The 144179-nt window shown below is 45.8% G+C and overlaps 1 pseudogene; it reads left to right on the top strand.

The window, feature by feature from the left end:
- The first annotated feature begins 8976 nt into the window (after nucleotides 1-8976).
- Nucleotides 8977-85507, top strand: LOC141092256 (sorting nexin-15-like; annotated as a pseudogene).
- The last annotated feature ends 58672 nt before the right edge of the window (nucleotides 85508-144179 follow it).

Below are 144179 nucleotides of genomic sequence, written 5' to 3' on the forward strand. Positions count from 1 at the left end.
GATATAGACTGTACGGGCTCCTGTCAGGTATATATTATTGTAGATATAGACTGTATGGGCTCCTGTCAGGTATATATTACTGTAGATATAGACTGTACGGGCTCCTGTCAGGTATATATTATTGTAGATAAAGACTGTATGGGCTCCTGTCAGGTATATATTACTGTAGATATAGACTATACGGGCTCCTGTCAGGTATATATTATTGTGGATATAGACTGTACGGGCTTCTGTCAGGTATATATTATTGGATTATCCTGGATCTGCCCCCATCCACCTTTCCTACAGCCCCTATCCCTATTCCCATTTGTACACTTGCTTTGGCAAAACTAATGTGTATTTAGTTCTGCCAATAAAGCTTCTTTGAATTTGAATTTATTGTAGATATAGACAGTACGGGCTCCTGTCAGGTATATATTATTGTAGATATAGACTGTATGGGCTCCTGTCAGGTATATATTATTGTAGATATAGACTTATGGCTCCTGTCAGGTATATATTATTGTAGATATAGACTGTACGGGCTCCTGTCAGGTATATATTACTGTAGATATAGACTGTATGGGATCCTATCAGGTATATATTATTGTAGATACAGACTGTATGGGCTCCTGTCAGGTATATATTATTGTAGATACAGACTGTACGGGCTCCTGTCAGGTATATATTATTGTAGATACAGACTGTATGGGCTCCTGTCAGGTATATATTATTGTAGATATAGACTGTACGGGCTCCTGTCAGGTATATATTACTGTAGATATAGACTGTATGGGCTCCTGTCAGGTATATATTATTGTAGATATAGACTGTATGGGCTCCTGTCAGGTATATATTATTGTAGATATAGACTGTATGGGCTCCTGTCAGGTATATATTATTGTAGATACAGACTGTACGGGCTCCTATCAGGTATATATTAATGTAGATATAGACTGTATGGGCTCCTGTCAGGTATATATTATTGTAGATATAGACTGTATGGGCTCCTGTCAGGTATATATTATTGTAGATATAGACTGTATTGGCTCCTGTCAGGTATATATTACTGTAGATATAGACTGTACGGGCTCCTGTCAGGTATATATTATTGGATTATCCTGGATCTGCCCCATCCACCTTTCCTACAGCCCCAACCCAACATTCCTACGGTCCCTATCCCTATTCCCGTTTGTACACTTGCTTTGGCAAAACTAATGTGTATTTAGTCCTGCCAATAAAGCTTCTTTGAATTTGAATTTGAATTTATTGTAAATATAGACTGTACGGGCTCCTGTCAGGTATATATTATTGTAGATATAGACTGTATGGGCTCCTGTCAGGTATATATTATTGTAGATACAGACTGTATGGGCTCCTGTCAGGTATATATTATTGTAGATTCAGAATGTATGGGCCGCTGTCAGGTATATATTATTGTAGATACATTATAGACTGTACGGGCTCCTGTCAGGTATATATTACTGTAGATATAGACTATACGGGCTCCTGTCAGGTATATATTACTGTAGATATAGACTATACGGGCTCCTGTCAGGTATATATTACTGTAGATATAGACTATACGGGCTCCTGTCAGGTATATATTACTGTAGATATAGACTGTATGGGCTCCTGTCAGGTATATATTATTGTAGATATAGACTGTATGGTCTCCTGTCAGGTATAGTCTCCCCACAAACGCACCTGTCAGACCACAGTCAACTTCTTCTGTACCTGAAATCTACAGAGAAACCATCCACTCAAAAGTCACAGCAGAGCGGCCTCTTCACCCGGCTTCCATCCTATAAATGGCACAAAACGTCGGCATTAAAGTATAAAGAGGCTCCCAGCAGACCTGAAATACAGCGGATGCTCCACCACTTCTACAACTACGAGTACCAGCCTAACCCAAAGGGAGTGAGTCAAGCTGCAAAAGACCTCAACAATATATTCTATGCAATGGCCAGACTGTCCGACCTTAAAAAAGTCAACTACAAGAGACCAAAAGAAAAACAGATCAATGGATGGTTTGACAGAGAATGTAAAGCCGTATGGAAGACCCTGAGAACAGCCTCAAACAAGAAACACAGAGACCCCAACCACCCAGGTCTGAGGGAAGCCTATGAAACCATACAAAGACAGTACAAAACCATCCTCAGGAGGAAGAAGCAGAGTTACATCTCCACCAAACTTAACCAACTCCAAGACGCCCTCCAAGACAACTCCTTCTGGGAACTATGGAACCACATGGGCACAAAAGAAAAGAAAAACAACATCCATATCCAAAATGGCAACATCTGGCTCCAGTACTTCAGAGACCTCTATAAAGACATTCCAAAGGAAGAACTAAGCCAAGAACAGGAAAACATAATGGCAAAACTAAAAGCAATGGAGCAAAAAGTAAAAAATTTCCAAAACCCCGTGGATGCACCTATTACATTACAGGAAGTAGCAGAGAGAATCTCTTCCATAAGATGTAGAAAAGCCGGTGGCCTGGACGGAATCCTACCAGAAATGCTGAAGTACAGCCCACCAGAAATACAGGCCGCAATGGTTAAACTCTTCAATATTGTGCTAAGTGCCGGCTACTTCCCTCATACCTGGAATCAAGGCCTCATCACACCCATCCACAAGAATGGGGACAGGGATGACCCAGCCAACTATAGAGGCATATGTGTCAGCAGCAACCTGGGAAAACTGTTCAACAGCATCCTGAACAAGAGGATCCTCAGTTTCCTCACCGAGCACAACGTCCTCAGCAAGAGTCAAGCTGGGTCATGCCAAACCACCGCACTACTGACCACATCTACACCCTGCACAGCCTCATTCAGAGCCACGTCCACAATACAAAGAACGGGAAGCTATACGCCTGTTTCGTGGACTTTAAAAAGGCCTTTGATTCGGTGTGGCACCCAGGCTTATTCCTGAAACTACTGGAGAGCGGAATAGGATAAAAGACCTATGATGTTAACAAAAGCTCCTACACCGAGAACCTCTGCAGTGTGAGTGTGAACGGCAGAAGAACGGCTTATTTCCAGCAGAGCCGGGGAGTCAGACAAGGCTGCAGCCTAAGCCCAACGCTCTTCAACATTTACATCAACGAGCTGGCTACCGCTCTGGAATCTTCCACAGCACCAGGTCTCACCCTCCACGACGCGCAGGTGAAATTCCTGCTGTATGCAGATGACTTGCTGCTTCTGTCACCAACCGAGAAAGGCCTCCAAGACAACCTGAAAATCTTAGAGAAATTCAGCTCCACCTGGGCTCTACCGGTCAACCTAAAGAAAACCAACATCAAGGTGTTCCAGAAGAGAAAGAGAAAATCAGACCAGCACCCTTCATTTATCCTCAACAACTGCGCCCTTACAGGAACGGACAAATATACCTACCTGGGCCTAGAGATTCACCGATCAAGGAGCTTCAAACAAGCCATAGAGACCCTGAAAGACAAGGCATGCAAAACCTTTTTTGCCATCCGAAGGAAACTCTACCATCTAAAGCCACCAGTGAGGGTCTGGTTAAAAATCTTCGACTCTATCATCACCCCAATCCTCCTGTATGGCAGCGAAGTCTGGGGTCCTCACACCTACCCAGACTGGTCAAGGTGGGATTCAAGCCCAACAGAAATATTCCACCTGGAATTCTGCAAGCACCTTCTCCAAGTCCATCGGAGCACCTCCAACAGTGCTTGACGGGCCGAGCTGGGCAGATTCCCTCTACACCTAACGGTTCTAAAGAGGGCACTGTCATTCCGGGCTCACCTACGTAGGAGCAATCCAAGATCCCATCACCATAAAGCCCTGACACATGTAGGGGAAACAGAAAAACCAGGACCCTCGGAACAGCTCACCCAAACCCAACCTGACCAGAACACCAATCACGACAACCTGTCAATAGCCGGAATCAGGAAGATGGTAGACGAAGGCCAGGAGAGGTGCGCAAGTGACTGGAAGAACGACATCATCAGCTCACAGAAACTGACCATGTACCAGAGTCTACAGAGAGACTACAGACTGGCTCCATACCTGGAGAAACTCCCAGACCCCAGAGACCGCAAGATCCTGAGCCGAAATAGACTCAGTGCCCACAGTCTGACCATCGAATCCGGCCGACACAGGCAGAGCTACAAGCCCAGGGAGGAAAGACTGTGCCTACACTGTGATCAGGAGGCCCTGGAGGATGAGACCCACTTCCTGCTACACTGCCCCAAATTCTCAGCAGTGAGGGACACTCACTTCAGGAGACTCTCACATCTCTTCACGGATTTCACCACCATGAAGGAGGAAGAGAAAACATATATCCTGCTGGGGGAAGAAGAGAGAGCAGTGGAGATAGCAGCGCAATATGTGAGCGAATGTCATAGACTGCGAGAAAGAGAACTATGATATGCCATGGACTTCTATGGCCCCCACCCTGGATATGCCCCAACCCCCCATCCACCTTCCCTATGCCATGGATTTCCACAGCCTCATCCTGGATCTGCCCCATGACCCCATCCACCTTCCCTATGCCATGGACTTTTATAGCCCCATCCTGGATCTGCCCCATCCACCTTTCCTACAGCCCCTTCCCAACATCCCTACAGTCCCTATCCCTCTTCCCTTCTGTACACTTGCTTTGGCAAAACTAATGTGTATTTAGTCCTGCCAATAAAGCTTCTTTGAATCTTGAATCTGTATGGGCTCCTGTCAGGTATATATTACTGTAGATATAGACTATACGGGCTCCTGTCAGGTATATATTATTGTAGATACAGACTGTATGGGCTCCTGTCAGGTATATATTACTGTAGATATAGACTGTAAGGGCTCCTGTCAGGTATATATTATTGTAGATACAGACTGTATGGGCTCCTGTCAGGTATATATTATTGTAGATACAGACTGTACGGGCTCCTGTCAGGTATATATTATTGTAGATACAGACTGTATGGGCTCCTGTCAGGTATATATTATTGTAGATATAGACTGTATGGGCTGCTGTCAGGTATATATTATTGTAGATATAGACTGTATGGGCTGCTGTCAGGTATATATTATTGTAGATACAGACTATACGGGCTCCTGTCAGGTATATATTACTGTAGATATAGACTGTATGGGCTCCTGTCAGGTATATATTATTGTAGATATAGACTGTATGGGCTGCTGTCAGGTATATATTATTGTAGATATAGACTGTATGGGCTGCTGTCAGGTATATATTATTGAAGATATAGACTGTATGGGCTGCTGTCAGGTATATATTATTGTAGATACAGACTGTACGGGCTCCTGTCAGGTATATATTATTGTAGATACAGACTATACGGGCTCCTGTCAGGTATATATTACTGTAGATATAGACTGTATGGGCTCCTGTCAGGTATATATTATTGTAGATATAGACTGTATGGGCTGCTGTCAGGTATATATTATTGTAGATATAGACTGTATGGGCTCCTGTCAGGTATATATTACTGTAGAAATAGACTGTATGGGCCGCTGTCAGGTATATATTATTGTAGATATAGACTGTACGGGGCCCTGTCATGTATATATTATTGTAGATATAAACTGTATGGGCTCCTGTCAGGTATATATTACTGTAGATTTAGACTATACGGGCTCCTGTCAGGCATATATTATTGTACATATAGACTGTATGGGCTCCTGTCAGGTATATATTACTGTAGATATAGACTATACGGGCTGCTGTCAGGTATATATTATTGTAGATATAGACTGTATGGGCTCCTGTCAGGTATTTATTATTGTAGATACAGAATGTGTGGGCCGCTGTCAGGTATATATTATTCAAAGATTCAAAGATTCAAGATTCAAAGAAGCTTTATTGGCAGGACTAAATACACATTAGTTTTGCCAAAGCAGGTGTACAGAAGGGAATAGGGATAGGGGCTGTAGGGATGTTGGGAAGGGGCTGTAGGAAAGGTGGATGGGGCAGATCCAGGATGGGGCTATAGAAGTCCATGGCATAGGGAAGGTGGATGGGGGCATGGGGGCAGATCCAGGAAGAGGCTATAGAAGTCCATGGCATAGGGAAGGTGGATGGGGGATTGGGGCATATCCATGGTGGGGGCCATAGAAGTCCATGGCATATCATAGTTCTCTTTCTCGCAGTCTATGGCATTTGCTCACATATTGCGCTGCTATCTCAACTGCTCTCTCTTCTTCCCCCAGCAGGATATATGTTTTCTCTTCCTCCTTCATGGTGGTGAAATCCGGGAAGAGATGTGAGAGTCTCCTGAAGTGAGTGTCCCTCACTGCTGAGTACTTGGAGCAGTGTAGCAGGAAGTGGGTCTCATCCTCCAGGGCCTCCTGGTCACAGTGTTGGCACAGTCTTTCCTCCCTGGGCTTGTAGCTCTGCCCGTGTCGGCTGGATTCGATGGCCAGACTGTGGGCACTGAGTCTATACCGGCTCAGGATCTTGCGGTCTTTGGGGTCCGGCAGTTTCTCCAGGTATGGAGCCAGTCTGTAGTCTCTCTGTAGACTCTGGTACATGGTCAGTTTCTGTGAGCTGATGATGTCGTTCTTCCAGTCACTTACGTACCTCTCCTGGCTTTCGTCTACCATCTTCTTGATACCGGCTTTTGTCAGGTTGTTGTGATTGGTGTTCTGGTCAGGTTGGGTTTGGGTGAGCTGTTCCGAGGGTCCTGGTTTTTCTGTTTCCCCTACATGTGTCAGGGCTTTATGGTGATGCAAGCTTAGATTGCTCCTACGTAGGTGAGCCCAGAATGACAGTGCCCTCTTTAGAACCGTTAGGTGTAGAGGGAATCTGCCCAGCTCGGCCCGTCAAGCACTGTTGGAGGTGCTCCGATGGACTTGGAGAAGGTGCTTGCAGAATTCCAGGTGGAATATTTCTGTTGGGCTTGAATCCCATCTTGACCAGTCTGGGTAGTTGTGAGGACCCCAGACTTCGCTGCCATACTGGAGGATTGGGGCGATGATAGAGTCGAAGATTTTTAACCAGACCCTCACTGGTGGCTTTAGATGGTAGAGTTTCCTTCGGATGGCATAGAAGGTTTTGCATGCCTTGTCTTTCAGGGTCTCTATGGCTTGTTTGAAGCTCCCTGATCGGTGAATCTCTAGGCCCAGATAGGTATATTTGTCCGTTCCTGTAAGGGCGCAGTTGTTGAGGATAAATGAAGGGTGCTGGTCTGATTTTCTCTTTCTCTTCTGGAACACCTTGATGTTGGTTTTCTTTAGGTTGACCGGTAGAGCCCAGGTGGAGCTGAATTTCTCTAAGATTTTCAGGTTGTCTTGGAGGCCTCTCAGTTGGTGACAGAAGCAGCAAGTCATCTGCATACAGCAGGAATTTCACCTGCGCGTCGTGGAGGGTGAGACCTGGTGCTGTGGAAGATTCCAGAGCGGTAGCCAGCTCGTTGATGTAAATGTTGAAGAGCGTTGGGCTTAGGCTGCAGCCTTGTCTGACTCCCCGGCTCTGCTGGAAATAAGTCGTTCTTCTGCCGTTCACACTCACACTGCAGAGGTTCTCGGTGTAGGAGCTTTTGATAACATCATAGGTCTTTCCTCCTATTCCGCTCTCAGGCAGTTTCAGGAATAAGCCTGGGTGCCACACCGAATCAAAGGCCTTTTTAAAGTCCACGAAACAGGCGTATATCTTCCCGTTCTTTGTATTGTGGATGTGGCTCTGAATGAGGCTGTGTAGGGTGTAGATGTGGTCAGTAGTGCGGTGGTTTGGCATGAAGCCTGCTTGGCTTTTATACCCTTTTACCTTTATTATCGGATAAGACCCTATTTGCACTTTTCTCCGTTCCTATAGTGCAATACACCCTATGCTAAAGATAGGGTGTGCATATTGCATGCAGCGATGTGCGATACTAGGAGATGACCGGAGGGGGCGCGTCAGGGGGCAGGGCTTAGCAGCGGCCATGCGCTGCGGGCCAAAACGCTAGTGTGAAGCTAGCCTTAGATGGTTTTTAGAGATATGAGGTACGCCCAGCATTGGGGGCAGCGCCATTATTCACAGAGACTGACCTCTGTATCATCAGGATGAGCTCTATCTCCTCTTTCACATGAGAGAGAGTGAAGGGGGAAGAGAGAGAGAGGGAGAGAGAGGGAGAGAGAGAGGGAGGGAGAGAGAGAGGGAGAGAGAGAGAGAGAGAAAGGGAGAGCGAGAGAGAGGTTGAGAGAGACAGGGGGAGAGAGAGAGAGGGAGAGAGAGAGAGAGAGGGAGAGAAGGAGAGAGGGGGAAAGAGAGAGAGGGAGAGAGAAGGAGGGAGAGAAAGAGAGCGAGAGAGAGAGAGAGCGGCCATGCTTTGGAGTTTAATCCTTGAGGCAAATGTTGATGTCACCGAAAGTATCTAAAAAATAAAAACATTAAATCATTACAATTATAAAGCGGATATATGTATATATATATATATATATATATATATAATGTGTGCGTGTACATTCCAATTCCACTACATTGCAGTCTGAGGATCCTGGAATCGTGGAATCGGCTTCATTCTGAACACTGGAGTGGAGTTTTTGAGGAACGTCACTGTAAAATCTGAACTGTGTAGAATGGAGAAGCTGCAGAGAGATCATCAAAAAATCCACTCCGATCTAGTCACCTCACCAGTGAATCAGCTACAGTGGAGTTGATAAAATTAGGTCCTCAAAAACGTGACTACAGAGAGGTCTCAAAAATTCAACTCCAATCTAGTCACCTCACCAGTGAACCGTCTAGAGTGGAGTGGCTGGAGTGAGGACCACAAAATATCCACTCCGATCTAGTCACTTCAGTAGTGAGCCGTCTAGAGTGGAGTTGATAAAATGAGGCCTCAAAAAATCAACTCCGATCTTGACGGCTCACTAGTGATTCAGCTAGAAAGGAGTTGATTTTTTGAGAACCACAAAAAGTCAACTCCAAACTAGACGCAACCATATACATATCAGCACAGCTCAGCTTCCTGCTGCTCGGTCTTCACCGGATTGAAGGAGGCCCCGCCCCTTCCGGTGACATCATTACGTCATAAAGCTCCTCTCTGTTCTAGTTGCTCCCATAATGTCCCGGGCTGTCCGGGATCAGTATGACCGGAGGTATCACGTGACCGACACCCGCACCAATCTGAAGGGATTTACCGAGTACAAGGTCATTGCTGAAGTAAGTGACAAAGCTGCATCATGGGGCTGCGTGGAGATGGAGAGCCCGCCTGGGGGAGCTGTATCACCTGACTGCATGGAGCCCGTGCTGAGTTATGGCACTGATACTGAAGGAAGGGGGAAAGTTGGAGAACTGACTGACTGCTGACATCCTGTGAGAAAACCAGAGAGAAAAGAACATGGCCACAGAATCGGGAACAAGCAAACTTTATTAACAATCAGCGAATGCACACACGACAGAGGACACCGCTAGAAATAAAAACAACCTGTGGAGCACAGTGTAATCATGCCTGGTTATAGAGGCAATGACGACCCACAAGCAAAAAGATCAATAGAGCAAGGCTCAAAAGACACACGTGATCATAACGTATCATATATGTAGACAACACATGACAACATAATCACAACCATTGTAGGGCCGCCATCAGGGCATTACTACCCTGACTGGCGTATGGGGTCCAGTGGGTAGAGGGGGCCCGCATCAGGCCCGGTTCTCTTCTGCTCACCGGGCCCCTACCGGCAGGTAAACCGGGCCCTTAGCGCGGCGCTGCGGCAGCTAAACGCTATTGACATGCGGGCCCGCACATCAATAGTTAACAGCCACCAGCCAATCGGCGTCTGGCAGCTGACGTCAGCCGCAGATCGCACTTCGCCAACGTCTGACATCACTGTCAGTCGCCGGCGAGTGCACGCTTCAGCTGCGTGGAGGGACGGAGCCTCGCTGCAGGAGCGCGGCCAGGTAAGAAGAACTTGTTTTTTTTATTTTTGAGAGCGGCGATCCGGGGGGCCCGGGGAAGACTGTGAGACGGGGGCAGAATGCTGGATGCTGGGGCAGAATGCAGACATGGGGGCAGAATGCTGGACACAGGCAGAATGCTGGACGCTGGGACAGAATGCAGGCATGGGGGCAGAATGCTGGACAGTGGGGCAGAATGCTGGACACAGGGGCAGAATGCTGGACACAGGGGCAGAATGCTTGGACGCTAGGGCAGAATGCTGGATGCTGGGGCAGAATGCTGGACGCTGGGGCAGAATGCTGGACACTAGGGCAGAATGCAGACATGGGGGCAGAATGCTGGACACTGGGGCAGCAGGGGCAGAATCCTGGGACACTGGGGCAGAATGCTGGGACACTGGGGCAGAATGCTGGATGCTGGGGCCGAATGCAGATATGGGGGCAGAATGCTGGACGCTGGGGCAGAATGCAGACATGGGGGCAGAATGCTGGGACACTGGGGCAGAATGCTGGACGCTGGGGCTGAATGCAGATATGGGGGCAGAATGCTGGATGCTGGGGCCGAATGCAGACATGGGGGAAGAATGCTGGACACTTGGGCAGCAGGGGCAGAATGCTGAGACACTGGGTCAGAATGCTGGGACACTGGGGCAGAATGCTGGACGCTGGGGCAGAATGCTGGATGCTGGGGCAGAATTCTGGATGCTGGGGCAGAATGCAGGACATGGGGCAGCATGTGACAGTGAGACACAGGAGGGGGCAGCATGTGACAGTGAGACACCTGAGGGGGCAGCATGTGACAGTGAGACACATGAGGGGGCAGAATGTGACAGTGAGACACATGAGGGGGCAGAATGTGACAGTAAGGCACAGGAGGGCCAAGATTGTGAGACACGGGGCAGAATGGAGATACGGGGCATGGTTGGAGACAAATCGCACAGGATCATGGGGTAGGATGGATACGATGGATGCAGATGGGGAGATCATATGGGGCAGAATGGATACTCATGAGGGTGGGATGGGAGAACATATGGCTGAAGCCAGGAATGAGGCACACGGGAGCTAGGATGGGGGATATTATTACCATAGGGGCTAATTAAGGGATATAATTACTGCAGTGATGTATTTAATTTTTTGAGTATACCATTTTAAATGGGGGGGCGGTCCTGTTACTGTGCAGAGCGACACTGTCGCCTTTTTTTCTTCATGTGGTGTAATGTAGAAGTTGGGAAAAAATAAGTAATGTGTTCTGCAAGCGGAGGTCTAGATAACTGTGTTATTTCCTGCAGAGGCGAGCCCTGGCTGGAAGACGTGATGGTGATCTGTGCTGGATGAAAGATGAAAAGCAAGGATGAAGGACTTCACCTAGAGATGTCACTGGTGTCAGTGTGTTACCTGTACACTGACACTATACATTGTATACTATATACAGAGGTCCTGTATATAATGTCACCAGTGATCACTGTGTTACCTGTACATTATATACAGAGCTCCAGTGTATAATGTCATTGATCACTATATTACCTGTACACAGACACTGCATACTAAGTACATATCTTCTGTGTTTAATGCCACTTATGGTGATAGTATTATGTTTTTTTATTAATGATCAGTATTTTAGTATTCAGTCACCATGTGGTGGTAATATGTGGTCTGGGCATGGTGCGGTGGTATTTGTCCCTTGTATGTGCTATTATTTGGTCACTTTGTGGTGGTAATATGTGGTCTGGTCAATGTGCGGTGGTATTTGTTCCTTGTGTGTGATATTATTCGGTCACTATTGTAGTAATATGTGGTCTGGTCATGGTGTGGCAGTATTTTTTCCTTGTATGTGGTATTATAGGTCACTATGTGGTGGTAATATATGGTGTAGCGGTATTTGTTCCTTGTATGTGATATTATTGGTCATTTTAAAAATTGAAAAATAAATAAAAAATATACCTAAATTGTATTGCATATTTTAACAAATATTTAATAGGTTACAGTAGAGTAGGGCCTGGCCAAAAATGTCTACCCTGTTATGGGGGCGGCTTAAAAAAATCTTTTGGCCAAAGCAAAAGCTGCCGGCTATATGTGTGATCTGGTGATGGGAACTGTTAATGTGTGAAAGGTGAGAAGCGGAGTTTTTCCAAGAGAAAGCGGTGGGACTGTGGATAGTTTGAGGGGTGGAGCCTGGGCGGAGTCTCAAGGGGACCTCAAAAATTTTGCCAGTATGGGGCCCCGAAATTCCTAGTGGCAGCCCTGAACCATTGTATAAATGAGTCTCCCTATATACAGCTCCATGTAGCTAGAAAGAGCACGAGGCAACAGCAGCCTCACAAAATGTGTACTTAGTGGTATGAAGACTAAAAATCACCAACAGGTACATGAAGGGTTTAATGAGCAGATGCATTATTAATTCAATTTTACATGATTTATGAAATACAAGGAAGCCAAATCCTTTCCCAAGATGTAGCAGGAAAAGGAAGCCCTGAACTCAGTCCCAATAATATGGGGATGGATAGATCTGATAGGGTACCATTAAAGCTAGGAGGACTAGAGGGGTATGAACACCCTACGCGTATCGCCACACAAACTGTAGCTTCTTCAAGGGAAAATGGCAGTCACTTCTGGCAGGTCTCCTGTGTAGAGAAAAGCTTCCAAGCAAAGAGTAAGGTCTCTGCTCATAGGTATATCATGGGGTCATATTTTTTAGATAAAAAGAAAATTGGGGGGAAAAAATAGATGCAAACGCAGAGCGGCACAACTTATGGGGGCACAGCGCAGAGTGGCACAATGTATGAGGGCACAGCGCAGAGCGGCACAACGTATGAGAGCACAACGCAGAGCGGCACAACGTATGAGAATCATAGAATCCTAGAGTTAGAAGGGACCTCCTTGGCCATCTGGTCCAACCCCCTGCTCAAAGCAGGATTCGCTAAATCATCCCAGACAGATATCTGTCCAGCCTCTGTTTGAAGACTTCTATTGAAGGAGAACTCACCACCTCTCGTGGCAGCCTGTTCCACTCATTGATCACTCTGCAATGTGACAGCCCTTGAGATATTTGTAGACAGTTATTAAGTCTCCTCTTAGTCTTCTCTTTTGCAAGCTAGAGCTCTGCAAAGGAATACGTGGATTTCATCCGCCCTGCCCAAATGATGAAATGCCAGGTTAATAAAGTTTGACAGTGGTTTATTCTTCCTCTCTAAGGTTGCAAAAAACCTTGAAACGCGTAGAAAAAATGACTGTCAAACTTTATTAACCTTCTGGAATTTCATCATTTGGGCTGCGCGGATGAAATCCACGTATTCCTTTGCAGAGCTCTGTTTCAGATAGTCGGTGACCGACTTGTGGATCTGCAGCAGCCCTTATCTATACATGCTTTGAATACCTACTACCAGGTGAGCAGCTTTTTGGCAAACCGCTTACTTTATTTGTGGGATAAGACCCTATATTGTGCTTGTGTCTCCCTCTTTCCTCACAATACTAGTAACTTTTGCAAGCTAAACATTCCCAAATCATGCAACCTTTCCTCATAAGACAGGGTTTGCAGACCGGTCACCATTCTGGTCGCTCTTTTCTGAACTTGCTCCAGTTTGTTGATGTCTTTTTTAAAATGTGGCACCTAAAACTGGACGCAGTATTCCAGATGAGGTCTGACCAAAGAGGAGTAGAGGGAGATAATGACTTCACATGATCTAGACTGTATGCTTCTGTTAATATATCCTAGAATTGCATTTGCCTTTTTTGCTGCTGCATCACACTGTTGACTCATATTCAGTTTGTGATCTATTAGTATACCCAAGTCTTTTTCACATGTGCTGTTGCTTAGCACTATTCCTCCCATTCTGTATATGCTTTTTTCATTTTTATTGCCCAGATGTAGTACTTTGCATTTTTCCCTGTTAAAAACCATTCTGTTAGTTGCTGCCCACTGCTCCAGTTTATTTATATCTTTTTGAATCCTCTCTCTCTCTTCTCTAGTATTAGCTATCCCTCCTAGCTTTGTGTCATCAGCAAATTTAATCAGTTTACCCTCAATTCCTTCCTCTAACTCATTGATAAAGATGTTGAACAATACAGGGCCCAGGACAGAGCCCTGTGGTACCCCACTTGAGACATTCTTCCAACTGGATGTGCATCCATTTACGACCACTCTTTGGGTCCGATCACTAAGCCAGTTATGAATCCACCTAACAGTTGCCTTGTCCATTCCATACTTAGTCATTTTTTCAATAAGGATTGTGTGAGATACTTTGTCAAATGCTTTGCTGAAGTCAAGATATACTATATCTACAGCATTTCCCTGATCCACCCAATCAGTGATTCTGTCATAGAAGGAAATTAAGTTAGTCTGACATGACTTATTAGTTACAAACCCATGCTGACTCTGTTTAATCACTTCATTCTTATCCAGGTACTGACATATATGTTGTTTAATAATTTGTTCAAAGATCTTTCCTGGTATAGAAGTCAGATTCACCGGCCTATAGTTGCCTGGGTCCACCTTCTTCCCCTTTTTGAAGATAGGAACAACATTTGCTCTTTTCCAGTCTTCTGGGACTTCTCCTGTTCTCCATGAATTTTCAAAGATTATGGAGAGCGGTTCAAAAATTTCTTCTGCTATCTCCTTCAGTACTCTGGGGTGTAATTCATCTGGACCTGGAGACTTGAATTCATTTAGGTTAGCTAAGTGTTTCCTCACTATCTTTCTGTTAATACTTTAGATATCCTGGATTCTTCTATTCCCTTAATGGGACAGTGAACAATAGTTGATGTTAAATTTCCTTTCTGAGAGAAAACAGATGCAAAATAGTAATTTTAAAGTTCGGCCTTCTCAACATCCTGTCTTTCCATTTTATCATTTTCATCCTGTAAAAATCCTATAGCATCTTTGACTTTTCTTTTAGTTTTGACATATCCCCAAAATCCTTTATTATTGCTTTTGACGTCTCTTGCAAGCCTCAATTCATTGTCAGCTTTAGTAATCTGATTTGTGCCCTGCAGGTTCTGCAGACAGCATTATATTCTTCTTTAGATATGCCTCCCTCTTTCCATTTTATAAACATTTCTTTCTTCCTTTTTAGCATGTGCTTTAGATCTGTGTTCATCCATCCTGGTTTCCTTAAATGCTTCCTATTCTTCCCTCTTTTCGGAATTGTTAACTATTGTGCTTTGAGAATTTCATTTTTCAAGATTTCCCATCCTTCCTGGACATTTATGTCCTTAAGGATATCCAGCCATTGGATCCCTCCAATTCTCTTTCTGAATCCCTTAAAATCTGCCTTTCTGAAATCTAACCTTGACGTCTGTGTCTTCACAGGTCTTCCTCCTCTAGTTATCCAAAAATCTAAAATAGCATGGTCGCTACCTCCTAGGGTCCCAGCCACTTTTACCTCCTCAACCATTTCCTCCCTGTTTATAAGGATTAGATCCAAGGTAGCAGTTCCCCTTATTTTCTCTCCTACCTTTTGGAAGATAAAGTTGTCAGCAAGAGAGGATAAGAATTTCCTTGACCTGTTAGTTTTGCCTGAGAGAGATTCCCAACAAATGTCTGGATAGTTGAAATCTCCCATGATAACTATGTCATATTTTTGGGAGAACTTGGCCTTTTGATGCATAAAGAGTTCATCCATATCTTCAGCTTGCACAGGTGGCCTGTAGTAAATGCCTACAATGGTGTCTTTTCCATTGTTCTGTCCTTGTATTCTTACCCAAACAGTTTCCACAGAACTCCCAGTCTCTGAAGCTTCAATCTCTGTGCAGATATACGTGTTTCTAACATACAATGCGACACCTCCTCCTCGTTTATCAAGTCTGTTTCTAGCAAATAAGTTGTATCCTTCTAGCCTTGTATTCCAATCATGTGTATCATCCCACCAAGTTTCAGTGATTCCAATGACAACATATTTCTTCTCCTGCGTTAGTAGTTCCAATTCTCCTTGTTTGTTGCCCATGCTTTGTGCATTAGTATAGAAACATTTTAGTTTGTGATTGGTTTCTCTTTCTCCAATATTTTTATTATTTAGATTTTTTTGTCTTTGTTCTTTCCTCCCATTTCTAATAGCAGAGTTCTCAATAGCATTTGTCAGGTGTATGGTTTTTTCTGGCCTTTTGCTTCCCTTCCCGCATTGTTCTTGATTAAAGCTCTCCTTACAAGTGTAGCAAGGCGACTTCCAAATACATGTTTTCCAGTCTTCGTAAGGTACACCCCATCTCTAGCAAGTAGTCCATTGTATAGGTAATTCACTCCGTGATCCAGAAATCCAAATCCTTGCTGATGGCACCATCGACGTAGCCAGTTGTTCACCTGCAGAATCTTGAGGGCACAGCGCAGAGCGGCACAATGTATGAGGGCACAACGTATGAGGGCACAACGCAGAGCGGCACAACGTATGAGAGCACAGCACAGAGCGGCACAATGTATGAGGGCACAACACAGTGGCACAACGTATGAGGGCACAACGCAGAGCGGCACAACGTACGTGGACATGACGCAGGGCGGCACAATGTATGAGGGCACAACACAGAGGGACACAATGTATGTGGGCACAACACAGAGGGACACAACATATGAGGGCACAACGCAGAGCGACACAACATACAAGGGCATAATGCAGAGCAGCACAACACAGGGCGGCACAACGTACGAGGGCATAACGCAGAGCGGCACAACGCAGGGCGGCACAATGTATAAGGGCACAACACAGAGGGACACAACGTATGAAAGCACAACACAGAGCGGCACAACGTATGAGGGCACAACACAGAGCGGCACAACGCAGAGCGGCACAACGTATGAGGGCACAACGCAGAGCGGCACAACGTACGAGGGCACAACGCAGAGTGGCACAACGTACGAGGGCACAACCCAGAGCGGCACAACGCAGAGCGGCACAACGTACGAGGGCACAACGCAGAGCGGCACAAAGTACGGGGGCACAACGCAGAGCGGCACAGCGTACGAGGGCACAACGCAGAGCGGCACAATGTACGAGGGTGCAACGCAGAGCGGTACAACGTTGGAGGGCACAATGCAGAGCTGCACAGCGTATGATGGAACAACGCAGATCTGCACAATGTAGAGCGGCACAACGCAGGACAACACAACATATGAGGGCACAACGGAGGACTGCACAACTCAGAGTGGCACAATGTACGACGGGACAACGCAAGACGGCCCAATGTATGACGACACCTCTGTCTTCCATAGATGGCAACGTTTACAAAAAAAGATCAAAGCTTCTTTCGTCTTTTTTTGTTATGGATGAAAAAGGGTAGCAGAAGGCATGTTTTGCGTTGTGTAATATAAAAATCAGAACAAAACAGTTGCGTGTCAGACGGAGACCCATTTGACGTATGTTTTTACCATCATAATTTGTAGAAGTGCAAGATTAACGATTTATATGTGTACTTTTTTTTTGCTTACAAAGGAAGTCAACCACAAAAACATGATGTGAAACAGGACTTTTTCCACTTCTGTTCCCAAAACAGAACAAACAGAATGTCTGAGAACAGTGGCCATTATTATATCTATATACAGTTGAGTGTCCTTTCCCTCACTGTAGAGGCGTGATCGTGTGAGCCTTCATCTCTGCTGGACCAATTATCAAATAATAAATACAGGAATTTGCCAATGTACTTTTTCTATCAGAAAATGAGAATTAGGCCGGGGTCACACTGGCGAGGAATACGGACGAGTGAGAGGCGTTAAAAGCACGCATTACACACGGACAAATGATTCTCTATGGGTTTGCTCCAACAGCAGTATATTTCACCGGCGTATTCTACGGTCCGTGCCAATCGCAGCATGCTGCGATTGTCAGCGTACTACGCCCGTAGTACGCCAATGAAAGCCTATGGGTGCGCTAAAAATACGGATTACACACGGACCACACATGTGACTTGCGAGAAATACGCACCCGGTGTCTTTTAGAAAAGCCGGCAATTCAGTGCGCTATACAGTAAACTCACACTGACAGGTTTAGCAAAGAAACGAAAGAATAGATATATACACAAAGAATATATATATATATATATATATATATATACACATATATGTCATTGTGACAAACATATATATATATATTTATATTTCACAGAGTTCTTCATAGCAGAATAGCCGCTAATTAAATTGCCGGCTTCTATCAAATCATTCCCCAACCCGACATGAAATGACACATGGTTTACATTCAGTAAAGCAATTCATTTCATGTTTTTTAATATGTCCCTGACTAATAACTAGATCAGGGTTTGTGTACAAAATTTGGGAGTTGTAGTTGTTATTTTAAGGGGTTAATTCGGTGTTACAAAATGCGTGGGATTCCCATTGCCCTATAGTGGTGGCGAGTGGGTTAATCTAACAAAGGGTTAATGTCACCATTCGATTGTAAAGTGACATTAACCCTTTGTTAGATTAACCCATTCGCCAACGCTACAGGGCAATGGGAAGCCCACACATTTTTTAACAACGAATTAACCCCTTAAAATAACAACTACAACTCCCAAAGTTTGTACACAAACCCTCATCTAATTATTAGTCAGGGACATATTAAAAAACATGAAATGAAATGCTTTACTGAATGTAAACCATGTGTCATTTCATGTGGGGTTGGGGAAGGATTTGATAGAAGCCAGCAATTTAATTAGCTGCTATTCTGCTATGAAGAACTCAAAATATAAACTGAACTGAAATATAAATATATATATATATATATGTTTGTCTCAATGACTTGTGTGTGTGTGTATATATATATATATATATATATATATATAAAATCTCAGCATACGGATGCCATACGGATTACATACGGATGCTTACATGCGCAAAATACGCGACCACACCTTGCTTACGGATGACATACGGAGCACTGTTTAGGGGTCATTCATCTGTATCACGCCTGTAAACTACGGACCGTATTTTGCATCGGTTAGTGTGACTCCCAGCCTTAGATCCTACTGTAGAGCAGCAAGGTGAGTCAGTGGTGAGCACTGCAGCATTGGGGTTCTGGCTTTCACCAAGGACAACATCTGCAAGGAGTTTGTAAGGTCTGCCTGTGTTTGCGTGGGTTTCCTCCGAGTTCTCCGGTTTCCTCCCACACTCCAAAGACGTACTGATATGGAATCTAATTTGTAAGCCCAAATGGGGAGAGTGTCAATAATGTATGTAAAGTGCTGTGGAATATGATAGCGCTATATGAGGTGAGTAAAATAAATACTATAAGTATACATCAACTGATAATAGGGCTGCAACCTGCTCTGAAGTGTATATAGGGTCTCGTGATGGATTACTGAATTCTGGTTTTGCTGCACAATAGGTACAATGTTGGAATCATGCATTGGAAAGCAATCATTAGGGTTTGTACATACAGCGTTTTTTAGAGCAGAAACTATCCAAATCCTCTAAAAAAAAAAAAAAAAAAAAAAAACCCTCATGAAAAATCTTGGTGTTTCTGCTCCAAAAAGACTCATCGTGCACTTACCCTAAGGCTATGTGCGCACATTGAGTATTTGCTTGCAGAAATTTCTGCAAGGTTTCCGCATCTTTTGGCAGGAAAAACGCTGCAACAAAACATGCATTTTTGTACAGCAAAGAAGGCTTTTTTGAGCTAAATAAAGATATTTAACCCCTTAACGACCGCCGATACGCCTTTTAACGGCGGTAATTAAGGGTACTTAAACCACAGCGCCGTGAATTCACGGTGCTGTGGAGTAAGTAAATAGCGCCCCCCATGTCAGATTTTCTCCGGGGTCTCGGCTGCAGGGGGTAGCCGAGACCCTGGAGAACATGAATCGGGTTGGTTTTTGCTGATCCCGCTTTTGCGATCGCCGATATTAACCCTATAGCGGAGACCGCAAAAAAAAAAAAAGCTGCGATTTTGCATTTAATTTCTCTTTCCTCTGATGTGATCGCACATCAGAGGAGAGAAAAAGAGGGTCCCCGATCTCCACCCCCGGTACCTCTCCGTGGTCCAGGGTCCCCTCCCGGTGGTCCTGTGTCCCGCAGGGTCCTCCGGTGGGCGCCGCCATCTTGGATCCGGAGAAAATGGCGGGCGCATGCGCAGTAAGCCTGCCGGGAATCTGCAGGCTCCGGCTGGCAAATTCCATTAATTAATTTTGATCACTATGATAAACTATCATAGTGATCAAAATAAAAAAAATAGTAAATAACCCCCCGTTTATCACCCCCTTATTTAGGCAAACATAATAAAATAAAGAAAATATATATTTTTTAATTTTTCCGTTAGGTTTATGGCTAGGGTTAGGGCTAGGGTTAGGGCTAGGGTTAGGGCTAGGGTCAGGGCTAGGGTTAGGGCTAGGGTTAGGGTGAATTAGGATTAGGGATTAGGGTTGGGATTAGGGTTAGGGTTGGGATTAGTGTTAAGGGTGTGTTGGGGTTAGGGTTGGAGCAAGAATTGAGGGGTTTTCACTATTTACCTACTTTGGGGGTCTAAAAATTGGGGACTAAAATCACTTTTGTGGAAATAAAAAAGACTTTTTATTTTCACAGCTCTGCGTTATAAACTTCTGTGAAGCACTTGGGGGTTCAAAGTGCTCACCACACATCTAGATAAGCTCCTTTGGGGTCTAGTTTCCGAAATGGGGTCACTTGTGGGGAGTTTCCACTATTTAGGTACATCAGGGGCTCTGCAAAAGCAACATGACGCCCGCAGACCATTCCATCAAAGTCTGCATTCCAAAATGGCACTCCTTCCCTTCCAAGCTCTCCCATGCTCCCAAACAGTGGTTCCCCCCCACATATGGGGTATCAGCGTACTCAGGACAAATTGCACAAAAACTTTTGTGGTCCAATTTCTCCTGTTACCCTTAGAAAAATAAAAAATAGCAGGCTAAAAAATAATTTTTGAGGAAAAAAAAATGATTTTTAATTTTCACGGCTCTACGTTATAAACTTCTGTGAAGCACTTGAAGGTTCAAAGTGCTCACCACACATCTAGATAAGTTCCTTAAGGGGTCTAGTTTCCAAAATGGGGTCACTTGTTGGGGGTTTCCACTTTTTAGGAACATCAAGGGCTCTCCAAACGCAACATGGCATCCGATCTCAATTCCAGCCAATTCTGTGTTGAAAAAGTAAAACGGTGCTCCTTCCCTTGCAAGCTCCGCCGTGCGCTGAAAAAGTGGTTTACCCACACATCTGGGGTATCGGTGTATTCAGCAGAGATTGCACAACAAATTTTGTGTTCATATTCTCTTTTAACACTTGTGAAAATAAGAAAAATTGGTTTTAAAGTAAATTTTTTGCAAAAAAAGTTAAATGTTAATTTTTTCTTCCACATTGCTTTAGTTCCTGTAAAGGGTTAATAAACTTCTTGAATGTGGTTTTGAGCACCTTGAGGGGTCTAGTTTTTAGAACTGTGTCACTTTTGGGCATTTTCTGTCATGTACACCCCTCAAAATGACTTTAAATATGATGTGGTCCCTAAAAAAATGGTTTTGTAAATTTTGTTGTAAAAATGAGAAATCGCTGGTCAACTTTTAACCATTACAACTTCCTAACAAAAAAAAATTTGCTTCCAAAATTGTGGTGATGTAAAGTAGACATGTGGGAAATGTTATTTATTAAGAAATTTGTGTGACACATCTCCCTGATTTAAGGGCATAAAAATTTAAAGTTTTAAAATTGCAAAATTTGCAAAATTTTTGCCATATTTCCGTTTTTTCAAAAATAAACACAAGACTTATCTAAGAAATTTTACCACTAACATGAAGTACAATATGTCATGAAAAAATATTCTCAGAATCAGCGGGATCCATTAAAGCGTTCCAGAGTTATAACCTCATAAAGTGACAGTGGTCAGAATTGTAAAAATTGGCCTGGTCATTAAGCTGCAAACTGGCTCCGTCACTAAGCGGTTAAAAAAAAAGTTTTGTGATGCAATTTCTTGGTTCAACACTACCTTTTTCATGCTGATGCAGTGTGGCATCAGAGTAATGGGAGTAGGACTTGATTGCCACCTGATGAAGACAGATTTATCTGTCGAAATGCGTGGTGGACTAATTTTATTAATAAATGAGCATCTTTTAAATATATTTTTGGCTTTTTGCGCTCCTTTAGACCGGTATATTTATTTTCATCTCAGTCTCTTTCCTCATCCGAGGTACCTGGTGGGAGCAGCATTGCTCTTATATCCAATTTGGAAAAGTGCAGCTGGCGCTCCATCTGACCGTCCTTTCCACTTTCTGCATCAGTAGCTGTCATTGACACCTAGCCCTAGGCTTAGTAATGAAAAGGTGTCAGTCCGACACCCTCATTACCATGCCAATAAGTAAACATAAACACAAACCCAAGCACACATTGTCACCAGCCTATGTAGTGTCATGTGTACCTGTCGTGTGTAACACGACCTGCAGGCCGGTAACTGAAACAACAAGACAAAGGGGAAGGGGAAACAGTTACAACAGTGGGCCCTGCAATAGGGGACGGGGACGTGGAGACCTCCTGCACTCCCCTGAGGCAGTGTCCTTAAGCACTCCTAGCATTCCCTATACAGGCTCCTCACCTGTCGCCGACCAGGATACCTGAACCCACACTCGCCTTGCACCTACCCCTTGCTAGGGAACTGGGTGGTGCAGACACTGGTCCCACCGCTGCACTAATACACACAAGGAAAAATACACAAAACGGGGAATACAACAAAACACTTATCTTTCTCTGCTGCAGTCACCAGGCAGCAGAGTGCAGCACCAGATCAGCTTTCAGCAGTGGCTCGAACCCTCAGAGCCAGCTGCTACCTTCACCATCTTCAGCAGTGGCTTGACATCTCAGAGCCGGCTGCTCCCCTTTCTCTGCTGCAAACACCGGGCAGCAGAGTTCAGCACCAGACTTTCATCAGTGGATAGACACCTCAGAGCCAGCTGCTAACTTCACCAGGTTTCAGCAGTGGCTCAACACCTCAGAGCCAGCTGCTCACTTCATCGTGGTTGGAATCCACAAAGGAAATGCTATCACCAATACCTGCTGATAGACCAGCTGACCTTATATAGCAAAGGAGGAGCGGTCACATCAGCAGGGGCCAAAAACAAATGTAATAACCCCAGTGACCACCGGGGGCAAAAGGTAAAACAAAGAAACCATCATAATGTAATGACACTTGTGGCCACCGGGGGGGCAAAAATCCATATTAAGCCCCAGAAGCCTGAAAATAAAGGGTTTAATGAGGGAACCCAGAATCTGACACAGATCCAAGAGTTGGACTGTGACATGTAGGACCGTTAACAGAACGAACGTAGATAGGCTGTAACCAGACAGCCACTGTTAATTTTAAAGAAAAAAACTGCATGGGCTCCTACGTAATTTTAATGACCAGCAGAGGGAAAGCCGAAGGTTGAGTGCTGATAATATTCTGGGAAGGATCCAACAACCATAAAGGCTATTAATATCAGCTCACAGCTGTTTGCTTAGCCTTTACTGGCTAGTATACAGGGGGACCCCCTGTAAAATCTAACCAGCCGAGGCTAGGCAGATAGGTGCGGGCTGATATTAATAGCCTAGGAAGGGGCCATGGATATTGGCCCTTCCCAGACTAAAAAACATCTGCTCTCAGCTCCCCAGAAAAGGCTCATTTTTAAGATGTGCCAAATCTGGCTTTTAGCCCCGCTGTTCCCCATTGCCCTGTCACGGTGGAAAATGGGGTTCATATTTGTGGGGTTGATGTCACCTTTGTATTGTCAGGTAACATCAAGCCCACAGGTTAGTAATGGAGAGGCATCTATAAGACACCTGTCCATTAGTAACACCATAGTGATATTGTATAAAAAAACAGACCCAGAATAAAGTCCTTTATTTGAAATAATGACACAGACTCCTTTAATGAATCTTAAATAAACCATACTCACCGAATGCCTAATCCACTGACGCCAACATCTCCTGCAGCAAAAATAAAATAAACCACAATATACCTCATCTGTCCATAGAGAAGATAATTCATAATGTCTCACGGCGATTCTGATCACTTTGAGAGCAGTCACTGATGTGACTGCTCTCAAAAGACATCCGGCGATACACTGACAGGAGGTAATCGGTCCCGCAGTGTATAGCACTGAGCTGCTGTGAGAAAGTTCTCACACAGCGGTGCTGTAAGTGAGAGTATCAGAGCTGATCAGATGATGATCTCCAGTGAACTCTCTCACGGCTGCTCAGTGATACACTGACAGGAGGTTATCTCTCCCGCAGTGTATCACCGGCAGCCTGGTTGAGCTGTCACATCTCACAATGTGACTGTAAAACACGTGAGATCGCCGTGGGACACTCGGGTTTACGTGGACTATGCTGACAGGTGAGAATGTTGGCTTATTATTTTACATTTTTTCTAGGAGACAAGGGTATTGGGGATTTGGTGTTAGGTGAATATAATGGGTTTTTATTTTTATGTAAATGTCTATGTAATGATTTTACTTTTTTTTTCTTAAACTGTGATCACAGGCATCGTCAGATGATACTATGTCTCCCATCAGCGGCACCTGCTGTCACTGTGACTGTTATCAGTGACAGCAGACGTAGCCCGATGGGAGCAGTAGTCTCATCAGCCCATGCCTGCTGACCTGTGGTAAGCTTTTTGCTGCAGGTCACTGCTGCGGGTCAGTCACAGCTGCGGGGTCACGCTGAGATCTGACAGTGTTATCTTTCCTAAGACTTTAAAATTGATTTATCTATTTGTAAAAGGGATACCCATCGTAGTTAACATTGTCTTATCATTAGACCCCCCCCTCTGATCTTTAATATGAAGACCCTCCTCGGTTTACCACCTAAGCGGCCCACCAAGCCTCAGCTTGTGATTTCTGGCCTAACTGCAGACTGATGAAAAAAAATAATTGGTGAAATATACTGAGGTTTTTGGCTAATCGTTATGCTCCTTATTTGCTTTTTCTTCCTCTGTTTGTCCATATTATATATATTTCTTTTGTTTCATTTTCCACAGTTTATATCAAAGAAGAACCCTCAGGATGTTAAAGAGGTACTTTTTTTTCTGTTATATACATGACTGTTGACTTAAATGGGTATTGGCATCTTCATAAATTGATATTCTCGGATAGTGCTTGTAAATACAACATATTTTTACAATTTACCGTTTAGTAAAATATTCAGCCATTTTTGAGATATTAAAGGGGTCTTCCACTACTAGGACTATCCCCATTCTCGATCTAAATGTTCAGCCTTGTTTCAATAATAAAACTTATACTCCCCTCCTGTGCCTGCGCCGTTCCAGCAGTGTCGGCACTCACGGTCCCGAGACTCGAGTGCGGTTGCATAACACGTGATGCCCTGCACCCAATTGACACCCGGCACCTGTCGAATTGAACAGGAAGAGGAAGTCAGTGCTGTAGCTGATCTGACTTCTTCATGTTCAGTTTGTATGAAGGTGGGGATAGTGACGCCAACACTGATTGGGCAACATGTGTTACACAACCGCACAAGATCCCCAGGACCAGAAGTGCTGTCACTGATGGAACGGCGTCGGCTCAGAAGGTGAGTACAGGCTTTTTAATTTTATGGTGGCCAAAAATTTAGAGCGAGAAGGAGTTGTTCTAGTAGTGGACAACCCCTTTAACATTTTTCTTTTGTTAACAGCTTGTTGCCTCAGAGACCGACCACCACTGCAGAACATGCTCAGTGATTACAAGTTCTTTGCTATTCAGCTTGTATGCACTGTTTTTGAGCGCCGGAGAGCTCTTGGTCGTCTTAATTCCGACCAGCTTCAGCACACTGCTTACAATCTGCAAAGCGGAAGGGTGCTAGGCGTAATGGTCAACGTGTGACTGGACACACCGTCTCCAGCAGGGCGAATTTATATAACACATGCGACCCTGGATACACCGCCTCCAGTAGGGCGAATTTAAATAATAACACGTGCAGCCAGATACACCGCCTCCAGCAGGCAAATTTCAGAATTGCACGTGAAACTGGATACACCACCTCCAGCAGGGCAAATTTAAATAATAAAGGAAAACACCAGGGAAACAATTACAATGGTGGGCCGTGCGATAGGGAACGGGGACGTGGAGACCTCCTGCACTCCCCTGAGCCAGTCTCTACACTCCTAACGATCCCTAGGCCCGTTCCGCACCGGGCACCGATCAGGAAACTAAGAACCCTAGCTCGCCCTGCACCTATCCCTTACCAGTGAAATGGATGGGGCAGAAACTAATCCCACCACTGCACTGAAACACACATTGAGGAAAGTGACAAACAGGGAAACACCACTGAGCTTTGCTCTGTTGTTAATGCTCCAAGCAACAGAGTCGACCACTAGAATTCAGCTTTCCTCCAGAGTCGCTGCTACTTCACCAAGCTTTGTCAGAGCCGCAAGGAACTCTCTCTAGCTCCTTCCACACCAGGACTCTGACTGAGCTGCCAGGAACTCTCTCTAGCTCCTTCCTCCACCAAGGATGGTTGGAAATGACCACTATCACCAACAGTGATTGCAACACCTGACACTTTTATAGGTAAGAGCCAGCAATCACACCTGCTTTATAATCTTGTGCAATAACGCTCACCACCACCGGGGGCAAACTAGAACAAAAGACACCACTGTGTAATGACCCTAATGGCCACCGGGGGCAAAAACAAACTTAAGCACACAGCTTAAGGAAAAAAAAGGTTACATATGCTTTTAACTGTCATCATCCAACCTGGATCATGACAGTACCCTCCCTCAGTGAGGGGCCTCTGGACCCTCAAGACCGCTCCTCATCAGGGAACCACCTACAGAGGGGATGCCCAGATCCAGAGTTCACCCCTGCAACTACCTGCACTTCAGGTTTATGACAAACGAACACCGCTGGTATTGGCAAAGTATGTTCTGGAGGCACCACACATCTCCAAAGCACTGACCTGGGGAGCGAGTTGTGTATGTGCATGTTTGGGGGTATCTCCAGCTGGTAAGTCTCCGGGCCCAGGATAGCTGACACCAGATACGGTCCGACCACCTGAGAATTCCAGACCCCCGCAACACACTTCCACTGGATGTTTTTGGTGGCCACCCATACATGCTCGTTCACACACAGGTCCGGACCTGAACGTTTATTGCCACACATGCTCGTTCACACACAGGTCCGGACCTGAACGTTTATTGCCACACATTCGTTTGTCACAATACGGTGAACTCTTACTGGAATTGACAACAGAGGCGTCCCCCTGTGTCACCACACTCACACCCCCGCAATTCACCAAGGGGTACATCACCCTCCAACCCCTTCCACCACAAGGTCTCCACCTCCCAGGGTTGGCTAATGGCGAGGGTTGAGACTTGCCCCTACTCTCCTGCAGCACATCTGCTGCTCTCACTGGAGAGAAAGGGGTCCGTTGAAGAGAGACGGCAGAGACAGTAGTCCCTAGGCAGCAGCCCTCACACGACTGCTCCCAGCTGACTACTTCCCTAGTCCGCCAATCTAAAACCGGGTTGTGTTTTTAAGACCAAGGGGGGCCCACAACAATAGGTGCTGCATTTCCCTCCAAGATGTAGTATGACTGGGACTCGTCATGATGTTCACTATACAGCACAATGTCTTCTACGACTTGGTTTAACCCCCCCTGGCTCAGTGGGACAGAGTGAATGGCCTGGACGCTTTTGGGTCTGTCCGGAGTCTCACACCTCAGACCATGAGTCTGGACAAACTGAGCATCCACCAGACTGGCTTCAGCTCCAATGTTCACAAGCACCGGTATGCCCTCAGGTACCTCGCCAACCATCACCTCTGCTGACATAGTACCTTCTGAGGGCGAGGAGGAAATATACACTCCCAGGTTGTCTTTCTCCACACGACCAGGGGGGCATGGCTTCTCTGACAGTACAGAATTTTTGGTGACAGTGCCAAGGACTAAATCATTAGTCTGCTCACTACAGGGATGTACCCCTTCACCTTGGGGAACACCAGGAAGCACCATGGGGACATCGACTCCACCCACCTGCCTGGGTACGTCCGCCTGTATAAGCAAGTCCTGCTCCCCAACAGGGACTCCACAGCACATCCTCGCCAAAGCCGTATATGGACCCTCTGGTTGAGGCAGAGGATAGGCCTCAGACCCATAATTCCGCTGCAGGTGCTGCTGAAACACATCATGCAGCTCCTCACTCATCTCAGTGAGGGCCAGCAGCAACTGCTCACTGGTCTGAACTTGGCCCATGGTTCACCAGAGAGAAATTTTATGGTTGGTGATAATGTAATGGTCAATGTGTGACTGGACACACCGCCTCCAGCAGGGCGAATTTATATGACACACGCGACCCTGGATACACCGCCTCCAGTAGGGCGAATTTAAATAATAACACGTGCAGCCAGATACACCGCCTTCAGCAGGCAAATTTCAGAATTGCACGTGAAACTGGATACACCGCCTCCAGCAGGGCAAATTTAAATAATAAGGGAGAACACCAGGGAAACAATTACAATGGTGGGCCCTGCGATAGGGAACGGGGACGTGGAGACCTCCTGCACTCCCCTGAGCCAGTCTCTACACTCCTAACAATCCCTAGGCCGGTTCCACACCGGGCGCTGATCAGGAACCTAAGAACCCTAGCTCGCCCTGCACCTATCCCTTACCAGTGAAATGGACGGTGCAGAAACTAATCCCACCACTGCACTGAAACACACATTGAGGAAAGTGACAAACAGGGAAACACCACTTAGCTTTGCTCTGTTGTTAATGCTCCAAGCAACAGAGTCGACCACTAGAATTCAGCTTTCCTCCAGAGTCGCTGCTACTTCACCAAGCTTTGTCAGAGCCGCAAGGAATTCTCTCTAGCTCCTTCCACACCAGGACTCTGACTGAGCTGCCAGGAACTCTCTCTAGCTCCTTCCTCCACCAAGGATGGTTGGAAATAACCACTATCACCAACAGTGATCGCAACACCTGACACTTTTATAGGTAAGAGCCAGCAATCACACCTGCTTTATAATCATGTGCAATAATGCTCATCGCCACCGGGGGCAAACTAGAACAAAAGACACCACTGTGTAATGACCCTAATGGCCACCGGGGGCAAAACCAAACTTAAGCACACAGCTTAAGGAAAAAAAGTTACATGTGCTTTTAACTGTCATCATCCAACCTGGATCATGACAGTACCCTCCCTCAGTGAGGGGCCTCTGGACCTCAAGACCGCTCCTCATCAGGGAACCACCTACAGAGGGGACGCCCAGATCCAGAGTTCACCCCTGCAACTACCTGCACTTCAGGTTTATGACAAACGAACACCACTGGTATTGGCAAAGTATGTTCTGGAGGCACCACACATCTCCAAAGCACCGACCTGAGGAGCGAGTTGTGTATGTGCATGTTTGGGGGTATCTCCAGCTGGTAAGTCTCCGGGCCCAGGATAACTGACACCAGATACGGTCCGACCACCTGAGAATTCCAGACCCCCGCAACACACTTCCACTGGGTGTTTTTGGTGGCCACCCATACATGCTCGTTCACACACAGGTCCGGACCTGAACGTTTATTGCCACACATTCGTTTGTCACAATACGGTGAACTCTTACTGGAATTGACAACAGAGGCGTCCCCCTGTGTCACCACACTCACACCCCCGCAATTCACCAAGGGGTACATCACCCTCCAACCCCTTCCGCCACGAGGTCTCCGCCTCCCAGGGTTGGCTAATGGCGAGGGTTGAGACTTGCCCCTACTCTCCTGCAGCACATCTGCTGCTCTCACTGGAGAGAAAGGGGTCCGTTGAAGAGAGACGGCAGAGACAGTAGTCCCTAGGCAGCAGCCCTCACACGACTGCTCCCAGCTGACTACTTCCCTAGTCCGCCAATCTAAAACCGGGTTGTGTTTTTAAGACCAAGGGGGGCCCACAACAATAGGAGCTGGATTTCCCTCCAAGACGTAGTATGACTGGGACTCGTCATGATGTTCACTATACAGCACAATGTCTTCTACGACTTGGTTTAACCCCCCCTGGCACAGTGGGACAGACTGAATGGCCTGGACGCTTATGGGTCTGTCCGGCGTCTCACACCTCAGACCATGAGTCCGGACAAACTGAGCATCCACCAGACTGGCTTCAGCTCCACTGTTCACAAGCACCGGTATGCCCTCAGGTACCTCGCCAACCATCACCTCTGCTGACATAGTACCTTCTGAGGGCGAGGAGGAAATACACACTCCCAGGTCGTCTTCCTCCACACGACCAGGGGGGCATGGCTTCTCTGACAGTGCAGAATTTTTGGTGACAGTGCCAAGGACTAAATCATTAGTCTGCTCACTACAGGGACGTACCCCTTCACCTTGGGGAACACCAGGCAGCACCATGGGGACATCGACTCTACCCACCTGCCTGGGTACGTCCGCCTGTATGAGCAAGTCCTGCTCCCCAGCAGGGACTCCACAGCACATCCTCGCCAAAGCCATATATGGACCCTCTAGTTGAGGCAGAGGATAGGCCTTAGACCCATAATTCCACTGCAGGTGCTGCTGAAACACATCATACATCATGCAGCTCCTCACTCATCTCAGTGAGGGCCAGCAGCAACTGCTCACTGGTCTGAACTTTGCCCATGGTTCACCAGAGAGAAATGTTATGGTTGGTGATAATGTAATGGTCAACGTGTGACTGGACACACTGCCTCCAGCAGGGCAAATTTAATTTATATGACACACGCGACCCTGGATACACCGCCTCCAGTAGGGCGAATTTAAATAATAACACGTGCAGCCGGATACACCGCCTTCAGCAGGCGAATTTCAGAATTGCACGTGAAACTAGATACACCGCCTCCAGCAGGGCATATTTAAATAATAAGGCAGAACACCAGGGAAACAATTACAATGGTGGGCCCTGCGATAGGGAACGGGGACGTGGAAACCTTCTGCACTCCCCTGAGCCAGTCTCTACACTCCTAACAATCCCTAAGCCGGTTCCGCATCGGGCGCCGATCAGAAACCTAAGAACCCTAGCTCGCCCTGCACCTATCCCTTACCAGTGAAATGGACGGTGCAGAAACTAATCCCACCACTGCACTGAAGCACACATTGAGGAAAGTGACAAACAGGGAAACACCACTTAGCTTTGCTCTGTTGCTAATGCTCCAAGCAACAGAGTCCACCACCAGAATTCAGCTTTCCTCCGGAGTCGCTGCTACTTCACCAATCTTTGTCAGAGCTGCAAGGAACTCTCTCTAGCTCCTTCCACACCAGGACTCTGACTGAGCTGCCAGGAACTCTCTCTAGCTTCTTCCTCCACCAAGGATGGCTGGAAATGACCACTATCACCAACAGTGATTGCAACACCTGACACTCTTTTATAGGTAAGAGCCAGCAATCACACCTGCTTTATAATCATGTGCAATAACGCTAACCACCATCGGGGCAAACTAGAACAAAAGACACCACTGTGTAATGACCCTAATGGCCACCAGGGGCAAAACCAAACTTAAGCACACAGCTTAAGGAATTAAAAAGGTTACATACAGTCATATGTAAAAGTTTGGGCACCCCTATTAATGTTAACCTTTTTTCTTTATAACAATTTTGGTTTTTGCAACAGCTATTTCAGTTTCATATATCTAATAACTGATGGACTCAGTTATATTTCTGGATTCAAATGAGGTTTATTGTACTAACAGAAAATGTGCAATCTGCATTTAAACAAAATTTGACCGGTGCAAAAGTATGGGCACCCTTATCATTTTCTTGATTTGAACACTCCTAACTACTTTTTACTGACTTCCTGAAGCACTAAATTGGTTTTGTAACCTCATTGAGCTTTGGACTTCATAGCCAGGTGTATCAAATCATGAAAAAAGGTATTTAAGGTAGCCACTTGCAAGTAGTTCTCCTATTTGATTCTCCTATGAAGAGTGGCATCATGGGCTCCTCAAAACAACTCTCAAATGATCTGAAAACAAAGATTATTCAACATAGCTTTTCAGGGGAAGGATACAAAAAGTTGTCTCAGAGATTTAACCTGTCAGTTTCCACTGTGAGGAACATAGTAAGGAAATGGAAGAACACAGGTACAGTTCTTGTTAAGCCCAGAAGTGGCAGGCCAAGAAAAATATCAGAAAGGCAGAGAAGAAGAATGGTGAGAACAGTCATGGACAATCCACAGACCACCTCCAAAGACCTGCAGCATCATCTTGCAGCAGATGGTGTCACTGTGCATCGGTCAACAATACAGCGCACTTTGCACAAGGAGAAGCTGTATGGGAGAGTGATGCGAAAGAAGCCGTTTCTGCAAGCACGCCACAAACAGAGTCGCCTGAGGTATGCAAAACCACATTTGGACAAGCCAGTTACATTTTGGAAGAAGGTCCTGTGGACTGATGAAGCAAAGATTGAGTTGTTTGGTCATACAAAAAGGCGTTATGCACGGAGGCTAAAAAACACAGCATTCCAAGAAAAACACTTGCTATCCACAGTAAAATTTGGTGGAGGTTCCATCATGCTTTGGGGCTGTGTGGCCAATGCCGGCACCGGGAATCTTGTTAAAGTTGAGGGTCGCATGGATTCAACTCAGTATCAGCAGATTCTTGACAATAATGTGCAAGAATCAGTGACGAAGTTGAAGTTACGCAGGGGATGGATAATTCAGCAAGACAATGATCCAAAACACCGCTCCAAATCTACTCAGGCATTCATGCAGAGGAACAATTACAATGTTCTGGAATGGCCATCCCAGTCCCCACACCTGAATATCATTGAACATCTGTGGCATGATTTGAAGCGGGCTGTCCATGCTTGGCGACCATCAAACTTAACTGAACTGGAATTGTTTTGTAAACAGGAATGGTCACAAATACCTTCATCCAGGATCCAGGAACTCATTAATAGCTACAGGAAGCGACTAGAGGCTGTTATTTTTGCAAAAGGAGGATCTACGAAATATTAATGTCACTTTTATGTTGAGGTGCCCATACTTTTGCACCGGTCAAATTTTATTAAAATGCAGATTGCCCATTTTCTGTTAGTACAATAAACCTCATTTGAATCCAGAAATATAACTGAGTCCATCAGTTATTAGATATATGAAACTGAAATAGCTGTTGCAAAAACTAAAATTGTTATAAAGAAAAAAGGTTAACATTAATAGGGGTGCCCAAACTTTTACATATGACTGTATGCTTTTAACTGTCATCATCCAACCTGGATCATGACCCTAGGTACTAGTTGTGCTTCAATAGGACATTTTTGAAAAAATGTGTCGAAGAGCGCGTTTGGCATAGTGGAGAAGATGCGCAAAACGTGATATCAGTATAAAGTAGAACAAAGAGGAAATCCAGCAAGGACTCAGCAAACCAGGATTGGAGTGAGTATAAAGTAAGTCTGCAAAGAGGTGGCGTAAGGCAGAGATTTACCTTGTAGTGTCATCACTTTGGTGCCGGTTTTTGCACGTCCGATCTAGTCTATGCTGCTTAATCAGAATTAGAGCATGTTCACACATCCAGTGATCGTCCGTTACAACCGATCCAGCAGCGATCAACAATATAGTTTTCCAGACACAACTCTTTTTTGTCCAACTTAAAAAAACTGATTTCAACTAAATCTGTTTTTTTTTTTACATGATTGAAGTCTATGGGAAAACGGATCTGATAATGAGCCATTGGTTTGTTTTCTTTCATTTGAAGATCCATTTTTTTCTTACTGGATCAAATTCAAATGGAAGAGAAACTAATGTATAGTTAGCAGATCCGTTTCCCTTAGACTTCTATGTAAAAAAAAAAGTGGATCCAGTAGAAATCTGTTTTTTTTTTTGCTGGACAAAAAGACCAATTTTATTGTTAACAGATTGCTGCTGGATCCGTTCTAACGGATGATTACTGCACATGTGAACAGAGCCTTATTCATTCGGCCCTTGCTGTCTTTCAGATTGTAGTTTGGAAACGCTACAGTGACTTCAAGAAACTTCATGGAGAACTCTCGTACACGCACAGAAATCTCTTCCAGCACGCTCAGGAATTCCCGCCATTTCCACGGGCTCAGGTGTTTGGTAAGTCACATGCTATGTGCACAAGTCGTCTTTTAGATGCCGGCAAATTTCTGCTTCAGGAATACATCAGCAATCGTTGTTTTGAAGCAGCTTTGTCGTCGTTCTTGCAGCAGTTCTGCCGCTGCGCGGATTTCAATCTATACTGTTAAAGGGGTATTTTCATCTCCAAGATAGTAGATGTAATAGTAATATTAGGAAATACCTCCAATTAGAAATGTAGTATAGTTCTTCTGATTCGCTATGTCCATTTCCTCATGTGCAGGCATTGCAGGACCTTAGATATCCATGATCATGGCCACTGATATAGTGACAGTTAACTAGTTGTTGATGGTCATTACTATGTATACCTAAGGTCCTGCAATGCCTGCCCATGAGGAAATGGGCATAGCAAATCAGAAGAACTATACTACATTTCTAATTGAAGATACCTTATTTTTAGGACTATAAGGCACACTTTTTTTCCTCCAAAGATGTGGAGGAAAATGGGGGGTGCGTCTTATAGTCCAGAAGTACCGGCTGTGATGGGGAGATGGGGGATCAGTTTTGACTGAGCTGCAGGTCACAGAGGCAGGAATCAGCTGCTGCGCCTAACTCCTGTGCCTGCTGCTAAAGAGAAATGAATATTCACTGCATTCCACACCCATGGGCGTGGAGAGCAATGAATATTCATTTCTCTTTAATGGCGACCTGGTATGATGGGCCCCCATCCACGTCCTGATATGCATGGTCCCATCCTTTCCTTATCCTGATATGATTGGCCCCCATCCTTATTCTAGTATGATTGGCCCCACCCCCATCCTGGTATACATGGCCCAATCAGAAAATATAAAAAAAACATCCATTACACTTACCTTCCCGGCGCTCCCTCACAGCGTCCTGATCTGATGCTAGCAGCTTTTTAATGCTTGTAAGCAGTGCATGGCTGGGATGTCATGCGCTGCTTGCAAGCCAAAGGGCAGCTGCCAGAATACTCAAGGCTCTGCATGCCAGGACTGTGTGCGCAAAGCAGTGAGTATTCATTTCTTTCTAGAGAGCATAGTGTCAGCCGGAGACTTCCTGCTGCTGCCAGCAGTCATGTGTGCCAATACTTAAGAGAAATGAATATTCACCCCATGCCATGAATATTCAAATATTCATTTCTCTTAAGTATCGGCACACGTGACTGCCGGCAGCTGCAGGAAGTCTCCTGCTGACACTGTGCTCTCTAGAGAGAAGTGAATACTCACTGCTTTTGTGCGAACACAGTCCCGGCGTGCAGAGCACTGAGTATTCCGGCAGCTGCCCTTCGGCTTGCAAGCAGCGCATGACGTCCCTGCTTACAAGCATAAAGCAGTTGATGGCTTCAGAAGATGACTTTGCGTGGGAGCACCGGGAAGGTATGTAAGTGTAATGTTTTTTTAATGTTTTCTGACGGGCCATGCATACCAGGATGAGGGTGGGGTCCAATCACACCAGGATAAGGATGGGGCCCTGCATACCAGGATAGGAATAGGGCCATGCATACTAGGACAAGATGGGGGCCATGCATACTAGGATAGGGATGAGGGCAATCATTCCTGACAGGATAGAGATGAGGGAGACCATTCCTACCAGGATAGGGATAAGGGGGGCATGCACACCAGGATAGGGATGAGGGATCCATGCATACCAGGATAGGGATGAGGGATCCATGCATACCAGGATAGGGATGAGGGGGCCATGCATACCAGGGTAGGGATGAGGGTCATGCATACCAAGGTAGAGATGAGGGGGCCATGTGTATCAGGATGGGGATGAGGGGACCTTATATACCAGGATGGGGGATATTAAGTACAGAATTGACCGCATTTTTTGCTTCAATTTTTTTTCCCCTATTTTACTCCTCTAAAACCTAGGTGCATCTTAGTCTGAAAAATATGGATTTGCTAATATTATCTCTACTACATATTGGGATAGAAAAAACACACCAGCACTAGAAATTATTTGGAGAATGTCAATCGATTTGTGGACTCTAGACTACAACCACTAGTGGAGGAATTGCCTTCATTTATTAAAGATACAAATGAATTTTTGAAAAAGGTAGATGGGCTCCACATTGGCAGGGACACTTTATTAGTGTCATGCGATGTGGAATCACTTTATACGAACATTCGTCATAATGATGGTATTAAAGCTGTGGAATATTTTCTATATTCATCAACTACACCAAAATCTATGCGCCAATTTATTATGGAACTCCTAGAATTCGCTCTCTCACATAATTTCTTTCTCTTTAGGGGGTCCTTCTTCCTACAGCTCCAGGGCACTGCAATGGGTGCTTCTTTTGCGCCGGCTTATGCAAATCTATTCCTGGGGCTGTGGGAGAGGGACCTCTTCCTCTCTGGATTGGCATCATCAATGGAGCATGTCCTAATGTGGGTACGTTTCATTGATGATGTTTTTTTGATATGGGAGGGGTTGGTGGAATCCCTTCATGAATTTATGTCGGGTCTGAATAATAACTCTTCTAATATACATTTGACCTATCAGTTTGACCAAAATAAAATGGAATTTTTGGATGTCAGTGTTAGGAGAGGTGAGGATGATTGTTTACACACTGATATTTTTCGGAAATCAACATCTGTCAATTCCCTCCTCCATGCAAATTCATCACATCCACCGGCTATGATACGATCTATCCCAATAGGACAATTTTTAAGATTGAGAAGAATCTGTTCAAGAGATGAGGATTTTGAATTACAAGCTATAGAATTGAAACAGAGATTCTTAGAACGTGGGTATAGCCATCGCTCTATTAAAAAGGCCTATAATCGGGCAAAAAATACCTCCAGACATCAAGAGCTTTATGGGAATAAAACTAGAGAAACAAATCATTGTGTAAGATACATCACGCAGTATCATGGCCAAACTGATCTAATGAGAGAAGTTTTGACTAAATCCTGGGGAATTTTAAAAGTAGATCCTATATTGTCTAACTATATAGGGGACACTCCGAGCATTACTTTTAGAAGATCAAGAAATATAAAAGATCACCTAGTGAAAAGTCACTACGTATCTACTCCATCCCCTGTTAACTTTTTATCGAGTGTAAAAAAACCATTGGGTTCTAAGCCATGTGGGAAATGCGTGGCATGCCCCAACATGAGTAGGGCACTAAAGTTTTCGAATTCAAAGGACACATTGACGTATGGGATTAAACATTCGATAACCTGTACTACTAGAGCAGTTATTTATTATGCTACGTGCCCTTGCTCTTTAATTTATGTTGGAATGACCATACGTCAATTGAAAATCCGTGTTAGAGAACATATATTAGGGATAATAGCCGCTAAAGAAATTGATGACATTTCAACATTAAAAACTATCCCTAGACACTTCAAGGCTTACCATAATTGTGATGCTTCATTATTAAAAGTCATAGGGATAGACATGGTACAACCCAATGAGAGAGGAGGAAAAATAGGGAATCTTTTAGCCAAAAAAGAAATTAGGTGGATTTGGACATTGGATACTGTGTCTCCCAGTGGTTTGAATGAGAATTTGAGTTTTACCCCTTTCTTGTAAACCTTGCCTATTTTAGTTTTTAAACCAATTTTAATTAATAATAAGTCGTTTCGTTTTTAATTATTATATTATTTATGTTTTTATAGATTTATTTTATTCTATATATGGTCAAATAATATCCTGGCTGCAATGATAATTAACTTCTTTGGATTCGTGGATACTTTGTGGAACTAAGAAGCTGTCATGAAGATTTTACTGTTGGATATTCATATCTCAATTTTTTCCGATACTATTGGACTATATAATTTACTTTATAATTTTCATTATTTATTATGTGATTTATATATATATAAGAAATATTTTTCTAAAAATTACTTGGTTGTGTAATTATTTATTATTAATTTTTATTATATTATGTGTGTATTAGTTATTATTTAATTTTATTTATTTATTTTTGTATTTATATTGAATGTGTAATTATTTTATATATATATATATATATTATTATTATATAATTATTATTTATTGGTTAGGATTATTATATACTATATATTATGTTCTTTTGTATTTTTTAATTATTATTTAATTATTAATTATCATATTCATACTATATTTATTATATCTTTATTATTTATTATTTATATTTATTTTTATCTTTTATTCATTATCTTTTGTTTATTATTTTTTATTCTTTATCTATTATTAATTATTATTTTTTATTTATCGTTATTGTATATGTAATATTATATATATATACACTTCTATATTGTTTATTGATGTATTTATATTATTAATTTGTTCAATTATTTATTTTTGTATATTATTAATTTTTTCTTATTATATAATGTATTGGAATTTATATATTTATATTATTGTACTGTGTATGGTAACTTTTGTTATTATTATATATATTATTATTGAGGGATATAATATAATATAATGGATTGATGGTGGAATCTCTGCCTTATTAAATTTGATGCGCTGCTCCTGGTGGTGCGCATGCGTGCTCCGAGTCCCACGTCCTGATCTGCTGCGTCCTCGTGACCTTGGCAACGCCGGGCTTAGTGCCTGTGTGTTCCGGTCACGTGGTCCGGCGCTCGGGATTGTGGGACCTCCGGACTGCGCATGCGCCACCCCCACACCCGGAGCACCGCTATCATAATCAGCGCCAATAAGCAGATTGGCGTGATTAAGCCTCCACATATAAAAAACCTCCATTATGTAGCCACCCCCTGATGAAGGAAGGATTCCGAAACGCGCGTCGGGGAGCGTGTGATAGGAACGTGGTGACCCTTATAGGTAAAAGATCTATCTATGGCATACCTCCTCTGTATATGTAAAGAGCTGTAATTCTTTAATGAAAAGGTGGCACTGGTTGCTTCACATATTGTGCATGATTCTATTGTACAGGCACTCTGCACTTTACTTTGGATATATGGTAGCTTTGTGAATATACACAATTGATGTTTAAAAGCATATGTGTTCATGTGTTTTTTCTTTCTAAAATATTTCTTTATATATGATTCACTGTGTGACAATTTTGCACATTGCACTTTTTTTGTTATTTATTTTTTATGTATTATAATGATTTTTATGTAATTTTTGCACCTCTTTTACAATCCTTTTCAAATTGTTATTTTATAACATGTGGGGTATGCATATCTGATATATATATATAAATTGGGTCTCATTATTTTACAATTTTGTGGAAACTGTTCCTATACGTGCACTCTTTTTGGTTTTAATTGGTTTTAATGTAACCACCTGTATAAATAACATAAAATATAATTTAATAAATACACCCTGTCTGGTTCTTCATGGTTAAGAGGTCCTTTGATTGGTTGGTTGGTGCGTTTTATACATATTGGGATAGGATCTTGGAGAGAGGAATACTCCTTTTAAGTATAGAGAGTTGGAGACATCCTAGCGGAAGCAGCCTGAAGCATGAGCGTGTCGCTTCATTTAACCACTTCAGGGTTTTTTTCACTGGAGTTACAGATCCCTTGTCACATGAAAATCCCATGAAATCATTTAAAAATTAATTTCATTTTTTATTATAATTTTGTCCCGCATGGAAAATTCTGAATAATTTTGAAGTCACTTTACTATGAAATTTCTTTTCATTTTTTGCAGAAAAAATTGCATGTACATGGCTTTCACACCCCTGATTGTCCAGAATTTGCCTCCCTTATGTCAGACCGTATTCATTTGAAGTACAGATGATGGCAGGGATGGGTCAGCGCCTGTCTCCTCCTTTGAGTATCCTGCTTATCAGAACAATCTCCTGCAGCAGTTTATCCTAAGTGTTAGGTAGACACAGCTGCTGACACTATCACTGCCATCATCTGTACTCCAAATGAATATTTTCTGGTATCCGTGCAGCTGAACGCAAGCTTATAGACTGGAGAAAAGAGGGGGTTTGGTGCCGCTTAAATGCAATTTAAGTTGATTTGCAAAGTTTCATAAACTTTGTGATAAACTAATACATATGCTTTTGTGTGTGACATGATCTACTTTGTCGTACATGTATTCCAGGACGTTTCGGAGCTCCTGTTATAGCGGAACGAAGGCAAGCTGCAGAAGGCATGCTGGGGTTCACAGTAAACATCGTAGCACTTAACAATTGTCCTCAACTAAAGGAGTTCTTCAGGGTAAGATGTATAAATCAATGTAGCTTAAAGGGGTCATCCAGCGCAACTCAGCTGTGTATCAGAGATGAGCGGTGCCACCATTACAATCCCACACATCTGCCATGCCTGATACATGCTGATCATGCTTGTGTCTTGGCAGGTAAATGTGGTCATAATGTTATTGGCACCGCTCTCTTCCAGTGCAAAAGTCAGCAGTGCCCTTTAATTCAGGAGTGGCAATTTTTGCTAACTATTTGTATGGTATTGTGTTGTCCTGTCACCAGACAGGAGACGTTACACTGCGATTGGATGACCCAGACTCTGCAGATACAGTGGTGCTGCCTTCGCCTTTAATCCCAGAACCAGTCAGGAGCTCTTCTACAGTGTTAAAAGAAGAGGTGGATGGCTCTGATGAGACGGAGATGTGGCGCCCCCAGGAGTATGGTCGCCACACTGGCTTTGCCTTCCTCCAGGGGAGGGTAATGCCAGGCTTGGAGGCAATGATGGGTCTCTCTCACAGTCAATCCATACATGCAACACAGTTCCACTCCAGGCCAGCAGGGGGAACTCTGAACTAGGATTCAGGGAAGGAGTGCTCTCTGGGGGCCAAGAGGAAGGAGTGGTTAGTTAGTCTGCAGAGGGTGAAGTGTGCAGACGTGGAGAGAGAAGCTGGAGGTTGAGCTAGGAAGGAGAGCTCCCTCAGCTTGAAAAGCGCACGAACTGGAGCCTGGTCTCCATGGTTGTTTGGATACTAAAGGTCCTGCAGCAGATACCAGAGGGGTAGGAGGCTGTAAATGCCCTACTCCCATCTAAGACTTGAGGCACAACAGCAGCTTGGATAGAGAGCCGGGACTCAGAATAGAGGAGCCCTCGAGATAGGCTACAGCTGTCTGCCGTGCAAGTAAGGTTCTTGAGAACATCTGACAAGAGGAACTCTAGAGTAACTAAGTACTGGAGTGCTTTACACCACAAGGCGCTAGGAAGGAGACTGCACAGCCCGTCTATGAGAGAGAATCCCTGAGTTGCTTCCAGGCTAGCCTGCTCTGTTACCATCTATAATCAGGACCCTGGACTGCAGTTATCAAGTAAAGGTACAGAAATTGCACCCCGCTGTGTCTTGTCTGCTTCCTACCCTGTTGGCACTGCTACATCCCCATGCCAACCACATTTACACTGCCCTGGGACTACAGCTCCACCTGTGGGGAGCTACACCATCTTTGCTGCACCACACCATCAGTCCCAGAGGATCTGCATGCAGCGTCGGCTTAACACCTCCCTAGCCGAACACCACAGGTGGCATAGTCAATCTCGAACCACCCTTGATATATTGGGGGCACCCAGGGCCACGGACCGGGTCACCGCCGCCACGACACATCCCCTGGAAACCGGCCCGGTACCGAGTACCCCACAGCCCTGGGAGGGCGACCCAATTTTTGGCATAGTCAGCAGAATTACGGAGCCCGGTAACCCCCGGGTCCTGTGTGCCATAGACTGTGTTTAAAGACTGTGTGTGAAATTGGCGTCAGAAACCACCATTGCCGCACTGCTTTGCGTGCGCGGGAAGAAAGAGGCGGGCCTTCGTGGGCGTAGCCTGCCACAGAGCGCGAAGCAGTGAAGTGCCACGCGGGAAGAGAGGACAGCGCTCGAGAAGAGGAGGAGCCGAGGCCTACAGCCCGGAGCGTCGGGTCTGTGAAGTGGCCGCCGGTGAGCTCACACAACCCCCGGCCCTGGCTTTTCGTTAACTGGGGGGGAGAGGATGTCCGCGCGAGATGGCAATGCAGCGGCAGGCGCCGTTGCCGACCCCGAGGCACCGCAAGGAGGAGCGCCCGCTGCAGCGGTCTCCATTATGCCGCTGTCCATGCCCTACATACCGGGAGCGGCCTGGCTACCGCAGTATTCGGGTGAGTCGCATACCCTGAGTGAATTTAAAGAGAGACTTTGCAGCTTGTTTAAAGTTTACCCTCTGTCTGAAAGCCAGAAAGTGAATATCCTGATTGGACAGCTAACGGGTGCAGCGCAGAGAGAGGTGAAAGCCTGGCTGGACACTGATAAAGACACTGTTGCAAAGATCCTGGCCAAGCTCAGAGGCACCTTTGACACCCGTACTGCAGCTGAAATCAAGATGAGGTTCTTTGGCTGTAAACAGAGAGCACAGGATAGTATCAGGGATTATGCTCTCAAGCTACAGGAGGCGCTGTGAGCAATTAAGCAAGTTGATCCTGAGAGTGTAAAAGAGGAAGATAAGCTGTTAAAGGAGCAGTTCATAGAGGGACTCCTGTCCAGTACCCACCGAGGACAGTTGCGCATCCTAAACCTGCAAGACCCTGATCTGGACTTTTCTGATTTTAAGGACAGGGCTATACGGGTACTGCAGGAACCCACTGACAGCCGTCCAGCGCCCCTGAGGCGCCCAGCGATCACCTACCACCAGGAAGCCACGTTTTTCCCTTCCGTCCCTGTGGAGGCTGATGCACAGACTCTGGATAAAGATCCAACTGAGGAGCTGCGTCTTCAGGTTCAGGAGTTGACCAAAGGAATGGCTGCACTTACTAAAACCGTGCAGTCCCTGCAGATGCCTTCTAAAGGTCCAGCTTGCTTCCAGTCCAGAGGATGTCCCGTGGCTCCGGAGGAGGAGAACCCCACCACTTCGCGGAAGGAACAATGATCGCTATGACCAGGACGGGCGTCCCATCTGTCGTCGCTGTCACAAGGCAGGTCAACTTGCAAGGTACTGTCCTTTAAACGAGCAACCCCTGGGGCAGAGGGCCAGCCCCCAGGAGTAGGATCTCCAGGCCCAAGGAACTGGCGAGCCAAGTATGTGGGAGGGAGGCCGATCCTTCCTGTGGTGATTGACGGCATCCCCATGAACGCTTTGCTGGACACTGGCTCCCAGGTGACCACTATGCCGCATATTTTGTAAAAGAGATATTGGGCTGATTCTGAACTCAACCGTGGCCCAACTGATGAGCTACCAGTAGTTGCCAGTAACGGGCAGACTTTGCCGCAGATTGGATGTAAAGAGGTTACTGTTAAAGTGGGTTGGGTAGAGCTGAAATCTCAGGGCCTGATAGTTGTTGATATTGATCGACGTGAATGTAATCCCATGATGACTCTTGGTACCAATGTAATTGAAAACTGTCTGTCCGAGGTTATTGTCTTGTTGCAACAGATGGCTGAGACTGCTGGTTCCGAAGAACAACGAGTCCTGCAGAAGAAGATCCGAGCCCTGATGCAAAGACAGCAGGTAGAACTCTCTGGCGGAGAAATTGGCCGTGTCAGAGTGAGTGACCCCTTCCCCATTGCAATACCCCCCAGATGTGAAATGTTGATATGGTGTCGGGCAGCTATAGGTCTCAGAGAGAGAGATTACCAGGCATTGGTAGAACCAGTATATTCTGATAGTAGGCCCACTGTCCTGACAGCCAGAGGGGTGGTTGATGTACGTAAGGGGAGAGTACCTGTATGCCTTTTGAATTGTGGGGAAGAGGAGGCCACAATACATCGGTACGCCACAGTTGCTAAGCTGCTCACTGTTAATAACAACTCATTGCAGGCAGCAGAGCTCTTGGTCTCATCCGATCAGGTGGAGGACAATGGCTTCGTGAAGCAGCCAGAGGAGTGGTGCCAGCAACTGCAGGTAGGAACTGACTCTACACCTTCATACCAGAGAAATGGGGTTTACAGAGTGACACAAGAGTTTGAGCGGGTATTCAGCAAACACCCACTGGATTTTGGGCAGGCAAAAGGGGTTCAACATCATATCCCCACTGGAGACCATCCACCCAAAAAGGAGAGGTACAGACCTATACCCCCGACACAGTACCAATGTGCTAAGAGTATGTTGAAAGAGATGAAGGAAGCAGGGGTCATCAGAGACAGTTGTAGCCCATGGGCAGCTCCCATAATGTTTGTAAAGAAAAAAGATGGTACCATGAGAATGTGTGTTGATTACAAGAAAATTAACAGCATTACACATAAAGATGCCTACCCATTACCTAGAATTGAAGAGTCCTTAGCTGCACTTAAAACTGCTAACTACTTTTCCACCTTGAATCTCACTAGTGGGTATTGGCAGGTTCCCGTGGCAGAGGCAGACAAGGAGAAAACCGCATTTACCACTCCAATGGGTCTCTGTGAGTTCAATTATATGCCGTTTGGGCTCTGCACTGCTCCAGGAACATTTCAACAGCTGATTGAGTGCTGCCTGGGACACATGAACTTTGAGACGGTCCTGTTGTACCTGGATGATGTCATTGTTTTCTCCAAGACCTATGAAGATCATCTGGAACACCTGGCTGAAGTGTTTGAAGCTTTGTCCAATTTTGGCCTGAAGGTGAAGCCTTCCAAATGCCACCTCCTAAAGCCCAAGGTACAGTACCTCAGTCATGTGGCCAGTGCAGAAGGAGTGGCACCAGATCCTGACAAGGTCACAGTCATCCGGGACTGGACAAAGCCCAGCAACCTCCATGAAGTACGCCAATTCCTTGGACTGGTAGGCTAATACCGAAGATTCATCAAAGGCTTTACTGAAATAGCCACCCCTATGCAAAATCTTCTGGTGGGGCAGTCCAAGAGGAACAAACAGAAAAATTCCACCTTTGAATGGACTGAAGAGATGGAAAGGTCCTTCACCAGATTGAAGATGGCTCTCACAGGTGACGAAGTTCTGGCCTACCCAGACTATGAGAACCCCTTTGTGCTGTACACCGATGCCAGCAATGTGGGACTAGGAGCAGTACTGTCGCAGGTACAGAATGGAAAAGAAAGAGTGATCTCCTATGCCAGCAGGAAGCTGTGCCCCACTGAAAGGAACCCTGACGACTACAGTTCTTTCAAGCTGGAGTTCCTTGCCATAGTCTGGGCTGTCACTGAAAGGTTCAAGCATTACTTAGCCTCTGCCAAGTTTTCTATCCTCACGGACAACAATCCGTTAACCCACTTGGACACTGCAAAGCTAGGTGCACTGGAGCAGCGATGGAAGGCTCGGCTGTCTAATTATGAGTTCACGATCAAGTACCGAGTAGGGCACAAGAATGCCAGTGCTGATGCGCTGTCCAGGATGCCTAACCTACCAGATGCCGGAGAAGACCCTGAGGCTCTTGAAGAAATAGAGCTACCTCCCTTCCACAGGCCACTGGCAGCCCAACGTGCTCAAGGAGTGAGGAACAGACGGTCTGGCATGAAGGAGGTCACTCTGAATCCGTTGCCCCATCATGATTGGGCAGAAACACAAGATAGTGACTCTGCAGTCCACCTGGTGAAGGAGCTATTGTCACGAGTTGACTCACGCCCGGAGTCAGATGCTCCTGAAGAAACTCAGCAGTTGTGGAAGGAGAGTGGCCGGCTGTTTATCTCTGAAGGAAAGCTGTGTCGGAGGAGTATCAATGCCCGTACTCATGAGCTGGTTTGGCAGGTGGTAGTCCCGAAGCGAGAGGCATCAATGGTCCTGGAGGCCTACCACAATGGAGCTGGAGACTTCGGATGGAAGAAGTTGGAAGTATTGCTCCGGGAGAGGTTCTACTGGGCAGGTATGAGGAAGGCCATTGAGAGGTGGTGCCGGGAGTGTGGACAGTGTAACCTGCACAGAAAGGATCAAGACAGCCAGAGAGCTCCTCTACAGCCAATCATCACCAAACAGCCACTTGAGTTGGTAGTCCTGGACCATATGAAGCTAGTTCCAAGCCGGTCAGGCTGCATCTATGCCCTTACCATTGTGGACCATTACTCAAGATTCCTGGTAGTTGTGCCTGTCAAAGATCTAACTGCCAGGACAGCAGCCAGAGCATTCCAACAACATTTTTGTAGACCACATGGGTATCCTGAGAGAGTGCTTACTGATCAAGGTCCAGCTTTCGAGGCAGAAGTGTTCCATGAATTCTGTAGCTTGTATGGTTGTAAGAAGATTCGGACAACACCGTATCACCCACAGACCAACGGCATGTGTGAGAAGATGAACCAGGTGGTGATGGACCTCCTGAAGACTTTGCCCTTGGAGGAGAGAAATCTGTGGCCAGAGAAGTTGCCAGATCTGGTACACCTCTACAACCATATTTCCGTGAACTCCACCAACTGTACCCCAGCTTACTTAATGAGAGCAAGACCTGGTAAGTTGCCTATTGATCTGGACATGGGAGTCCTGACCCCTGGAGTAACGTCACCAGATGCTGACTGGGACATGGAAAGGCAGCAACAGTACAGAAGAGTTCAAGAATGTGTGGAGAAAAGTTTAGCCCAGGCAAGACAAAGCAGGAGAGGCTGTATAATCAAAATGCACCTGCCGTTCATTTGTCGCCGGGAGAAAAGGAAAAGGAAGAGAAGATTGCACAAGTTGGATGATCAGTGGGAAGCTGAACCTTATACCATTATGCCCTCAAATTTTGATAATACTAAGGTATGCCTTGTTAGTAAAGATGGAGGAGAGACTTCAGCAGCGGTATCGAGGGATCATTTGAAGTTATGTCCTGACCAGTTAAGAGGAAGAAAAGAAGAACCAGATAACATCCAACCCATAGTGGAAGAAAAGAAGGTCAGCACAATACTTGGAGAATTCCCTGCGAACTGGACTACAGTGAATGATGCAATAGTGGTGCCAGTGCTGATATTTCCCCAAGTGGAAGCACAGGAAGAAGTGACTCAAGAGGATCAGGAAAATCAGGTAGCAGAAGCCACACCAGCAGTGGAGCCAGAGAACCCTCGCCCTGCCAGTGGTGAACCTGTCGTGTCCCTGGTGAGTCCAAGAGTTACTAGACAATCACATATCCCTGTGCCATGTAGAACCCCCAGTAGTGTATCCAGTGCAGTACACACTACACCAGTAGAGTTACGCAGGTCTACCCGCATCACGCAAGGTATACCGCCCCTTAGATATCGTATATAGTTAAGTCAATGTAAATGTTGAAACTGTTGAAATGTAAATATGTAACTGTTTTTCAAGCTTTTTGTGCCTACAGGTAACCTGTAAGAGTTCCCTTTTAACTTTTATGGACACTAAACCACAGGACTTGTGTGTGGTCAAAAACTTTATTTGTATATAATTTACCATTTGCCAGGAATGGACCATAGACATTGATGCTTGGACTTGCCATCATAAGACCATTTTTGGGAACGCTTGGTTTTTGTAAATTTTTCCTTTTGAATCTTGTACAAATTATTATTGCTTAAGTATTTGTGTGTTATTCATGTTTCTTTGTTCAGCCCAGGAGTGCTGACTTGCACTAGGGGGGAATGTGGCGCCCCCAGGAGTATGGTCGCCACAGTGGCTTTGCCTTCCTCCAGGGGAGGGTAATGCCAGGCTTGGAGGCAATGATGGGTTTCTCTCACAGTCAATCCATACATGCAACACAGTTCCACTCCAGGCCAGCAGGGGGAACTCTGAACTAGGATTCAGGGGAGGAGTGCTCTCTGAGGGACAAGAGGAAGGAGTGGTTAGTTAGTCTGCGGAGGGTGAAGTGTGCAGACGTGGAGAGAGAAGCTGGAAGTTGAGCGCTTGAAGAGCGCACGAATCGAGCCTAGTCTCCATGGTTGTACGGATACTAAAGGTCCTGCAACAGATACCAGAGGGGTAGGAGGCTGTAAATGCCCTACTCCCATCTAAGACTAGAGGCACAACAGCAGCTTGGATAGAGAGCCAGGACTCAGAATAGAGGAGCCCTCGAGATTGGCTACAGCTGCCTGCCGTGCAAGTAAGGTTCTTGAGAACATCTGACAAGAGGAACTCTAGAGTAACTAAGTACTGGATTGCTTTACACCACAAGGCGCTAGGAAGGAGACTGCACAGCCCGTCTGTGAGAGAGAATCCCTGAATTGCTTCCAGGCTAGCCTGCTCTGTTACCATCTATAATCAGGACCCTGGACTGCAGTTATCAAGTAAAGGTACAGAAATTGCACCCCGCTGTGTCTTGTCTGCTTCCTACCCTGTCGGCACTGCTACATCCCCGTGCCAACCACATTTACACTTCCCTGGGACTACAGCTCCACCTGTGGGGAGCTACACCATCTTTGCTACACCACACCATCAGTTCCAGCGGATCTGCATGCAGCGTCAGCTTAACACCTCCCTAGCCGAACACCACAGATGGCGCAGTCGATCTCGAACCACCCTCGATATTTGGGCGCCCAGGGCCACGGACCGGGTCACCGCTGCCGCGACACATCCCCCTGACACCGTCCCGGTACCGAGTACCCCACAGCCCTGGGAGGGCGACCAGGAGACACTAGTGCTGCCTGAAGTCCAGGATGCCATCAGTAGCAGCGGTAAGTGTGCACTATTGGCGGGTGTAGGATGGGTCATCCATATCAGATCAGTTAGGGTCCGACATCTGGCACCCACACTGATGAATCGCTCGCAGCTATGACTTCAGACAGATGTGAAAGGAGCAGCACTCTTCACATTCATTCATTGTGTAGCGGCCACTATCAGGTACTTGAGCGGACCCGCAGAAGTTCAGGTTCTGGTACCAGAACTTTATCCAAGCATGAACATGAAACTGTACCCCATTGGCATGTATGGGGACCCCAACTTCAGAGCTGGAAAATGTTCTCCTGGTCTCTTGCGCTGTCTCTCTTTCTGTGTCTGTCTTTCTATCTCTCTCTGTCTGCTTCTCTCTGTGTCTCTGTCTTTCTGTCTCTCTTTCTCTGTCTCCATCTATGTCTGTTTCTCTTTCTGTCCCTTTCTTTCTCTGTCTCTCTGTCTCTCTCTCTTTGTCTCTGTCTGCTTCTCTGTGTCTGTGTCTCTGCTTTTCTATCTGTCTCTCTCTATCTCTCTCTGCTTCTCTCTATGTCGCTGTCTTTCTATCTCTGTGTCTCTCTCTGTGTCTGTCTGCTTCTCTCTGTGTCTCTGCTTCTCTGTCTCTCTATCTGTCTGCTTCACTCTGTGTCTGTCTTTTTAACTCTCTGTCTCAGCACCGGACACTAAGTGTTTGGTACAAACCCTGAACTTTTAAGTTCAGGTCCTCTCATCTTAATCAGATCCTATTTAACACCTTTCTGACATTTAACGTACTATCCCGTCCATGTGCCCTGGGCCTTAATGACCATGGGCGGGATAGTACATCATACACGATCAGCCGCGCTCACGGGGGGAGCGCGGCTGATCACGGCCTAGTGTCAGCTGATTCTCACAGCTGACACTCGGCACTAAGTGCCAGGAGCGGTCGTGGACCGCTCCCGACACTTTAACCCCCGGAACACTGCGATCAAACATGATCGCAACCTTCTGGGAGCAGGCAGAGGGGCTGTCAGCTCTGAAAGCCCCTCTGCCATTGGATCAGAGACCCCGCGGCATGAAGCGGGGTCCAAATTGCTACCATGGAGAACCGATATCGTCATGACGACATCCAGGTCTCCAGGCCTATGAGACGTCCTGTCATGCGCTGTGCAAGGTTTGTGGTTAGGATTATGGTTAGGGATGGGATTGGGGTTAGGGGGTGTGTTGGGGTTGGAGTTAGAATTGGGGGGTTTCCACTGTTTAGGCACATCAGGGGCTCTCCAAACGCGACATGGCGTCTGATCTCAATTCCAGCTAATTTTGCATTGAAAAGTCAAAAAGCACTCCCTCCCTTCCGAGCTCTACCATGCCCCCAAACAGTGGTTTACCTGCATATATGGGGTATCGGCGTACTCAGGACAAATTGTACAACAGCATTTGGGGTCTAATTTCTCCTGTTACCCTTGGTAAAATAAAAAAAATTGGATCTGAAGTAAATTTTTTGTGAAAAAAAGTTAAATGTTCATTTTTTTTAAACATTCCAAAAATTCCTGTGAAACACCTGAAGGGTTAATAAACTTCTTGAATGTGGTTTTGAGCACCGTCAGGGGTGCAGTTTTTAGAATGGTGTCACTTTTGGGTATTTTCTTTCATATAGACCCCTCAAAGTGACTTCAAATGTGAGGTGGTTCCTAAAAAAATGGTTTTGTAAATTCTCCTGTAAAAATGAGAAATTGCTGGTTAACTCTTAACCCTTATAACTTCCTAACAAAAAAAATTTTGGTTCCAAAATGTTGCTGATGTAAAGCAGACTTGTGGGAAATGTTACTTATTAAGTATTTTGTGTGATGTATCTCTGTGATTTAAGGGCATGAAATTTCAGAAGTTGTAAAATGGCAATATTTTCGCCAAATTTCTGTTTTTTCACGAATAAACACAAGTCATGTCACAGAAATGTTACCACTATCATGAAGTACAATATGTCACGAGAAAACAGTGTCAGAATCACCGGGATTCATGGAAGCGTTCCAGAGTTATTACCTCATAAAGGGACAGTGGTCAGAATTGTAAAAATTGGCCTGGTCATTAAGATGCAAACCACCCTTGGGGGTAAAGGGGTTAAGAGATGGGTCCTCAATACTGTATGTCCGGAGAATCCCCTTAATTGTTTCTTATCACTGCATAAAGCCGGTCCTGGACGTGTAGTGCAGCCACTGGTGCCGGGCTGGTTACAGTACAGTCGTTAGAGTTGTATTTAGTAACAAGCAGTATGAAAAGCAAATTGATTCAAATATTAGAAACTTTGTATAACTTTTCATTAAACTTTTATTTGCTGAAACTTTAATACACTTTTAAGATATTGATCCTTTCTCTACTTTTGGTAACAGATGTGGGTCCTGAATTAGGGACTCTAATAACTCTGTCATACTAGGGTCTATCAAAATGGATTTTTTTGGAAACTCAAACTTCCTGATAATGTAGAGCGGATTTTTGTATTTTACTTATTTTTAGCAGAACCAAGTCAGATTGATTTACTGTTTGATCTCGGTGAAGACCTATGCCAAACATTGGAGGAAGACCCTGCAATCCTGCTCCAGCTCCAAAACCCTTGGATCCCAATGACTTGGCGCTTTTTGACCCTTGCTATGCCGAAAGTACACATGTCCTCTTCCTATTACTGTTATCATTGTTATCTGCTCTGCTTGGTATGCTAAACTTGTAATTTCTGCCATATTTAGCTCGCTCTTTTATTATCGGGAGTTTCTAGCCAGTTTTAGTCTTACGTAACAGGATATTGGAAGGGAGAGACGGCATCCCGGAATACACGAGGCAAAACTGCGTAACCCGGGGTCTGAGAATGAATGAAGATTTCAGACTGGGGGCTCGTCCAAATATCATTAATTTTCTCGGATAGAAAAAAAAAAGTTTCTCCATATTTTCCAATATAACAGTCTATGAAAAAAGTATAGCACTCGGATGGCATCAGAGTGTCGTCTATTTTTTTTTTTTTCCCCCATGAACCCATAGTTTTACATTGCCAGTTTTCATCTGACACTCGGATCAATATCAGACATGTTTGTGCGGGCCTCAAAAAATCACGACCATGTGAACGGCTCCATTCATTATTGTAGGAACTAGTGCTATTCATAATAAAAAGACATTTGTACTCAAAAATGAGCCCGAAAACTCAGGATGCCATTGCATAAAGGAGCGTCATCAGCGACTGTATGCGTCACACAGCACAATGCCTGAGAGCCACCGGCTCCGAGCCCTGATGTAATTTTTATATTTAGCCCACTGACTCTATCAACATAAGCATTCAATTATAACAGATGCAGGTAAATTGTATTTTAAAGTTTCTCTATAAAAAAATGTTTCTACTGTCTTTTATGCGCTGAGAGGCCGTTAAGGATAGAGCCGATTTTGCGTTATTGTATTTTATTTTTTTCCATCCATGTTTCAAGTAGCCATTAAGAAAAAAATCCCATCAACATAGATGTAACAAGGTATTGGTATTTACAGGACGAGCTGTAGCTTTGGATGACACCATTTATTTTCCCATATAAAGTATAGGAAGTCTGCAAACAAAATTCCAAATGTGGTGAAATGGTGGGAAGACAAATGTAATCCCATCATTGTTGGGTTTTTTTTTGGGGGGGGGTGTTGACTTTTACAACATTAAGTATTCTGTTTATTTTCAACTGAAGAAAAGAGGTGAATCAAATCTTTGTTTTTTTATATATGTAAATTTTTGACCTGTTAAATCACGGTCTTCTCTGACGCCCAGTTTATGGCTGGAGATCACATTCACATGCCAGGCATGGGTTCCTATTTCTCGCCCCCGGCTGTTGCAGCAGCCCATCGGCACCCCATAATCGCATCGCGATAGAGGTTGGTGGGGCAGATGGTGGTAGCGCCGATAGAGGCTGTTAGAAGCGGATGCTAGCTATGTAATACAGTTAGTGGCCTAAATTCGCAAAGCTTTTACTCCAGAAAACCAGCATAAAAAAATTTAAAAAACGGAGGCTGCGACAAAATTTTGTGACTTTTGGTGTTTTCACTCCATTTTTGCTCAGGTCTGACAAAGTGGGTGAAGCTGGAGTGGGATGGGGGCACGGCGACCCCTGTTTGTCAAAGTTGTGATGCGGCACAATCCATTTCGCACCTCGCCTTCTTTATTAGCGAGGCCGGTCTTGATGTGTCGCGGCCTAGGGGTCTCATTTATGAGAACAATCAAAGCTCTGCTTTCATATCTTAAACCACTCTTGTAAAATGAAAGCTATGCTGTGATTGGTTGCTATCGGCAAAAAAAATTTCTTTATAAGACAGTTTTGATAAATCTGTCCCGACGTGTAAAAATGGGCATTTGTTTGGTTTGTTTTACTGGCACCTCTCTCCAAATTACTTTTACGCTTGTGCCTCAGATGTCCTATTCCATTCACTAGACCACTGAAGCCAATCGCAGGCCTCAGTGGTGAGGTGACTAAATACCGGGACGTCATCTCTTTCTTTCCTGGTGGAGACCATCGGATTCTACACCTTCTTTTATTATTTTAGAACCATCTCTCCATTTTTTTTTTTAAAGTTTTGGAAGTTGGAAAACATCTTTTGAGAATTTAAAGGGGTCGTCAAAGTAGCAGCCCTTTAAAACTATATGACTGTACACTAGGGGTAAATTCTCTGAAGCGCTGCATCCTTATAGACTGTTACATGTGATTGTACGGCGTGCTTGTATCTGCAGACGATTTTCATCAGTGTTTTGCATCAGATTTTCTTCAGTGTTTGGTCAGTGATAGTAAAAACTGACCGGGTTTCATCTTTTTTTTTTTTGTCTGGAGGCTTCTCCAGTGTCCCCTACCAAGCATTAAAAAATGGACAGCATGCACATGGCATCCGAGCGCAATCCTATTTTTATGTATTTTTTTTTCACGCATAATTAGACTTGTATGGGTAATTTGGATCCGTGACTTTGATCAAAATTGACCATGTTCCCATGACATCTCGGTCCCCAAAAAACAGCCATGTGAACAGCGACATAGACTATAATAGGCACCAGTTCTATCCAAGGAAAACACGGTTACAACTCGGACGTGAAAACCAGACGTCTGAATGAGGCCTTGTTGGTATAAGTGCGAAGTGTTATATAATGGTCAGACTGTAATGGAAACTTGTACAAATGAAACCTAGAGATGTAGGAACCCACCAGCCGAACACTTTAGGCCTCATTCAGATGTCCGTTTTTCACGTACGTCTCGTATCCATGTTTTTCACAGATATACTCTGTACCCTATGTAGTCTATTGGGCTGTTCAAATGTTCGTAGGGTGATTGTTCACAAAAGAGAAAAAAAAAAACTGAGACACATCCATTTTTTGATTCAAGTCACTGATCAGTCCCGCCATTGTAAGTCTATGGGTCTGTGAAAAATTTGGACTGCACTTGAATGGCATCCGAGCTGCACCATAGTCCCTGTTTTCACTTGACTGTGAGGAAAAGCTTAAAAAACACCCTAACAATTTTTTTCTTTTCATTTTTTTATTTTTTTGCTTACAAGAAAAATTGACAAAACACTAATCTTAAAAACTGACACCTGGACCAAAAATAGCTGAAAATCTGGTTCACACACTGATTAAAATACATCCATTTTTTTTTTTTTTTTTTGCATAAGAGAAATAACAGACGCCTGAAAGAGGCCTCAGATATTGGTAAGATAAAAACACTGATCGTTATTGCTCCCAACCCCCACATACACATGGTCTCTGCTTGTTATGTAGAAACGGTGGCAAGTAAGAAAGTTGAAGATGAAATGATCTCTAAAAGGGCTAAAGTTAAAAATCTTCCTTCCACTTCCTCAGGTACATAGCCAATATATACATATATAGGGTACATCACCCCATATATATGAGTAATACCATGTGGTTAGTATTGGCTCTGTACCTGAGAAAGTGGACAGGACGGCCGCGAAACGCGTAGTTTTATAAACCTGAATAAAGTATGCAACTCTTCTGGACTCTGTGATTCCCTTGCCTGATTTTGGAGGTGCGCAGAATTGTCGGCATCTTGAATATCCTATCCAGAATTTCTTGAAGGTCCTTCGCAGGTCTGGTGCCATCTACAGCTCTCCTATCAACCTTACTATATGTGTTGTGCATACTCACAACATGTAACGGTGAGAATTTTACCTTACAGTTAACTAATTGTTAATTTGGTAGCTGCGCTATTGTACCCCTCTCTTTACCGTTTCTGAAGTTAAAGATGACACATTTCCTTTGTATTTTAGGTAAAAAAAAAGATATTGTCATTTTTACATTTTAAAAATTACAAAAAGGTAAATGGGCCGATGCAAAAGTTTGGGCACCCTGCATGGTTAGTAGCTAGTAGCACCTCCTTTTGCAAGCATTGCAGGTTTTTTTCACTTTTTGTAGCTAGCCAAGAGTCCTTCAATTCTTGTTTGAGGCGTTATAGCGGGTTTTTATGTTTGGCTGTTGTCAAGACGCTTTTATTGCAAAAAATAGTTTTTGCATCACCACATTTTGAGAGCTATAATTTTTCCATATTTTGGACCACAGAGTCATGTGAAGTCTTGTTTTTTGCAGGACGAGTTGACGTTATTATTGGTACCATTTTTGGACACATGACATTTTTTGATCACTTTCTCTTCTGATTTTTGGGAGACAGAATGGGCAAAAACCAGCAATTCATGAATTTTTTATTTTGGGGGGGGGGTCGTTTACACCATTGCGTGTGTGGTAAAATTGATAAAGCAGTTTTATTCTTCGGGTTAGTACGATTACATGAGTACCTCATTTATATTATTTTTTATGTTTTGGCGCTTTTATTTTGTAAAAGCTATTTTATAGAAAAAAATAATTGTTTTTGCATTGTTTTGACAGCTATAACTTGAGTTGAGCGACTTTTGCTTTTTTAGGGTCGCGTTTCGTTTCGTGAAACCCGACTTTTCCAAAAGTCGGGTCGAGCAAGATCGTCCGATTACAGGGAAAAGTCGGGGTCGTCCCGAAACACGAAACCCAATGTAAGTCAATGGGGAATAAAAGTCGGCAGTGAGAGGAGGACAGGAAACACACCTACAGTGCCCATTTGAATGCCAAAAGCATCAATTCTTCTTACTTAAGCTTGTCAACCTTAATTAACTTCATAATACAAGTTACGCACTGAAAAATGGGGGTTATTTGGCTAAATTTGTGGGGGGGGAGGGCTGGCTGCAGGTTTTCATGTGCCCTGGGCGAAAGAGCGCCCCTTTAACACATACCACAACTCATCATGCTCCGATACGGCAGAGAAATAGCGGTATAGTACAATGAAAAATACCTCACTTTTTACATCTCATGACGAGGCCCATCTATTTCTCCATACAGAATCATTGGTCCCATATAATGTTTGAAACAGTATATGATGAGCTCCACATAATGCTACAGTATATGTTGGTCCCCATGGATGAAGCTCCACTGTCTTATGGGCCCAAATAATGCTCCAAACATAATGGGCCCCATTTCTACTGCTCTAGTGTATAATGGGCCCTGTAAATGCTGCTCCAGTGTCTGATGTCCACCTTTGGAATGTTCCAGTGTATGGTGGGCCCCATCTATCATTCTCCAGAGTATAGTGCTCCCCAAAAATTGCTGTCCCAACATAGAAAACAATCAAATAAGTCTCCTCGCTAGGGAATCCCTGTATTTGTCTGGACAGGTGCTGTAGCTTGCTTAACAGCTCGCCAGCCGTTCTCACGCCCAGTATGGATTGCACGTGATTGCACAAAGGTTAGAAAGGGTACCGTATCCCTGGATAACATGTATGGATAGCGTACACATTCAAAATATATGTCTATACAGCATGAGGCAGGCTCAGACGGTGTTAGGCCCAGTATGGATTGCACGTCATTGCACAAAGGTTAGAAGGGGTACCGTATCCCTGGATAACATGTATGGATAGCGTACACATTCAAAATATATGTCTATACAGCATGAGGCAGGCTCAGACGGTGTTAGGCCCAGTATGGATTGCACGTCATTGCACAAAGGTTAGAAGGGGTACCGTATCCCCGGATAACATGTATGGATAGCGTACACATTCAAAATATATGTCTATACAGCATGAGGCAGGCTCAGACGGTGTTAGGCCCAGTATGGATTGCACGTCATTGCACAAAGGTTAGAAGGGGTACCGTATCCCCGGATAACATGTATGGATAGCGTACACATTCAAAATATATGTCTATACAGCATGAGGCAGGCTCAGACGGTGTTAGGCCCAGTATGGATTGCACGTCATTGCACAAAGGTTAGAAGGGGTACCGTATCCCCGGATAACATGTATGGATAGCGTACACATTCAAAATATATGTCTATACAGCATGAGGCAGGCTCAGACGGTGTTAGGCCCAGTATGGATTGCACGTCATTGCACAAAGGTTAGAAGGGGTACCGTATCCCCGGATAACATGTATGGATAGCGTACACATTCAAAATATATGTCTATACAGCATGAGGCAGGCTCAGACGGTGTTAGGCCCAGTATGGATTGCATGTCATTGCACAAAGGTTAGAAGGGGTACCATATCCCCGGATAACATGTATGGATAGCGTACACATTCAAAATATATGTCTATACAGCATGAGGCAGGCTCAGACGGTGTTAGGCCCAGTATGGATTGCATGTCATTGCACAAAGGTTAGAAGGGGTACCGTATCCCCGGACAACATGTATGGATAGCGTACACAATCAAAATATATGTCTATACAGCATGAGGCAGGCTCAGACGGTGTTAGGCCCAGTATGGATTGCACGTCATTGCACAAAGGTTAGAAGGGGTACCGTATCCCCGGATAACATGTATGGATAGCGTACACATTCAAAATATATGTCTATACAGCATGAGGCAGGCTCAGACGGTATTAGGCCCAGTATGGATTGCACGTCATTGCACAAAGGTTAGAAGGGGTACCGTATCCCCGGATAACATGTATGGATAGCGTACACATTCAAAATATATGTCTTTACAGCATGAGGCAGGCTCAGACGGAGTTAGGCCCAGTATGGATTGCATGTCATTGCACAAAGGTTAGAAGGGGTACCATATCCCCGGATAACATGTATGGATAGCGTACACATTCAAAATATATGTCTATACAGCATGAGGCAGGCTCAGACGGTGTTAGGCCCAGTATGGATTGCACGTCATTGCACAAAGGTTAGAAGGGGTACCGTATCCCCGGATAACATGTATGGATAGCGTACACATTCAAAATATATGTCTATACAGCATGAGGCAGGCTCAGACGGTGTTAGGCCCAGTATGGATTGCACGTCATTGCACAAAGGTTAGAAGGGGTACCGTATCCCCGGATAACATGTATGGATAGCGTACACATTCAAAATATATGTCTATACAGCATGAGGCAGGCTCAGACGGTGCTAGGCCCAGTATGGATTGCACGTCATTGCACAAAGGTTAGAAGGGGTACCGTATCCCCGGACAACATGTATGGATAGCGTACACAATCAAAATATATGTCTATACAGCATGAGGCAGGCTCAGACGGTGTTAGGCCCAGTATGGATTGCACGTCATTGCACAAAGGTTAGAAGGGGTACCGTATCCCCGGATAACATGTATGGATAGCGTACACATTCAAAATATATGTCTATACAGCATGAGGCAGGCTCAGACGGTGTTAGGCCCAGTATGGATTGCACGTCATTGCACAAAGGTTAGAAGGGGTACCGTATCCCCGGATAACATGTATGGATAGCGTACACATTCAAAATATATGTCTATACAGCATGAGGCAGGCTCAGACGGTGTTAGGCCCAGTATGGATTGCATGTCATTGCACAAAGGTTAGAAGGGGTACCATATCCCCGGATAACATGTATGGATAGCGTACACATTCAAAATATATGTCTATACAGCATGAGGCAGGCTCAGACGGTGTTAGGCCCAGTATGGATTGCACGTCATTGCACAAAGGTTAGAAGGGGTACCGTATCCCCGGATAACATGTATGGATAGCGTACACATTCAAAATATATGTCTATACAGCATGAGGCAGGCTCAGACGGTGTTAGGCCCAGTATGGATTGCACGTCATTGCACAAAGGTTAGAAGGGGTACCGTATCCCCGGATAACATGTATGGATAGCGTACACATTCAAAATATATGTCTATACAGCATGAGGCAGGCTCAGACGGTGTTAGGCCCAGTATGGATTGCACGTCATTGCACAAAGGTTAGAAGGGGTACCGTATCCCCGGATAACATGTATGGATAGCGTACACATTCAAAATATATGTCTATACAGCATGAGGCAGGCTCAGACGGTGTTAGGCCCAGTATGGATTGCACGTCATTGCACAAAGGTTAGAAGGGGTACCGTATCCCCGGATAACATGTATGGATAGCGTACACATTCAAAATATATGTCTATACAGCATGAGGCAGGCTCAGACGGTGTTAGGCCCAGTATGGATTGCACGTCATTGCACAAAGGTTAGAAGGGGTACCATATCCCCGGATAACATGTATGGATAGCGTACACATTCAAAATATATGTCTATACAGCATGAGGCAGGCTCAGACGGTGTTAGGCCCAGTATGGATTGCACGTCATTGCACAAAGGTTAGAAGGGGTACCGTATCCCCGGATAACATGTATGGATAGCGTACACATTCAAAATATATGTCTATACAGCATGAGGCAGGCTCAGACGGTGTTAGGCCCAGTATGGATTGCACGTCATTGCACAAAGGTTAGAAGGGGTACCGTATCCCCGGATAACATGTATGGATAGCGTACACATTCAAAATATATGTCTATACAGCATGAGGCAGGCTCAGACGGTGTTAGGCCCAGTATGGATTGCACGTCATTGCACAAAGGTTAGAAGGGGTACCGTATCCCCGGATAACATGTATGGATAGCGTACACATTCAAAATATATGTCTATACAGCATGAGGCAGGCTCAGGCGGTGTTAGGCCCAGTATGGATTGCACGTCATTGCACAAAGGTTAGAAGTGGTACCGTATCCCCGGATAACATGTATGGATAGCGTACACATTCAAAATATATGTCTATACAGCATGAGGCAGGCTCAGACGGTGTTAGGCCCAGTATGGATTGCACGTCATTGCACAAAGGTTAGAACGGGTACCGTATCCCCGGATAACATGTATGGATAGCGTACACATTCAAAATATATGTCTATACAGCATGAGGCAGGCTCAGACGGTGTTAGGTCCAGTATGGATTGCAAGTCATTGCACAAAGGTTAGAAGGGGTACCGTATCCCCGGATAACATGTATGGTGTATGGATAGCGTACACATTCAAAATATATGTCTATACAGCATGAGGCAGGCTCAGACGGTGTTAGGCCCAGTATGGATTGCACGTCATTGCACAAAGGTTAGAAGGGGTACCGTATCCCCGGATAACATGTATGGATAGCGTACACATTCAAAATATATGTCTATACAGCATGAGGCAGGCTCAGACGGTGTTAGGCCCAGTATGGATTGCACGTCATTGCACAAAGGTTAGAAGGGGTACCGTATCCCCGGATAACATGTATGGATAGCGTACACATTCAAAATATATGTCTATACAGCATGAGGCAGGCTCAGACGGTGTTAGGCCCAGTATGGATTGCACGTCATTGCACAAAGGTTAGAAGGGGTACTGTATCCCCGGATAACATGTATGGATAGCATACACATTCAAAATATATGTCTATACAGCATGAGGCAGGCTCAGACGGTGTTAGGCCCAGTATGGATTGCACGTCATTGCACAAAGGTTAGAAAGGGTACCGTATCCCCGGATAACATGTATGGATAGCGTACACATTCAAAATATATGTCTCAGGAGGCAGGCTCAGACGGTGTCAGGCACAGTATGGATTTGATGGCCCAGATTACACAGCGGAGGAGCAGGGAGAGGTAAAGATTGCAAATGCTGTGGCCCTGGCCAAGCAAGGGGGGCCCACTCGTGGGCGTCGGTACTGGCACTGGGCCCCTCATAGTACAGCGGTGTGTCTGACGGCGGGTGTGCACCACCACCGTCAGAGACACTTGATTGCACTATGAGGGACCCTGTGCCAGTGCCCGCGCCCAAGAGTCGGCCTACCCACCTGTCCAGGGCAACGGCACTCGCACGGTGTCGTGCGCTAGGTGGTGACCCCGGCCATGGGGGGGGAGGCAGCACAGTTAGGGAGTTTTAGAAAGTGGCATATGTTGATGTTGGACATTCAACTGATGCAAAAGGCGAAATAGGTGAAGTACCAGGAAGAGGTGGACCAAAGCAAGCCATTTTTCTGTCACCCTATGTGTCATCAGGGGAAGGTGGGACAAAATCCTTGGAAACCCATGCGTGGTTCATTTTAATGAAGGTTAGATCATCCACATTTTGGGTTGACAGACGGGTCCTTTTTTCTGTCAGGATTGATCCAGCTGCACTGAAGACTCTTTCCGATAGCACACTTGCAGCTGGGCAAGCGAGCTCCTGTAAGGCATATTGGGCCAATTCAGGCCAGGTGTCCAGTTTAGCGGCCCAATAGTCAAAGGGGAATGACCTGTGTGGGAGAACATCGATATGGGAGGAAAAGTAATTTGTAACCATAGTTGACAACTGCTGTCTCCTGTCACTTTCCATCGATGCAGTATTACCAGTTGTGTGAGCGGTATTTGAAAAATCAGTCCACAACATTGTCATGAAACCCCTGTCTCCAACGCCACTTCTGCTGTGTGCACCACGAACACCTCTGCCAAGCTGCCCCCGGCCCGTACGGCTCGTGTGAGAACCATCACCGCTGCTGTGTGCTGGGAATGCCTCAAGCAACCGATTTACCAGAGTTGCTTGTTTATTAGCCAATATTAGGTCAAGGTTCTCCTGTGGCATGATGTTTTGTAATTTGCCTTTATAGCGTGGATCCAGGATGCTGGCCAACCAGTAGTCGTCATCGTTCATCATTTTGGCAATGCGGGGGTCCCTTTTTAGGATCCGCAAGGCATAATCTGACATGTGGGCCAATGTTCCCGGTGTCAATGATGCACTGCGAGTGCTGGGTGGAGGAGCACTTTCTGGCAAATCCACATCCCTCCAGTCACGCACAAACCCTGTACCAGACCTTGCCACGCCAACATTTTCACTTGCCCCACGAGATGCATCCTCCTCCCCTAAGTAATCATCCCCATCATCCTCCTCCTCCTCCTCTTCTTCCTCCACCTCGTCCAGGAGAGGTCCCTGAGCAGACAATGGCTGAATGTCATCAAGGATTCCCTCCTCCTCTTCCTCCTCATCAACATTGGCTGCAGACGCCTGCTCCTTAAGGTGCGTCAAAGTTTGCATGAGCAGACGCATAAGTGGGATGCTCATGCTTAGGATGGCGTCGTCTGCGCTTACCAGCCGTGTGCATTCCTCAAGACACTGAAGGACTTTACAAAGGTCTTTCAGCTTCGACCACTGCACGCCTGTCAACTCCATGTCTGCTCTCAAAGTGCCTGGCCGTGTATCCTCCCACAAATGCATTATGGCCTGCCTCTGCTCGCACAGCCGCTCAACCATGTGCAGGGTGGAGTTCCACCTTGTTGCAATGTCGATAATGAGGCGGTGGTTGGGAAGGTGGAGCAATCGCTGCAGCTCCTGCATACGAACGGAGTGTACAGGCGACCGGCGGATGTGCGCGCACAGTCTTCGCACCTTCTGGAGCAGGGCTGTTAACTCCGGATAATTTTTGAGGAAGCACTGCACCACCAGGTTCAAGGTGTGAGCCAAGCAAGGTATGTGGCTGAGTTTTGAAAGGGCTATGGCTGCCACAAAATTACGGCCGTTATCACTAACTACCTTGCCTGCCTCAAGATGTACACTGCCCAGCCATGACTCAGTTTGTCGCTTCAAGTACTCGGCCAGCACCTCGGCGGTGTGTCTGTCGCCCAAACACATCATCTGCAACACAGCCTGCTGACGCTTTCCACTAGCTGCTCGATAGGGGGACACATCGTGTGCAACAGTGGCAGCTGCAGATGGAGTGTTCGTACGACTGCGCTCTGTGGACGAGCTGTCGCTTCTGGAGGAGGAGGAGGAGGGTCGAACGCCTACAGCCAACTGTTTCCTATACCGTGGGCTAGGCAGCACTGTCCCACCACCGCTGTCCCCTGTGGACCCTGCATCCACCACATTAACCCAGTGCGCAGTGATGGACACGTAACGGCCCTGGCCATGCCGACTGGACCATGCATCAGTTGTGAGGTGCACCTTTCCGCTCACTGACTGCTTGAGTGCATGGACAATGCGGTCTTTCACATGATGGTGGAGGGCTGGGATGGCTTTGCGAGAGAAGAAGTGGCGACTGGGTAGGTCATAGCGTGGTACTGCATAGGCCATGAGTTCGCGGAAAGCTGTGCTTTCCACCAACCGAAAGGGCATCATCTCAAACGAGATTAGTTTGGCAATGTGGGCGTTCAAACCCAGTGTACGCGGATGAGAGACTGAGTACTTTCTTGACCTACTCATAGTGTCTGGGAGGGTGAGCTGGACTTGAGAGCTGCATATGGTGGAAGTAGCGGTGGACAGGGCGGACTGAGAGAGGGTTGATGATGGTGATGGAGTTGGTGTTCTTTCTGATGGCCTAGAATCAGTCTTTCGTTGATATAACAGTGGGATTCCCTGACTGCTGTGGCCTTGCAACGACACCTCAACATTTGCTGCTGTGCTAACCGGTGGGCTTACAGTGGGGGAAACAATGTAGCGTTGCTGACTACCTTCGTTGTGATCAGTTGCACATGTGGCACTTGAGGTTTGGTGTTGTGTCCACGCTTGCAAGTGCATGCTGGTTAAATGTCTAACCATGCAACTGGTATTCAAATTTTTCAGATTTTTCCCTCGGCTAAAGGTCTTTGCGCGCTTCTTACAGATAACCTTGGCCTGATCATGAGGATTTTGTTCAAAAAAGTGCCACACTGCACTCTTCCTACTTTGGCAGACATTTTGCGGCCTAGCACGCTGTGATCTTTTGACCCTCTGGACAAGCTGTCCAGCAACTCTTTTGATGTTTGGAACCTGTCTTTGGAGTGCTCCGGGCCTGCCAGATAACAGCTGTTGCGATGTCGATGTCTGCTGTGGATGCTCCTCATCTGAGCTATTGGAAGCAGCACCCTCTTCCCCCAATGGATGCCAATCTGGGTCAACAACTGGGTCATCCATCACCTCCTCTTCTATGTCATGTGCACCTTTCTCTGTGTCACCGTGTATGGTGGTATAGTGTGCGGGAAGGGGCACCTGAGTCTCATCAGGGTCAAAATCTGGCTCTGTACACTGCGAGGACAATGTAGTGCTCTGAGTGAATGTACCAGCAGAATCATCCATCAGCGGCTGTGCATCAGTGCACTCCATGTCAGATTCATCTTGGCCTGGGTAATTCACCATTTGACTTGATAATCCAGGCATGGTATGTGAAAACAGCTCCATGGAGTAATCAGAAGTATGGCCTGCGTCATCCTTCAATCTTGGTTGGGGTGAAGGACACAAGGAAAGGTGTGGTTCATGAACATGAGCCTCCAATGACGACTCAGTGCTTTTACTTTTTACAACTGAAGAAGAGGAGGCGATAGAGCTGGAGGCTGAGTCAGCAATGTAAGACAAAACTTTTTCCTGATGCTCTGCCTTTAAAAGCGGTTTGCCAACTCCTAGAAAACTAAGCGTTCGAGTCCTTATGTAGCCAGACGATGACGCAGGGTCAGCACCTCCTGCATTCGGTCCTATTTTGCTCTTGCCACTACCATCAGATCCACCACCAACACCATCATTACCAGCTGCCAACCCCTGCCCAATTCCACGGCCTCTTCCACCAGCCTTCCTCATTTTTGGTAGAAATGTAGACAAAATCCAACAAACTATATAGTAATGTAAAACAAGGTACAAGGTGTCTATAGGACAGGGGAGTTTTAGAATTTCTGCACACACTTGTGGACAGTGGACACTTGTGGATTGTGTGCGGCCCACTGATATCTGAGCGCTATGTGACACGCTCGATGGCACAGCTGCCTGTGACCAAAGTGACGAGAGGATAATGGAGATTTTGAATCTCTGCGTACACTTGTGGACAGTGGACACTTGTGGATTGTGTGCGGCCCACTGATATCTGAGCGCTATGTGACACGCTCGATGGCACAGCTGCCTGTGACCAAAGTGACGAGAGGATAATGGAGATTTTGAATCTCTGCGTACACTTGTGGACAGTGGACACTTGTGGATTGTGTGCGGCCCACTGATATCTGAGCGCTATGTGACACGCTCGATGGCACAGCTGCCTGTGACCAAAGTGACGAGAGGATAATGGAGATTTTGAATCTCTGCGTACACTTGTGGACAGTGGACACTTGTGGATTGTGTGCGGCCCACTGATATCTGAGCGCTATGTGACACGCTCGATGGCACAGCTGCCTGTGACCAAAGTGACGAGAGGATAATGGAGATTTTGAATCTCTGCGTACACTTTTGGACACTGGACACTTGTGGATTGTGTGCGGCCCACTGATATCTGAGCGCTATGTGACACGCTCGATGGCACAGCTGCCTGTGACCAAAGTGACGAGAGGATAATGGAGATTTTGAATCTCTGCGTACACTTTTGGACACTGGACACTTGTGGATTGTGTGCGGCCCACTGATATCTGAGCGCTATGTGACACGCTCGATGGCACAGCTGCCTGTGACCAAAGTGACGAGAGGATAATGGAGATTTTGAATCTCTGCGTACACTTGTGGACAGTGGACACTTGTGGATTGTGTGCGGCCCACTGATATCTGAGCGCTATGTGACACGCTCGATGGCACAGCTGCCTGTGACCAAAGTGACGAGAGGATAATGGAGATTTTGAATCTCTGCGTACACTTGTGGACAGTGGACACTTGTGGATTGTGTGCGGCCCACTGATATCTGAGCGCTATGTGACACGCTCGATGGCACAGCTGCCTGTGACCAAAGTGACGAGAGGATAATGGAGATTTTGAATCTCTGCGTACACTTGTGGACAGTGGACACTTGTGGATTGTGTGCGGCCCACTGATATCTGAGCGCTATGTGACACGCTCGATGGCACAGCTGCCTGTGACCAAAGTGACGAGAGGATAATGGAGATTTTGAATCTCTGCGTACACTTGTGGACACTGGACACTTGTGGATTGTGTGCGGCCCACTGATATCTGAGCGCTATGTGACACGCTCGATGGCACAGCTGCCTGTGACCAAAGTGACGAGAGGATAATGGAGATTTTGAATCTCTGCGTACACTTTTGGACACTGGACACTTGTGGATTGTGTGCGGCCCACTGATATCTGAGCACTATGTGACACGCTCGATGGCACAGCTGCCTGTGACCAAAGTGACGAGAGGATAATGGAGATTTTGAATCTCTGCGTACACTTGTGGACAGTGGACACTTGTGGATTGTGTGCGGCCCACTGATATCTGAGCGCTATGTGACACGCTCGATGGCACAGCTGCCTGTGACCAAAGTGACGAGAGGATAAGGGAGATTGGATTGCTTTTAAAAAAGCAGTTTGCGGAGCAGTGGGTAAACAGCAATGCCAGCGTGTCAGGAAGCCTTAAAAGGCAGCCCAACAACCAACACCACTGATACACCACAATATAGCCTCCCCTTGCACTGCACACACAGTGACTTGTGTGTTGTGCAGGCCAAATCGCTAGCAGCAGAAGCAGTTTTTTTGTCTTCTTCCCTGCCTAACGCTCTCCCTACAGAATCAGCAGCAACCTCTCCCTATACTAAGATCGGCAGAAGTAAGATGGCGGTCGGCAGGCACGCCCTTTTATACCCCCTGTGACGCCCACCAAAGCAAGCCAATCACTTGCATGCCCTTCTGAAAGATGGTGGTGACCCGTGCCTATGTCATCACGTTGCCCACAGTGTCCGTGGATCCTGATTGGCTGAAAAAGAGCGCAAAACAAACTTTTGAAACGCGACTTTGGCGCGTAAGTCGCCGACCTCGTGGCCGACCTCATCCTAGGGTCGGGTTTCGTTTCATGAAACCCGACTTTGCCAAAAGTCGGCGACTTTTGAATTTTTTCGACCCGTTTCGCTCAACTCTAGCTATAACTTTATTTTTGTGGTGATGGAGCTATATGGCAGCTTGTTTTTTGCGGGACAAGACGACTTTTTCAGGGGTACCACGTTTATTTATATCCGTCTTTTTGATCGAGTGTTATTCCACTTTTTGTTCAATGGTATGATGATAAAGCATTGTTTTTTTGTCTTTTGTTTTTTATGGTGTTCACTATAGGGGTTAACTAGTGGGACAGTTTTATAGGTCGGGTTATTACGGACACAGCAATACCAAATATGTGTACTTCTATTGTTTAGATTTTTTTTTGTTAATTCAAATATTTATTTAGTGATAGAATAAATATTGATTTTTTTCTTTCTCGCTACATTGGGGGACACAGGTTACCATGGGGTGTATGCTGCTGTCGCTAGGAGGCTGACAACTATGCAAATAAGAAAAAATAGCTCCTCCTCAGCAGTATACACCCACTGACAGGCACAAGGCAACTCAGTTTTTGCTTAGTGTCTGTAGGAGGCGGACTTGGATCTAACCCCAGATCCGCAGTGTTTTCCTTTTCAGGTTTTGTTGTGTTGTATTAATTTTTTCCCTTTATCTTTCAGATTCTTCAGCTTCAGGGTAACAGGGTGTAAGGTTTCACCCCGTTTTCCCACATTATGCGACCGAGAGAGCAGTGTGGTATCACCAACATCGCCCACTCTCTGACCCACTGGTAGGACTTTGTCCCGTCACCCTTATGGGTGTTTCAGGGTGACTCTTGGTGGCAAGTCCTTGCTTTATCCCCACCTCACCCATTTCCTCGGAGAGGGCTGAGAGGAAGACAGTGGTCACCGGTGGTGGCCTCCCCCTTCTTGTAAGGGGTTGATGCCGTCTTCTTTGGAGAAGGTGCGGGAAGGAGGATCTTCATCTACAAGACCCTCTCTCTACCGATGGCCCTGATGCCATTCTCATCTCTGAAGAGAAGCCGGACACACAGCAGGTAATATGCTCCCCCAACAGCGCTCCTTGCAGCGCTCTTTGCAGCGCTCCTTGCAGCACTCTCTCCAGTGCTCCCTGCATCACCCGATTACCGGTATATAGGCCCCGCAGCCCTCCTTCCCCTTAGGATTCAATTTCAATTTTCACGCCCTTTTTCTCTGTGCGTGCGGTCCTCCGACATTTTACAAGACTTCTTCCTGCCTTCGGCTGTCCTCCGTCATGGACACGCCCCCCCAGCATGTCTCCTATCGGCCCGCTGCTCTCATCTGTGGACACGCCCCCTGCTTGGCGTGTTCAGTCCCACAGCCTATCTCATCGCCACTTTCATTTTTTGTTGCCGGCCACATCCCTCCTTCTGCACATTGGTCCCGGCGTTGGTGTTTGGCCCATTTTCTTGCTAGACACCCCACCTCCAACGTGTCAGCCTATCGGAACGCAGCTTACTTTTTCATCAATCAGGCACGCCCGCCTCTCTGCGTGCCCTGGCTGGGCATACAAGCTGCTCTGCACGTTGGCCTGCCCACCGCTCCTGCTCGTCGTGTGGCCACGGGGGACTCAGCACCCATCTTGAGAAGAGCTCCCGCAGTGCCTGTAGTCTCACCTCACGGCGTTATATTTCTGGGGGGCACAGTAACCTGCGCTCTGCAGCTGCATATCGATGGAAGCTGGTAGGCTCTGCCGTTTCCTCACTCCCTGTCACCTAACTTCTAGATAGCAGCCCCTCTGCAGTAGTAGCTCTCCTCTGTAGTATCGCCCTCATAGCATCCTGCTGCAGCTTCGCACAGACTCTACCTATGCCCAACCCTCTGGTCATAAACTCACAGTGGTTCATTACGCCTGAGCACCTCTAAGAGAAAGTGGGCTTCAGGCCAGCCATCACTCTTCTGCCCGTCTTGCTGCCCATCTTGCAGTCCTTCCACCATGTCTGCCCCTCAGGAGATCTCTAACGCCCGGGATGAGAGCACATCCCCCCTCTGGAGTGGGCTGTTGCCATGTCTCAGTCGGTCTCAGACCAGACTAAAGTTTCACAGTCCCTGGGACATGTCCTGGAACGTATGCCACATCTATCTGCCGCCACCAGTGCTCCGAACGCCTCCCATGGTGATTCACACGCACTTGACCACGACCTTCACAGGGACAGATCAGGAGGGAGATCTAGGAAGCGGACTCTGTCTAGTTCCTCATCTAGCTCACCGGGCCCCTCTGCAGCATCCAGAATGCCCCTCTCTACCCGTTCCCCCTCCTCAGAGGCGGACGTCGGGTCAGATCTAGCTTCTCAGTCCGAGTCTGACTTGGATGTGGATCAGACTTCTTGGATGCAGGACAAGGTAGATAGCCTTATTTCGGCTATTGTTCAAACTCTAGAACTAAAAGAGGAAGAAGCGGCCTCTCAGGATGACTCTGTTTCTTTCAAACGGGTAAAACGTCCCTCCAGAACTTTTCACAATCACAAAGAGTTTGAGGCTACTACCTCTAGACATTAGGAACATCCAGGCAAACGTTTCCCGGGAAGAAAACGACTGGACATTCTATACCCTTTTAGTTCGGACCTTGTCAGCAAATGGTCCGAATCTCCTAAGGTGGATCCTCCAGTCTCACGCTTATCCTCACAAACAGTTCTGTCTATTCCTGATGCGGCGTCTCTCAAGGACGCTAAGGACAGACAGATCGAGGCCTTAACCAAATCGGCCTTCGAGGCGTCTGGCGCTTCTCTCTGCCCTAATTTCGCCTTCACTTGGGTGGCAAAAGCCATAAGCTATATCTGCCTGGGCCAAGATACTTCGCCGGGGTATCTTGGCAGCGGCTCCTACAGAGGAGCTAGCTGATTTAGCGGACCAAATTGCCCATGCGGGTAAATACCTCTTAAATGCCTCCTTGGAAGCGGCTGCCTGTTCCGCAAGAGCAAACAGCAACATAATTGCTATTCGCCACGTCCTTTGGTTAAAGGCGTGGAATGCGGACCCAGCATCTAAAAAATCTCTCACTGGCCTACCTGTTATGACTGAGTCACCGAAGGAGGAAAAAACAAAAATACAAGCTAAGTCCAGAAAACCGGAGAGGTTGGTAGCTATCGGATTGCAGACCCCTGATCCTATTCACCACAACTAACAGTAGCCGTGGGGGGTTCCTACGGTGCCCTAGACCCCTCGATCACAGCCGGAGAACTAAATAAGCCTAAAGAAAGAAAGGGGAAATCTAAACTGCCCCAGAGCAGACCCCAAAGCAATAGACAGCCCCCAACATGTATTGTCGGTGAAAAGCAGATGAAAACACAAACACAGACAGAAAGACAGGTTGAGCAAACGATGGGGCCCAACTAACTAAATAGGAAAGGACAGAAAAGATGCTGGCTGCAATCCGCAAAAAACCCTACCAGAAATGTCCCAACCATCTGATAGGGAAAAAGGCCCTGAAGTCGCTAGACTTCAAAATCACTATATCAGCACTCAGGTATATTCTGAAAATAGAGCAAAGAGATAAACTGATCAGAGACAAAAATGGAGCTCAGCCCGTCCCAACAAAGGCAGGCTGAACACAAAACCCTAAGCAAACAGACAAAATCTCATGGAAAAATAAGAGAGCAAAAACTTAGCTTTCAGTACACTGGACTAACTGGTTGCAAGAGCTCAGAGCAGAAAGGATCACCAGCACCCCTGTAGGGCGTCGACTGCCTTATATCCACTCAGTGATTCCAGGTGTCCAATCAGGCTCCACCTGTTCAGATGACAGGTTCTTCTCAACCCAATCAATTTCACTACCTCTCTTCACCAGCAGAGGGAGTTCATCAGACATCAACGGTGAAGGGGAAAATGAACTCACAAAAGTACCTCCCCCTTGAGGAGGGGTCACCGAACCCTCATCCACGCCATCAAGACGATCAGGATGGGCCCGATGAAAAGCACGAACCAATCTTTCAGCATGAATATCGGATGCAGGGACCCAAGAATTATCCTCCTGGCCATAACCCTTCCATTTAACCAAATACTGGAGTCTCCGTCTAGCCAGGCGAGAATCCAGTATCTTCTCAACCTCATATTCCACATTACCTTCCACCAATACAGGGTCAGGAGGTGCCACCACAGGAACTACTGGCTCAACAAACCTCTTTAACAGAGACTTATGAAACACGTTATGGATCTTAAATGTAACAGGAAGAGCCAATCAAAAAGAGACAGGATTAAGAATCTCCAAAATCTTGTAAGGTCCAATAAATCTAGGTTTAAACTTTGGAGAAGCCACCTTCATAGAGATATTCTTTGATGACAACCAAACCATATCACCCACCTTAAACTGGGGACCAATGGTCCTATGACGGTTGGAAAACCACTGGGCCTTTTCCTGGGAGAGAGACAACCTATCCACCACTTGGTCCCAGATCTGGTGCATTCTCTCCACCACAGTGTCAACACCTGGGCAGGCAGAAGACTCCACCTGCCCTGAAGAGAATCGAGGATGAAACCCAAAGTTACAAAAAAAAGTGGCAGAACTAGCTCTATTATTTAAAGCAAATTCGACCAAGGGCAAAAATGAAACCCAATCATCCTGATCAGCAGAAATAAAACATCTCAAATACGACTCCAAAGTCTGGTTTGTTCTCTCCGTCTGCCCATTGGTCTGAGGGTGAAACGCAGAGTAGAAGGACAACTGAATTCCCAGCTTGGAACAGAAAGTCCTCCAAAATCTAGAAATAAACTGAACTCCTCTGTCAGATACAATGTTCTCAGGAATCCCGTGCAAGCGAACCACCTGTTGCAAAAACAAGGGCACCAACTCTGAGGAAGATGGCAACTTAGGGAGTGGTACAAGATGGACCATCTTAGAGAATCTATCACAAATCACCCAAATAACAGTCATTCTCTGAGAGACAGGCATATCAGAGATAAAATCCATTGAAATATGGGTCCATGGCCTCCTGGGCACCGGCAAAGGCATCAGCAACCCACTAGAGCGAGAACAAGGTTTAGACCGGGAGCAAGTCCCACAGGACTGCACAAAACTCCTGACATCACGAGACAAGGCGGGCCACCAAAAAGACCGACTCACCAAATCTCTAGTACCAAAAATACCTGGATGACCAGCCAATGCAGAGCACTGAACTTCAGATATCACTCTCTTCCTCCACTGGTCAGGAACATACAATTTTCCAATGGGACAACGTACAGGTTTGTCCTCCTGAAACTCTTCCAGAGCACGTCTCAAATCGGGCGAGATGGCAGAAAGAACTACCCCCTCACCTAAGATGGTAGCAGGCTTGGTCACAACAGGAGAATCAGCAAAGAAACTCCTAGAGAGGGCGTCTGCCTTGACATTCTTAGTGCCTGGAAGAAAAGAGACCACAAAATCAAAACGTGTGAAAAACAAGGCCCACCTAGCCTGTCTAGGATTCAAGCGTTTAGCCGACTCCAGGTAAATCAAATTCTTGTGGTCAGTAAGGACCACGACTTGATGTCTAGCTCCCTCCAACCAATGTCTCCACTACTCAAATGCCCATTTCATGGCTAACAGTTCCCGATTCCTCACATCATAGTTACGTTCAGATGGGGAGAACTTTCGGGAAAAGAAAGCACAGGGATTCATTTTAGATGTTACCGGATCTTTTTGGGATAAAACAGCTCCTGCACCAATCTCAGAAGCGTCCACCTCTACCTGAAACGGGAGTGAGACATCAGGTTGCCGCAAAACCGGAGCAGAAGTGAACCTTTGCTTCAGCTCCTGAAAGGAAGAAACAGCCTCCGGAGACCAATTCAGCACATCAGCACCTTTCTTAGTCAAATCAGTCAATGGTTTGGCAATACCAGAAAAATTAGCTATAAATTTACGACAAAAATTAGCAAAACCCAAAAACTTCTAGAGGGCCTTCAAAGAAGTGGGCTGAACCCAATCATAAATGGCCTGTACCTTGGCCGGGTCCATTTCAATAGTTGACGGAGACAAAATAAATCCCAAAAATGAAATCCTCTGTACCCCAAAAAGGCATTTCGATCCCTTGACATACAGGGAATTCTCCCTCAAAATCCGGAACACAGTCCGAACATGTTCCACATGAGAGTCCCAATCCTTGGAAAAGATCAAAATATCATCCAGATATATGATCAAAAATTTATCCACAAAGTCTCGGAAAATATCATTCATGAAGCACTGGAAGACAGAAGGGGCATTAGTGAGCCCAAAAGGCATCACCAGGTACTCAAAATGTCCCTCTGGAGTATTAAACGCCGTCTTCCATTCATCCCCATGCTTAATGCGAATAAGATTATACGCCCCCTGAGGTCAAGCTTGGTAAACCAGCAAGCTCCTTTAACTCTAGAGAATAGATCAGAAATCAGGGGTAACGGATACTGATATTTAACAGTAATTTTGTTGAGGGAACGATAGTCAATACAAGGCCTTAATGAACCATCCTTCTTGGCAACGAAAAAAAACCCAGCACCTAAGGGTGAAGAGGATGGTCTAATATGACCCTTCTCCAACGCCTCCTTAATATAGGATCGCATAGCCTCGTGCTCGGGTACAGATAAATTGAAAAGTCGACCCTTGGGAAATTTACACCCAGGGCTCAGCTCAATTGCAGTCATAACTCCTATGAGGAGGCAAAGACGCAGACTCATTCTCACTAAATACATCATAAAAATCAGCCAAATAGGAACATCATGCGACTGGGGAGAGGTGGAGAAAACAGGAGCGTCACTAAGGGCACACCAACAACCCCAACTCACCACAGACACAGATTTCCAATCCAAAACTGGATTATGGATTTGCAACCAGGGAAACCCCAGAACAATGGTATCATGCAGATTATGCAACACCAAAAATCTGCAATTTTCTTGATGGTCTGGGGCGACCCGCATTACCACCTGGGTCCAAAACTGAGCTTTATTCTTCGCCAAAGGAGTAGCATCAATACCCCTCAAAGGGATAGGCGTCCGCAGAGGTGTCATAGGAAATCCACAACGTTTAGCAAAATCCAAGTCCATCAGGTTCAGAGCAGCTCCCGAATCCACAAAAGCCTTAGCGGAAAATGTGGACAGGGAGCAGATCAGAGTAATTGCCAGAACAAACTTAGCTTAAACACCACCCACAGCAAATGTGTGTGCAAAACGTTTCTCTCGTTTAGGGCAGACAGAAATAATATGCGAGGCATCTCCACAGAAAAAACACAGCTTATTACGCTTTCTGAACTCCTGACGTTCCGCCCTAGACCAAACTCTATCACATTGCATAGGTTCAGACATTTGTTCAACAGGTGGCAACACCTCTCGTGCAGTTTTGCGTTCACGCAAACGCCGATCAACCTGAATGGCTAATGACATAGAATCGTCAAGACCATAGGGAACAGGAAATCCCACCATAGTATCTTTTACGGTTTCTGACAAACCCTTCCGAAAGAGAGCTGCCAAGGCATCATCATTCCAGGTAGTAAGGACCGCCCACTTTCGGAATTTTTGACAGTACAACTCTGCAGAATCCTGACCCTGGCTCAATGCCAACAGGGCCTTTTCAGCCTGATCAATAGCATTAGGTTCATCGTACAACAGCCCCAAGGCTTGAAAAAATGCATTCACATTAGTTAGAATAGGATTATCAGGTTTCAAAGAAAACGCCCAATCCTGAGGATCGCCGCGCAGCAAGGAGATGACAATTTTAACCTGCTGTGCGGAGCTCCCTGATGAGTTAGGCTTCAAGGCAAAAAATAATTTACAATTATTCTTAAAATTCAAAAATTTAGACCGATCCCCAAAAAACACATCAGGAGTAGGGATCTTTGGCTCAGCAACATGTGAATGAGCAAGATAGGCGGAAATTCCCCGCACTTCAGCAGCGAGCTGCTCCACACGATCAGACAATTGCTTCATCTCCATTGAGAAGAAAAAATTCCCCCTACGGCCTCAAAGACATAGAGGAAAAAATATACACACAAAAAAAAAAATTCTGACACAATTTTTTTTTTCTTTCCCTTTTTTTTTTTTTTACAATCCTTTCCTGCTATTGAGTACCCCTGATCCTATTCACCACAACTAACAGTAGCCGTGGGGGGTTCCTACGGTGCCCTAGACCCCTCGATCACAGCCGGAGAACTAAATAAGCCTAAAGAAAGAAAGGGGAAATCTAAACTGCCCCAGAGCAGACCCCAAAGCAATAGACAGCCCCCAACATGTATTGTCGGTGAAAAGTAGATGAAAACACAAACACAGACAGAAAGACAGGTTGAGCAAACGATGGGGCCCAACTAACTAAATAGGAAAGGACAGAAAAGATGCTGGCTGCAATCTGCAAAAAACCCTACCAGAAATGTCCCAACCATCTGATAGGGAAAAAGGCCCTGAAGTCGCTAGACTTCAAAATCACTATATCAGCACTCAGGTATATTCTGAAAATAGAGCAAAGAGATAAACTGATCAGAGACAAAAATGGAGCTCAGCCCGTCCCAACAAAGGCAGGCTGAACACAAAACCCTAAGCAAACAGACAAAATCTCATGGAAAAATAAGAGAGCAAAAACTTAGCTTTCAGTACACTGGACTAACTGGTTGCAAGAGCTCAGAGCAGAAAGGATCACCAGCACCCCTGTAGGGCGTCGACTGCCTTATATCCACTCAGTGATTCCAGGTGTCCAATCAGGCTCCACCTGTTCAGATGACAGGTTCTTCTCAACCCAATCAATTTCACTACCTCTCTTCACCAGCAGAGGGAGTTCATCAGACATCAACGGTGAAGGGGAAAATGAACTCACAAAAGTACCTCCCCCTTGAGGAGGGGTAACCGAACCCTCATCCACGCCATCAAGACGATCAGGATGGGCCCGATGAAAAGCACGAACCAATCTTTCAGCATGAATATCGGATGCAGGGACCCAAGAATTATCCTCCTGGCCATAACCCTTCCATTTAACCAAATACTGGAGTCTCCGTCTAGCCAGGCGAGAATCCAGTATCTTCTCAACCTCATATTCCACATTACCTTCCACCAATACAGGGTCAGGAGGTGCCACCACAGGAACTACTGGCTCAACAAACCTCTTTAACAGAGACTTATGAAACACGTTATGGATCTTAAATGTAACAGGAAGAGCCAATCAAAAAGAGACAGGATTAAGAATCTCCAAAATCTTGTAAGGTCCAATAAATCTAGGTTTAAACTTTGGAGAAGCCACCTTCATAGAGATATTCTTTGATGACAACCAAACCATATCACCCACCTTAAACTGGGGACCAATGGTCCTATGACGGTTGGAAAACCACTGGGCCTTTTCCTGGGAGAGAGACAACCTATCCACCACTTGGTCCCAGATCTGGTGCATTCTCTCCACCACAGTGTCAACACCTGGGCAGGCAGAAGACTCCACCTGCCCTGAAGAGAATCGAGGATGAAACCCAAAGTTACAAAAAAAACGTGGCAGAACTAGCTCTATTATTTAAAGCAAATTCGACCAAGGGCAAAAATGAAACCCAATCATCCTGATCAGCAGAAATAAGACATCTCAAATACGACTCCAAAGTCTGGTTTGTTCTCTCCGTCTGCCCATTGGTCTGAGGGTGAAACGCAGAGTAGAAGGACAACTGAATTCCCAGCTTGGAACAGAAAGTCCTCCAAAATCTAGAAATAAACTGAACTCCTCTGTCAGATACAATGTTCTCAGGAATCCCGTGCAAGCGAACCACCTGTTGCAAAAACAAGGGCACCAACTCTGAGGAAGATGGCAACTTAGGGAGTGGTACAAGATGGACCATCTTAGAGAATCTATCACAAATCACCCAAATAACAGTCATTCTCTGAGAGACAGGCATATCAGAGATAAAATCCATTGAAATATGGGTCCATGGCCTCCTGGGCACCGGCAAAGGCATCAGCAACCCACTAGAGCGAGAACAAGGTTTAGACCGGGAGCAAGTCCCACAGGACTGCACAAAACTCCTGACATCACGAGACAAGGCGGGCCACCAAAAAGACCGACTCACCAAATCTCTAGTACCAAAAATACCTGGATGACCAGCCAATGCAGAGCACTGAACTTCAGACATCACTCTCTTCCTCCACTGGTCAGGAACATACAATTTTCCAATGGGACAACGTACAGGTTTGTCCTCCTGAAACTCTTCCAGAGCACGTCTCAAATCGGGCGAGATGGCAGAAAGAACTACCCCCTCACCTAAGATGGTAGCAGGCTTGGTCACAACAGGAGAATCAGCAAAGAAACTCCTAGAGAGGGCGTCTGCCTTGACATTCTTAGTGCCTGGAAGAAAAGAGACCACAAAATCAAAACGTGTGAAAAACAAGGCCCACCTAGCCTGTCTAGGATTCAAGCGTTTAGCCGACTCCAGGTAAATCAAATTCTTGTGGTCAGTAAGGACCACGACTTGATGTCTAGCTCCCTCCAACCAATGTCTCCACTACTCAAATGCCCATTTCATGGCTAACAGTTCCCGATTCCTCACATCATAGTTACGTTCAGATGGGGAGAACTTTCGGGAAAAGAAAGCACAGGGATTCATTTTAGATGTTACCGGATCTTTTTGGGATAAAACAGCTCCTGCACCAATCTCAGAAGCGTCCACCTCTACCTGAAACGGGAGTGAGACATCAGGTTGCCGCAAAACCGGAGCAGAAGTGAACCTTTGCTTCAGCTCCTGAAAGGAAGAAACAGCCTCCGGAGACCAATTCAGCACATCAGCACCTTTCTTAGTCAAATCAGTCAATGGTTTGGCAATACCAGAAAAATTAGCTATAAATTTACGACAAAAATTAGCAAAACCCAAAAACTTCTAGAGGGCCTTCAAAGAAGTGGGCTGAACCCAATCATAAATGGCCTGTACCTTGGCCGGGTCCATTTCAATAGTTGACGGAGACAAAATAAATCCCAAAAATGAAATCCTCTGTACCCCAAAAAGGCATTTCGATCCCTTGACATACAGGGAATTCTCCCTCAAAATCCGGAACACAGTCCGAACATGTTCCACATGAGAGTCCCAATCCTTGGAAAAGATCAAAATATCATCCAGATATATGATCAAAAATTTATCCACAAAGTCTCGGAAAATATCATTCATGAAGCACTGGAAGACAGAAGTGGCATTAGTGAGCCCAAAAGGCATCACCAGGTACTCAAAATGTCCCTCTGGAGTATTAAACGCCGTCTTCCATTCATCCCCATGCTTAATGCGAATAAGATTATACGCCCCCTGAGGTCAAGCTTGGTAAACCAGCAAGCTCCTTTAACTCTAGAGAATAGATCAGAAATCAGGGGTAACGGATACTGATATTTAACAGTAATTTTGTTGAGGGAACGATAGTCAATACAAGGCCTTAATGAACCATCCTTCTTGGCCACGAAAAAAAACCCAGCACCTAAGGGTGAAGAGGATGGTCTAATATGACCCTTCTCCAACGCCTCCTTAATATAGGATCGCATAGCCTCGTGCTCGGGTACAGATAAATTGAAAAGTCGACCCTTGGGAAATTTACACCCAGGGCTCAGCTCAATTGCAGTCATAACTCCTATGAGGAGGCAAAGACGCAGACTCATTCTCACTAAATACATCATAAAAATCAGCCAAATAGGAACATCATGCGACTGGGGAGAGGTGGAGAAAACAGGAGCGTCACTAAGGGCACACCAACAACCCCAACTCACCACAGACACAGATTTCCAATCCAAAACTGGATTATGGATTTGCAACCAGGGAAACCCCAGAACAATGGTATCATGCAGATTATGCAACACCAAAAATCTGCAATTTTCTTGATGGTCTGGGGCGACCCGCATTACCACCTGGGTCCAAAACTGAGCTTTATTCTTCGCCAAAGGAGTAGCATCAATACCCCTCAAAGGGATAGGCGTCCGCAGAGGTGTCATAGGAAATCCACAACGTTTAGCAAAATCCAAGTCCATCAGGTTCAGAGCTGCTCCCGAATCCACAAAAGCCTTAGCGGAAAATGTGGACAGGGAGCAGATCAGAGTAATTGCCAGAACAAACTTAGCTTAAACACCACCCACAGCAAATGTGTGTGCAAAACGTTTCTCTCGTTTAGGGCAGACAGAAATAATATGCGAGGCATCTCCACAGAAAAAACACAGCTTATTACGCTTTCTGAACTCCTGACGTTGCGCCCTAGACCAAACTCTATCACATTGCATAGGTTCAGACATTTGTTCAACAGGTGGCAACACCTCTCGTGCAGTTTTGCATTCACGCAAACGCCGATCAACCTGAATGGCTAATGACATAGAATCGTCAAGACCATAGGGAACAGGAAATCCCACCATAGTATCTTTTACGGTTTCTGACAAACCCTTCCGAAAGAGAGCTGCCAAGGCATCATCATTCCAGGTAGTAAGGACCGCCCACTTTCGGAATTTTTGACAGTACAACTCTGCAGAATCCTGACCCTGGCTCAATGCCAACAGGGCCTTTTCAGCCTGATCAATAGCATTAGGTTCATCGTACAACAGCCCCAAGGCTTGAAAAAATGCATTCACATTAGTTAGAATAGGATTATCAGGTTTCAAAGAAAACGCCCAATCCTGAGGATCGCCGCGCAGCAAGGAGATGACAATTTTAACCTGCTGTGCGGAGCTCCCTGATGAGTTAGGCTTCAAGGCAAAAAATAATTTACAATTATTCTTAAAATTCAAAAATTTAGACCGATCCCCAAAAAACACATCAGGAGTAGGGATCTTTGGCTCAGCAACATGTGAATGAGCAAGATAGGCGGAAATTCCCCGCACTTCAGCAGCGAGCTGCTCCACACGATCAGACAATTGCTTCATCTCCATTGAGAAGAAAAAATTCCCCCTACGGCCTCAAAGACATAGAGGAAAAAATATACACACAAAAAAAAAAATTCTGACACTATTTTTTTTTCTTTCCCTTTTTTTTTTTTTTACAATCCTTTCCTGCTATTGAGTACCCCTGATCCTATTCACCACAACTAACAGTAGCCGTGGGGGGTTCCTACGGTGCCCTAGACCCCTCGATCACAGCCGGAGAACTAAATAAGCCTAAAGAAAGAAAGGGGAAATCTAAACTGCCCCAGAGCAGACCCCAAAGCAATAGACAGCCCCCAACATGTATTGTCGGTGAAAAGCAGATGAAAACACAAACACAGACAGAAAGACAGGTTGAGCAAACGATGGGGCCCAACTAACTAAATAGGAAAGGACAGAAAAGATGCTGGCTGCAATCCGCAAAAAACCCTACCAGAAATGTCCCAACCATCTGATAGGGAAAAAGGCCCTGAAGTCGCTAGACTTCAAAATCACTATATCAGCACTCAGGTATATTCTGAAAATAGAGCAAAGAGATAAACTGATCAGAGACAAAAATGGAGCTCAGCCCGTCCCAACAAAGGCAGGCTGAACACAAAACCCTAAGCAAACAGACAAAATCTCATGGAAAAATAAGAGAGCAAAAACTTAGCTTTCAGTACACTGGACTAACTGGTTGCAAGAGCTCAGAGCAGAAAGGATCACCAGCACCCCTGTAGGGCGTCGACTGCCTTATATCCACTCAGTGATTCCAGGTGTCCAATCAGGCTCCACCTGTTCAGATGACAGGTTCTTCTCAACCCAATCAATTTCACTACCTCTCTTCACCAGCAGAGGGAGTTCATCAGACATCAACGGTGAAGGGGAAAATGAACTCACAAAAGTACCTCCCCCTTGAGGAGGGGTCACCGAACCCTCATCCACGCCATCAAGATGATCAGGATGGGCCCGATGAAAAGCACGAACCAATCTTTCAGCATGAATATCGGATGCAGGGACCCAAGAATTATCCTCCTGGCCATAACCCTTCCATTTAACCAAATACTGGAGTCTCCGTCTAGCCAGGCGAGAATCCAGTATCTTCTCAACCTCATATTCCACATTACCTTCCACCAATACAGGGTCAGGAGGTGCCACCACAGGAACTACTGGCTCAACAAACCTCTTTAACAGAGACTTATGAAACACGTTATGGATCTTAAATGTAACAGGAAGAGACAATCAAAAAGAGACAGGATTAAGAATCTCCAAAATCTTGTAAGGTCCAATAAATCTAGGTTTAAACTTTGGAGAAGCCACCTTCATAGAGATATTCTTTGATGACAACCAAACCATATCACCCACCTTAAACTGGGGACCAATGGTCCTATGACGGTTGGAAAACCACTGGGCCTTTTCCTGGGAGAGAGACAACCTATCCACCACTTGGTCCCAGATCTGGTGCATTCTCTCCACCACAGTGTCAACACCTGGGCAGGCAGAAGACTCCACCTGCCCTGAAGAGAATCGAGGATGAAACCCAAAGTTACAAAAAAAACGTGGCAGAACTAGCTCTATTATTTAAAGCAAATTCGACCAAGGGCAAAAATGAAACCCAATCATCCTGATCAGCAGAAATAAGACATCTCAAATACGACTCCAAAGTCTGGTTTGTTCTCTCCGTCTGCCCATTGGTCTGAGGGTGAAACGCAGAGTAGAAGGACAACTGAATTCCCAGCTTGGAACAGAAAGTCCTCCAAAATCTAGAAATAAACTGAACTCCTCTGTCAGATACAATGTTCTCAGGAATCCCGTGCAAGCGAACCACCTGTTGCAAAAACAAGGGCACCAACTCTGAGGAAGATGGCAACTTAGGGAGTGGTACAAGATGGACCATCTTAGAGAATCTATCACAAATCACCCAAATAACAGTCATTCTCTGAGAGACAGGCATATCAGAGATAAAATCCATTGAAATATGGGTCCATGGCCTCCTGGGCACCGGCAAAGGCATCAGCAACCCACTAGAGCGAGAACAAGGTTTAGACCGGGAGCAAGTCCCACAGGACTGCACAAAACTCCTGACATCACGAGACAAGGCGGGCCACCAAAAAGACCGACTCACCAAATCTCTAGTACCAAAAATACCTGGATGACCAGCCAATGCAGAGCACTGAACTTCAGACATCACTCTCTTCCTCCACTGGTCAGGAACATACAATTTTCCAATGGGACAACGTACAGGTTTGTCCTCCTGAAACTCTTCCAGAGCACGTCTCAAATCGGGCGAGATGGCAGAAAGAACTACCCCCTCACCTAAGATGGTAGCAGGCTTGGTCACAACAGGAGAATCAGCAAAGAAACTCCTAGAGAGGGCGTCTGCCTTGACATTCTTAGTGCCTGGAAGAAAAGAGACCACAAAATCAAAACGTGTGAAAAACAAGGCCCACCTAGCCTGTCTAGGATTCAAGCGTTTAGCCGACTCCAGGTAAATCAAATTCTTGTGGTCAGTAAGGACCACGACTTGATGTCTAGCTCCCTCCAACCAATGTCTCCACTACTCAAATGCCCATTTCATGGCTAACAGTTCCCGATTCCTCACATCATAGTTACGTTCAGATGGGGAGAACTTTCGGGAAAAGAAAGCACAGGGATTCATTTTAGATGTTACCGGATCTTTTTGGGATAAAACAGCTCCTGCACCAATCTCAGAAGCGTCCACCTCTACCTGAAACGGGAGTGAGACATCAGGTTGCCGCAAAACCGGAGCAGAAGTGAACCTTTGCTTCAGCTCCTGAAAGGAAGAAACAGCCTCCGGAGACCAATTCAGCACATCAGCACCTTTCTTAGTCAAATCAGTCAATGGTTTGGCAATACCAGAAAAATTAGCTATAAATTTACGACAAAAATTAGCAAAACCCAAAAACTTCTAGAGGGCCTTCAAAGAAGTGGGCTGAACCCAATCATAAATGGCCTGTACCTTGGCCGGATCCATTTCAATAGTTGACGGAGACAAAATAAATCCCAAAAATGAAATCCTCTGTACCCCAAAAAGGCATTTCGATCCCTTGACATACAGGGAATTCTCCCTCAAAATCCGGAACACAGTCCGAACATGTTCCACATGAGAGTCCCAATCCTTGGAAAAGATCAAAATATCATCCAGATATATGATCAAAAATTTATCCACAAAGTCTCGGAAAATATCATTCATGAAGCACTGGAAGACAGAAGGGGCATTAGTGAGCCCAAAAGGCATCACCAGGTACTCAAAATGTCCCTCTGGAGTATTAAACGCCGTCTTCCATTCATCCCCATGCTTAATGCGAATAAGATTATACGCCCCCTGAGGTCAAGCTTGGTAAACCAGCAAGCTCCTTTAACTCTAGAGAATAGATCAGAAATCAGGGGTAACGGATACTGATATTTAACAGTAATTTTGTTGAGGGAACGATAGTCAATACAAGGCCTTAATGAACCATCCTTCTTGGCCACGAAAAAAAACCCAGCACCTAAGGGTGAAGAGGATGGTCTAATATGACCCTTCTCCAACGCCTCCTTAATATAGGATCGCATAGCCTCGTGCTCGGGTACAGATAAATTGAAAAGTCGACCCTTGGGAAATTTACACCCAGGGCTCAGCTCAATTGCAGTCATAACTCCTATGAGGAGGCAAAGACGCAGACTCATTCTCACTAAATACATCATAAAAATCAGCCAAATAGGAACATCATGCGACTGGGGAGAGGTGGAGAAAACAGGAGCGTCACTAAGGGCACACCAACAACCCCAACTCACCACAGACACAGATTTCCAATCCAAAACTGGATTATGGATTTGCAACCAGGGAAACCCCAGAACAATGGTATCATGCAGATTATGCAACACCAAAAATCTGCAATTTTCTTGATGGTCTGGGGCGACCCGCATTACCACCTGGGTCCAAAACTGAGCTTTATTCTTCGCCAAAGGAGTAGCATCAATACCCCTCAAAGGGATAGGCGTCCGCAGAGGTGTCATAGGAAATCCACAACGTTTAGCAAAATCCAAGTCCATCAGGTTCAGAGCTGCTCCCGAATCCACAAAAGCCTTAGCGGAAAATGTGGACAGGGAGCAGATCAGAGTAATTGCCAGAACAAACTTAGCTTAAACACCACCCACAGCAAATGTGTGTGCAAAACGTTTCTCTCGTTTAGGGCAGACAGAAATAATATGCGAGGCATCTCCACAGAAAAAACACAGCTTATTACGCTTTCTGAACTCCTGACGTTGCGCCCTAGACCAAACTCTATCACATTGCATAGGTTCAGACATTTGTTCAACAGGTGGCAACACCTCTCGTGCAGTTTTGCGTTCACGCAAACGCCGATCAACCTGAATGGCTAATGACATAGAATCGTCAAGACCATAGGGAACAGGAAATCCCACCATAGTATCTTTTACGGTTTCTGACAAACCCTTCCGAAAGAGAGCTGCCAAGGCATCATCATTCCAGGTAGTAAGGACCGCCCACTTTCGGAATTTTTGACAGTACAACTCTGCAGAATCCTGACCCTGGCTCAATGCCAACAGGGCCTTTTCAGCCTGATCAATAGCATTAGGTTCATCGTACAACAGCCCCAAGGCTTGAAAAAATGCATTCACATTAGTTAGAATAGGATTATCAGGTTTCAAAGAAAACGCCCAATCCTGAGGATCGCCGCGCAGCAAGGAGATGACAATTTTAACCTGCTGTGCGGAGCTCCCTGATGAGTTAGGCTTCAAGGCAAAAAATAATTTACAATTATTCTTAAAATTCAAAAATTTAGACCGATCCCCAAAAACACATCAGGAGTAGGGATCTTTGGCTCAGCAACATGTGAATGAGCAAGATAGGCGGAAATTCCCCGCACTTCAGCAGCGAGCTGCTCCACACGATCAGACAATTGCTTCATCTCCATTGAGAAGAAAAAATTCCCCCTACGGCCTCAAAGACATAGAGGAAAAAATATACACACAAAAAAAAAAATTCTGACACTATTTTTTTTTCTTTCCCTTTTTTTTTTTTTTTTTTACAATCCTTTCCTGCTATTGAGTACCCCTGATCCTATTCATCACAACTAACAGTAGCCGTTGGGGGTTCCTACGGTGCCCTAGACCCCTCGATCACAGCCGGAGAACTAAATAAGCCTAAAGAAAGAAAGGGGAAATCTAAACTGCCCCAGAGCAGACCCCAAAGCAATAGACAGCCCCCAACATGTATTGTCGATGAAAAGCAGATGAAAACACAAACACAGACAGAAAGACAGGTTGAGCAAACGATGGGGCCCAACTAACTAAATAGGAAAGGACAGAAAAGATGCTGGCTGCAATCCGCAAAAAACCCTACCAAAAATGTCCCAACCGTCTGATAGGGAAAAAGGCCCTGAAGTCGCTAGACTTCAAAATCACTATATCAGCACTCAGGTATATTCTGAAAACAGAGCAAAGAGATAAACTGATCAGAGACAAAAATGGAGCTCAGCCCGTCCCAACAAAGGCAGGCTGAACACAAAACACTAAGCAAACAGACAAAATCTCATGGAAAAATAAGAGAGCAAAAACTTAGCTTTCAGTACACAGGACTAACTGGTTGCAAGAGCTCAGAGCAGAAAGGATCACCAGCACCCCTGTAGGGCGTCGGCTGCCTTATATCCACCCAGTGATTCCGGGTGTCCAATCAGGCTCCACCTGTTCAGATGACAGGTTCTTCTCAACCCAATCAATTTCACTACCTCTCTTCACCAGCAGAGGGAGTTCATCAGACATCAACGGTGAAGGGGAAAATGAACTCACAACACCTACCGTTCCAAGGCTCCAGGCTCTTTGGGGCCAAGCTGGACCAGATCGTTTTGGGTGCCACCGGAGGTAAAAGCACTTCTCTGCTCCAATCCAGACCAAGATGTCCCTTCAGTTGGAAAGGACCCCAGACTTTTCGCCCATTTCAGCCTTTCTCTTCCTCAGGCGGCTCCTCCCAGCAGGAACGTTCTTCCGCACAAAGGGAAAGAAGTAAACCTTCCTTCAAACCGACTCCTCACTGGAGGCCTAAAGGCTGCCCCTCTAAGCCCTCCAGGTCCCGCAGTCACAGATTCTCATCTAAATGACGGGTCACCCCCCAACTGGAAAGCTTTCCAGGGTGGGAGGCAGGCTTCTTCTTTTCAGGGACACATGGTTGTCGACGACGCCTGGGTCAGGGAGATCTTTACATCCGGCTACAAGATGTTTCCTCCTCTCTCGTCCACCAAAGCAGTCCACTCATGCCCCAGGACTTCTCCAGGCCGTCTCTTCCCTCCTAAGCTCAGGGGTTATCGTACCTGTCCCTTGGCACGAACGGTTTTCAGGGTTCTTCTCAAACCTGTTCGCAGTCCCGAAAAAAGATGGTTCCCTCCGCCCGATCTTGGATCTCAAGCAGTTGAATCGCCACCTTTGGATTCGCGACTTCAGAATGGAGTCCTTGTGCTCGGTGATCGCCTCCATGGAGCCGGGGGAATATCTTTGCTCTGTGAACATTCAGGACGCTTACCTGCACATCCCTGTTAGTCTGCAGCATCAGAGGTTACTTCGGTTTGCCATCCAGGAGCACTATTAGCAGTTCACGGCACTCCCGTTCGGCCTGACATCCGCCCCCAGGGTCTTCACGAAGGTCATGGCGGCGGTCATGGCCATCCTTCATTCCAAGGGGATTCTCAAAGTCCCTTATCTCGACAATCTCCTTGTCAAAGGCCCGTCTCGCCAAGACTGCGATCAGAGCCTCCAGATCACCCTGAACACTCTGGTCCGTCTCGGCTGGATAATCAACAAAGAGAAGTCGACCCTGATCCCAACTCAGCGTCTCGTGTTCCTGGGCATGGAATTCAATACCATCCAAGCTCAAGTCTTCCTTCCAAAGGAGAAGTTCTCATCTCTCCGGCAGGGGATCAAAGCCCTAAAGTGCCCAGTTCCTCTTTCCCTTCAGTTCTGCATGAGTGTACTGGGCAAGATGATCACCTCCATGGAAGCAGTGCCTTATGCCCAGTTCCACACCTGCCCTCTCCAGCTGACCCTTCTGTCAACCTGGGTCAAGAGAACAATTTCCCTGGATCGTCCAGTGCTTCTACATCTCAATGTGAGACAGTCCCTCACTTTCTGGACGCTATCCACCTCTGTCCTGCGCGGGAGGTCATTTCTCCCTCTCCAACGGCAAGGTCATTACCACCGATGCCAGTCTTCAAGGTTGGGGAGCGGTCTTCCTCCATCTCACAGTGCAGGGTCGCTGTAATGTTCAGGAAGCCCTCCTTCCAATCAATCTCTTGGAGATCAGGGCAATCCTTCACTCCTCCTCCACTGGCAATCCCTCTTCGCAGGCAAGCTGGTCTGCATTCACTCGGACAATGCCACAGCTGTGGCTTACATAAACCACCAAGGCGGGACTTGCAGCAAGCAGATTATGGTAGAGGTAGCAAAGATTCTGCGCTGGGTGGAACGCCACGTCCCTGCCATATCAGCTGTTCACATTTCAGGGGTGGACAACTGGGAAGCCGATTTCCTAAGTCGTCAGGGGCTTGCGTCAGGCGAGTGGTCCCTCAACCCCACCATCTTCAACCAAATTTGTCAGAGGTGGGGCGTTCCGGATGTCGACCTAATGGCTTCTCGAACGAACCACAAGGTTCCCCGGTACGTAGCCAGGTCCTGGGACCCGATGGCCGTCGGTTGCGACGCACTAATGATCCCGTGGTCCCAGTTTTAGATGCCCTATCTTTTTCCACCTCTTCCCTTGATTCCAAGAGTCGTGAAAAAGATGAAGGCAGAAGGCGTCCCCGTTCTGTTAATAGCTCCAGACTGGCCTCGGCGTCCTTGTTATGCGGAGCTAGTGAACATGCTCTTGGATATTCCTTGGAGTCTTCCAGTCCGTCAAGATCTATCACACGGGCCCCTCTTCCACCCGATTTCTTAGTCGCTGACTTTAACGGCATGGCCGTTGAGGCCGCGGTCCTGAGGGACGCAGGTTTCTCTCACAAGGTCATACAGACCATGATTAGGGCAAGAAAACCGGCCTCATCACGCATCTACCACAAATGTTGGAAGGCCTTCTTTCGGTGGTGTGAGGAATAAAGTTTGTTTCCTATGACTTTTTCTCTTCCCTCCGTCCTTGGTTTTCTGCAAATGGGTCTCGACTCGGGCCTTTCACTCAGTACTCTAAAGGGTCAGGTGTCCGCTCTGTCCATTCTCTTCCAGAGGGATCTGGCTTCCTTTTCTCAAGTGAAGACCTTTCTTCAGGGTGTTGCTCACCTAGCGCCTCCTTACCACCCTCCGGTTGATCCGTGGGATCTCAATCTTGTCCTAGGTGCCCTCCAGCATGCGCATTTTGAGCCAATTCAGGATATTTCCTTCTCCCTCCTTTCATGGAAAGTGGCCTTCCTGGTCGCCATCACCTCTAATAGGAGGGTCTCGAGTTGGCAGCTTTGTCCTTTCCTGGCTCTGCACCAGGATAAGGTGGTCCCTCGGCCTGTTCCTTCTTTTTTGCCAAAGGTAGTTTCTGTCTTTCACATCAACGAGGACATAGTCCTTCCTTCTCTGAGTCCTTCCCCAATTCATCCCTTTCAAAGATGTCTCCACAAGTTGGATTTGGTCAGGGCTATTCGAGTCTACCTTTCTAGGGCTGCTTCCTTTCAGTCCAATTCTCTGTTTGTCGTCTCTGAAGGTCGTTGAAAGGGGCTCCCAGCTTCTGAATCCACCATCGCTTGTTGGATTTGTTCAGCAGTTCTGGAGGCATACCGTGTTCAAGACAAACAGCCCCACTCTACCCGGGCTGTGGGAGCTTCCTGGGCCGTTTGTCACCAGGCTTCGGCTTTGCAAGTCTGCAAGGCCGCTACCTGGTCGTCCCCTCACACTTTTGTGAGGTTTTACAAGGTGAATACTCACGCCTCTGCTGATGTAAGCCTGGGTAGGAAGATACTGCAGGTGGCGGTTTCTCACCGGCCTACCTAAGTTCCTTTCTCTTTGCATTTTTCCCACCCTTGAGACTGCTTTTGGACGTCCCATAGCAACCTGTGTCCCCCAATAAAGCGAGAAAAAGGGATTTTTGGTACTTACCGTAAAATCTTTCTTGGAGCCTTCATTGGGGGACACAGCTCCCTCCCTTTATGTTGTACCATGTTGGACAATGTGCCGTTGTTTGGGTTGGTACATAGGTTGAGTTTTTATATTTGCTCCTACTACTGCTTTGGCACCAACTGAGTTGCCTTGTGCCTGTCGGTAGGTGTATACTGCTGAGGAGGCGCTATTTTTTCTTACTTGCATAGTGTCATCCTCCTAGCAACAGCAGCATACACCCATGGTAACATGTGTCCCCCAATGAAGGCTCCAAGAAAGAGATTTTACGATAAGTACCAAAAATCCCTCTTTTATTATTATTTTTTTATTTTTTTTTAATATTTTTACAATTATTTAAAAAAAAAAAATATTTCATTCTAACTTTTTTACACTTTGTCCCACTATGGGACAGTCCAGTTTTTGCAAGCTGATCACTTCTATATCATGCAGATGAACTAACTAAAGTCACTAACGGCTTACTAACCGCCAAGAGCAAGCGACACTACTCTGTCCTCCTTCTCCTGGACCTGTCCTCTGCCTTCGACGCCGTAGACCATTCCCTCCTGCTACAGACTCTCTCATCTCTCGGCATCACAGACTTGGCCCTATCCTGGGTCTCCTCATACCTAACAGACCGAACATTTAGTGTCTCCCTCTCACACACCACCTCCTCACCTCGCCCCCTGTCTGTTGGTGCTCCTCAAGGCTCTGTCCTAGGATCCCTACTATTCTCCATCTACACCTTTGGCTTGGGACAGCTCATAGAATCCTACGGTTTGCAGTATCGCCTCTATGCCGATGACACGCAGATCTACCTATCTGGACCCAACCTCGCCTCCTTACTGACTGAAATCCCACAATGTCTGTCTGCTATCTCAGCCTTCTCTGCTCGCTTTCTCAAACTGAACATGGACAAAACAGAATTCATCATCTTTCCCCCATCTCACTCTATCCCTCCACCAGACCTATCTATCAATGTCAATGGCTGCTTTCTTTCCCCAGTCCCGCGTTCGGTGCCTTGGGGTGATCCTTGACTCTGCGCTCTCTTTCAAAGCACGTATCCAAGCCCTCGCCTCCTCCTGCCGCCTCAAACTCAAAAATATTTCCCGGATCCGCTCATTCCTCAATTACGAAACCACAAAAACACTAGTGCATGCTCTTATCATCTCCCGCCTCGACTATTGCAACCTCCTACTCTCTGGCCTCCCCTCTAGCACTCTGGCTCCGCTCCAGTCCATCCTACACTCTGCTGCCCAACTAATCCACCTGTCTCCCTGCTATTCCCCAGCCTCCACCCTATGCTAGGCCCTTCACTGGCTTCCTATTGCCCAGAGGCTCCAATTCAAAACCCTAACCATGACATACAAAGCCATCCACAACCTGTCTCCTCCATAAACCTTGGTGACCTCTGGCTTGATCATATACATCTGGTCCACTCTTAATTGTCTGGCCAAGATGAGCAGAGACCACTCCTCTCTGCTTCACACCTGACTGCACTTAGTTGTACATATATTGCAGAGTACAAGTCTGCATAGACTTCAGTCTGCATTGTGATTGCTATAAGTGTGTGCTAGAAGTGTGAAGATTAATTTAAGAATTAAAACCAGAATTGAACCAGAAGGGAACTGAAGGTAACTGGACACAGTCACTGTAAACAATGTTTCTGTTTGTTTTCACTTTCACCCCAATAATCCTTCACTTTCTGCTAATTCCCCTAATCCCTACTCCTAGTAAGGAACTGTTCATCTCTTCTTCAATCCTCCCCATCCACCTCACCTCCGCCTCAAAACTGTTCCTTAACATACAATCCTCTGTCTCCAAACACAGACAGCCCCCTCATGCCCTCTCCTGCTCCCACCTGCTAACACTTTCTCTGCTCCTTCTCACTGCTGGTGATATCTCTCCAAATCCTGGTCCTCCTCACCACATTCCCACAGTCATTTCTACCTCCCATCCACGCTCTATCACAACCTTCCGTAACCTCTCCAACCTTATACCCATTCACCCAGCCCCCGCTTCCCCAGTCCCACTAACAGGAGCTCTGTGGAACGCTCGCTCTGTCTGCAACAAGCTTTCCTACATCCATGATCTTTTTGTTACTACCAAACTCTCCTTCCTCGCCATCACCGAAACCTGGCTCACCCCTTCTGACACAGCCTCTCCTGCTGCACTTTCGTATGGCGGCTTCCACCTTTCTCACACCCCCCGCCCCAGCAGCAAACATGGTGGAGGAGTTGGTTTTCTCCTGTCAGATACCTGCTCCTTCACCCCAATCCCACTGCCACCCTCTGTTACCCTCCCTTCCTTTGAGGTGCACTCTGTGCGCATCTACTCCCCCTCCAACCTCCAACTGGCTGTCATCTACCGCCCCCCAGGGCCAGCCACCACCTTCTTTGACCACTTCACCACCTGGTTACTTCATTTCCTTTCCGCGGACATCCCTACTATCATCATGGGCGACTTCAACATCCCCATTGACACTTCCCTCTCAGCTGCCACTAAACTTCTATCTCTCACTTCCTCCTTCGGCCTCACTCAATGGTCTTCTACAGCCACCCACAAAGATGGCCACACACTGGACCTCATCTTCACCCGCCTCTGCTCCCTATCTAACCTCTCTAACTCACCTCTTCCTCTCTCTGACCACAACCTGCTCACATTCTCTTCCCTCTTCACTCCATGTCTACAATCCCCACCCCACAAACTTTCACACCCTCGCAGGAATCTTAAACACCTTGACCTACACTCATTCTCCGAATCCCTCCTCCCTCTTACAGATATAAGTTCCTTACACAATGCGGATGACGCTGCCGCTCTATATAACACCACAATAGCTGTAGCTTTGGAATCCGCTGCCCCACTTACACATACCAAAACTCGCAAAATCAACAGACAGCCCTGGCACACCAGCCTGACCAAAGAGCTGAGGCGAGCTTCAAGGGCTGCTGAGCGCAGATGGAAAAGATCCCACTCCAACGAGCATTTCATCGCATTCAAACAGTCCCTCACTACTTTCAAGACCACACTCGCCACAGCTAAACAAACCTACTTCTCATCTCTCATATCCTCCCTGTCTCACAACCCTAAACAGTTATTCAACACCTTCAATTCTCTCCTCCGCCCCCCAGCACCTCCTCCCTCCCCACTCATCTCAGCTGAAGACTTTGCCTCATTTTTCAAGCAGAAAATTGATAACATCAGGGACAGTTTTGGTCAACAACCCCCAGAGCCCTTCCTCCCGACTTCCCAGCCCTCCACCTTCAAAACCAACTTCTCCACCATTACAGAAGATCGACTCTCCACTCTACTCTCAAGATCACATCTCACCACCTGTGCACTCGACCCGATCCCATCCCACTTCATCCCAAACCTCACCACAGTCTTCATCCCAACCCTAACCCATCTCTTCAACCTATCACTAACAACTGGTGTTTTCCCCTCAAGCTTTAAACATGCCTCCATCACACCTATCCTCAAAAAGCCCTCTCTTGACCCATCCTCTGCATCTAGCTATCGCCCTATATCACTTCTCCCATACGCCTCCAAGCTACTGGAACAACACGTCTACCTTGAACTGTCCTCCCATCTCTCTTCTTGCTCCCTCTTCGACCGCTTACAATCTGGCTTCCGGTCACACCACTCCACTGAAACTGCCCTTACTAAGGTCACCAATGACCTCTTAACTGCCAAGAGCAAGCGACACTACTCTGTCCTCCTCCTCCTGGACCTGTCGGCTGCCTTTGACACAGTGGACCATTCCCTATTATTACAGACCCTCTCATCCCTCGGCATCACAGACTTGGCCCTCTCCTGGATCTCATCATACCTAACAGACCGGACATTCAGCGTCTCCCACTCACACACCACCTCCTCACCTCGCCCCCTATCTGTCGGAGTCCCACAAGGTTCAGTCCTAGGGCCCCTGCTGTTCTCTATTTACACCTTTGGCCTGGGACAGCTCATAGAATCTCATGGCTTTCAATATCATCTTTATGCTGATGACACACAGATCTACATCTCTGGACCAGATATCACCTCCCTACTAACCAGAATCCCTCAATGTCTGTCCACTATTTCATCCTTCTTCTCCACTAGATATCTGAAACTCAACATGGACAAAACAGAATTCATCATCTTTCCCCCATCTCACGTGACCCCCCCTACGAACCTATCAATTACAGTAAATGACTGCCCACTCTCCCCAGTCCCACAAGCTCGCTGCCTCGGAGTAATCCTTGATGCTGATCTCTCCTTCAAACCACATATCCAAACCCTTTCCACTTCCTGCCGACTTCAACTCAAAAATATTTCACGCATCCGTTCATTCCTCACCCAAGAATCTGCAAAAACCCTAGTCCATGCCCTCATCATCTCTCGCCTTGACTACTGCAACCTCATGCTCTGCGGCCTCCCCTCAAACACTCTCGCACCCCTCCAATCTATTCTAAACTCTGCTGCCCGGCTAATCCACCTGTCCCCCCGCTATTCCCCAGCTTCTCCCCTCTGTCAATCCCTTCACTGGCTCCCAATTGCCCAGAGACTCCATTACAAAACCCTAACCATGACATACAAAGCCATCCACAACTTGTCTCCTCCATACATCTGTGACCTCGTCTCCCGGTACTTTCCTGCACGCAACCTCCGATCCTCACAAGATCTCCTTCTCTACTCCCCTCTTATCTCCTCTTCCCACAATCGCATACAAGATTTCTCTCGCGCATCACCCCTACTCTGGAACTCTCTACCACAACATATCAGACTCTCACCTACCATCGAAACCTTCAAAAAGAGCCTGAAGACCCACCTCTTCCGACAAGCCTATAACCTGCAGTAACCACCGATCGACCAAACCGCTGCACGACCAGCTCTACCCTCGCCTACTGTATTATCACCCATCCCTTGAAGATTGTGAGCCCTCGCGGGCAGGGTCCTCTCTCCTCCTGTACCAGTTATGACTTGTATTGTTTAAGATTATTGTACTTGTTTTTATGTATACCCCCCTCACATGTAAAGCGCCATGGAATAAATGGCGCTATAACAATAAATAATAATAATAATAATAATACATCTGTGACATGGTCTCTAGGTACCTACCCGCACGCAACCTTCGATCATCTCAAGATCTCCTTCTCTACTCCCCCCTTATCTCTTCTTCCCACAACCGCATACAAGACTTCTCCCGTGCTTCCCCCATACACTGGAACTCTCTGCCGCAACACATCAGACTCTCACCATCAACGGAAACCTTCAAGAAGAACCTGAAGACCCACCTGTTCTGACAAGACTACAGCTTGCCATGATCCTCGGTCTACTGAACCACCGCACGACCTGCTCTACTCTCTCCTACTGTATCCTCACCCATCCCTATAGACTGTGAGCCCTCGCGGGCAGGGTCCACTCTCCTTATGTACTTGTGTGTTCCTTGTCTTACACGTTTATTATACTTGTTTATATTTCCCCTTTTCACATGTAAAGCGCCATGGAATAAATCGCGCTATATAAATGCATAATAATAATAATAATAATACTGAAGCAGCATCTGCATGCTATAGAAGCTGTCAGCGCTGCACTTACTGCACTCTGACCTGAGAGACTTCCTGACATGCACTGCACATGACAGGAAGTTTCTCAGCTCTGGAGATCTGGATGTCGTCATGACTACATCGGGTCTCCATGGCAACAATCGGGACCCCGTGTCACGCCACGGGATCTCCGATCCAAAGGCAGAGGGGCTGTCAGCCTTTTGCCTGCTCTCGGAATGCTGCAAATGTGTTTCGGGGGTTAAAGTGCCGGGAGTGGTCTGTGACTGCTCCTGGCACTTAGTGCCGGGTGTCAGCTGTGAGAATCAGCTGACACTCGGCCGCGATCGGCCGCACACCACCCCTGTGCACGGCCGATCGCTATGACATACTATCCCATCCATGGTCAGACAGGCCCAGGGCACATGGACGGGATAGTACATCGGCTGTCAGAGAGGGGTTAAAGGGGTATTCCCATCTCCAAGATCCTATCCCAGTATTTATTAGGTCAAAAACACAATTGCCATATGGCAGCAATGATGTACTAGTCCACAAAATGTTTATATTCAAAGTAGAAAAGACTTTATTAATTAAAATAGATACAAACACAAGTGAAAGATCAAAATGCGGGTTTGGTTTGAGGTACAGATGGAAAAAATTGCCAAGAATGTTGCTGTATAAATTAAAAATGGCCGCACAACTGTCTGGAGTCCATAAGGGAAGATTATGTTGCAAAACCAAAAATTGGCAATTTAAATAGTATGCGCATATTATGGAGCCAATAGGCCCAGGTATAAATGTCTAGGAACAGTGTCCCAGAATCACCGCTACCCATATAGTATGTAATTTTATTTATAATTTCATCAATCTATTACCTGGATATAAATAACAGGCTCCGGCTCTATTTTAGTTAATAAAGTCTTTTCTACTTTGAATATAAACATTTTGTGGACTGGTACATCATTGCTGCCATATGGCAATTGTGTTTTTGTTAATAATGTTTTGGTGTGTCCAGCACTACAATCCTACACACTTTTGATTCTTAAGTGACTTATCATGTGTGTTTGTTGGTGGTATATTCTGTACCAGTAATTATTAGGTGTAGTAGTGATAATAATATTAGCAAATACCTCCAATTAGAAATGTAGTATAGTTTATCTGATTCGCTATGTTGCTTACCTCATGTGCAGGACATTGCAATAGCTTATATAGTGACAGTTAGCCAGTTGCTAGTGGTGGTAATCATGGATACGTAAGCTACTGCAACAGGGCCGGACTGGGACAAAAAAGCAGCCCTGCCACACAAATCCCACCAGCCCACAAACGATAACACTCATCAGCCCCGATCAGTGAATTTTTGCTATACTTTGTCGTCCCCTCATCACTCTCTTATAGGAGTTATTTAAAGAGCCACATGTGAATGGCACCACAGTGCGTATGACTGACCACAGCTCCATTTACATGGTGCTCTTCAAAGCTACATTTCCGAGGATCATGGGGGTCCCAGCGGTCAGATCCACAACAAACAGAAGGTCATCCCCTATCCCCACATAATGCTCCATACAGTATAATGGGCCCCACATAATGCTCCATACAGTATTATGGGCCCCATATATTACTTCATATAGTATTATAGGCCCCATATACAGGGTCGGACTGGCCCCCCGGGAAACCGGTGAAATGCCTGGTAGGCCCCTGGGCCCCAGAGAGGAGGAAGAAAAAAAAATTTAAGGACGCGGACCCTTTAAAACTGAAGGAGGCCGAGGCAGAGGCGCGCGGGCGCATGCACGCTGTCCCGACCCACCGCTAGGACCAGGGCCGGCGGCACCACCACCCGACGAACCAGGTAGGCGCTGGGGGCCCTGGGCGAATGGGAGTGGGACAGACAGCATTGGGTCAGTGAGTTGGGCCCCCCCCCCGGCACCAGCGCTGGCATCGGGGCCCCTTCTAATACTCACCTCTCCTCATTCCGGCAGCTGCAGTGTCTTCAATCAGTTCCCTGTGACTCTGCGACGTCTCAGGGCAGAGGGAGCTATGATGTCATCACTGCGTGCTCAGCCTTTCTGTCCTGAGCGTTGCAGAGTCTGGAGAGACACTGAGTGTACAGGACCTGCGGTGGGAACGGGAGAGGTGAGTACTTGATTTTTTTTTCTTCATGTATACAGGGGGGGGCCATAGTATGCTGCAGGGGGGGCCATAGTATGCTGCAGGGGGGTGCGGGGGCCCATAATGTGCTGCATGGAGGAGCAGGGGAGGCCATAGTATGCTGCATGCAGGTGCAGGGGGGCCAGGGGCCCATAATGTGCTGCATGGAGGAGCAGGGGAGGCCATAGTATGCTGCAAGGAGGAGCAGGGGAGGCCATAATGTGCTGCATGGAGGAGCAGGGGAGGCCATAGTATGCTGCATGCAGGTTCAGGGAGTGCCAGGGGCCCATAATGTGCTGCATGATGGAGCAGGGGAGGCCATAGTATGCTGCAGGGGAGGCCATAATATGCTGCATGGAGGAGCAGAAGAGGCCATAGAATGCTGAATGGAGGAGCAGGGGAGGCCATAATGTGCTGCATGGAGGAGCAGGGGGGGGCCATAATGTGCTGCATGGAGGAGCAGGGGAGGCCATAGTATGCTGCATGCAGGAGCAGGGGGGGCAGGGGTCCATAATGTGCGCATGGAGGAGCAGAGGAGGCCATAACGTGCTGCATGGAAGAGCAGGGGGGGCATAGTATGCTGCATGGAGGAGCAGGGGAGGCCATAATGTGCTGCATGGAGGAGCAGAGGAGGCCATAGTATGCTGCATGGAGGAGCAGGGGAGGCCATAATGTGCTGCATGGAGGAGCAGGGGGGCCCATAATATGCTGCATGGAGGAGCAGGGGAGGCCATAATGTGCTGCATGGAGGAGCAGGGGAGGCCATAATGTGCAGCATGGAAGAGCAGGGGAGCCCATAATGTGCTGCATGGAGGAGCAGAGGAGGCCATAGTATGCTGCATGGAGGAGCAGGGGAGGCCATAATGTGCTGCATGGAGGAGCAGGGGGGCCCATAATATGCTGCATGGAGGAGCAGGGGAGGCCATAATGTGCTGCATGGAAGAGCAGGGGAGCCCATAATGTGCTGCATGGAGGAGCAGGGGAGGCCATAATGTGCTGCATGGAGGAGCAGGGGGGGCATAGTATGCTGCATGGAGGAGCAGAGGAGGCCACAGTATGCTGCATGGAGGAGCAGGGGGCCATAATTTGTTGCATAGAGGAGCAGGGGGGCCATAGTATGCTGCATGGAGGAGAAAGGGGAGGCCATAATGTGCTTCATGGAGGAGCAGAGGAGGCCATAATGTGCTCCATGGAGGAGCAGGGGAGGCCATAATGTGCTGCATGGAGGAGCAGGGGAGGCCATAATGTGCTGCATGGAGGAGAAGGGGAGGCCATAATGTGCTGCATGGAGGAGCAGGGGAGGCCATAATGTGTTGCATGGAGAAGCAGAGGAGGCCATAATGTGCTGCATGGATGAGCAGGGGAGGCCATAATGTGTTACATGGAGGAGCAGAGGAGGCCATAATGTGCTGCATGGAGGAGCAGGGGAGGCCATAATGTGCTGCATGGAGGAGCAGAGGAGGCCATAATGTGCAGCATGGAGGAGCAGGGGAGGCCATAATGTGCTGCATGGAGGAGCAGGGGAAGCCATATTGTGCTGCATGGAGGAGCAGGGGAGGCCATAGTATGCTGCATGGAGGAGCAGTGGAGGCCATAATGTGCTGCATGGAGGAGCAGGGGAGGCCATAATGTGCTGCATGGATGAGCAGGGGAGGCCATAATGTGCTGCATGGAGGAGCAGAGGAGGCCATAATGTGCTGCATGGAGGAGCAGGGGAGGCCATAATGTTCTGCATGGAGGAGCAGGGGAGGCCATAATGTGCTGCATGGAGGAGCAGAGGAGGCCATAATGTGCAGCATGGAGGAGCAGGGGAGGCCATAATGTGCTGCATGGAGGAGCAGGGGAGGCCATATTGTGCTGCATGGAGGAGCAGGGGAGGCCATAGTATGCTGCATGGAGGAGCAGGGGAGGCCATAATGTGCTGCATGGAGGAGCAGGGGAGGCCATAATATGCTGCATGGTGGAGCAGGGGAGGCCATAATGTGCTGCATGGAGGAGAAGGGGAGGCCATAATGTGCTGCATGGAGGAGCAGGGGAGACCATAATGTGTTGCATGGAGAAGCAGAGGAGGCCATAATGTGCTGCATGGATGAGCAGGGGAGGCCATAATGTGCTGCATGGAGGAGCAGAGGAGGCCATAATGTGCTGCATGGAGGAGCAGGGGAGGCCATAATGTGCTGCATGGAGGAGCAGAGGAGGCCATAATGTGCTGCATGGAGGAGCAGGGGAGGCCATAATGTTCTGCATGGAGGAGCAGGGGAGGCCATATTGTGCTGCATGGAGGAGCAGGGGAGGCCATAATGTGCTGCATGGAGGAGAAGGGGAGGCCATAATGTGCTGCATGGAGGAGCAGGGGAGGCCATAATGTGTTGCATGGAGAAGCAGAGGAGGCCATAATGTGCTGCAGGGGAGGCCATAATGTGCTGCATGGAGGAGCAGAGGAGGCCATAATGTGCTGCATGGAGGAGCAGGGGAGGCCATAATGTGCTGCATGGAGGAGCAGAGGAGGCCATAATGTGCTGCATGGAGGAGCAGGGGAGGCCATAATGTTCTGCATGGAGGAGCAGGGGAGGCCATATTGTGCTGCATGGAGGAGCAGGGCAGGCCATAGTATGCTGCATGGAGGAGCAGGGGAGGCCATTGTGTGCTGCATGGAGGAGCAGGGGGGCCGGGGGGGTATAATGTGCTGCATGGAGGAGCGGGGGGGACATAGTATGCTGCATGGAGGAGCAGGGGGGGCCATAGTATGCTGCATGGAGGAGCAGGGGGGCCATAATGTGCTGCATGGAGGAGCAGGGGAGGCCATAGTGTGCTGCATGCAGGAGCAGGGGGAACAGGGGCCCATAATGTGCTGCATGGAGGAGCAGGGGAGGCCATAGTATGCTGCATGAAGGATCAGGGGGGTGGGGGCCCATAATGTGCTGCATGGAGGAGCAGAGGAGGCCATAGTATGCTGCATGGATGAGCAGGGGGGCCATAATTTGCTGCATGGAGGAGCAGGTGAGGCCATAATGTGCTGCATGGAGGAGCAGGGGGGCCATAGTATGCTGCATGGAGGAGCAGGGGGGGCCAAGGGCCCATAATGTGCTGCATGGAGGAGCAGGGGAGGTCGTAATGTGCTGCATGGAGGAGCAGGGGGCCCATAATACTGTATGGCGGGCAATGTGGTTGCCCAAAATACTGTATGGCGGACTATGAGGTGCCCATAATACTGTATGGTGGACTATGTGGGTGCTCATAATACTGTATGGAAGACTACGTGGTTTCCCATCCATAATACTGTATGGCGGATTATGTGGTTGCCCATAATACTGTATGGCGGACTATGAGGTGCCCATAATACTGTATGGCAGACTATGAGGTGCCCATAATACTGTATGGCGGACTATGTGGGTGCCCATAATACTGTATGGCTGACTATGTGGTTTGCCATAATACTGTATGGCGGACTATGTGGTTGCTCATAATACTGTATGGAGGAATATGTGGTTGCCCATAATACTGTATGGCGGACAATGTGGTGCCCATAATACTGTATGGCGGACTATGTGGTGCCCATAATACTGTATAGCGGACTATGTGGTGCCCATAATACTGTATGGCGGACTATGTGGTCCCCATAATACTGTATGGCGGACTATATGGTGCCCATAATACTGTATGGTGGACTATGTGGTGCCCATAATATTGTATGGCGGACTATGTGGTGCCATAATACTGTATGGCGGACTATGTGGGTGCTCATAATACTGTATGGCGGACTATGTGGTTGCCCATAATACTGTATGGCGAATTATGTGGTGCCCATAATACTGTATGGCGGACTATGAGGTGCCCATAATACTGTATGGCGGACTATGTGGGTGCTCATAATATTGTATGGTGGACTTTGTGGTTTCCCATAATACTGTATGGCGGACTATATGGTTCCCATAATACTGTATGGCGGACTATGTGGTGCCCATAATATTGTATGGCAGACTATGTGGTGCCATAATACTGTATGGCGGACTATGTGGGTGCTCATAATACTGTATGGCGGACTATGTGGTTGCCCATAATACTGTATGGCGGATTATGTGGTGCCCATAATACTGTATGGCGGACTATGAGGTGCCCATAATACTGTATGGCGGACTATGTGGTTGCTCATAATACTGTATGGAGGAATATGTGGTTGCCCATAATACTGTATGGCGGACAATGTGGTGCCCATAATACTGTATGGCGGACTATGTGGTGCCCATAATACTGTATAGCGGACTATGTGGTGCCCATAATACTGTATGGCGGACTATGTGGTCCCCATAATACTGTATGGCGGACTATATGGTGCCCATAATACTGTATGGCAGACTATGAGGTGCCCATAATACTGTATGGCGGACTATGTGGGTGCCCATAATACTGTATGGCTGACTGTGTGGTTTGCCATAATACTGTATGGCGGACTATGTGGTTGCTCATAATACTGTATGGAGGAATATGTGGTTGCCCATAATACTGTATGGCGGACAATGTGGTGCCCATAATACTGTATGGCAGACTATGTGGTGCCCATAATACTGTATAGCGGACTATGTGGTGCCCATAATACTGTATGGCGGACTATGTGGTCCCCATAATACTGTATGGCGGACTATATGGTGCCCATAATACTGTATGGCGGACTATGTGGTGCCCATAATATTGTATGGCGGACTATGTGGTGCCATAATACTGTATGGCGAACTATGTGGGTGCTCATAATACTGTATGGCGGACTATGTGGTTGCCCATAATACTGTATGGCGGATTATGTGGTGCCCATAATACTGTATGGCGGACTATGAGGTGCCCATAATACTGTATGGCGGACTATGTGGGTGCTCATAATATTGTATGGTGGACTTTGTGGTTTCCCATAATACTGTATGGTGGACTATGTGGTTTCCCATAATACTGTATGGCGGATTATGTGGGTGCTCATAATACTGTATGGAGGAATATGTGGTTGTCCATAATACTGTATGGCGGACAATGTGGTTGCCCATAATATTGTATAGTGGACTATGTGGTTGCCCATAATACTGTATGGTGGACTATATGGTTGCCCATAATATTGTATGGTGGACTATGTGGTTGCCCATAATATTGTATGGCGGACTATGTGGACCCAATCGGCAGAATGTGGAGCTTTTATCCCCATTAGACTGGAGTGGCATGTCTGACTTGATTACTGATCCATTCATTCCCTCCGTGGCTGCACTTGTTTTTTTATAGAAGCCCAAAAGAGAATGAATGGAGCTTCGGTCAGATATCCCACATGCCGCTCCATTTTAAAATGGGGATAAGTGTCCTATCAGGGATAAAACTTCCTCATTCTTCCAATCGGTGCAGTTTCTAATGGTTGGACCTAAGCGATCACCTATCCTGTGGAGCCCATGGATCGGTGGTAACTTGTTTTAACCAAAGAACCCCATTAATGTAAGCTACTGTAATTATACATCCCAGTAATGGGGGCGCACAGTAGATGTGCAGGAGCCACCTGTGTTTTACAGCCGATGCTCCACTATAATGGGGATAACGACTGACAGATATTTGCATATAACTGTAGGGTGGGCCCCTAGAGTCCATTCCGCTGGTGGGCCCCAGACACCCCTGTCCGACCCTGGCTGTATCCACAGTTAAAGTTATTGAGGGTCAGCATCGCCTCTGCGAATTCTCCCGGGAGGTCTTCCCGTAATTACTAATTCCAAAACATCTAAAATCACTCGACTTTACGTCTGTACTTTTATCCATCTACCTTCCTCTAGCGGAGAGTCTGGACTGGCTGACTGACACTGAAATTTACACGAAGATTTCAAAGTACTCCAACACTGTATACTGGTGTACGTTTCAAATACATTTCCCTTTTTCTCATTTTTATATTCGGTGTAATCCATACTGAGCCAGTGAGAGTCTGTTTCTGACTCTGGAAATATCTATTGAGATTTACAATTACCCCTACACTGTATACAGCTGTACTCTTCTGATCCATTACCCTTTTATGGCTTTTTATATTGTGTAATCCATACTGACCCTGAGAGCATCTGTGTCTGCCTCCTGAAATAAATAAGGAGATTTAAATGTTTAAACAATACTATATGCACCTTGTATCTGGTGATACAGTAACCTTTTTATACTTTTTATATTCTTGGCTAATGCATACTGGGACTGAGAGCGTCTGTGTCTGCCTCATGAAATGTCTACGGAGATTTAGAATGTTTAAACTATACTATATATACCTTGTATCTGGTCATACTGTACCCTTTTTCAACTTGTTACATTATTGTCAAATCCATACTGAGCGTGTGAGCATATGTGTCTGCCTCCTGAAATACATACGGAGATTTTTGTGTATTTTAAGTATACTATATATACCTTGTATCTGTTGATCCAGTACCCTTTGTGCCAGAAATTCATCCTCCACCCACCACTCAAAGTGCATCATTGACACCTGTAACATTGGCCCACATGTGTGATTATTTCTTGTGGATCTTCTTTTTATATTATGGTGTGATTCATACTGAGCCTGTGAGAGGCTGTGTGTTACTCTTGAAATATATATGTAGATCGCCAAATGACCACAACACTATACAGAAGTACGCTTGGGATCTATTCCCCTTTTACTGCTTTTTATATTGTTGTGTAATCCATACTGGGCCTTAGAGTGTCTGTGTCTGCCTCCTGAAATAAATACGGAGATTTTGAATGTTGAAACTATACTATATATACCTTGTATAGGGTGATACTGTACCCTTTTTCTACTTTTCAGATTGTTGTCGAATCCATACTGGCCATGACAGCGTCTGTGTCTGCCTCCTCAAATATATATGTAGATTTATAATGTTGAAACTATACAATATATCCCTGTTATCTGGTGTTAAAATGAAACGCCACGCAGGGCTGGGGGTTACTCAGTACTGGGCCTTTCAGGCTCTTTTAAGGGGGAAGTATGTCACGGTAGTGATTGGGACCCGATCCGTGGCCCTGGGTGTCCAATAAAGAAGATGACAGTTCAGATGAGGGGGAAGATGTTATGATAATTAATTTGGAAAAGGGGATCGTGACGACACCTGTGGTAATCGGCAAGGGTAGCCGACGCTGCAATGCAGATCATCTGGGCCGGTGTTAAAGCAGCCAAGATGATGAAGCTCTCCACGGGCAGAGCAGTATCCCAGGGCAGTTGAGATGGTGTTTGTGAGCCGTTGACGCTGATGGTGAGTGTAGCGTGTGTAGCATGTGAGTTGTAAAAGACACCAAGGACACAGTTGGGTGCATTTTCTGAGTTTTTCCCCAAAAGTTTTGTGCACAAGATGACCCGATTGGTACTGTGTCATCTGAGGTAGGGGTCTGGCAAACTCCAAGGTAGATCAGGAACACCTGTTCAAGACTCCACCTTGTATATCCTTTCTAGGCCGTGTCTCTGCGCTGATCTCTCCCTTCCTTCCTGCTGTGCGCCTTCGCAAACAGTGTCCCAAGCCGGCAGCCACGGATCACACCGGGCGACGTGTGTCAGGCTCCGGGGTCCTTTATTCCAACTGCTGCCTTTTGGACTATTGAATGCGGCTGCGACTGAGGCACTTAAACTTACCTTAGCCTCCGTCTATCTAGCTGAGCCCTGTATTTCTCCACTACCTTCAGGAGCCACCTTCCCCAACGAGACCTGGTCCTTCCTTCTACCGAAACGGGCTTCACAGGTGGCTTATTGCACTTCCCGTGCCCCAAGGACCACTTCCTTCCAGTCTAGGAGCTTGGACAAGATTTTTCTCTCTTCTCTGACCCTCAGCCCTCTCACAGCAATCCTGCTCTTACTCTGTCCTGTCACCGACTGACAACTCTTAGAAAGATCCATTTACCTCAGACTAGCTCCACCCATCAACTGTCAGCTTGCTCTCTCTGATTGGATGCCCACAATCACTCCACTACCTAAGTTCCTCCCACTGTACCTACCTTCCACACTAACCCCCAACACCCTTGCCTAGTCAGTCTGTGATGAAGCCATACCACTGCTGGGTACACCCAGAAAGCACTGACTAACTAGTGTGTGTGTTGAGTGCAGGGTTAGGAGTCCTGAGTGGTGAACCCTCATTACCTGAGGGTGGGATACCACACCTTTGGATGAGGTGCAGTACCTCTGTGGTGGCCGCACCCTCAGGGGCACCATAGTACCCTTTCTCAACTTTCTATATTGTTGTCGGATCCATACTTGGCCTGAGAGCGTCTGTGTTTGCCTCCTGAAATGAATACGGAGATTCAGTATGCTTAAACTATACTATATATACCTTGTATCTAGTGATACTGTACCCTTTTGCAAATTTTTATATTATTGTCTAATCCATACTCAGCCTGTGACCATCTGTGTCTGACTCATGAAATATATATGGAGATTTACAATTATCCCTAGACTGTATAGAGCTGTCCACTTCTGCAACAGTAACATATATCTGCTAGTATTTTGAGTCCATTTTCACAAAAATTATTATGTATGGTGGAAGAGGCCGTGGACGAGGGTGTGGGGGGCCAGCTGGTACTGCTGGTGGTGGTGGTAGTGCATCTGCTGGTAGTGTCAAAAGCACAATAGCAGCTAAGGCTGGAGGTGTTGAGCCTGCGTCATCAGCTGACACAAGAAGGCCTTTAAGGCTCCCTTTTCTGGGAGTAGGTAAACTGCTTTTAAAGCCGGAGCATCAGGAACTGGTTTTGCCTTACATTGCCGAAAAAGCCTCCAGCTCTATCGCCTCCTCTTCTGAAGTTTAAAAAAATGCAAGCACTGAGTCGTCAGTGCAGGCTTCTGGTCAGGAACCACCCCTTTCCTTGTCTCCTTCACCCCCACTAAAAGTGAAGGATGCAGCAGCCCACACTTCAGATTACTCCATGGAGCTGTTTTCACAGGCCATGCCTGTGTTATCAAGTGAAATTATGAATTCCTCAGTCCAACATGAATCGGAGATGGAGTGCACTGATGCACAGCCACTGCTAGATGATTCTGCTGGTACATTGACCCACAGCACTACATTCCCCTCGCACTCTAGCCAGAATGTGACACTGATGAAACTCAGGTGCCCCTTCCCGCATACTATATCACCTTACACGGTGACACAGAGGAAGGTGCAGATGAAAGTGCCGGTTCCATCAGCAGGTGGGGAGGTCCTACTCGTGGGCGACAGCAGTGACACAGGGCCCCTCAGAGTACACAAAAGTGTCTCTGCCGGTGGGAGGGCCCACTCACCATCAGACATACCGTCATACTATGAGGGGCCCTGTGCCAGTGCCGTCACCCACGAGTAGGCCCCCCATGCTTGCTCAGGGTCACAGCACTTGCAATACTTACCTCTCCCTGCTCCACCGCGGTGACATCTTCCGCCTTTCCTGACAGTGATATTCAGGTTACAGAGGGCGATGACATCACGTCTGTATTCCCTCTACTGAAACAGTACAAGTGCAGAGAGCTTTAAAATGGCAATGCTGAGGAGTCCAGAGTAGAGCAGTGCCCAGCGAGGAGAGGTATTTAATTTTTTTAAATGTTGGGAGCATTTTTTGGGGGAGAAATATACACTGGAGAATGATATATGGGGCCCATCATTCACTGGAGCATCATCCATTTGGCCCATCATATACTGGAGCATTCCAAATAGGGGACATCAGACACTGGAGCAGCATTTATGGGGCCCATTATACACTGGAGCAGTAGAAATGGGGCCCATTATATATGGACTCTATGGAGCATTATTTGGGCCCATAAGACAGTGGAGCATCATCCATGGGGACCAACATATACTGTAGCATTATGTGGAGCTCATCATATACTGTATGGAACATTATATGGGACCAATTATTCTGTATGGAGAAATATATGGGGCTCATTATTCTGTATGGCGCACTAGGTGGTGGCCATAATACTGTATAGAGTAATATACTGTCCGTTTTTTGAGCTATTGTAGAATTTAAAATAGATAGCAGTCATGTCATATAAGCAGTGAAGTATTTTTCATTGTACTATACCTATATTTCTGTGCCGTATCGGAGCATTATGAATTCTGGTATGTGTTAAAAGGGCGCACTGACACTCTTTGACCCTGGGCACATGAAAACCTGCCGCCAGCCCTACCCCCCCACAACTTTAGCCAAATAACCCCCAGTTTTCAATGCGTAACTATTATTATAAAGTAAATTAAGGTGGATTATGGTTTAATGTCATGAACATACTGTAATTGTTTATAACCCTTTTTCCTTGTTAAATTAATAAAAACAGTTTAAAAAAAAAAGTAAATTAAGGTTGACAAGCTTAAGTAATAAGAATTTATGTCGTTGGCATTGAAATGGGCACTGTAGGTGTGTTTCCTGTCCTCCACTCCCTGACGACTTTGCTTCCCCATTGACTAGCATTGGGTTTGGTGTTTCAGTCGGACCCCGACTTTTCCCTATAGGCGGCCGATTTCGGCAAAGTCGCTCATCTCTAGTAAACATTTCTTGTTCAGCCATTTACTAGCCTGTTTACACAGACAGACCACAGTGAACTATGCGATCAGTAATAAATCATTCAGTTTGCATAGGCTGCCATTGTTGTTTCTGAAAACAAAATACCTTAGCCAATTTTTACAAGCTTCTGTACCAGTGCAATCAGATGCAGGAGCCTAAGAGTACCGTTACACTTAGCGATGTACCAGCGATCCCGACAACGATATGGATCGCTGGTGCATCGCTAAGTGGTCGCTAGTGAGCTGACACACAGGCAGATCTCACCAGCGACATCGCTGGGGTCGGGGGTCGCTACTTACCTGTCAGACGAGGCGATCCTGACGTCCTCCCGCCCGCGTCCACGCTTCGCTCGTCGGCGCCACGGGAAGCCCAGCAGGAAGCGCCCGACGAGAAATGGTCCAGGACGTTCTCGCGCGATCAGCGATAATCAGCGGGGGAGCCGGTCGGAGATAAGTATCACATGTAGCGATATCACTAGCAATAGCGCTGCTACGTCGCAAAACCAGTGATGTTACAGCGATATTGCTAGCGATATCGCTATGTGTAACGGGCCCTTTAGGCTGGGGTCACACTAACCGATGAGAAATACGGTCCGTACTTTCCATGCGTAATATGGAGAAATGTCCCCTAAATAGTGCTCCATATGTCATCCGTAATCAAGGTGTAGTTGCGTATTTTGCGCATGTAAGCATCCGTATGTAATCCGTGTGCCGATATTTTCTCGCAGGCTTGCAGAATGGACATATAATAGATCCCTATGACAGATTAAAACCCAAGCGACAGAATGGATGTGTGTGTGCATATATGTGTGTATATATGTGTGTGTGTGTGTGTGTGTGTATATATATATATATATATATATATATATATATATGTATGCTAAATAGAAAAAACAGACAGCAGCACAACCTTGAGCAGATTTTGGGTGCAATGTTTCCTGAGTAATACAACAATTCTCCAAATCATAATTAGTTAATGTATGGTGGCATAAATTCCACCTTTTTTACAATTTGCTTTAAAGCAGCGACTCATTAGCATATGCATAAAAAACGGAGAAATAGAGTCTGTGCTTTTTTTTACAAAAATACAAAAATTATTTTATTTATCATTGAATATGACATAAAATATGAGTACGTGCAAAAAACACCACATCGTAAATCAGTGAGCAGAAAAAGTGAAAGGAATGTAAACACATAGCATTCAGTGACCTAAATACCCTAGATCATAGCATGGGTATCCTGCTACCACGATGAGGGCATGTGGGGCAAAAAAGGCTGCTGCTAGTCATGCCAGGCTCCTCTGCACAAATATAGTCCCAGCAATAAAAGGCATAATGCAACCCCAATATTCAGAGCTCCCTGAAGTGTTACCATAGAATTTCCGTGCTTCAGATAAATAGTAAAAACACAGAGATTTTAATAGAAGCTGAGGGGACGCTGGATTTTGGGGGCAGGTAAGCTTTTTGTGCAGAGGTACATGTAAATATAAGGATACATAGCAAGACAGGCTCAGCAATTAAATTATTAACTGCACACCATACACAGGTAATTACCCGTCATGCTGCAGATCGTGGAGGTAGGAAGCGCGTAAAATAACACAGACTCTGTTTTTTAAGCACTTCCTGAGTAATGCGGTTGTCCATTTATATATATTTACATTTCATAGAGTTCTACATAGCAGAATAGCCGCTAATTCAATTGCCGGCTTCTGTAAAGTCATTCTAAAACCCGACATGAAATGACACATGGTTTACATACAGTAAACCATTACATTTCATGTATTTTTTTTATATGTCCCTGACTAATAATTAAATTAGGGTTTGTATGTAAAATTTGGGACGTCTAGGTATCAAATTAAGGGGGTAATTCGTTGTAAAAAAAAATGCATGGGCTCCCGCAGCAAAATTGCAACCAGAGAGGGAAGGCAGGTGAGTGAAGGCAGATTTGAATAGCCTTGAGAGAGACCATTGTTTTTGCCAAATCTGCCCCCAGAAAATGCGCCTTTTCTGGCACTCTTCCTTTCTATTCCCATTGCCCTGTAGTGGTGGCTAACGGATTAATATTAATGGATTAATGTCAGCTTGCAATTGGAATGTCAAATAGACACTTAGCCATTATTAACCCTAGACTAATAAACGTTTAAAAAAAAAACACACACGGACAATAATGAAAAATTATTTTAATGAAATTAAGACACCTCGTTTTTGACAAGATTTATTGCTCTGGTAATCCAAAAATAAACCATCGATGTCTAACAACACCAAAAAAAAAAGCAACACCATCCTTACCTCCCGGCTGCAATCCATCAGAAGGGGTTAAGTGGTTTACACAGGGATCGGTGCTAATGCGACCAGCACGATGTAAAGCACTGCCAGAATGAATTATTTTATCTCAGTGCAGCCTCCCGTGGCTGGAGTTTTATAGGAGATCATGATTTTCTGTAGAGGTAGCACAAGCGATTGGATGACCACAGCTTCAACAAATTTATTGCAAATAACATCAAAATAGCAGAGATAATATAGAATATGTAGTACAAGGATCCCCTCGCAGGGGGGCGTAAATCCAACGACAACGAAGAACAATATCCTTGACTTATTAAGTTATTAAGTTTAGTTGTGCAATAAATATAATCATCAACTTAAGTTCAAGTATAGCATGGTATTTAAAAGAAGGGAAGGTGGGGGAGGGGAGTATAAAACCTTAGATGATGGTGATAATAGTTGAGCTGACATAGTGTAAATTTGGTGTAGATCGGTAGTCAGAGCCATCCTAGAAAACTCGCCATCAGTCTGGGATTGGATCCATGGGTCCCAGATTACTCTTAAAAACTTCAAGAGAATCGGATCTTGTGGCCTCAGTTTCTTCATACAACAGTATTAAATGTATTAATCTTTTCACCTGGTTTATTGACAACTAGCTGAAGAGCCCGGCGCTGCCCGGGCATAGTAACTAACTGTGGTTAGTTATAGAAAATTATAATTATCCTCCATCCCATAGGCCCGTGCCCATATACCCATCATACATATCCACGATCCCATAGGCCCGTGCCCATATACCCATCATACATATCCACGATCCCATAGGCCCGTGCCCATATACCCATCATACATATCCTCCATCCCAAAGTCGAGTGCCCATATACCCATCACACATCCTCCATCCCATAGTCCCGTGCCCATATACCCATCATACATATTCTCCATCCCATAGTCCCATGCCCATATACCCATCATACATATTCGCCATCCCATAGTCCCATGCCCATATACCCATCATACATATTCGCCATCCCATAGTCCCATGCCCATATACCCATCATACATATTCGCCATCCCATAGTCGAGTGCCCATATACCCATCACACATCCTTCATCTCATAGTCCCGTGCCCATATACCCATCATACATATCCTCCATCCCATAGTCGAGTGCCCATATACCCATCATACATATCCGCCATCTCATAGACCCGTGCCCATATACCCGTCATACATATCCTCCATCCTATAGTCCAGTGCCCATATACCCATCACACATCCTCCATCCCATAATCGCGGCGGCGGGGCTTGCAACCTTTGATGACATCAGCGTCGCCATGGCAACCATTGTGACATCATAATGAGGGGCGGGGCTTGGCGCGCACACACTGCTTCCCCAGTATGCAAATAGGGGCATTGTGACATCACAATGAGGGGCGTGGCTTGACGCGCACACACTTTTTCCCCCAGTATGTAGATAGGGGCAAAATTGTTTGGTGAATTGGAACGCGCGGGGTTAAAATTTCACCTCACAACATAGCTTAGGACGCTCTCGGGGTCCAGACGTGTGACTGTGCCAAATTTTGTGGCTGTAGCTGTGACGGTGCGGATGTCTATCCCGGACATACAAACACACACATACATACACACATACACACTTTGAGCTTTATATATTAGATGTATTGGTTTTCCATTGTCCAGCTATGTGATTTCTGGCTGCCATGGAAATAAAATCAATAAGACGGCAAATTTTATTATTAGCGTTTATTGGCCTGTCACCTAGTAGAAGTACTGACAGTGTAAGGGATAGTTCCTTTTTCAGAACTGTTAATTAGTTCTATTACATCTTTCCAAAGAGATTTCACTATGGGGCAAGTCCACCAGGTGTGAAGGGTATCGCCTACATCAACACATCCTCTGAAGCATTTGTCTGAAATTGTATGACTGATATTGTGTAGGTAGTTGGGAACCTGATGAGTTCTATGGAACAATTTAAGAGACGTTTCAGCCATCGAGATCTGATAGCTTCCTTTTAGTATGTTCTCGTAACATTTATACCATCTCTGAGGTGAAAGTGTAATGTGTAACTTTTCTTCCCATTGCTCCATGGTTTTTAATTTTGAGTCAGCTCTGGGCTGATTAAGCGTAGAGTATAGTTGTGATATGATGCCCTTTCCCAGTGGATCATATAAGCATTTCAGTTCAAAAGCAGTTGGCTTTGAATTTGATGTGTTGATGGTTAGGGTTTGCTAAAAATGAAATATTTGCTCTAATCTTAAATTTTCGGACATTGGTGCTTGGTGTTTCATGATGAACATTTGTTTCTACATTAATTTAAAATGGCTAGTTAAGCACTGCAATCTAGTAAACTTATTTTGTATCCACCACTCATGATTCCTATAAGCTACACCCGGGGGTAACATGGGGTTATCGAACAGTCCCAGATGCAGTGATGGATGAGATTGTAGCGCAAACTGATACCTTGTGGCTCTCCATATACGCAGTGAATGAGATGTATATGGCGAGTCTGTAGCCAGATCCCTTGGCAAAGGTCCAGTGGCCCAAATCAAACCCTCTAAAGAATAAGGCGCTATTTGGGAACTTTCTATTTGAGGCCAGAGGGGTGCATGTCATTCTGCATTTACAACTACAAGTTGTGCAATCTCAGCTTTCTTGTAATAGTGAGAAAAGAGACTCCCCCCCCCCCGTCGCTTGTGTCTAAATAAGGCTTTTGGTGAAATACGTGATTTTTTTTTGTTAAAACGTAATATGAGAGTGGATTGTTTTAAATGTCATTGAAGGTATCGGAATTGGTAATGAACGGAACAGATAATAAAAATGGTAACCCTGCCCCAATTTTTGTGAGTGAACTCTTTCTAAAAAGGAAAGAGATGGTGTAGACCATTTGGATAGGGTTTGTGTCAATTGCTGTAACAAAGGGGTATAGTTATATTTAAATTAGTTTTCGATTACGTGAGATTAACTCCTAAATAAGTGATATATTGCTTTGCATGTTGAAAATGAAAATTAGTTAGAATTGAATTTTGAACTATAAGAAGGGGTGTTGAGGAACAAAATTTCTGATTTATCAACATTGACCTTTAGTCCGGAAGTTTCTTCAAAAGTGTTTGAGTGTCAATAAGGTTAGGCAAAGATACGTGAGTGTTTGTTATTGTTAATAGAAGGTCGTCTGCAAATAGGCTGACTTTATATTCATGTTTGCCTATAGATTGACCAGAAATGTCTGGGTGTAGCCGAATCTTTTGCGCTACAGGTTCCATGACTATTGCGAACAGGGCCAGAGAGACAGGGCACCCTTGTCTAGTTCCCCTTTTGATGGCTATTGGTTCCGGATGAGTCGAAGGTATCAAATAAGCCACTGGACTGCTATAGAGGAGTTTAAGTGATTCAATTAATTGTGATATCCCCATTTTTTTCAAGATGGCAAACAGATATGGCCGGATGACTGTCGAAGGCCTTTTTAATGTCTAGGGCTAAAAGAATTAAGGGTGCTTTACACTTATTGGCTGCATGGATAAGGTTAAGGTTTTTGCATATATTATCAGGAGCTTGTCTTGTTAGTATGAACCCAACTTGATCTTTATGGAACAAGCTAGGGAGGCATTTATTGATCCTATTGGCTGTAATGGTCGAAAAAAAAAATTAAGATCTAAATTTAATAAAGAAATGTGCCTATAATTTTTCGTAAGCAAGGGTCCCTCTTTGGTTTTGGGATGTTTTGGGGGCATTCTGACCCTGCAACATGCTGTTGCAATATGCTTGGAATTGCTTTGCTAAAATATTCTAGTATTTTTTATAATATAAGGCAGTCAGCCCATCTGGACCCTGGGCTTTCCCTGTTTTTTAATCAGTTGATAGTATATGTAATTTCCTCTTCAGAAATTGGGGAGTGCAGGTTTGCCAAAAAATCTGGAGTCAGAGATGGTAGGGGAACATTAGCTAGATAATCCTCTAATTTACTTAATGAGAAATTCATAGTATCAGTATATAATTTTTGATAATTTTGGAATATTTTATAAATTTTGTTTGGGTTGAAAGTTGTTTGAGACTGATAGAGAAAATGAAATTTAATTGTTCTTTCTTTTTTTAGTTTGCGTGCGAACATTCGGTCCATTTTATTGGCAAACCGATAAAATGTCGCCTATGTCCACCTGATGGCCTGCTCAGTGCAAGTGGTCAATAGAGTATTTAATTGTAACTTTAAGTCATAAATTCGCTAAGATAGATATAGAGAGGGATGTCATTGGTTTGCTAACTCGACCTTATAAAGTTCATTTTCTAATGTCGATTGTTCATGTAATCTACCTCTTTTTTTGTTTTGAGGAAATCCAAATGAGAACGCCCGTTATATATTTTTTGTGGGCCATCCAGATATTCCCTAGAGAGGAATCAGAGGTGTTATTTGAGTGGAATAAAGTTTTAAGTTCTTGTTTTACCAGTATTTTTGTTTGGGGTCAGTCAGCAGTGATTCGTTCAACCTCCATTTATATCTTCTTCATTCAATTGTGCCCTCTGGAATCCACAGTCTGTATGTAACAAACTTCCTTTCCTGCACAACTACTTTCTGAACAACTCTCTTAATCTGTTGGCCCCCACTGAAACCTGGATTCAAGATTCTGACACTGTCTCCCCTGCTGCCATTTCCCATGGTGGCTTACAATTCACCCATTCCCCGAGACCCACAAACAGACCTAGTGGTGGAGTCTGCATACTCCTGTCCCCACAATGTACTTTCTAGGTCATCCCCCCAGTTCTATCACTCTCATTCCCTTCTTTTGAGGCCCATGCTATCAGGCTTTTCCGTCCCCTCTCCCTCAAAGTAGCGGTCATATACTGGCCCCCAGGCTCATCGACTTCCTTGACCATGTCTCAGCCTGGCTGCTGCACTTCATGTCCTCAGAACTACCAACCCTTATACTGGGAGACTTCAACATCCCCATTAGCAGCCCCACTTCCACATCTGCATCCCAGCTTCTATCAGTAACCACTTCTCTCTGCCTCTCACAGCTCTCAATCTCACAAAACGGTAACACCCTTGACCTGGTCTTTGTTCGGCTCTGTTCAATCTACCTAAATAACTCACCGCTTCCCCTCTCTGACCACAACATTCTCTCCTTCATGCTCACAAATCCTTGCCCACCCAACACACTCCTACCTACCACACAGTCAGAAATCTACAAGCCATTAACCCTCATTCACTTTCAGACTCCCTACACTCATCCCTGTCCCCAATCTCCTTTTATTCCTGTCCTGACCTGGCTGTTAATCACTACAACAACACTCTTAGAAGCACCCTTGACCAAGTAGCGCCCCTCACCCTCAGAACCTCCAAATAGAGTAAAACAGTCCTGGCACACATTGCAAACTCGACTTCTCCAACGATGCTCTAGTAGTGCTGAACGCCGATGGAGAAAAACCCGCACACTAGAAGACTTCAAACGCTTGAAATTTATGTTAAGAACCTATAACTGCCCCTCACTTCGCCAAACAGACCTACTTCACCACTCTGATCTCCTCACTATCCTACAACCCCAAGAAGCTTTTTTTAATGCCTTTCACTCCCTCCTCAGGCCAAAAGCACAAACCCCTATCACAGACATTTTTGCAGATCACATGGCCTCCCACTTTATAGAGAAAATAAATGATATCCATCAGGAAATCCGCTCCCAACCACCAAGTGCTGTGACTCCCATCCCTGCCTGCATTTCCCCTGGCTCAATTTCCACATTTGATCCCATTACAGAGGAAGTCTCCAGACTCCTCTCTTCTTCTTGTGCTAATATATGCACTACCGACCCCATTCTCTCACATCTCCTCCAGTCTCTCTCTCCAGTCGTCACAACTCGCCTAACTACAATCTTTAATCTCGCCCTCTCCTCGGGCATTTTCCCATCCTCCTTCAAACGCTCTATCATTACTCCATTACTAAAGAAACACGCTCTTGACCTATCCTGCACAAACAATTACAGACCAGTCTCCAATCTCCACTTCATCTCTAAACTTTTGGAGCGCCTAGTCTACTCTTGCCTTACCCGTTACCTCTCCACTCACTCCCTCCTAGACCCTTCACAGTCTGGCTTCCGCCCCCTCCATTCGACTAAAACTGCACTCATCAAAGTTACCAATGACCTTCTGAGAGCAAAATGTAATAGTGACCACTCTCTGCTCATTCTTCTAGACCTTTCTGCAGCTTTCAACACTGTTGACCACTGTCTACTACTCTCTAGGCTCCAGTCACTAGGCATTAAGAAAACTTTTCTCTCTCCTGGTTCTCTTCCTATCTCTGACCGCTCCTTCAGTGTTTTGTTCGCTGGCTCCACGTCATCTCTTCCTCTCGCTGTCGGAGTACCTCAGGGCCCAGTCCTTGGCCCCCTTCTCTCTCTATACTGCCCCAATTGGACAGACCATCACCAGATTTGGCTTTCAGTACCATCTTTATACTGATGGCACACAATTTTACACATCATCCCCTGACCTTACCCCTCGGTACTGTCTAGTGACTGTCCGCAGTCTCCAACATCATGTCTGCTCTCTATCTGAAACTTAACCTCTCAAAAACTGAACTTCTTTTGCTCCCATCATCTCATAACCTCCCTAAATCTGACATGTCCCTCTCCGTGGGTGGCACCATAATAACACCCCAGCAGCAGATGTGCTGTCTGGGTGTTATGTTTGATACCAATCTCTCCTTCACATCCCATATACAATCTCTTGCCGGCTCTTGCTGCTTACACCTAAAGGACATCTCTAGAATCCGTCCCTTTTCTCACCATGGAAACAACAAAAGCCCTCACTGTTGCATTTATCCACTCTCGCCTGGACTACTGCAACACGCTATTAATTGGCCTCCCCATTACTCGACTTTCCCCCTCTCCAGTCCATACGTAATGCAGCAACCAGGGTCCTCTATCTGGCTAATTGGTACTCGGACGCGTCCGCTCTTCGCCAGTCCTTACATTGGCTGCCCATTCATTATAGGATCCAATTCAAAGTACTGGTTCTCACCCACAAAGCTCTCCACAGTGCAGCACCCCCCTACATCTCCTCCCTCATTTCTGTCTATCGACCAAACCAACCGCTGCACTCTGCAAACGACTTACAACTAACCTCTCCACTAATCCGCACCTCCCACTCCTGACTCCTCCCACGCTGCGCCAATCCTCTGGAATGCTCTACCCCAAGAAATTAGGACTATCTACAATTTGCACAGTTTTAGGCGCTCCCTCAAAACGCATTTGTTCACAGCGGCCTATCGTGTTCACTAATCAAAGTCATTTTATGTGAAAGTGTGCATGTGTAGCCCATTCACTATCTCCATCTATCCCTCACTCCCAGATGGCTGGACCTTCATTGTAGATACACCATTGTATATACACACCTGTACTCTGTATCTCCCTCACCTCATTGTAGATTGTAATATCTCACGAGCAGGGTCGTCTTATTTTGCTTTAATTATTGTATTGTTAACGTTGTTACTTATGACTTGTGTTTTGAAACTGTTAAACTGTAAAGCGCTGCAGAATATGTTGGTGCTATAAAAATAAAGATTATTATTATTAGACATGATGTTGCTAGTTTCAATTTAAATACTGGTAGGGCACTATCATGATCTGACCATGATGAGGGGATATGCCTAGAGTATAATAGCGATGGCATGTTCTCTGAATTTGTAAGTATCCAGTCTATCCTAGAGTATGAATGGTGAATTCTAGAAAAATAAGTGTAGCCTCTAGATTGACTGTGTGATTCTCTCCACATATCAACTAGGTGATGTGATTTGAAAATGGTTTGGAGTACATTTTTTTTTCTCATAGTTATATCCAATCTTTTATTATTAGAACTATCAATTGCTGCGTCTATGGATAGATTAAAATCTCCTCTCCATATAATAATGTTGTATGAGATGTGGTTTAATAATCTCATGATTGCTTTCATGGTTTTCATTTGCACAGTCGGGGGCGCATAGCAGCTGACTAGGCAGACTCGTTTCATTTGTACTGTTCCCCAAAGTATATGTCTGCCATACGGGAAAGAGTTATGGAGTAGGATGGCGACACCTCTCGTTTTTTTTATCATGGGAGGCTAGAAAAAAATCTCATAAGATTTATAGAAAAACTTAGGAGATGAGGTTGTTAGTGAAATGAGTTTCTTGTAGTAATAGTATTTCAGGGGAATGTTTTAAATAATGAAGGCGTGTTTTCTTTTAACGGGGAATTGAATCCTCGCACATTATGTGACAGTATTCTATACATTTGTAAAAGTCAAAGAAGATCTGAGTATGGGAATGGGTATGGCAAGTATGAAAACTGATCCTTGTCAACTACCAGTCTGTTTACATATTTGAATCTCGTCAGCAATCTGTTAAGTGGGAATAGGGAAAAGGTATAGGTAAGTTCCATTAGGTTGGAGTGATTTTCTGGTAGACCCTTGATTCTAATGTTGCCCCGCTGTGAATAGTTCTCTAGATCCTCACATTTCAGTTCCAGGAACTCGATTCTTGTATCCTGCTCCTGCAACTGTTGCCTGTCATTTTCGACAGCGTCAGCCGTGTCATCCATTCTTTTCTCCAGATCATTGGTTCTCTGTGCAATGTCTTGGGTTTGTTTGTGTGAAATTCTCCACTGCTGTTAATAGTTTGGCCTTAAATGTTTTCTGGATGGTTGCTAGAAGTTCTTCCATTGTAATTGGTATCATGTTTGTTGATGAAATCCCTTCATCCTGTTGTGTCCTCTGGGTCTGGCTTCTAGAGCCTGATGAGGTTGGTTGTGATGATGACATATTAGGACTCGTTGATTTTGTGCGTTGAGATAGTAAATGTGAGATTGATCTAGTATTGGATTCTGAGGCAATGATTTTTTTGGGACTCATGATTTGAAGATCACGCAGGTCTTGTGCTTCTAATTCTGGGGGTTAATTATACATTTGAGTGCATGATGGTGCCCAAGGTACAGGTCTTAGCATGTCATATTTATAATCCACCAAGGCTGCACATGCCCGCCTTGTTGTAATTTGTTAAGCGTTTTGCTTAGGAGGAATAGGAGTCTCTTATTTTTTCCATATATCACCTCCAATAATAGTCTCAAGGGGGTATGTTTGTCTTCAGTAGTAATATTATATGCACTGGTAACAGTTTCTGAGATTGGCAGATTCCTCAGACAAGTGCTAGGTGTCAGTAAAATTTCCCATGAACAGTTCTAGTGTATGCCAGATAGCTGTCAACCTATGTCAGGTACCCCAGTGCATTTCTAATGTCCCTCAGAAGATAGCAGAGAGGAGCAGATGAGAGTCTCTAACCTGAGCAGCTGCAGTACGTGTGATGGTCCTGCACCTCCTTTCATCGCCAGAACCCGTTCTCCTATTCCTCAGCGGTGTAGCGTGCCAACCAAAGGCGGGAAATCCCCCCCCTCGCTCCCGTCATTGCAGTTTCATGTTCATTCCTCCGGGATATCGCCTTCAACAAAAGGTAGCGGCGCAAGTGGAGGGAGGACATTGCATCCAACAGCAGTGAGAAGCTGCCGTGTATCACCCGTGAGATTCCCCTCCTTTCGTGCAGGGGAGACAGGAAAGGCGTCGGGAGCGGGCAGTAGAGGCCCCGCAGTGCCCAGTCCAGCAGAGCCGAGAGCTGAAGGGGGGTCGGTGGGCGGCTAAAAGACTAGCCAGGATGGGCAGGGTGAGGGAGGGAGTCCCGACGATTCTGCCGAATGGCACCTCAGTGGCACAAACCGTCAGTCTTGATCCGCTGTCAGCAGCAGCTCCTCACACCAGGAGGATGGAGTCTGTTCTCTCCTAGCCTGGTCCTCACAGTCCATCCAGCCACTCAGAGAAGAATGGCAGGGGGGCACCTCCCGGTCCCAGCTTCATCCCTCACAGGTGCAGGGTGGGCTCAGATGTATCCTGGGCGGCAATTTTTAACCGTGAGGCTTCCTTAGTCTTTAATTTAAAGTTTAGCAGGAGCTCTTGCCTGCCACGTCTTGTCCACACTGCAGTCAGGCCATGCCCCCCTAAGGGAACTTTTAAATCCAGCAAAATGTGTTTACAAATTATGGAAAAAAAACATTTAAAATCTCCCCTTTTGCTCCATTAAAAATAAAACAAAATACAAAATATATTAATCTGATCGGTAAATGGCGTAGCAAGCAAAAAAAAAACCAAAATGCCGTAACTGAAGTTTTATGGCCACCGCAACATTGCAATATGAGGGGATCAAAACATGCTATTAGTAAAAACGTCTGCTTGGCACAAAAAATGGAAATGTTATGCCTCTTAGAAAATGTTGACTGCAGCAAAAATATTTCCGAAATTTTTATTTTTTTAACACCACTTTAATAAAATCTGTGTACTTGTTCTTACCTGGTGAGTCACTTTGCCAGGTCAGTTTTACCATACAGTCAACATAGTTAAAGAGAACCTGTCACTTTATTTTTCGCATATAAGTTGCAGCCACTGCCTTTCGGGGCTTATCTTCAGCATTCTGTAATGCTGTAGATAAGCCCCCCCCCCGATGTAACCTGAAAGATAAGAAAAGCAAGTTCGATTATACTCAGCTGGGGGTGGTCCGGTCCGATGGGTGTCGCAGGTACAGGTCCGACGCCTCCCATCTTCATGCGATGTCGTCCTCTTCCTTGCTTCTGTCGCGGCTCCTGCGCAGGCGTAGATTTCTCCTGTTGAGAGCAAAGTACTGCAGTGCGCAGGCGCCGGACCTCCCTGACAGGGCAGAGAATTACGCCTGCACAGGAGCCGCGACAGTAGCAAGGAAGAGGACGTCGTCGCATGAAGATGGGAGGCAGCGGACCCGCTACACCCATCGGACTGGACCTCCCCTGGGTGAGTATATTATAACTTGTTTTTCTTATCTTTCGGTGAAAAACAAAAAACAAATATCCTGAAATAAAAAAGTAAAAAATAAATTGCAAAAATTGCATGAAGGTAGTAATAATAATAAGGGTATTTAGTAAACGTAATTTTGATCAATTTAATGTACAAGCCATCCCGCCACGTCACGGCAACCCTTGTGGGACAGTCCTAACTCTTCTATTTAAAACCTTTCCACTTGTCAAGTGACGTAAATGTGAACAAGGACCGAGGGACTGACCCACTATTAAAAGCATAGGCCAGACAGGATGGATTTCCGAACTCAGAAACAGGGCGGTCACACCCTTATACGCACAGGATGCACATTGAACTAAATGAGAAACTGGGGCTTGAGCTGAAAAAGTAAATGAATATGTATGCAAAATGTAAATGCATATGAACACATGACCTTTACACAGAGAAAACCAAAAACAAAACACAAATATCCTGAAATAAAAAAGTAAAAAATAAATTGCAAAAATTGCATGAATATAGTAATAATAATAAGGGTATTTAGTAAACATAATTTTGATCAAAATAATGTACAAGCCATCCCGCCACGTCATGGGTTTTGGGGGTTACAGAATGCTGTAGATAAGCCCCTAATGGCGGTGGCCGCAGCTTATATGCGAAAAATGAGGTGACAGATTCCCTTTAATAAAAATCCCCCCCAAAAATTGAGAAAATGCACTTTTTTTGTACTTTCACAGCACTTGGAAATCTTTTCACGTTTTCCAGTACACTATATGGTAGAATGAAGGGTGTCATTCAAAAGAACTAGTCCTGCAAAAACAAGCTCTCATATGGTGATATTGACTTAACTTTTATTTTGGCTTTTGAAAGGGGAGGAAAATAAAGCAAAGGGGTTAAGTCACATTTGGTATCGCCATGTCTGTAACTACATAATTGTTTCAGTATTTTTGCTCCACTTTACAACCATGCAAATGAATAGGAGGAAAAAAAAAGTGTCAGACACGTGTATTTTACATACATATTGCTCCAGAAAAATCTGCAGCTGCTCATCGTTCGTATCGTAATGGAGGTTTGTTCTTTTTACTATTGGATTGCTCTTGGCAAGGAGAAATGTTGTAGGGCTTCTAAAAAATAGTGATGAAAGTGTATTGTACTGTCCTTAAAGGTCAATACACCTTCTGTTACAAGTGCTAGAACTGATGCTTGAGTAGTGTTGAATAATTTTGCTTTTAATGTTTCTTATATTAAAATCAAGCTGGTGTATTTGGATGGCCAGACAAAAAAGTTGTAAAATCCAGCTTGTCAAACGCCAGATTGTGTGCAGGGGACTGTCTTTATAAGGGTGCTCTCACACTTGTGTATAATCGGTCCAACCACACTCATCCAGGAGATTGGGACTGTTTTGGTTTTTTTCTCATTTGTGATCCTTGTGCTGTCTTTCTACAATCTATTTTTAATTGGCTATTAATCTTTTACAGGACCACTTTCCTATGCTTCAGAATTGTAATGTATATCTGTAAAAATCGGTCGAACCGTTTGTCCATACGACATGCGTTGTTTTTTTTGTATCGGATTGCATGTGTCCATCCCATTTATACCCTTGCCCTAGTAATGATGCTGCGGCCCTGAAAAGGTGAACTCAACACTGCTCACATGATCCTCTTTAGCACCTAAACTTTGTTCTTAGTTTGTTACACTGGTCACAACCATTTTGTATGAAGCTAAGGAACACAATTTGCTAGTGGTAGTTTGAAAAAAAATAACAACTACGCACGATCACTATATACTTTATCTTTAAAACATTGTTTAATTTGTTGGTATCTGCAGAAAAAAAATAAATATTCTATTTCTCACTTTTGCCGCAAGTTTTTTTTTTTTTCAACATTCAATTTTTATTGAGAGATTGTATAATTTTCAACTACAAAAATACGAAAGAATAAACCTGATAGTATCAGCATCAATATTTCATAGAATGAGTTTAATATCCAATAAAATATAAAGTTAAAGGAAGAAGAAGAAAGGGAACATTTTAAGCCATCAATAATCCAATTATGAGGTTACTAAAATGTAATGGAAACCATACGTACTGCAGCCAGGTGCGGAGCATAGTCACTAAAGAAATGCACCAGAGAAAAGGGTGGGTCACATGAGTCTGATGAAAGGTGGTAGGCATGGATTACTGAAATTCAATCCAGTCTCACAGTATGACCATTGTCACACTTGCGAGAAACTCGTGTAGGGAAGGTGGACTGACGTACGGACCTGTCTGCAGTAGGAAGGCATAGGTGTAGTGTATTGTAGGTGGACTGTTATAAAGGAAGATGGGAAACAGCTGGAGATAAAGAGAAAGAGTGTAATATTGGAGTATGACCACAAGAGGGCAGTGGAGCGTTGTGAGGATAGTACTAAACAGCAGCCATTGGCTAAAGAAACTGTCAAGTCATGGGGGGCGGGGTTACCAGAACGAGAAGGATATAAAAGAGGGAGAGAAGGTTCTGGAAGAGTCAGTCAGCGAGAGGAGCACAGAAGACAGGAAGATCTGCTGAAGGGAAAAGACAGGAAAGAAGCTCCGGAGGGGACTGACAGCTGAGATGGTCACGGGGGAGTGGCTCAAACGACAGAAGCCGCAGACAGAGACAACCTGGGGGTACCACAAGGTGGACGGACTCGGACTGGTGAAGCGCTGCAGTAGATAGGCCTAGGGCGGCTGCAGTGAAAGATCCGCGAGGGTCATCACACGGAAGTTAGAAGGAAGTGAAGGTATCCGGGCCTGTGTGTGGAGAGTGGAAACTGCTGTCATGTGTTGCTGTGATTGTCGTGACGACGGCTAATAAAGAAGACCTGTTGGACACGATCCTGTCTATGTCTCGAGTCTGTCTGCGGCAAGAAGCGGGCCACCCCCCTGTCGGTTACCCTACCTACACTCACACGAGTCTCGCATCTCAATACCCAGCACTCGGACCTGGAGTGTGCGGCTGCATGTATTTCTATGTCCAAGTGCCGGTGGCAGTGCCGGGTATTGAAACGCGAGACTCGTGCGAGTTTCTCATAAGTGTGACCCCAGCCAATCGGTCATAATCAGTGGGGGATTGGGCAACCAAATGCTCCATCCTATTTAGAAGGGTCATTTCAGAGAACCACTCCCCCAGTGACAAGGAGTGATATTCTTAGCAGCCTGTATAAGGTAGCTTATTAAAGATCTTTTGTATCTAGTGAAACTAGTTGGGATCATAAAAAGCAAGAGAGACTATTCATTTCTTGAATTACTGGAGTCCAGAAACATTTTATACAGCTCCATCAAATGTGTGTCCTCATCCACTCCACATCTCCAGCACCTCTCTGACACTGCGGGAAACCAGGGCTCTTGATTTTTGGTTGCAATGGAAGTTTTGTGAGCAAATTGAAAACATTTAGCCCATTGCGAGTCCTTGAAAGATTTGCCCATTCTTTTTCCTATGTAGCACACTAGGTAGTAGTTTTGGACTATTAGGTGATTATAGAATAAGGAGTGCAAGGGTGGAGACGGAAAGGCAAAGGTTTTTTCAAAATTTGTAAGATCCCTATAACATGGGAACAGAAATGTTGCAATTGTCTATAATCATAGTTGGCCCTTGGAGGAACAGAGCGGTCCCGAAGTATGTCATTGAGGGGTATTAAAGAAACTAAAGTATTTTTAATTGACAAACTAAGGATTGAATGCTCAGCTTGTTAGTTTTTAAGGATTTTTATGCTTATTTTTGCTGCATCAGGAATGCAGAGTCTCACAGTTCCAGCACAGTGGATCAGATTTATAGAAACCTCATCTCATGCCCACTGTAGTGTTTTTTTTTTGTTTAACTTGCATATCAATAAAGTTGGCAAAGCCAAATACCAGGAAGCATTAAAAACAAAGCATCTTTGTTTAAAACGTGATATAGCAAGAAGAGATAAGTGATTTAAAAAATGCATGTAGCAAAATGCAAGTAACCTAATTTTACTTAATAGGTGCAGAACTGGTGCAGAAAATCTGCAACATCAAAAGCTCATTGTGGGCATATAGCCTTATCTGTGCAAGCAAAATTATATTTTCAGAAATGGCTAACTAGTGTGTGGGAGGGGGGTTGCTTCTATTAGAGGTGGGGGAGGGTACCAATGACAACAACTCAGTTGTGCTACTGAATGTTGTAATCTGTGAAAATACATAGATTAAAAAAAAAAAACATAAATATGTCTCTTAAGCTGGTTTCAGACTAGCGCATTTTACATGCAGCGCACGGTGCCGCTAAGCCCCGCCCCCTGCCCACCCCGTCCGGTCATTTCCTCCTACTATCGCACACGGCTGCATGCGATCTGAGCACCCTATCTTTATCATAGGGTGTGCTGGCCGTGCGCTAGTAAGATTTTTGCGTGCACTGCGCACTTTTGAAGGTGCGCCGGTGTGCGCCAAACGCACCATGTTGCATTTTGGTGCGCTTGGCGCACCTTCAAAATTGTGCAGCACACGCAAAAATCCTACTAGCACATGGCCAGCGCACGGTCTGCACACCCTATGCTAAAGATAGGGTGCGCAGATCGCATGCAGCCGTGTGCGATAGTAGGAGGAAATGACCGGACGGGGCGGGCAGGGGGCGGGGCTTAGCGGCGCCGTGCGCTGCATGTAAAATGCGCTAGTCTGAAACCAGCCTTACTGTACTGAATAGATTACCCCTGTCTCATTTTGCCGGATGCCACTTCATCTGCTGTTCAGCAGGAAACAACAAATGAAAGGAAGGCGAGAACGGCACATGAAGTCAGAAGTAAATATTCTTCAAACATTATCAGGGTGCTTTCACATTGTGTTCAGATACACTCTCTGTGGCCCCATCGGGGCATTTATCAGAACTCCACGCAAAACTGCCTTTGGACGCATGCGCTAATGGGGACATTCAATACATCATTTATTCCACTCACCCTCAAAATTCATTATCATTTACTCTCCCCACCCCCAGCTTCAATTCAATTGCTGGCCTTCACTTCATAATTTGCAGTTCCCTTTACTTCATTGGCAGTCCACCTCACCCATTTAATTAATTTTTATAAAGAAAAAAATTTAAAAAAAATTTTCATAGTTGGCTCACTGACAGTCTCCCTGCAGCCACAGCTCTGCTTCTGGTGTCCACGTACATGCCGCCACATACGAGATGTCATCGCATACATGCTGTCACCTAAGCAGAAGTCCAGAGAAGGTGGAGGGAGCTGCACAGCTATCCAGGTTAGACGACCATGGAGCTCAGAGAAAGCGAACAGCACTTTAGTGCACAATGGGGCCTGGTGAGCACAAGAGGTGGGGCCCAGGCCTTCCTCTGTACTGCTGCTCACTAGGCCCCATACAGCTGCAAGGGCAGTAATCCCCCTGATGACAAACCTGTCTATAAGGCTTCTTTCATGTAGCTGTCTCTGCCAGCCATCTCCCATGGACTGGGGAGTTAGTTACGTCCATATATGTTTGGACAGAGACACCATTTTTCTAATTTTGGTTCTAGACATTATCACAATGAATTTTAAACAAAACAATTCAGATGCAGTTGAAGTTCAGACTTTCAGCTTTCATTTGAGGGTATCCACATTAAAATTGGATGAAAGGTTTAGGAGTTTCAGCTCCTTAACATGTGCCACCCTGTTTTAAAAGAGACCAAAAGTAATTGGACAATTGACTCCAAAGCTATTTCATGGACAGGTGTTGGCAATCCCTTCATTATGTCATTCTCAATTAAGCAGACAAAAGGCCTGGAGTTGATTTGAGGGGTGGTGTTTGCATTTGGAAGGTTTTGCTGTGAAGAAAACATGCGGTCAAAGAAGCTCTCCATGCAGGTGAAACAAGCCATCCTTAAGCTGCAAAAACAGAAAAAAACCCAACCGAGAAATTGCTACAACATTAGGAGTGGCAAAATCTACAGTTTTGTACATCCTGAGAAAGAAAGCATTGGTGAACTCATCAATGCAAAAAGACCTGGGCGCCCACGGAAGACAACAGTGACGGATGATCGCAGAATAATCTCCATGGTGAAGAGAAACCCTTTCACAACAGCCAACCAAGTGAACAACACTCTCCAGGAGGTAGGCGTATCAATATCCAAATCTACCATAAAGAGAAGGCTGCATGAAAGTAAATACAGAGGGTTCACTGCACGGTGCAAGCCACTCATAAGCATCAGGAATCAAAAGGCTAGACTGGACTTTGCTGAAAAAACATCTAAAAAAGCCATCATAGTTCTGGAAGAGCATTCTTTGGACAGATGAAACCAAGATCAACCTCTACCAGATTGATGGAAAGAGAAAAGTATGGCGAAGGCGTGGTACAGCTCATGATCCAAAGCATACCACATCATCTGTAAAACACGGCGGAGGCAGTGTGATGGCTTGGGCATGCATGGCTGCCAGTGGCACTGGGTCACTAGTGTTTATTGATGATGTGACACAGGACAGAAGCAGCCGAATGAATTCTGAGGTATTCAGAGCCATACTGTGTGCTCAGATCCAGCCAAATGCAGCCAAACTGATTGGTCGTCGTTTCATACTACAGATGGACAATGACCCAAAACATAAAGCCAAAGCAACCCAGGCGTTTATTAAAGCAAAGAAGTGGAATATTCTTGCATGGCCAAGTCAGTCACTTGTTCTCAACCCAATTGAGCATGAATTTCACTTGTTAAAGACTAAACTTCAGACAGAAAGGCCCACAAACAAACAGCAACTGAAAACCACCGCAGTGAAGGCCTGGCAGAGCATCAAAAAGGAGGAAACACAGCGTCTGGTGATGTCCATGAGTTCAAGACTTCAGGCAGTCATTGCCAACAAAGGGTTTTCAACCAAGTACTAGAAATGAACATTTTATTTACTATTATTTAATCTGTCCAATTACTTTTGGTCCTTTTAAAAACAGGGTGGCTCATGTTAAGGAGCTGAAACTCCTAAACCCTTCATCCAATTTTAATGTGGATACCCTCAAATGAAAGCTGAAAGTCTGAACTTCAACTGCATCTGAATTGTTTTGTTTAAAATTCATTGTGGTAATGTCTAGAACCAAAATTAGAAAAATGTTGTCTGTCCAAATATATATGGACCTAACTGTAGCTTGGTTTTCCTTGGGATACAAAGTTATCGGTGTCTCCATTGTGTTATTCCCAAAAATCTTGCACTGCACCAGAGTAACTTATTTTTATTAGGCCTCTCTCAGGCGTCAGTGTGTCTGGTATGTGTGGTGACAGTTGCACACGTAGACCCATTCAAATGAATGCGTCTTTGCACATGTCAGTGTGCTTCCACGGACCGTGTCCATTTTTTAAGATCAGTGTGACACGTACTAGAGCCTGGGAAGCAGCAGGACAGTTAGTGCTGTTCCCCGGCGCCAGGTGCTGAAGACCAATCGCATCATTCTTCTTACCCTGCTGATCAGCACCAGCAGGTGAGAATGTTGAGTTATATTCAACTGATAACCGTGAGAGTAGGTGGCAGCTGATGGAACTACTGCTCCTATCAACCTACACCTGCTGCCGCTAATAACGGCATGTGTCTTTGGCATGCTCGAGTTATATGTTAGAGTCCCTGCAGCTGCTAGGCAATCTCTGAATGTGTTGTGGCTGTGAGACATGCAGCCGCAGGGACTCGAAAATAGTCAGCACGCAATGTTGTATTGTTGAGAGACTTCCGAAACATAGATGTCATGATACTAGTGCTGGGTGACCGGCACTTCTGGGGTTAATGTTCTGATCGCAGTGCAGACTCTCACCTGCACACCTGGGACCTATTATGGTGGCCTCCCATTGGTTCTGGGGAGGCTTCTTATAGCCTCAGGACGCTCCCATCCCCCATCAGTTATAATTTCGCCCTTGGCATTGTGTGGTGACCCCTGAGTGTGTTTGTGCTGTGTTCTGGTTGCTTGATTCCCTGTGTATGACTCGGTCTGTCCTCTGGATATCGCTTTGGATTCTGCTTGGTACTTTCTATGTCCGTTTGGTTTTTGATCTCTGCTTGGCCCTGACTATCTGTTCTGTCTCATCCCTGGTACTGTACTGATATCTTGTGTATGACCTTTGGCTTTGTCTGACCTTCCGTCTGTTTATCCCTCCTGTACCTCGCTTGCCTGTATTGTGCCTGACCTCTGCTTTGCCAGACTCTGAGTTTTCTTCCTCCTCTGAAAGCAGGACGCTAAGCCCCGCCCCCTTGCAGTCACATGACCGTTCACATGACCGTAGGTCCTGTGCCGGCTTTCTAAACTTCTACATTCAGGTCCCGTGCATCTTTATTGTCCGGCTGTTCTTTTCCCCAGGGGTCCCTACAGTGCGGGTGAGTCCCTGCTTAGCGGAGGCTGTACGCCAGCGCTGTCAGGACCCTGACATTATAACTGACCATTAAGTTTTTTGGGGGTTTTTTTATGCAGAGAGTTATGGATCCCATACAGTCTCTGGCTGACCAGATGAAAAGTCTGAGTCAGATGTTTCAGGGTTTATCTCTGGAGCAGCAAGCTCTGGCTCGTTCTCAGCAGCAGGTTTCTGAGACAGTGCGGGGAGCTCTAGCTGCTGGGTCTCTGGGGGCTGGTCGAGTGATGTAGCTCACTTACCCTGGCTTACAACAGCGTAGTACCGGGTTCTGCGGGGGGTCCATCGAAGTCGCCACACTCTTACGGCTCGTGGATTTCTCAGGTCTTGCCTTCTTAGACCTATGTTTCTCAGAACGGCTGCTGCTACTAGAACGCTGCTCCAGCTTCTCTGAGGCCTGAGGCGTCTGCTCCAGAGGCTCTGGCTGTTCCTGCGACGCAATTATGGGATGACACAGGGCCAGAAGCAGCTCCCCCTGTGACCCAAGCTCTTAAATAGCCACGGCACCGCCCCTCTAGGGCTCGCAGGTGCCCTCCATCAGCGCCAAGTACCTTTCCCCCAAGCATTCTCCCCTCCCCTGACTGCACCCCCGGCGGGGGTCGGCGAGGTGCCCCCCACCCCACCCGGTGGGCGCGTGCGCCTCCGGACGCCAAGCACGCACGCCCCGCCGCCGCCCACAAGCGCTCACTTCTGACGTCACTGCCGCGGCCCGCAGCACGCGACCGGCGCGTCACACGGCGCGACCAGGCCACGCCCCCACGCCGTCGGCTGCCCCCTGAACCGGAAGTAGACGCCGGCAATGGCGCGGCCGACTCCGACCCGCGCCCGCCAAGCAGAAGGGACAGCGCGCCCGCCCCCCCACCCGGCGAGGCGGAAGAGGGAGCCGGGTCTACTCACCCGATACCGGCGCTGGCCATCCTGTAGTGGATTCTCCCCCTGGAGGCCCCTACATTTAACACTGCCTGCACTAACAGTTCCCTGAGTCGGCCGCCAGGCCTGGGTCTTCATCCGTGATCCTCAAGGTATGTTTGCAGGGATCCCCTGTCAGGGACAGGAAACCAACTGAAGCGGGAGAGAGGGCCGCCTTTTTATGTCTGCAGGTTTCCTGTCCCCGAAGGGTAGATCCCCTCTCTCGTGGTGCTGTCATGGCGACTGAATAGATTTTGTTACTTAGTATTTTGCCATATCACCCTCTCTGGCAACTAAGCCAGTTTTGCTATTAGACAGTTTTTGATCATGCCCCCCCCCCCCCCCCATCATGTGCACTTAAGTGAAATCATGATGCGGATTTTATATGTAAAGTTTGTGCCAGCACTGTATATAAATAGAGTATATTACACACCCAATACTCCCCAACCTCAGCGTGGCTGTTACCAGTGAGTTAGAGGTCCTTGTTGCGCCATGTAATTGCTGCCGCCAATGAGTGCTTGCTGATAAGATGTCCGTGCCCTGACAAAATAGTAAAGGATGGTCGCAACTTGTCAGTGGCCAGTGATTGTGTCATGTCACCCACTGGGAACAGCAGCTTTGACATTGCAGGATATGAGTATTACATATCAGGTACTTCAGTTGAGTTGAACAGCAATGCCACACAACCCATGTATACTTGCATTCTCTAATCCAGCACAGCTCCTAACTTAAAGCAGTATGAGGGCCTGTGGAACCAACTATAGGTTTTGGCCTGTAACGTCAGTAGGCCATTCACAGTGGAGTTTATTTACTTTGAAGCCAAAATACGATTCACTCATTAAAGGCAATGTGACCACAGCATATGGCAACTGCAGTGCCATGGGAGAATGGCAATAGACAAAACGAGTAAATACAAAAACAGAACAAAGAAGAGACGTGTACACTCAGCAAAGACACCGCAGGGATTTGAACCCCACCCTGTATGACAGGAGTGCCAACCACCGGTATCTTTTGCTTTTTTTGAGCAATTGTAAAGGAACAGGAGAAAAGCAAAACCTGGGACAACAAAATTGTTCTCCTAGGAAAAAGAAAACCTTTGCAAGACCATCGGAAGAGCAGTGATTTTCTACATCTTCTAAATCTATTCTTTTCGTGTTAATGTTCACTTGATGCAATTTTGACCTGAAAAAGTGAAACAGACTGCTTTACAGCCAGCCCCCTCCCTCTACCACCCTCCAGTGTGAAGGGACACATTCCCCTAAATTCTGTGCCAAGATTACATGGATGCAACATTAACAGCCAAACACAAACTATGACAAATACAGTATGTCGTTACCTTTATAACTACTTGCCAAGATACGCAAAGCGATTTTCAACTTTCCTGGATGCAATGTACCAAGCCATACCTTTTGTATAGCAGCAACTGATCTCCTCGGTTCCAAGAAGATGCTACATAATGCAAATTTATGTTATTCCCCCCCCCCCCCGTACCATAATAACCTCTTCTCCATACTACTTTAAATGCCCTCTACCTTACTAGTTCAGCAAAGCCTCCTTCTCCCCCAGTTGAAAGGTCCATTATTGATGAACACAAGTTTTAATACACTGTACAGGCGACAGCTTAGATACCATGATTCATCAGTTACCAAAACAATAAGAACAGCTCAAAGTTGCAGTGGGCTAAGTTAGCAACCAGTTACTAAACATTAATGAGCTGAATGGGTGGGATATAAAACTCCCTTTATTATGTGCTTCCCCAATTTTATTAAGATACATACCGCTGGTTTTTCCTATGGCAACAAGAATGCTCTGCACCTTTATACATATGAAGACAGAAGACACTGTACTCTTGAAGAACAAGCCAAATGTTAAACCTGCCCCGAATCATTTTACGAAATAAGTTATTCTTAGTGCCTTGTACTGGAGCCAGATATCACCAACCTGAAAAAAGAATCTGAAAACAAGCTGGATAGTTAGCCCCCACCTACCCCAATCAAAAAAAATAATAAAAAAATTAAGATGCTATAATAAAGTGGGTTATTCATTGTGGCCAGTGACTCTGAAAAGTGAAAATGAACCAGTGTAGAAAATCCCAGAGTATGGGAATTGTTATGGAAGGAATCCAAGATGTGAAGAGTATGCTCCCACCAAAAGGAATAGAAAGACCAACCTCACTGTAGACTGTATTTTTCAATACTGTAATATGGCAGCTGACCAAATACTTAGCAAGAACTGCTAGTTTGTCCTCATGTTTCCATTAGACCCACAAAAATGCATTCTATTCCATCTGTACATCACGTGCGATACAAGACTGGATAAATCCTTTCCACTACTAGTTTAGTATTGGAAGCAAAGCATGTTTTTTCCTGTTGCTGAAAGATTATGGACCAGAGGTATCCACGTTCATCATGAAATTGGCAGATACGGTCACTTGCCACTAATTGTGCAATTCTCGGCAATATTTAAAAGTGCTCAAGGTTTCTGGAAGAAAACAGAACAAAACTCCGCCCAACCAAAGAGTTTACAACAATCAATAGTCACACTCACTGGGTATGGGAACATAAAGCAAGTGCTCATGGACTACTCACACAAAGGAAATCTACAGACACGACCGATGAAGATGAGGAGGCTCATGCACAAGGCACGTTACCTGCTACAGACGCCAAGCACTTATGTTCTTTGTAGTTTGCAAGAGAAAGACACCAAGCCAGACAAGTTGTGCATTTCCTCCATGCCCCATTCCAGTGTGCCGCGTCACAAGATACTCTCAGCGCCACCTTATGAAGGAATGCTACATGCTGAACGGAAAGGAAGACTAGAACCAAGCTTTGCAAGCCTTTGCCGCCGCATGTGCCAAGTTTCAGGGAATGCAATTTTTGGTTTGATGTAGCTAAACCATGAAGATTCTGAAAAGAAAATCTGAAACAAAGTTGCCCATATCCACCCACCCAAGAAGAAAGATATACAAGACAGCCCAAAGCTTTAAATATGCATAAATGTTAAAAGCAGCAAGCCAATTATACACCTTTTATATTACATTAAGTCTAGGTTAGTTTTCAATCTAGCACAAAAATGTCATTTTATCCTACTTGGGCCAATCACTGCTGATATCAGCCATCTGAAAAGCCATTAGGTAGAAGAAGAAAGATTGCGCCCCACTTGCTAAGCTTATTTTTTACCGCCATCATGGGACATTCTTTAGCTTTCCAATACACAATCTTCTTGGATATCATTGAATAGATTAAACTTGTAGTTTTGATGGGGGGGGATACATTAAGGCTTTGTGCCCACGATCAGGAATAGGAGCATTTTGGACGCAGCTCACCTGCACCAAGCCCAAAACACTGCGTTCTACATTAGAGGCACCGTGGATGGGGTTTATAGAGATTCCATGCCCACTGTGCTTCCATTTTAAGCTGCATAAACTCACCTGCGCTGCAGTTCATGAGCCGCAGCATGTCAACTTCTGTTGCAGAGACCCTAGTCTCCACAATAGGATGTATTAGATGCGGTAAATTCGCAATGTTCAGTGGACATGTGTGGATTTACCTGCATGATTAGAACAGTGTTTTGGACACAGCGAGAAAACTGTCCAAAGCGCTGCTACCTCCTGATCTTGGGCACATACCCTAGAGGGAATGTATCAGGTGATTTCATGCTACCTATGGTTTGGGGAAAATGAATGGCAGCCAATGTACAGAAATGCACCAGCATTTAAAAAAAAACAACCCACATTGAATTTTGGGTAGCACGAGTCAGATGATCGGTTCCCTTTACAAGTTAGTCACCATAAGAATACTGTAAGTGCTAAACGCAAGTGACACCCAGAATGAAGAGCGAGAAACTGATCCCAGGAATAAGTCACTGGGCTGCTTGCTGCGGTCCCCCTCTCCGCAGGAGATCACTAGAAGACCAAAACCTGCTGCCATGTAGTTCCCCATAACCTCACTCGTTTTCTGTGTACACTGTGCATAGGCAGAAATCTGCCAGTGGCATGGGTGCAGTAACAGATCTCAGCACTCCAAGTACCATTAGATTTGCAGCAGATATACTGCAGTTTTGACAAGTAATGTCAGCCCTCTAAATGACATCAATGGAATCAGGGTCTCTGCCTCTACATCATGCTGCTCCCAGATGCGGTAACAAAAACCTGGTACAGATCACTTTTAAAGTTAGCTGGAGAAAAATAAGCCATGAACAAAAAAAAAAAAAAAAAAGTTACTGGATTTTGGCCACCTGCAGTTCAACTATTAGCAAACAAAGGTGAACAAGTACAGCACTTATCTGTTAAAAGGTTGAGTTTCCAATTCCCAAGAGTAGTGCAGTACTAGCATCCATCCTCCCATACCTGCCTTCAGCAAATCCACTCATTCGGCCTGAAGTTGTATAATCATCCACTTCCTTTTACTAGCTTGAGACTGACAATTCCCTTTGTCTTTGTTAAGACGGGGCAATATTTGTATCAATACAGATTTCTTCTTGGCCTTTTTTTTTGTAAATACATCAACTCTTCATATGTAATAGACAAACTGTATAAGGCTCTGAAAGGTAGGAGAAATTTTGGAAAGGTACAAACAAACCTTTTAAGGCTTGTGACATACTTTGCATTGAGATTCTTACGGCTTCATTTGAGAATGTAGGCAAGAATTTCATTTGAAGAAATTATTTAATTCTTCACAAGAAATACAGGTCTGTACCAAGACATCTGGCCTGATCTCATTTCCAATACACATATCCGTGTTATTTTCAGATTTTAGACCTCCTAAGAGGTTTTATCCCATTTTTCATCCAATCGTCAAATACCTTAACTTTGGAACTTCCAGACGCTGTTCGAATACTGATTTATCTCAGAAGATGAATCTGAAAGAGTCTAGACAAGAGATATTGCCACAAGCCCACCCCTTCAGCCAGAGACAAGATACTCTGCATAATATATTAAAGCCATTTCTCACAAATTTGTTTTATTGATCTCTACAAAAGTAGCATAATTAAAACAATATGTATATAAAAAAAAGTGAAGTTTTCAAGTTCATCCCTTTTACAGCAGCAAACTGTTAATGCCTTACAGTGTATGGGAAAGTATTAATAAACCCAATATGTAGACTTCCCAGATTAAACCATGTCCCTATACATGAAAAGCACGTAATGGGAGTATATGCTAAATGGCAAACATTGCGTGCAGTACTACAAGATTAGTAGAAAAGGGCATTTACCTGCTACAATCTACACTGATTTGTGTTGTAAAATAACAGTTTAAGATACCTGAGCAAATGTGTCACCGACAACTTTCTGAAAGCACAGTAGATCTAGGGCTTCTTCAGTAGACTATGAAAATCTGCAAAAATCTAGGAAAAAGTTTTATGACCTCCCGCCCACCCTTCCAGAAAAAAATAAAATAAAAAGGGGTTGTCGTCAAGTGACATTGAGGCTATGTGCCCACGGTGCGTGTTAAAACGCTCACTAAAAACCGGACTCCTTCCCAGAAATCGCGCGGTTTTTTCCGCGCGATTTTACCGCGATTATAATCGCGATTTTCGTGTGCGATATTCAAGCACTTTCCAAGCGATTTGAAGCATCGCTTGGAAAGTGATTGACAGGTTGGTCACACTCGTCAAACATAGTGTTTGACAAGTGTGACCAGGTTTTTACTATTGAGGCTGCCTATGCGGCATCAATAGTAAAAGATAGGATGTTAAAATGCTAAAAAAATAAAAAATCGGGGTATATTTACCTTCCGGCGTCCCGCGCTGCATTCCCGGGCCACAGCGTTCCCAGTAATGCCTTGCGAGACCTGTGATGACGTAGTCTCGCGTTGCTATAGCGATCTCGCGAGACCGCTAGAGTCACGCGAGACTACGTCATCACTGGACTGTGCCGCAAGGCATTACTGGGAACGCTGTGGCCCGGGAATGCAGCGCGTGAAGCCGGAAGGTAAATATACCCCGATTTTTTTTCCTTTTTTTACAGGGGTATGGTACCCAGGGCCTGGAGGACAGTCTCCTCTCCTCCACACCGTGGGTACCAACCGGACATGAGACGCTTAACTTCCCGCATGGTGGGCATAGCCACATGCGGGAAGTAATCGATTCTCATGCATTCCTATGGGTGCGGAATCGCGGCAATTCTTTGCGATTCCACACAAAAGAATGATCATGCTGCGATTTTTTCCGCGATGCGATTCCGCTGCGGAAAAAAGCGCAGCATTAGCACAGAATGTGCGGAATGCCATAGGAATGCATGGGGGGCGCTCTGTACACGATTTTTAAACGTTTTCGCTGCATTTTTGCACCGAAAATCGTGGCAAAAACGCTTAAAAATCGCTACGTGGGCACACAGCCTAAGGAATGCTTTACAAGGAAGCTACCAGATAAACAAAAAATCTTACCAAGTTCCTCTAGAGGCTCCTGATCCACTTTCTGCAGCTTTCCTATAACCACCTTATACAAAAGCTATCTACACCATAAGGAATGTCCTGCCCCTTTCTCCATACACAGATATTCGGGACTGGAAATGCTTGGAGAGACAACTGGAATGGCCATAGAGTAAAAGCCTGAAAGACAAAAGCCACAAGTTTTCCCCAGACCACCCGAGACCCTCACTTACAGACCCATTTCAAGTGGTCAGCAGCACGTAGGATGAACTACTATAAATGGAGTTTAGTTTCTGTCTTCTAGAAGACTTCACCGCCAGCTACAGCGTCATACCAAGTTCTTCTGAACGCACATGGATGCTTAGTCTTGAAATTCACTCAGACTAGATTCACTGGATTTCATTCGGTCACATCGAATACCCAGCAACAGCTCATTCACCAAGCTCTAGATAAGCAACGAGGCCTTTTGGGTTATGACAACCAAACACTTGCAGTCCGACAAGTCTTCCCGCGTAAACTTCCGAGCGCTCAGCGAAGTCAAGATGTACAGGCCTGAGCTCACTGCTCGTTTTGCCTGGAAGCACCGCTATTCTGTAAATTATGTCCTTAATAGATCTTGTGATCCTCCTCCTTACTTGCTGTTCTTCTAAATCTTCCCCCTTTAACCTAAGAAGAAAACCTCCCTCCCTCCATTACCCAAATTAACACCATCTAACTGCACAAGGCCAATATTCTTGAATAGTTCATCTGACTCCCTCCATCTGCAATGTCTCATTAGAAAAGAATGTCAAGTTTCAGCTTTCTGTCTTTATCCAGCCTGCCAGCCTTTACTTTGCACAGGTGGAGTTAATCCTTTCCAATCTTCCAAGTTAGTTTTTTCTAACCTTCTGTTTTTCGCACTTGTTTTTTTCTTTCCATAGATACATCCTAGCTTTTTTTCTATCCCAGTCTTCAGACTACACAAGTCCTCTGCCATCTTCCTGACTTTTCCTCTAATCCTGAGCTCTCACCGTGTTCTAGTCTCCTTGTGTGGACACGGTCCTAGTCTTCTGCCCTTGCTTTGCCAGTTTCTTCACCTGCTGACTACGAGTCTTCCATTTCTAAGTCTTCTCGGCCCAACTTCTATTAGGTGTCTACAGCTAGACATAGCAACAAGCCTTTTCTGGGAACACAACAGGACAGGAGCACAGCTGTGCTCGGCCATGACAGTCTCCTAGCACATACATTATACAGCCCACACGTATCTAAGACCCCCAGCACCTCTCACCATTACCCCATACTCGCCTGCCACCCTAAAATACCCAGAAACAGGGGACTGGACACAAACCCACCACCACAGATAACCCTTCCTAGCTCGTCCGTCTGAGGGAGGATCGCCTGGCGGTCGCTTTTATACAGCTGAGTCGTGCAGTGTATGTATTCTTCCGCCCAATGACGGCTCACCGCACGGGAATACATTAAATAATTACCTTAATATTACGGCACCTAACGTGTCCTGTTAACTGTTTCATAAAGGTTACCCTACAGGCATTAGTCTCTCGGTAAGGTCACCGTCATTATTCGGTAAATACCTACAGTGAATGTAAATATTTAGATCCGGCACCACACGGGCGGATGGATATGTATTCAGGGGATGAGTACTGCGGCGACCTAGAGTAGAAGGCCTGGTGGCGCAGCGTATGTTGTGCTGACTGGTCAGGAAGGCGGTGATGGGGAGGATGGGAGCGGGGGATACAGAGTGGTTACAGCCGAGCTGAGGAGCTACAACCTCCAGCTGTAGTGCTGTGGCTGGCTCAGTCTTTCAGTTTCAGAAAAGCCTTCTCGCCTGGCTGTAGTTTGTTAAAAGAAAATAAATGCACAGGAAAGTTGTGCATTACTCACCCTCCCCAGGTCTAGCGCTGAGTCTTCAGACTTTTGTTCCTGTAACTTCGACATCTTGGCAGCCAATCCGTGTGCTCAGCGTCTCTCGCCATCAGCTCGGGGCAGAGCTTCTGTGCTGTGATTGGCTGCAGACAATAAGGCTGAGTTCACACTAGGCATTTGGCTGCATTTTTTTTCTGCAGCAAAACGAGTGGCAGGAAAGAAGCTGCGGCAAAAATGCAGGTGTTGCTGCTTTTTTGTGGCAGTTTTGATGGGTTTTTTTTTTTCATGCTATTTTCCCATTTAAGTCTATGGGTGAAAAACGCAGAAAGAAGTGACATGCTGTATGCCCAAAAACAAACAAAGCACAAAATACTGATGGCACAAAAACCGTGTGTGCATGAGATTCCTGAAATCTCATAGGCCTATCTGGTACTGTCAAATGCAGCATAAAAACACTCAGTGTGAACTTAGGCCAACAGGCACTGAAAACAGCCATGGAATCTCAACACTGGACCGGGGGATGGTTAGTCAACTTTTTTTTTTTTTTTTAAGCATCTGGGAGAAGAGCGTTTTTCTGTAACAGGAACCCCGCTAGGTATTTACAACAGGATCTGTCCTACGGTGTCAGACGCCCCTGTGTAGCGTCTTTCCGAGGCATGTGTTTAGTGTGCAGATCCCAACATATACAGTAAGTAAACGGCTAAGGCCTAATTCACATTTCAGGTTTTGCATACGAGTGCTAGTCGTGTCTTAGGGAGAGTACCCGTACCTATAATGGTGAATGGGGCCGTTCACACGTCCAGGGGTTTTTTTTTTAGCCAAACCATAGAGCCGTCCAGTATTGATCCAAAGGGTCGGATCAAAATCGGTAGTGCAAGTCTAGGGGTGCTGGATAGAAAGTGGAGACACTTCTTTTTTTTCATATACTGGGCAAATTTATGAAAATTGGACCAAACTGCTGAAAATCCCTAAAGAAACTTGGTCCATTTTTCAAGTACGTGGAAAAAACTAATTTGTGAATGAGACCTAAATGTGATGTGAATATAGCTTTAAAGGGAACCTGTCACCAGAGAAAATGCTAGCAACCTGCAGATATGGGGTTAATCTGCTGGTTACTAACCTGACGAGCGCCTGGACTTAGCTGAACGATGCAGGGAGAAAATTAACTTTGTTCTCCCCCGGCAGCATTCGGTCTCACTCACGGCTCTGTTTTTACAGGCCCGCAGCTAATAATCGCCTCTCCTCAGCCCCAGCAACGGTGCTGTCTTCAGCACCCTCTGACTCTGCGATGTCTCAGGGCAGAGGGAGCTATGACGTCATCACTGTACACTAAGCCTCTCTGCCCTGAGCATTGCAGAGGCGGGAGAGATGCTGAGTGTACCGGACCTGCAGCGAGAACGGCAGAGGTGAGTACTTGATTTTTTTTTTTTTTATGTATGAAGCATTCCATGGGGCCCATAATACTGTATGGAGGAGCATTCGATGGGGCCCATAATACTGTATGGAGGAGCATTCCATGGGGCCCATAATACTGTATGGAGGAGCATTCCATGGGGCCCATAATACTGTATGGAGGAGCATTCCATGGGGCCCATAATACTGTATGGAGGAGCATTCCATGGGGCCCATAATACTGTATGGAGGAGCATTCCATGGGGCCCATAATACTGTATGGAGGAGCATTACTGTTACGCTTACACCCTGACAGGTTGGCGCAAGCGTGGAGGGTGTGGCCCCACTGTGCCACAAACCAGACTACCCTGGAAGGGGCGAGACTAAGCAGCTTCCTTGGTGTTCACTGGAACATCTGATGATGTGGTCAGGCTTGCGCGGCAGGTAGCTGTGAGATACCACTCTAGGGTGGTGTCTGGCTGTGGCTGCTGATCCCACTGGGGAAAAGACCGCTAGGACAAGAACGGGCAAAGGACTCGACTGCCAGACAGGCGGGCACGGCTGAGACACTGGCAGGTATATGGAAACAGGCAGGGACATGTTCAGACTGGAGGGTATAAGGGAACAGGTAGGGACCTGACTCACAGGTTGCAGAACGGAAGTAGAGCAGGACTGCAAGGAGCGGATGCTAGGCAGAGCTGCAAGGAGCGGAGCAAGGGACGAGAGCAGGGCAGATGGAGAGGACACGAGGATACTCACCGCAGGGAAAGGAAACCACAGACAAGGAGGTAAACAGACAGAGGTTAGGACTGAGTTCAGACAAGGTTAGGTACAGGAACAGGATAAGATACAGGAATAGGACACAATACAGACAAGCATCACAAAACAATCACTGACCTCAGGGAGACCAGTCAAAGAAAACACTGCGGCAGCCGGCAAAGGCGCTCAATCAGTGAAATCCTAGGTACAATGCTCCCTGGGAAATATGAATATGCAAATAATGTCCGTGGAGCCTCATTTAAGAGTCTCAAACACGGGGCTTGCCAGATCTTCCTCCAGGGAAGGACCCAGCCAAGGGGTGGCTCCTTTCGGAAACCACCATTACCACCATATTAAGTGGCCCTTTAAGTCAATATCCAGCTCTTTACGAGTTTACAGATATGACAAGGGAAATACCAAGGTCAGGTATCCATCCACAGACAGCTGTTTCGGGGTGTTGCCCCTCATCAGTGTGGAGTAGGATTCTGGCTAGGTGGGAGCAATGCCTAGTAGACCAACAATCACTGACCTCAGGGAGACCAGTCAAAGAAAACACTGCTGCAGCTGGCAAAGGCGCTCAATCAGTGAAATCCTAGGTGCAGAGATTCTTAAATGAGGCTCCACGGATTTTATTTACAATACAGACAAGGACAGACACGGGAACAGATAATGAAGAAGGACACAGGCCTGAGTATGCAGCCTTCAGGGAGGCGGAAACATAGGGCACAAAGTGCATGGTAACAGGTCTGGGAATGCAGCCCCCAGAGAAGGCGAAAACAAGACAGTACCTGGCACCTCAGCAGCAAGACACTGACTGAGGGAATAGTTGCACAGGCATCCTTCTATGGGTGAGGATGCCTTAAGTACCTGAGGTCTCTTGACAGTTGGCTGGGGACACCTTAGGAAGGTGCACACTGACTCAATAAGAGCCAGGGAGTGCCAACGCCACCCCCCCTATGCACACAGCTAGGAAGTATGCAGAGAGCAGGCAGGAGACAAGAAGCATCCAGCATGGAGCCAGCAAGAGACAGAACTCACAGCATGGCCTGGAGTAGTGAGAAAATTGGTGTGTAAGGCAGGTGGGGGATGGGAGGCCAGGCAGTGATGCCGGCAGAGTTGTAACAAATACGTGGGGCCCATAATACTGTATGGAGGAGCATTACATGGGCCCATAATACTGTATGGAGGAGTATGGGGCCCAAGATGTGCTGAATGGAGCATTATATGGGACCCATGATGTGCTGTATAGAGGGGCATTACATGGGGCCCGTCCGTGATGTACTGTATGGAGGAGCATTATATGCGGTCCATGATGTACTGTATATGGAGGAGCATTAAATGCAGCCCATGATGTACTGTATGGAGGAGCATTATATGCAGCCCCTGATATATTGTATGGAGGAGCATTATATGCGGCCCATGATATACTGTATGAATGAGCATCATATGGGGCCAATAATACTGTATGGAGGACAATGTGGTTGCCCAAAATACTGTATGGTGGACTATGTGGTTGCCCAAAATACTGTATGGTGGACTATGTGGTTGCCCATAGTACTGTATGGAGGACTATGTGGTTGCCCATAATACTGTATGGAGGACTATGAGGTTCCCATAATACAGTATGAAGGACTATGTGGTGCTCATAATACTGTATGGACCACTATGTGGTGCCCATATATTGTACTATACATGTATTTTTTATCTGTGCATCAGGAATCGTGGCATGTCTTAAAGGGGCCCACTGATACTCTTTAGCCCGAGGTCCACGATAACCTGGAGCAGACCCTGGCAACGACGCACATCAAGATGAATGACGGCTGTAGCTGACAGGGCACTCTGCTCTGTGACAAGCCATGCGTTGACGTCACATAGCAGTTATGTTAAATGACTCCTGCAGCCTTTGATAGGCCAGTGGCCTTTCAGTGTTACTGCTATGTGATGTCAGCGCACGGCCTGTCACAGAGCAGAGCACCCTGTCACAGCTGCAGTCAACAGCCATTTTAACGACTATGCCAAATATGAAGCTACAAGAGGGCACCGGGGAGTGCATGAAGGTGAGGAGAATTCCCCCCTCACTGTGATTGGGCAAAGTAGTGGCCATAGGGACGGATATAGGAGAACAAGGAGGGGACATTATTAAAGTGGACATATGGGCCTAGTATGGGGACATTGAATAAAGGGGCCCAGGATGGGGACCTTATTAAAGTAGACATTAGGATCCAGGATGGGGACATTAAATAAAGGGGCCCAGGATCTGGCACCTTATTAAATAAAGGGGTGATATAATTACTGTATGGAGGTCAGGATGAGGAACATACATTATTGATTTATGGTGGCAAGTGTGGACATAATTACTGTAGGGGCCAATCAGGACATTATTACTGCTGTAATGTAAATTACTTTTGAGGTTACTGTCTTCCATGGGGGAAAACAAAAGGGGTCCTGCTACTGTGCAGGGCGGCACTATGTCTTTTGTTTATCTTCACCTATAGGTAACTGTGTTATTTTCTGCAGAGACGAGTCCTGGATGGTAGAATTGATGGCGGTCTGCACTGGATGAAGATGAAAGACTTCAACTACAAACGTCATCGGTGAGTCAGTGTGTTACTTGTACACTTACACTATATACAGAGCTCCTGTATATAATGTCACTGGTAACCACTGTATTACCTGTACACTGACACTATATACAGAGCTCCTGTATATAATGTCACTGGTGATCACTGTATTACCTTGAAGGAGAACTCACCACTTCTCGTGGCAGCTTGTTCCACTCATTGATCACTCTAACTGTCAAAAAGTGTTTTCCAATATCTAATCTGTGTCTCCTCCCATTCAGTTTCATCCCATGGCTTCTAGTCTTTCCTTGTGCAAATGAGAATAAAGATGATCCTTCTACAATGTGATAGCCTTTCAGATATTTGTAGACAGCTATTAAGTCTCCTCTCAGTCTTCTCTTTTGCAAACTAAACATTCCCAAATCCTGCAACCTTTCCTCATAAGACAGGGTTTGCAGACCGGTCACCATTCTGGTCGCTCTTTTCTGAACTTGCTCCAGTTTGTTGATGTCTTTTTTAAAATGTGGTGCCCAAAACTGGACACAATATTCCAGATGAGGTCTGACCAAAGAGGAGTAGAGGTAAATAATGACTTCACGTGATCTAGACTGTATGCTTCTGTTAATACATCCTAGAATTGCATTTGCCTTTTTTGCTGCTGCATCACACTGTTGACTCATATTCAGTCTGTGATCTATTAGTATACCCAAGTCTTTTTCACATGTGCTGTTGCTCAGCCCTATTCCTCCCATTCTGTATATGCTTTTTTCATTTTTATTGCCAAGATGTAGTACTTTGCATTTTTCCCTGTTAAAAACCATTCTGTTAGTTGCTGCCCAATTCTCCAGTTTATTTATATCTCTTTGAATCCTCTCTCTCTCTTCTCTAGTATTAGCTATCCCTCCTAGCTTTGTGTCATCAGCAAATTTAATCAGTTTACCCTCAATTCCTTCATCTAAATCGTTGATAAAGATGTTGAACAATACAGAGCCCAGGACAGAGCCCTGTGGTACCCCACTTGAGACATTCTTCCAACTGGATGTGCAGCCATTTACAACCACTCTTTGGGTCCGATCACTAAGCCAGTTATGAATCCACCTAACAGTTGCCTTGTCCATTCCATACTTAGTCATTTTTTCAATAAGGATTGTATGAGATACTTTGTCAAATGCTTTGCTGAAGTCAAGATATACTATATCTACAGAATTTCCTTGATCCACCCAATCAGTGATTCCGTCATAGAAGGAAATTAAGTTAGTCTGACATGACTTATTAGTTACAAACCCATGCTGACTCTCTTTAATCACTTCATTCTTATCCAGGTACTGACATACATGTTGTTTAATAATTTGTTCAAAGATCTTTCCTGGTATAGCAGTCAGACTCACCGGCCTATAGTTACCTGGGTCCACCTTCTTCCCCTTTTTGAAGATAGGAGCAACATTTGCTCTTCTCCAGTCTTCTGGGACTTCTCCTGTTCTCCAAGAATTTTCAAAGATTATGGAGAGGGGTTCAAAAATTTCTTCTGCTATCTCCTTCAGTACTCTGGGGTGTAATTCATCTGGACCTGGAGACTTGAATTCATTTAGGTTAGCTAAGTGTTTCCTCACTATCTGTCTGTTTATAGATATCCTGGATTCTTCTATTCCCTTAATAGGACAGTGAAGAACAGTTGATGTTACATTTCCTTTCTGAGAGAAAACAGATGCAAAATAGGAATTTAAAAGTTCGGCCTTCTCCACATCCTGTCTTACCATTTCATCATTTTCATCCTGTAAAAATCCTATAGCATCTTTGACTTTTCTTTTACTTTTGACATATCCCCAAAATCCTTTATGATTGCTTTTGACATCTCTTGCAAGCCTCAATTCATTGTCAGCTTTAGTTAATCTGATTTGTGCCCTGCAGGTTCTGCAGACAGCATTATATTCTTCTTTAGATATGCCTCCCTCTTTCCATTTTATAAACATTTTTTTCTTCCTTTTTAGCATGTGCTTAAGTTCTGTGTTCATCCATCCTGGTTTCCTTAAATGCTTCCTATTCTTTCCTCTTTTCGGAATTGTTAACAATTGTGCTTTGAGAATTTCATTTTTCAAGATTTCCCATCCTTCCTGGACATTTTTGTCTTTAAAGATATCCAGCCATTGGATCCCTCCAATTCTCTTTCTGAATCACTTTTGATCGCAGCATTTAGAGGGTTAAACAGCCCAGGACAGTGCGGGCACTTCTCTTGGCTGGGTCTCGGCTATCTGTTAAGTTAAGCTCCCGTCGACTAGCGCTCTGGCACAGCTCCTGTGCCCGCACGATGGCCGTGACGTAGCAGTACATCCATCTGCGGGCACACACTTCAAAATATGATTTACTGATACGTCATGTCGGGAAGGGGTTAACACCATATCCGTGGGTGAATAGCGTTTGTTTACATGATGAAATGTTTACTTACTATTTATCTATATCTGCTTCTTTCAGCCTTTGTGCTTACGATACTCCACTGGAGCCAGGCCAGGTCAGTGCGATTTTCCTTGGCAGATGCACTGGTTTTTCTTGAAATTACTCGGCCACCAATGATCACATATCGTGGCTGGTGCCTTGTAATCACAAGAGGCACCCAGGGTTTTCTATGGGGATGTTCACACTGCTCTCGTCCGGCTGCCTCAGAGTATAAATGTGGTAGCTGAACTACAGTTTTGCCACTTTTTTTGCTCAACTCAACCAGTCGCACCCGAGCCCTGGA

This window comes from Dendrobates tinctorius, unplaced genomic scaffold (assembly GCF_039654945.1).
Source record: "Dendrobates tinctorius isolate UK_male_01 unplaced genomic scaffold, ASM3965494v1 ptg000059l, whole genome shotgun sequence".
Lineage (NCBI taxonomy): Eukaryota > Metazoa > Chordata > Amphibia > Anura > Dendrobatidae > Dendrobates > Dendrobates tinctorius.